This window comes from Cheilinus undulatus, linkage group 21, assembly GCF_018320785.1.
Source record: "Cheilinus undulatus linkage group 21, ASM1832078v1, whole genome shotgun sequence".
Classification (NCBI taxonomy): Eukaryota; Metazoa; Chordata; class Actinopteri; order Labriformes; family Labridae; genus Cheilinus; species Cheilinus undulatus.
Genome location: NC_054885.1, coordinates 27,938,609 through 28,067,100, shown reverse-complemented (window position 1 = coordinate 28,067,100; position 128,492 = coordinate 27,938,609). Strand labels below are relative to the sequence as shown.

At 39.2% G+C, this 128,492-nt stretch overlaps 2 protein-coding genes across 3 annotated transcripts; one reads left to right on the top strand and one right to left on the bottom strand.

The window, feature by feature from the left end:
• The first annotated feature begins 4,955 nt into the window (after positions 1–4,955).
• slc25a10a (solute carrier family 25 member 10a) lies at positions 4,956–13,716 on the top strand. The gene is made up of 11 exons (XM_041778325.1): positions 4,956–5,078; positions 7,598–7,717; positions 7,800–7,914; positions 8,009–8,057; positions 10,371–10,412; positions 10,536–10,579; positions 12,872–12,942; positions 13,020–13,112; positions 13,196–13,273; positions 13,413–13,469; positions 13,596–13,716. The coding sequence occupies exons 1-11, from the start codon at positions 4,989–4,991 to the stop codon at positions 13,695–13,697; spliced, it is 861 nt and encodes a 286-aa protein (XP_041634259.1). The 5' UTR covers positions 4,956–4,988; the 3' UTR covers positions 13,698–13,716.
• A 42,067-nt stretch (positions 13,717–55,783) lies between these two features.
• gcgra (glucagon receptor a) lies at positions 55,784–127,757 on the bottom strand. Of its 2 annotated transcripts, XM_041816838.1 has the most exons (14): positions 127,505–127,757; positions 75,750–75,888; positions 74,233–74,329; positions 72,361–72,468; positions 72,176–72,270; positions 71,559–71,653; positions 70,703–70,892; positions 68,859–69,018; positions 65,668–65,728; positions 65,067–65,136; positions 63,201–63,289; positions 62,956–63,100; positions 58,515–58,556; positions 55,784–58,413 (listed from the first exon to the last, which is right to left on the bottom strand). In XM_041816838.1, the coding sequence occupies exons 2-14, from the start codon at positions 75,801–75,803 to the stop codon at positions 58,057–58,059; spliced, it is 1,563 nt and encodes a 520-aa protein (XP_041672772.1). In that variant the 5' UTR covers positions 75,804–75,888; positions 127,505–127,757; the 3' UTR covers positions 55,784–58,056. The 2 variants fall into 2 exon arrangements, with proteins under 2 accessions (XP_041672772.1, XP_041672773.1); XM_041816839.1 differs by lacking the exon at positions 127,505–127,757 and having other exon boundaries at positions 75,750–76,149.
• Between the last annotated feature and the right edge of the window lie 735 nt (positions 127,758–128,492).

Sequence of the window (128,492 nt, the reverse complement as noted above, 5' to 3'; positions counted from 1 at the left end):
AAAGCTAAGGAGAGAGTTGTTCAGGAGATTAGGAAGAAAATTATAGACAAGCATGTTACATGTAAAAGCTAGAAGACCATATCCAAGCAGCTTGCTGTTCCTGAGACTTCATTTGCACATATATTTCAAAAGTTTAAGGTCCATGGGACTGTATCCAACCTCCCTGGATGTGGTGGCAAGAGGAAAATTGATGATAAATTGAAGAGACAGAAGAAATAAAGGGTAACCAAAGAGCCCAGAACAACTTCCAAAGAAATTCAAGGAAAACTCCACTGTTGATAGCAAACCATAAAAAAGCCAGACTGGAATTTGACATATTGACAACAATGAAGCGTTCAAATAAAAGAACACTGTACCTACCAGGGTGTCTTGAATCTGTGCAGGGTACAATGAAATCTCAAGACTATCAAGGCATTCTGGAGTGAAATGTGCTGCCCCATGTCAGAGGGCTTGTCTCAGTCGCAGGTCATGGGTCCTCCAACAGGCTAATGATCCAAAACACAAAGGAATGGCTAAGAACACAACTCTGGACTACTCTGAGGTGACCTTCTATGAGCCCTGATCTCAATGCTATTGAACATCTGTGGAAGAAGCTGAAACATGCAGCCTGGAGCAGGCCCCCTTCAAACCTGAGACTGTTGGAGCTGTTTGCTCACGAGGAGTGGGCCAAAATACCTGTGGACAGGTGCAGAAGTCTCACTGAGATTTTACAGAAATCACTTGATTTCAGTGATTGCCTCAAAAGGTTGAGCGACAAAATATCAGGTAGCATCTTTTTTGTCCAGGCTAGTTTCATTAGTTTGTTTTTTAAAATGATTCTGTTGAACCTCAATTCAAAAGCAATGTCTGATTTTCACAAGTTGATTTTCAGTAAATTTTTATTTATTATAACTGTTGTCAGTTTCAAGTTATTTGAGTGACTATCGTGGGTTTTTCTTTAACAGAAGGGTATGCACAGTTTTGTCCATGTGTGTATGGGCATTTGCAGAGTCTGGACCTATAAATAAACAAATAAACGGTTAAATAAATAATGATAACCTCTGTCTTGTTAATGTTTAGCTGTAAAACACTGAGGGCCATCTAGTTTTTGTGATGTGTGATAGAGTTTAGGAGTGAAGGAGTGTGGTCTGGGTCATCATGGCCTAAAGAGAGATAAAGCAGGTGTCATCAGCATATAAGGAAAATTTCTGTGTCTGCGATTACATGTCTAAAGGGCAGCATATAAAGTGAAAACAGAAGTTGTCCCAGAATTGACCCTTGAGATACCCTACATGATAAATTAAGACTGGAAGACCTGCAATTGAGAAGGTTTGACTGAAGGAATAACCACTAGAGGGAGTCTGGGACCCAGAGATCTGGGTGAAGCCACGTGAAAAGGTTTAAGCAAATAAAAGACTTCATTAAGTCAAACAGTCCCTAAAAGTTCTGACAGTATCCAGAACCCTGAAACTGAAGCAGCTTAATAGAATTAAACAATTGTTCGTTTTAACATTTACAGCTGTGCTCTAACCACTGTGAAAGGTCAAAATGTCTTATCAAAGGTTTATTATGTAATAAACTTAGCAAAAAAAGCAGAAATATATTAGGGAGGAGAAAGAACAGAGACGGATGAAGATGAAGTGGGGGAGGAAGCGTACCACTTATCTGACTACAAATCTTCACAAAGAGTAAATGTAGCATTAAAACCTTGTCACACAATCTTCCCCTCGACAGGGAAACTCAGTGGAATCCACTGGTGAGAGGCTCAGAAAATCCTCCTGAAGTGAAATGTATTGAAAAAGATACCCTGCTGTGTTAGTGATGATGGTTTCAGTCTGACTTGTAGTGTTCAGACAGTGACTGGTGTCACTGCTGGAAGCCTGGCACTTGTAATCAAATCCAATCATACATTTTACTTGGATAAAAATAACTGACAGGTCAAACTGAAAGTAAAACTAGACTGAATCAGTGCATAAATGTAGAGAATTATTCACGAAGGGCAGAGAGAGAAAACTGAAAATGTAGAATTTACATCTTCAGATTTTTCTGGTGTAAAAACAGAACTAAGGAAATGAAAATGAAAAATACTAACTGTTTAATTAAATTAAAACAGTCTCCAAACTGTTTTGTCTTCCTGTGATGCAGGGCAGACATTTGATTTAGAACCCCTACTGTGTTATCATCCACAAATCACTGTCTTGTCACTCTTTCTTTTTTTTTTCACCTTCAGGATGTTCTGAGGGTTGATTCCTCTCCATTTTGGTGCATTTATCCACAAGCTTGTGCATGTGATGCAGCACAAAGACAGTGAAGTCTGATTTATACCTCTGTTTCGTAGCATTTACTGAAGGTTTTTGAAGCACTTTATGAGGAATTGCCCCCAAAAATTTAAACACTCGTCATAACTACGCAGATCACAGTCCCTGCAATTGGTTCGCTGGGTAGCATCAGGCCACCAGACACATCAACACTCATGTTAGCAGATGACGGCGTAAGGCGCAACAGTGTCAGCAGAGATTCAGTGCAAGTTTAGACCGAGAGTGCTGTCAGATGGAACCCCACTTTAGATGCTTCTCTAGCTCTGCACACTACTGCTGCATTTAAAAGTTTGCTGGCCTTCATGGGGCCCCAAAATCTGTCACGTCAGATTGATCATTTCACATATCCATGGCACCACTTTATACCCCACACAAAGTATTTGGGAAGGGCAAAACATTAGGTACAGGGAGAGTGATGGGACAGATGTTCTCAGTCATATTCCTTACAGGTCAGGCTTTTAATTAAGGCTGTCAGAATTTACATAACTACATGTTTTATTTTGATGATCAAAAGTATCGAAACGTTAAAAAAAATTTAAACTGTCTGAATTGCACATTTACACAGTTTTCATGTTTTGCTACAGAATCTTTACCAAAGTATTTGTACAATTTAATCCAAAAAGATCTGATCACTGAAAACAATTATTATCACCAACGTTCAATGTCTGAAACTTGTATTTTCGCTGCTACGTTAGAAAATAAGGTGTCAACAATGTCAGATGTAAAATTAGTATTGTATTTAATATTAAACTCGGCTAAACTGGACAAAAGTATCTGGGCAACTACCAATTAGACTAACAAGGGCTGTAATGATATTGTGTTTTGCAGCTATAAGCCTTCACTCTTCTTGGAAGGCTTTCCACTAGATTTTGGAGTGTTTCTGTTGATATTTGTGACCATTCATTCTGTAGAGCATTTATGAGGTCAGGCACTGATTTTGGATGAGAAGGCCTAGCTCACATTCTCCATTCCATTTCATCCTAAAGGTGCTCTATGGGGTTAAAGTAAGGGTACTGTGCCGGCCAGTCAAGTCCTTCCACACTGGACTCATTAAACTATGACTTTATAGTGCTTGCTTTGTCACCAGGGCGCATGTTGGAACAGACAAGGGCCTTCTCCAAAGTGTTGCCAGAAAGTTGGAATCATAGCATTATCCAAAATGTCTTGGTATGCTGAAGCATGAAGATCAGCCTTCACTGGAGATAAAGGGCCTAGTCCAAACCCTGAAGAACAGCCCCATACCATTATCCCTCCTCCACCAAACTTCACAGTTGGTACAATGCAGTCAGGCAGGTAACGCTCCCCTGGCATCTGCCAAATCCAGACTGGCCCATGTGACTACCACACAGAGAAGCAGGATTCGTCCACATAACAGGTTTCAGGTGTCAGTGAGCTTTACACCACTCCATCTGACACTTGGCATTTGACTTGGTGATGAGAGGCTTGCATGCCGCTCAGCCATGGAAACCCATTCATGAAGCTCCCGCAGCAAAGTTTTTATACTTACATTAATGCCAGTGAAAGTTCAGAACTCATCAGCTATGGTACCGGCAGAACGTTGCTGATTTTAACGCACCATGCGCCCTAACACTTGGAACCCCTCTCTGTGATTTTTTGTGATCTTTTGCTTTGAGGCTGAGTTGCTGTTGTTCCTAAATGCTTCCACTTTCTAATAATAAGACTTACAGTTGATTGTGGAATATCCAGCAGGGATGGAATTTCACAAACTGTCTTTCTCACAAATGTTTGCAAATGGAGACTGCATGGCTAGGGGCTTGATTTTTACACGTGGGAATCAAGTTTAAGACACTTTTGACTTAAAGAGAAACAATTTCTGAAAAAAGAAAACCAAAATGTTAGACCAGTAAGGCTCCCATCCTCCACTGAGGCCCTGGGTAATCAGTCCCACTTTTCCCCCCACTAGTACACCCATGGCAGTGTGTTCTTCCTCTCCCATCTTGGCTCTGCTCTGACTTGGTGTGGGTGTCCGGTTACTGTTTCCATCGCCCGTCAATACCCCCCCCCCACACACACACTTTAAACTCCCTCTGAGTCAGCACACACAGAGCAGTGTGGGGGTTCCCATTCATGCTGCTGCTGCCCTGCTCATTAAAAACCATGTCATGCTTCAGAACCAAAAAGAAAACTTGGTTTTAAACTTAGAGAAAACTTTAAGATGACAAAACAATAGTTGAATGTTCTTCAGAGTGAAGACATGCAGCATGATTCTGACTTTCTGACCCTTTGCATACATGGGAAGGCAGTGTCTATTCTTGACAAATATTTGTTTGAACTGCATGACTCTGACCAATGCAGGTGGAATCCGTGGATGCATACAGCATTCACAAAACTACAGCAGCAGTCAAGCTGTCTTACTATTTTTATATTGGTCACGTACGCTTCTTCTCTCAAACCAGCTGCACCCCTGTTCTTGGCACAGAAAGATGGAGTTAGTATGAGGACTCTGCACCTACTTCAGCCACATCTTAATCCAAATTATCCAGCTCTACATTAGGATTTACAGAAAGGCCTATAGCACTTTGTTGCTTTTTGTTGTGTTTAATATGAATGGAGTCAAACCATGGGCAGCAGTGTACAGGGAGAAGGATGAAGACAGCGCAAAGTTGCTCCAGACACCTCTAAGAAGTCGAAACCTTGCAATCTTCTTTGAGACTTTGTTTCTCTGACAACATGCCGGAGAATCGCATTTCTCGTTGGTATTTTGGTGGAATCTCCTCAAGTGCAGCCGCCTGTATAACACATCCTCTGGATTTAATTAAGGTAAATGATAAGGCTAATTATTCTTTAATTCAGGACCAATGAAGCACCAGTTTTCCTTTAACAATACCAAGAAAATGATTATTTTAGGCCTCATTGATCTGTCTGGGCTGTTCTCTTTTTCCTGTTGAGTGAAATGTTAATGGAGTCTTATTCTTGTGTTTTTCCTCTCTTTTCCTGTTGACTCTAACTGTGGTAATAGCTTGTTCTATTATAACCTTGATTATGGCGGTCAATAGGCTTGTTTTGATGCTCTTAAGTGCGTGTAATGAAAACAGAAACAGCCTTATCAGAGCTCTGCCACTCTTGTTTGGTGTATACAGCTATTATCCAGCTATTGAATTGATTTTCCTCAATTCAGCTCTTTAATTGAATGTTTACTGTGATATTTAGAGCAGGCAGCTGACATCACCACTCAAGTTGAATATGACCTGAAAAGTGCTAAACTATGAAAAGCAATTTACCTGTAATAACAGTAGTGTACTATTACATTTTTTAATGGATTTTAATGTCACAGAAGTAAGACCTTCCTCATCTTGCTTTGTTGCCTGTTACAACCTGTGCAGATATCTATGCATATTACTCTCAGTGTTTTGCTTTTAAGATCTAAAGTGCTTTCAGCCCCTCATCTCTGAGCCTACAGTGGCTAACATCAGGAGTGCATCAAGCTGGGCTATGGAAGTCAGGTCTAAAGATTAATGAAATGTTTCATACAGCCAGTCTGGGTAATAAAGGCATGTGGACAAATCAAGTGTAAAGGGTGGCAGGGCATGACTCAAAGGGAGACTCCTGTGTTATTTTGTCAGCTAAGAATTTTGGCCTCATCCGCAAATATTTTGTTAAGATGTTTTGGTAACACTTTATTTCAGTGAGACTTTCCTTTTCAAGTGATTTCTCAAGAAAAAGGTGGTAATTATAGTAGTTATTCGGCATTTTACAAAGCAGTAACTCGATAATAATAAGGAAGTATTTACCAAGGATAATGTGTTATTTATCAAGTAAATCCTGGTAATATTGTGGCAATTCTCTAGAAATTTGGTGGTATTTTATCAGATACTTTTTTTAGGAATAAGATGATAAGATGATTTTTTTTTCCGGGTTAGGGTTAGAAAGGGTTGGGGGATTAGGGGTTAAGGTAAGGGTGATGGGGCTAGGGCTTAGGGTAAGGGTTAGGGTTGGGCTAAAATACTGCCTGATTACAAAATAAAACTAGAATAGCTCTCGGAGAGCGCAGACCTCCGCCATTAGCCCTATCTCCCAATAGTGAAGAACCTTTCAAAAAATTCCTGGATCCGTCCCCATGTGCCCCCCACCACGGCATTTGCCAATTACTCCCTCCCCGGGGGGGTGGAAACACGGTGAGGCAAAGCATTGGCTTTGCTACGGGTGCCAACAGATGCACCCATGGTCTCACCGGACAACTGGAAGTCATAGCAGAGGGTTAATATTCCTCTATTCCTCCCAGCACTGTGAGTATTCTCGCTACAATTTGCTGTCTTTCTCTCTGTTACGCTCCGACTCGTCTCCTCGACCAGGCATGCATCTTTCAAACTCTACAAACTCCAAAACTTTGAATAGAAACACCCAAAAACTGCTGCTCCAAAAACTGCTGTTAGAATTGAAGTTACTCATGTCCGCCATCTCCTGGTGTAAAGTGGTAACAGCGCAGACCTCCGCCATTAGCCCTATCTCCTAATTGTAAAGAATCCTTCAAAAAATTCCTGGATCCAGACGGTAATCCCGACCAGTCCCAAAATCTAATCAGTTCTTCCTTATGTCATTTCTGACATTTCATCAAAATCCGTCCACCACTTTTTGAGTTATGTTACTAACAAACGAACAAACGAGCAAACAAACGAACAAACCCACCTGATCACATAACCTCCTTGGCGGAGGTAATTACCAGAGAAAGGAAAAACTTGGAAATATGGTAATATGAGGGAAGTGTTTACCCAACCATAATGTATTTAATTATGAAGTAATTCCTTGTAATACTGTGGCAGTTTCCTGCTAATTGGGTGGTATTTTGCCCTGACCCTAACCCCCGGATCCTAAAAAGTACATGAAAGTTATTCAGAAAGAACTCACTTTAACTTCCATCCATCAATTTTCTATACCGCTTATCCCGTTGGGGTCACAGGGGGGCTATCCCAGCTGTCAATGGGCGAGAGGCAGGGTACACCCTGGACTGGTCGGCAGTCAATCACAGGACATACAGAGACAGACAACCAGGTACACTCTTATTCACACCTACAGCCAATGCAGATAGATGGTGAATCTTTGAAATCTTTTAATGGAGTGAGAAGATTTACTGTAAGCTGTTTTAAATCCAAACCTTATTCCCTGTTTCTTTGTGTTTCCAATAATTATTTCTGATTGAAGAAAACAGGCTCCTGCTCAAGAGAGAAAAGACATGCTTTTGTTGTTTCACTACTCCAAATTCAAACTCATTCAGGTGGTCATTACCCTCTTTAAAGTGTGACTAATCTCCTCCCACTCTCCCTCCATGTGGTCTTTTACAGGTGCACTTACAGACACAGCAGGAGGTGAGGCTGAGGATGATCGGGATGACTGTAAAGGTGCTGAGGACAGGCGGTGTTCTTGCTCTCTACAGTGGCCTTAGCGCGTCGCTCTGTCGGCAGGTAGAAATCTTCATGCATTAACTGAATCAGACTCATGGTGTTCTTTTCAGTCCTGGACTGATTTTTTCCTCCCCTCCTATAGATGACATATTCTTTGACACGCTTTGGCATTTATGAGACAGTCAGGGACAAGATGAACAGAGAGAACAGAGCGGTCATACCTTTTTACCAGAAAGTCCTCCTTGGAGCCTTTGGAGGTATATTTTTTAGAAATCTTAACAGTATTTGGCATATTAGGTGATCCATTATCATTTTATTATTATTATTTTTTAAGCATGGCTTCTCCACCAGGGTTTGCAGGGGGTTTCATTGGGACTCCAGCTGACCTGGTGAACGTCAGGTGAGTTTGGTTGATAGATTAATCATCATTTTAGGATTTTAAATTTGTTCTGATCACACTTATCTATTTTATACTAACTATTATTAATGTATAATCCACTAGATTAAAAACACAGCCTGCATTTTTACCCTTGTGATTCATAGCTTTCAGGTAACATCACAAACTCGTGAAATTGTATCCCTGGTGGGCTTCCTACTGCTGGAGAAGTTGATGGTCTCAGTTGCCACTTACATATTTTAGCCAGTTCAATTTTTATTTTCAAAATAAAAGGTTCTTATTCAACTGAATACGCTAGTTGATAAGAGACAAGCTTAGGTTATACTTAAACAGAGTGCCAGCAGAGAAAGAAAACTCAGGGAGGAGGAAATAGTAGATTAACACTAATAGTAGATTCTCTCTGTTAGTTATAAGAGACAGAAGCACCAGACAGACATCATGTAATACTGACATCTGACAGTGATCCTGATATGATCGTTAACATGAACACAGGGGGGATAAAGGGTACTGATTACCCGGGCCCACAGTAGGGAGGGGTCCTTGAGAAGCCTGCAATGAAAAGTGTGTTTATATTTATTTTTTCTTCGTAAATAGTGTCATTATTGAACAGAAAATTACTAAATGAATCAGTGAACAGACTGAAATTTGTATCAAAAAGAGTAAAATACAATACCGGGGGACCTGCTCCTCCCTTAAAAATGTCCAAATGTCCAGAGCTGCAAAATAATGCACATAAATTTAATTTAACCATAGTAAAATTATCGCTCATAAATGGTGAAATTATGTTTGAAAAATGCATTAAAATGCAGAGATATTTCTAAAAATGACTCAACATTTGTTGCTTGGCTAGCCAGTTAAGGGGGGCCCTGTGTAATATTCTTTCTGGGGGCCCAAAATCCCTAGTTACGCCCCTGCATGAACATATCAGTTGATTAAGAATCAGCCTTAGTGCATAAAACCCACCAAAAATGCTTAAAATTGTTGACGCTTTTGTTGACTTTCATCCTGATGGCAACATAAGAAGAGCGTCTCCTCCACTGTAAATATATAAAAAATCACAGAAGCCAAGTTCTGGCTGGGACCTTTACAATTTGAATGATTCAAGTACAGTTGTGCCAGGTACTGTTTGAGTATCCAAAGTGACGCAAACTTACAATCTAAACACTTTTCATACAGCTGTCAGGTGACGTAAACATGCATCATTCTCAAAAGATGGCAAATAAAATGCCAGTGCTGCAGGACGCATAGAGTTCAGCGGTTGTTGCCTCTGTTCTGTTCTTCCAGGCCGCCATACAGTCATGTGACTGAAAGCTATGAATCATTCTGGTTTGTAAAATAATGAAGTAGCCCTGAAGCACACCAACAATATCAATGTGAATATTGATAGTTGTTGTCTCTACATGATAAGCAAAGCAACAGTTTCTATAAAAAACAGTTTTATCCTCATAACTGCTGCCAGGCGTAGCTGTCAGATCAAATTATTGACAGCATGCTGAAAAACAGCCTTTGTTTACATGTTCCAAAGCAAATGTTCGCAATAAGTTGTGGTGGGGGCTAAAATCAACACAAACCATAAAGTTCCTCATCTTAAAATGAGATCAGGGGTGTCAGCTCTAGCTTGTCAATCATGAAGTCCAAAATTGAAACATTCAGCTTTTAAATGACAATAGTTGTTTGCTGTTGTCATGTTAGAGGTATTTTAGTGATGTTAACATAATGGGACAGCAGCCTAATGTTACTCACCATAGCTTCTTCATGCTCTCACTGTGATGGAAAATAATGACCCCTCTGCACCTTTGAATGTCTCATTACACTATAAAATCCCACAGACATCTCACTGCACAAGTGAAAAACTAATCTGCTCTTAGTGACATCACACATTTAACTTTTTTTTAACCCTTCCCTAGCTATTTTCATGAAATGCTCCGATGTAAGTTCCTTTCTTCTGTGGCGCCACTATTCATCACTTTCCCAGTCCCAAATCCTCATTTCCATTGAAAGTAAACAGGTTTTCAAACCAGTCATTTGATTCCTAAATCAAGACTTTGGTATGAATAGCTACACACTATCAATAAAGACTTAAACATGTATTTTAAAATGTTAAAAAATGACAATGTTATTATTAGTCCTAAATGAAATGCATGATAGCTCTGCAAAGGTTAGATCAGCATTGAGATTTAGAGATGATACAACCTTTTTCTGCTCACCGTTCATGTTTAATTGACCGATTCTCTCTGCGAACAATGATCTGATTATCACTCTAAAGGCCAGTCATACTTAAGTGCTTCTGATCTGTTTAATCTTTCATTGTCACAGAATGCAGAATGATGTGAAGTTGCCTGTGGAGCTCAGGAGAAAGTAAGCAAATATAAAAAATGGAAATCAATCCTGCACAGAGCTTTCTGTTGAGTGAAAAGCTCCGCAGTCAACCTGGCTGCAGGCAAATTACAATGATGTGAGATTTTTTTTTTCTCCCTTCAGTTATGTTCACGCCCTCGATGGACTGCTGCGTGTTTGGAGGGAAGGTAAGATACATAAGCTAAAGCTTGTTCAGAACTTTCTTTGAAGTGTTTTATAATTCATTCCAACTAAAGGGAGAAGTGGATTTAAATGCCTTTTCTGCCCGTTTTGTTCTCGACTTTAAAAAAATGTTAAAAAAGACCCTGTGACGCATGATTGTAAGTTCCTCTTCTCTACTGATGTGGATCAAAGATATGTAGAATATAGAACTAGACGCACCAGTGTTTTAGTCTATGTATGCATAGATGAAGAATATTATCCAGAATGTGCATACTAATAATAATAATAGGTGAAAATGAATGGAAAAAATGGTGAAAATGAACAGGCTTACATGCATAAGATATCACCACCCACCAGCATCACAGAAATGACAGCAGCTGGTCTCTTTTCAGATTCTAAAGAAAGGCAGGATTTGGTTAGAGTAAAAACTCAGTTTTTTTTTTTTTGCCAGCAGCTGCATATGAGGAGTAAAATAAAGGGGTACATCAAATAAAATACCATATGATCTGTAGATCCAAACAGACTGGATCTGTGTGTGACATGGAGATTGAAGGCAGCATCAGTAGTTTAGATTTGCATTTAAAAACAGCATGGCTTTCATTTATCTGCATTACATAACATAATATTGCAATTTGTTACCTCCATAGACTTGGCAACGTGATATTTGCATGATACATATCAGGATATTTTATTCTGTTAAGAAATAACAAGTAGTGTCACAATACCAGACTGACAAACTTTTATATGATTCTAGTAAATGTCAGACCATAAACATGTAGGTTTTTTGATTCTGATGACATTCTAATGTGTTTGGGGGTCAGTAATTGGGGGCAACCATAATCATTGAATGGGAACAGAGGAGAGTTCGTACTTTCAAGCTCTGAATGGACCTGTGTGTGCAATTACCATCAGAAAATGTCTACATGCACTGAGTATGATCCCTACAATTCACAAAAAAGTGTTTTTCACACAGTTTAACTAATTGACCTGGCTTGGGGTGATCAATATCACATTTTTTCTCACCTTTAGGGTCAAGTCATCTAGTCAGATGAAGGTATGAGAGTCTTGGAGAGTCTTGTACTGAGCTAAGAGGCTAGCTGAGCCCCTTTAACATATAAAAAATTCCTCATTTTGTCATAAGCATGCTCTAAATTAAAACAAATAAACCTTGTGGGATAAATTATTAAATATCGATGAGCCATTTACAACCGAGTCTGTTCTACGAAACTTCTCTTTATTGTTAGCCCCCACAGCTAACTGTTTGTTCTAGTGCCAGTTTTCTTTCCCCAGTCCTTTGCTTTCATTTAATCCACATTCAGAAAGCCAAACAGTTCAAAAAAATGAAGAGTTGTTTGGGAGCCAAACAGCTGCTGAGCTGAGCCAGATGATCTGGATCTCTTAAACTAAACTTCCTGTCACAATGAGTGAGACTGGACAGACATCAGCTGAGGAAATACAGGCGAGATCAGAGTTTAAAGTGCTAAACCATGGTAAACTATAACGAAGTGCATCGCTTCATGGAAATGGACCATACACGAGCGCTGTGTACCAGCACTCATCCATGCTTAAGACTGATCCATTTTTAAATCCTGTCTGCTGCCATTTCATCATACTTTTTTTTTCTTTTCACTTTTTTGGCCTAAATATGTCAATACTTTCAGGGAAACAAAAGTTTCAAAAAAGAGTTTTTTGAATGCTTGGCGTAGTTGTAAACTGCCCAAAACATGACCTTTTTGGTAGCATGTCTCTATGCAGAAATCACTACTTGCCCCCTATTGATGCCTGTTTGATGCTACAACAACAAAAATAGATACCCAACACACCTAAAAATTGGATATTTTCATTTTTATAATATAATATTGGAGGAAAACTTCAGCACCCTGTATAAATTGCACAAACACACTGGCAATATTTGGAAAAAGGGGCTGGAGCCCTAGCTTACTGCCAGTTCCACCCACTTTTCAGAATGCTGTCACCATATTTGTTAAATGTGGACGGTGTTCTCTTTGGCTTTTGGTTAAAAATCTGACTGAAGATCATAAAGTTTCTCTCCTTTTTATATCTGATCAATGAAATAATAAAGCCTTAAAGATTTTCAAACACAGGGTATTTCACTGGCATTATTTTTGGCTTACCACAAGCATTAAACAAGAGGTGGATCCTGTAAATATGTCCCATTGTACCTGAATTCACCCTGCATGATGTGATTGTGTTTCTTGTTAATCTGATCAGATATTACAACTTGATGACAACTCCCTTTTTTTCTTTCTTATATTTCCCTCATGCTTCATTTTCAGAGGGACTGAGGAAGCTGTTTTCTGGTGCTACACTGGCCTCTTCAAGAGGTGCACTAGTCTCTGTTGGACAGGTAGGGACATCTTCAGTACCCAGCGGTTAAATCATATAAATTCTGCCACTCTATTTTGTCTATTTTTGCCCCCGCAGCTGTCTTGTTACGACCAGTCCAAGCAGCTGGTGCTGGCGACCGGTTACCTAACCGACAGCATCCTAACTCACTTCTTGGCCAGTGTGTTTGCAGTAAGTGACTCACCTTTGTCACTTTTTGAGGATTTCACCAGACTTTCTAAACCAAAATGATATTTTTTTTCCTGTCTGTGCAGGGCGGATGTGCCACGATCCTGTGCCAGCCTCTTGATGTTGTTAAAACCAGACTGATGAACTCCAAACAGGAATACAGGGTGATCCGTGTACAGCACATGCTGTCTCTGTTCTCTGTTTGGGGTTACTTGGGGAATTTCTCTGACATGTATGTTTTATTCATTCACTGTGCAGAGTTACACACCATGACGTGTCTTTTTGTGTGTCTCCTTGTTGCAGGGCGTGCTTCACTGTCTGACAGAGACGGCAAAGCTTGGCCCCAATGCATTTTACAAGGTTTATGTCATGTTCAATGTTAAGATGTCAAAGTTTACACTGATCCATACAGCTAAATGCTATGTTAATACATTTTATTTAGAGCATCTTTAGACTTGCTGAAATAATCATGTGATTTATTTCCAGGGACTTGTTCCTGCAGGGATCCGTCTCATCCCTCACACAGTCTTCACCTACTTGTTCCTTGAACAGCTGAGGCAAAATTTTGGTGTTGTAGTCGTTGCCTGAGAGCTTTGTGATGAAATGATTCCTTGATGCTTCCATGTAGCATGACAGCTCTTCTCTAGTCTAGCTTTAACAAGAATATGGTCATATACCAGTGCATACTTTCAATGACTGTCAAATCTTCCTGTTTGTCCTCCTCTCTGACATTGCGCTGGGGTTAAAATGAAAAAGGCCTTAGGGGCAGGCGTACAGAAAAAGCTGTGGGAAGAAAAAACAACGCAACCATGACATCACTATCCAGAGTGCATTGCACAACAATGGCAGCCTACATGTGAATTTATTTATAAAAGGAGCACTGCATGCTGAAACATGCTGACTGATTAAATCAACATTAGTGTTTTCTCCATACATAGCTCAATGGCATTACTACCCAGAATGCATTGGACAAAAATAGCCTACAGGGGGAACTAATTTTTTAGATCTTCTCCAAATTATAGCAACAGCTTACATATAAAACACACTAATATTAATTTAATCAAGTCAACATGTCTTGACATGCAGGGTTTCTTTTAAGAATTCTCTCACTGCAGATTTTGTGTGTTTTTTAGTAAAACATACATTTGTGTAAATATATAAAAGTTTTTTTCCCCCATAATTTACTTTCCATAATTCTACATTCATCTCATTTGTTTTAATCACAAATCACAGCTCACAGTAATCAATAATGCTCTAAAATATTCTCAATATACTAGATTATTGTAGAAAAGTCCAATTTGCAAAGACTTTGAGAAGACAATCACAGTCACCCTTCACAAGGAGGGTAAGCTACAGAAGGTCACTGCTGAAAGGGCGGGCTGTTCTCAGAGGCTGTATCAAAGCGTATTGATGGAAAGTTGACTGGAAGGGAAAAGTTTGGCAGTGCAACCAGGGCTCCATAACAACCAGTGCCACAGACTGATTGGCTTCATGCCACGTCACACAGATGCAGTCATTTGTGCAAAATTAGCTCCAAACAATTATTGAGTGAATGAATGTGCATAATCTTCCAGAAGCTCAACATTTCAGTATTAAAATCCTTTTTTGGACTGATTTGTGATATTGTAACATTCTGAGATAGTGTTTTTTTTTGTTTGTTTGTTTGTTTGTTTTGTTTTGTTTTGTGAGCTGTACACTGTAATCATCAATATTTTTTAAAGTCTTAAGATATTTCACTTTGTAATGATGATTTTTAAATAATTGGAAGTTTGACCTCTTGAATTAATTCCCCCAAAAAACAATTTAATGATATTCTAATTCATTTTGATGCATCTTTACTTAAAAAATACTTTAATAATTACTCAAGCTAATTTTGGGGGAAAAAGCTAACTAAAACACGAGTGTTTGAAAACCTTTAATTATCAATCGTCATTTTATAAACTTCAAAAATGGGCTTAATACATGGTCATGGGTGTTCAGGTGAAGAATTTGCTCTACGTTTGCTCTCTTCATAATCGTTGATTTTTTTTAATCACACTGGTCCCATTATCTGAGATAAACAAACATCACTTACTTTTAGTCCTAGTTCACTTGTTTTTATATTTTGGATGGTTTATCTCTATTTTATTGTATTTTCTTTAGTAATAATTTTATTGTAATTGTTTTAATGTCATCTATGCAAAGCACTTTGAGCATGAACAACAAAAGTAAATAAATGTATTTGTATAATTACTAAAGGACCAGTGGATAGGATTCAATGCCATCTAGAGGCAGAGTTGCAGATTGCGAATAGCCAACAGATGCACTCCTCAGTTAAGTGTGAAGGAGAGCAAATAAAGACATTTGTAATAAAGAATATAAATGGGCCTCTCTGGTGACAGATTGTCTGTTCTATAAAAAACAACACTGGTAAAATATAAAGGATCCCAGGAACAGGACATGCCCCCTAATAAGTCTTCAATTTTCAGTTTTTTAACTTAAAAATCATACAAATAAAAATAATATTTCAGTTTTCCATTGGAAGCACATGCATCGTACATATAGGGTTTTGAATAGACATCCAGGGGAGGAAGGAATGGCCTTCAAGTTTAAAATCATCTGTCACACATCTGATAGACTTCATCTGCATAAGAAAATTTTCAAAGATCTTAAACAATTCCAAAAATGTAGGAGACCACAGACACAATAAATCAAATTTAACACATTGTTAACATTATAATCCTCCAAATGCACACACTAGGGTTCAGCCAGAATGTGAGAGTACACTCCTAAAATGGGAAAAATTTAGATTTTTGAGAAGTTTTTCCATGTCTGTCTGGTGTGAGATTCTCATATTTTCAGCTGTCCAGTAAAAAAATCATGACAACTATTCATGCCTGAGAACACATTCAAATGTGAATTTATGTAAAACGGCTGGTAGGAAAAGACTGATTTACTTATCAAACACTGTCCTTACACATTTTGTGACCCAAAGCCTTTTTAATAATAAGCTGTCACACATTTTTAGCCTCCTGTCATTCCTGCTCTCTTGAACATGAGTTAAAGGTTCACTATGTGCTAGACTGAACAATGGCTCACACGTTAGAAACTTTAATACATCTGGTAATGCTTTTATAAGAACAATCAGTGACTCTTGTATGAGAGAATATTCCTTTTAAATGGTACATTTCTGGGAAAGAGTCCTGACTCTGACACAGCATGTGGGTTTTTAGAAGTTTAACAGACATTCATAATCAATCACAGGCAACTTTAAAAAGACCTCTGATGATTTTATGTCCCACTGTTTAACTTGTATTGACATCAGTATTTGAGAAATGATGGTTACTTCAGGACAGATGGACTTCTGATACTTTTTCTAGAATGTAAGTTAAAAAGAGATCAACTTTCTCATCTTGTTTTTTTTTGCCTACAAAATTAAGCCGGTTGCAAACAGGAATGCAAATGTCCAGGCCAGCTCTGTAAGATGATTATATATAAAGCTCTGCTGGACTATTAATGAAGATTGTTGACATGCAATGCCATTATTTTTGGGGAAAAGAGACTAATTGTTTTGGACCAATGGGAACAGAATTCAGAATTTCAAACTGGTCTCACTGCTATTCTTCTGGCTCTCAAAACAATCAAATACATGAGAATGTTGTCATGCTTCCTTTATTAGATGCTTGATTTGGTGTTTAATGAACTCAACTGCATAAGTGGGAGTGAAACCACAGTGCTATCTTCAGACTCTCACAAAGCCATGGTTTGTTGATGAAATATTGAATCAACACAATATTAGGAATATTAGGAACTCATCAATTTAAGATTAGATTAAATCTTTTTATCTTCAAGACCACCCTGCTCTGAGAGCACACTGTTTTTATCTTTTTCTGTGGGAATCTTTTAAAGATAAACCATTGCTTAAAGGCTTTTTTGTCCAAATTGTTCTTCAGTGTTTTGAGTAGAAAATCTCCCTATTTGATCCTGTTTTTATGTTGTGTGATGGAATAAATGCAAAAGTATGCAGTTAGTTTCATGTAACTGCAGAAAGTCTGATGTGAAACTCTGCTCTAAACAGAAAAAAAATGCTAAAGAAAAATGTGTGCATATGTTTCTCTTACAAAATAGGAGCAAAAAGTGTCATTTCTTTAAGATTTAATGTTTTTCTTTAACTTTGTCAAGTAATATCCTCTTAGATTCAATAAAAGGTTAAAACTAAATGTCCTCTTTTTAAATGAGAAAGCATTAATAAGGCATTTCATATTGTATGTTGAGTAATAGTGAGGTGAATGGTAAAGACCCATTCACTTACTGATGCAGAAGCCGCTTTGTAAAGGGTCCATCTGTATTACCTAATCCCATTCATACACATTTACATGTCACTGATTCAGCAATGGGAGCAATTTGAGTTCTTACCCAAGGACCTCTTTTTGCATTTTGCAGAAATGATGTGTTTCCATACCAAGTCACTTCACTGCAGAACTTGCATTTATATCATGCATTAACAGCACATCCTCATCTGTGCCTTGATATCAGAGCTCACTCGTCCAGCTCTTATACAGACAACAGCCCATGCATCATTTTCTTAGATGACACCATGGCTTGGTATCCCTTCATACAAATGCAGAGTCAGGGGGTTTAAGCCCCCAGTGTTTTCTCAAAAGCTCTCAAATCTTTGGGGCTGGCAAAAAAAGAAACATGGCAGCAGAGTGTGATGATGGATAATACAAAAACGAATCCATCATTTTTTCAGTAAAGGTGTATAACTCTGTATGTATATATATTTTTGGCACTTAACATCTAAATTTTTATTCACAATGGCTGCACTATAGTCGTTTAACTGCCTGAGCAGCAGAGTATTAAGGTGGGCTCTGGAACCTAAGTTTTAGCAAAGCCCTGGATATTTAACATTTCTGGCCTCTTCCCTGCCTACGTGCTGTCTTCTGTGACGCAGCTGGCAATAAGAAAGAATGTGGGAAAGTTATCCATTAGCTAAGAGGTTAGCATCGTTTCTTTAACAGCTTTTCTCCCTTTTAATGTTATAGACATACCTTTGAATGTTGAGGGGTACTGGGTGGATTAAAATGACAACTCAGTTCAACATTACAAGGTTTGAGGTTGTCATGATGTGTCTTTTGCAGACACGCAGTCACTTCTTATCCTTTTAAAGCAGATGGATCCACCAGAATCCATTTTCTCTCATCAGGCAAATCCATCTTGAAAAGCTCCAGTCTGCATCGTTTGAGGTGAATGAGGCAGTAGCTACAGGCGAGGTCAAGTTTTACTTGAAACTGATAGCAATGGCTGACTCCAGTGTAGCAGTTAGCTCGGATGTAGCTAGAGTATAGTGTAAGTTTTATCAGAACTGCATCACAATTCTTTCTGAAATAAAGAGAAAAGAACAGTACTGTAAGCTTGTCATGATGGAGAAGGTGTTTACGCTCTTCTGCCGACCTGCTTCAGTACGAATTTGCAAGAGTTAAAGGGGGAGGGGTTATGTACAATAGTTGCTGGTGGAGTGGTTAGCTCTGATGTAGCCTCAGTGGGGACTTTATCAGATAAATGTAACATTTCTTTATTAAAAAAAGAGTAAAAAGTCACACTGCAATCATTTCAGGTGGGGTTAGATTGTACTGTAGGCAAGTGTATATGATAGCTGATACTGCTGAAGCCGAAAAGCAGCAGTTTTATCAGAAGAGCAAGAGCAAATAGCCACACTGAAAACTTCTCTTGATGGAGAAGAAGTTTTTGCTCTTTTCTGACCAGGCTTATCTTTTATCCACAACATGTTTCACCATTCATAGATTATGGCAGCGTTTGTGCCGGAGCCGTGCATGCATGTCGCCCTGATTGGCCCATACTGAATGAGACAGAAAGAATCACCTGAAAAGTTCTCTCTTTCACAAAAGCATTGTTGTGAGGTTTTTCAGATGAATGTGAAATATTCATGCAATGATACAGTCTATCTAGTATGCAAGGTTAGCCAGTTCTGAGAGCTGGCCTCTTTTGAGAACGATGAGTCTTTTTCCTTTTTTGATTTTTGGTGTTGTTTTAAAGACATTTTAAAAGGCAAAATGGAACCAAATGAAAGGTTGCTGGGTAACCACAACACCATACTACTAAACCTGGGCAAAATTATCCAGATCTCTAAAATGAGCCACAATCCCCGTCACTTCAAGGGAGGCTGGATGGACATGAATAAAGCCTGAATATCAACAGTCATGTCTGTTGATGGTTTGTCTTTAACATGCACAATACGGGTTGCATCTACCCAGCCAACACAGTCCAGATGAAGGCTTCCCAGACTACCTCCACGTGGTGGTATCCAAATGCCCAAAATGGATATAAATCCCTGTTAATGCATTGTAACATGGGGTGTCCAGCATGTGACTGCAGGAGCCCCCATCCCAATTTCTAAAAAAACTGGGTTGTTGTAGGTAAGCTTGTAGTTTGTCATGTCCCCTTCTTTCCATATTTTTCCACAGAGCAGGGAGGATTAATGGGGCCATTATCCTTAAAACTGTCATCCCAAAGGATCAGAACCATCGAGTATACATTTGTGAAGCCATCCTTTTAAATCCTGCAGACTTTTTAGTAAGATTTAATTTTTTGTACCTTTTCTTTTTTTATCCTCATATCTGCAGGATCTCTACTGGTGCAGCACTTTCTGACGCTGCACCCAAATCTCGATGCTTTAAATGTACTCCGAGAGGACCAAACGTGCTCAAAAGAGATTACACAGGTTTACATCTGACATCAATACTCCTGTCTTCCTCTCTTGAGATATGTTGATGTCTGTTTTTCACCGGATGCCTGCATACAGAGCAGACTCTTTGGTTTGGAACAGCAGCAGAGATGAGAGAATGAGTGATGGCTTCACGTTATGGAAAAGTTTGTGGGATGGAGAGTGGGAGCCAGGCTTTCCTCTGGAGGTCTGACTGTGAATCTGAGCCTACGTGCCTTCACTCTCTGCTGTCGGCCTCCAGCTTTTTGAAGCCGGCCAGAACTGACATCTTAACAGAAACTATGACATGAAGCCAAGCGGGGGGATGTTATAAAAACATCACAGAATAAAGATCTTGTTAATGGTAGATCAGAGCATCAGACTCGATTAAGAATTTTGTTCAGAGCCAAGCAAGCAAATTAATCCGTCTAGCTGCTCATTTGTTTAAAACAAATGTGATCACAGCATGTGTCAGTGTTGTATTCAAACCTCTAATCTGTGAAGTGGGAATAAGTTCAAATCACATCCAAAGATGTTGGTTCCTGTGGCCCATTGTTGTCTGCATTTGCCTCTGTTTTCTTTTTCAGTGAAAACACATTAAATTGAGAAGTTAACTAAAAAAGCTCTTTCAATCTGACAGCCAAATTATAGCACAACCCTCAGGATAATGATGGAGTTAGAGTAAAAAGTGCAGGACCCTGCAGTTTTTAGCAGGGTACACATATATTAAACACAACACTATGAGAGGGAACATTTGCATTACCTCAAATCTCAGTGACTATCCAGCTTCTCACCAATAGACATCTCATTTCAAGATATAGATGAGAGCTGTGTTCACGGCCACCCAGAGAATTGTCTGGGCCCCTGATAAACCCAGAGAATGGGCCCCTCCATATCATGAGTTATTGATTTATTCAATGCATGTGTGTTGGATCAGTAGCATCAGTGCTAGCATCGTGGCTACCAGCTGAAAAGTTGGTTCAGCTATTACTGGGTTCTAATGTTGGAATATTTATTCATGCTACTTTTTAACCCCTTTGATGCTACTTCTTTTGTGCTTTTTTTTGCCTATATTACAATTTTTTTGCCACTTCTTTTTTTTGCATCTTCTAAGACATTTTTGTCGCTCTACATCCATTTTGGCCAATGTTTAGCCTTTTTTTTTTTTTTTAACCCATTTTTACTGTTTTACCCTCTTTGGGGACTCTTGCCACCTTTGACCAATTTTTACCCTTTTACAACCTTTTTTGGCAACTGTTTTGCAACATTATGCACATTTTTGCCACCTTTTTTTTGCACTTTTATCCCATTTTTGCTGCTTTTTGGCTATTACCCCTTTTTGCCATTCTGCACCCATTTTGGCCACTGTTTAGCCACTTTTTGATTGCCAATTTTGTTTTTTGTTTTTTTTGCCACATTAAACCAATTTTCACCCCTTTCTGCCTGTTTTTTCCCCACTGTTTTGCAACATAACAACCCATTTTGCCACTTTTGTAAAACTTTTAACCCATTTTTGTTGCTTTTTTTGCCTATAATAATTCTTTTTGCCACATTTTTGCTCCTCTTTTTGCATCTCTTCAAGATCTTTTTCCCCATGTCTGTTTTGGACACTGTTTACCCACCTTGCAACACAGTTTTGCTGTTTTTTGCCCTTTATGGCCACTTTCTTGCCACTTTTAACCCATTTTTTGGCCATTGTTTTGTAACAGTATGCCCATTTTTTTTTGGCACTTCTATCCCATTTTTGCTGCTTTTTGTTTATATTACCCCGTTTTTGCCACTTCTTTGCTCCTATTTTTGCATCTTTTTAGATATTTTTTCCCATGTCCATTTTTGCCACTGTTTACCCACCTTGCAACACATTTTTGCAGGCGTTTTTTTTTTTTTTTTTTTTTTTTTTTTGCCATTTTTGGACCCTATTCACCACTTTTAACCCATTTTTTGGCCACTGTTTTGCAACATTACAGCCATTTTTGCCACCCTTTTTGCACCTTTTGTTTTTTGCCTGTATTGCCCAATTTTTTGCCACTTTTTGTCTTTGTTTGCCTCTTCTTTTTGCCAATTTTGACCCTATTTCTTCAGCTTTTTGGACATTTTTGCCATTTTTTGTGTGCCGGTTTTAGCCCATTGTTGTCTCAGTGTCTTCTACTGTTTTCTGACACCTTTGTGCACATCATGGCTTAGCTATGACATTGACATTACTTTACATATTGTTTAGTTCAGTGTGCCCATGAACATTATTAACAAAACTAAAAGAAAGGTCATTCTGTTTAAAGAATGGGGGTTTAATTTTGAATGAGGTTATGTTGTACTACAGCTTAAATAAACACAATTCCTTTTAGTCGCTTTGATAAGAGTGGTTATTATCCAGATTAAAAATAAAATATGGTCACAGCTTAACTTTAAAATAGAGCAGAATTTTGCTGACCTCCATGGGACCCCAGTTTGGCTCTCCCCTTTTTTCCCCCTATGGGCGGTGTGGCCTGTATTTGCTTGATATAAACGTCTGCCACTGCAGCAAACAGAACCAGAAGGACCCAAAAATGTGAAAGGGGCAGAGTTGAATGATCAGGGAGAGTTTGATGAATAATTCAATTTAGTACACAAGTAATCCAAAAACATAAAGCAAACAATTCAAAAAGGGAGCAGGGAAAGAACATGAGCAAGAAAAACTCATGACAAAACAAGGCTGAACCAAGGTGACATTAAGGCTGGTTAGGGGGTACAGGTCTGAGTGCTCCCTCCATCACTGGTACACTGTCTGTCTCCCCACATCTTCTCTTTTTTCAGCCCATGGTATTTCTCAAGTTTCTTGTGTAATTTCTTCCTGATGATGCTTTCACTTAAGATTACTGCATCTATCACCACTGCCCTCTTCTGCTGCGATGTCTGATTAGTCAGTTTGGATCTGGAAGTCCCACAGACTCTTAGCTGGGGTATTCTGGACCACCATTGGAGGTGCCTTTCATCTTCATCCAAAAACCTCTGGCCCCACTGATATTTTTGTGTACTCTTCCGGCCACTTGGTTCTGACGTTCCATGTATGCTTTTCCTGCTGTGATATGTTGCACTGTCTCCACTGTCATCTTTGCTCAGGCTGCACCTGAGCTCCTGTCTGGTGTGGTAGACTCCATCCTCTATTGATCTTGTGTTTAAGTCTTGTGTGGCCATGACTAGTTCTGCTGTTATCCTTCAGCACAGCCTTTTCTAGCCGTCGGAGTGCTATTTTGATATCAGCCACTCCTTCAGTCTGAGGGTGGGGCATGCTGTGTACAGGCCTGCCAAAAGACATGTCTGGGTTCCTGAAAATCCCAGCGAATGGGCGCTTCACTGTGTGATCCATATACTAGAGGTGGGTCCAGACAAGAATGCGCACCTGATTTTCATTCTTAAAAGAAGTAAGAGATCTAAAATGTATGGTAGACCTTGGTCATGAAAGACTAAATGAGGGGGTTGAAATGAGTGTTGTTGAATAAGCTGAAGCAGGAGGTGTAAATGTGTTGTGTGTCAAAGGTGGTAGTCAGCAGGATGTGCAGGATCTATTTTTCACTTTTCTGCATTTTTTGCTACTCTTTCCCTCAATTTACACCTGTGTTTGTCATTTCTTTGCCCGACTTTCTAGTTTTCTGCCACTTTCTTTGCTACTTTTTTATCTTTTTTAAATTAATTTGCCACATATTACCTCTTTATTTTAAGTTTTGCATTAAATTTCAGCCTTTTTTTCCCGTTTGCCACCTTTTCACATTTTTGTCAGATTTTGGCCTTGGTTTTGCTTGAGTTCCTTCTGTTTTAATGTCTGGCATCCTGACATTTGCACACATCATGGCTTAGCTGTAAAGTCTGACATTACTGTATACGTACTGAATCCTTGTGTTTTTGAGCAAAAGCCCTCATTATTACCTCCGCCAAGGAGGTTATGTGATTGGGTGGGTTTGTTCGTTTGTTCGTTTGTTAGTTTGTTAGTTAGTTTGTTCGTTTGTTCGTTTGTTTGTTCGTTTGTTAGTTTGTTTGTTCGTTTGTTAGCAATATAACTCAAAAAGTTGTGGACGGATTTTGATTAAATTTTCAGGAAATATCAGAAATGGCATAAGGAAGAACTGATTAGATTTTGGGAGTGATACAGATCACTATCTGGATCCAGGAATTTTTCTAAGGATTCTGTACTACTGGGATATAGGACTAATGGCGAAGCTCTGTGCTGTTACCACTTTACACCAGGAGATGGCGGATATGAGTAACTTCAATCCTGGCAGCATTTTGGCTGTTTCCATTCAAAGTTTTGGAGTTTATAGAGTTTGAAATACACACGCCCGGTCGAGGAGACGAGTCGGAGCGTAACAGAGAGAAAGACAGCAAATTGTGGCGAGAATACTCACAATGCTGGGACTGATCCACAAATTTTTTTAAAGGATTCTTGACTATTGGGAGATAGGGCTAATGGCGGAGGTCTGCACTCTCTGAGTGCTTTTCTAGTTTGGATACATTTGAACAAACTTGCCCATGCAATCCAGCCTCCTTGGAGAGTTCAAACATGGATCCTACATAAAAAAAACCCTGCAGTACAAGTTACCAACCTTTTTGTCATCCACTTGATAAGGTCCATTTTCCCTGTCTGAGTAATTTAGTGTTGCTGTAATTTTAGTTCTTTTTAGCTTTTTGCTGCAGGAAGTGAAGTTACAAAACAGAAAAAAATGGCATTAAATAGTGGGGTAGGGATGTATTTATCATAATAAGCAGATGTAGCAGAACTACTAGATGTCCAAGGTAATCATATTATGCTCAGAACTGATATTGTCTAGACATGTATGGACCTGATCACTTTCTGCTCCTTGTTATAGAGACATGAGACAACAAAAGACAGCAAAAACAACAAAAACAAAACTGTTCTGTTGATATAATCCTCTTGTTTTGTCTGGGAGTTCAGAGAAGATTATTTGGACATATGCATTAGCAAAGTCTCCTCATGCAGATCTGCAGCTCCTCTGAAGAGTTTACATCATGCTTTTTACTCACTCTTCTGTAAGATTCACATTAGAGTTGCATCAGTTTCTTGAACAGCAGAAAGCATGACCCATAATCAGGACACTCTACACAGCACAATCTCAGCATTACACATCATCTTCTGCATTCATGTCTTGTAGACTTCTGATGAATCCAGCTCTTATTGCCATAACATCAACCTGACAGCTGCTTAAAGAGGAAGAATTGCACCCTTCACCCATCACTTTTAATCCAAGTTAACAATCAGCCCTTGTTAAAAGAATGGTGCTAAAAACACCCAAACAATTTGATGTTCAACGGGGGCTATTTCAATCAGTGACGGGGCGTGATCTCATTAATCTAATTGTTGAATCTGAAGGCTGCCAGCTTGGTTCAAATGGCTGGTTACATTAGAGAGAGGGTCTGGAACATTGTGTGCTCTGGCAGCTGTCTACTCCTATGGTCACACTGTGGTTGGAGCAATTTCCTCCTCCAGCCGGAGATGTTGTTTTCACCACCACAGAGGAGATATCAGTGTTGTGATGGAGAAATCTGTTGCATCTAGTGTTTCAGATCCAAATGCAGGAGGTTAAAATGGGCTGGCTGGTGTGTTCTGGGGTTCCTTATGAATGTTAGTAGTCTGATTTAAGACTCTAAAGCAATATCTTAACATAACTCAGTCTTCAGATTAAAGTAAAACTGCAGTGCTCATTATTCAAACTCTAACTTTAGATCACTGCATTCAACTTGACTGCCTGGATAACCAGAAAAAAATGAAGGTGTTGGACTGTTTTAGTATGAGGATTCAACAAAGTTACATTTATTTTAATAGCTAGGATTGTGTGAGGAACTATCGAAGTAGCTAGTGATCAGAGAAGCTAGCTAAAATATTGACCATAGACTGTAAGAGCAGACCCCCTACAGTCCACCCACAAAGTTAGGGTATGGGTTTAGTAAGCATACTGAACCAAACTGTACTTAATCAAACTGGACCACCTGGTGAAAACCCAGTCCATCAATTCAAATGAACACTGTGAAATCCCTCCATGGCTACAATGGCTCACCTAAGGCTCCAAATTCTTACCGCAAGGTCACTGGGTTCAGTATTCTGAACTGATATCGTCACGCCATCAAGGTGAATCAGCTTTGTGTTTTTCAAAAAATGACCCTGAGACAAAAAGGAAGTGCAGAGCGAGACCACTGTCAGTTTTCTTTAGCCAAAGCAAACTGATCAAAATTGCACTTTTCTCGCAGCCACATAAAGGTGATGCTTAGAAGTTAAATTGCATTTCTCACTAAAACATTTCCAACATTATATTCTCCATTTCAGTGGAGCATGAAACCGAAAAATGAAGAAAACCTCTGAAGAGGGTGAGTGAATGTGAATGGCTTTGATTTTGATGGTAAGATGTCTCTGGCGCTCTAAAGAAGCAGGTAAGATGAAAACAATAAAGCATCGTTCCAGTTCGCTTAAACCTACGTTTGTTTTAAACTGGCCTGACGTTTGGATCTCTAAAAAAGTCACACTGCCTTCCTCTGACTCCATTTTGTGTTTTCCTGAATGTGCAGGGAGACGGTTCTTTTTACATTAACATTTAATACTTTGTGGCCACATTATAAAACAATTGCTTTCATTTCCTTTACTCGTACATTGTGCCCCGGTGGCCAAATAGACTTGATTTAAAATAAACTGTTGATTCAAGCTATAAATGCTCATTTCAGCTGACAGAAATGACACAGCGCTGTAGCTTTGTCATTAGCGACCTAATATGTCTCCCCTATTAAACAGCGGAAGAACTGGGTTAGTGATTTATAATGTTTGCTCACATCTTGGCCTCTGATTTGAAGCAAACCTGAAGACAGCGGATGTTGGTGATTAGCTGAGCTCTGTGTCACAGGCTGAACATTTTCTCCTCACGCTGTGACAGGTCAATAGGTCTCAGCACTGTGGCACACTGAGCTACAAGAGGTTATGTGCAGGTTAGGGCTAATTTTAGTGCAGCTCTGCATCCATTACTGAGGTTGATCTGTTCTGATGCAGCTCTGAATCAGTGGGAAGTAGCAAAATGCCCCTTGGGTAAAACCACCATGCAATTTTAAGGTTCTCTTACTTGACTTCTGCAAGTCGCAATGCTGTTTCCAGTGGGTCAGGAAAAAATGTGGAAAAAGTTTATTATGTATAAAAACCCTTCGTGAAAATACACTAAAATAAAGAATTTTGTAGTTTTTCCTGTGATCATAGGTACATTTTGGTCTTTACACAATATTTCAACTTATTTATCTCCTTTTCCTGGCTAACAAAGCCAGTTTTCCAAAAATAATTTCAAAATTATTTGAGAATTTGACAGATTTCCATGCTGTCTTTGATAAAATGAGTGAAATAAAATTCTGCATGTGCTTCTGTAATGATGTGCTTTTTAAACTTTTTCTTTTTCCTCTTTTTGTTCAATTATGTTTTGTTTATAAAATTGAAAATTTGGAATGTGTTTTTTCAAATGCAATCTACAGTTTTCCTTTAACATTTATTGTTTGAATGTGAAATTTCTGTGCAAGTTCTGATTTTTTTGTTTGCCTGTTCATACTGCAGTCAACTTCCAAAAGATCAGATACGTATCTGATTCAGAACCACATATGAAAGTGGCCTGGGTCTGATTTGAAAAGGTCAGGTTCAGTGTGACTTGCGCTGTTCACACTGTCAGAAAAAAATAAGATACGAGTCACATGTGAGCAAAAAAAAATCAGATTCAGGTCACTTTTAACTGCAGTGTGACCATAGCCTTACGGACACTCCAAAAGAGAGATCAATGACGCACACAGGAGAGGGGATGTGGCTGTGACTGTAACACTGCCTATGCCACAGGTGGGTCCCCAGTTTAGCTCAGTTGGTAGAGCAGGTGCCCATATACAGATACCATAATCCACAATCCACTGGTTGAGGGTTTAATTCCCAGTATCAGTGCAAGTCTTCCTCTCACTCTCTCCCCTAGTGTTTCATGTCTGTCTTCAACTGTCCTTTCTGAATAAAGGCAAAAAAAATCTTTAAAAAGTGAGGATTGTCAGACTGCCTGTGTGAGCGCTGTGCCTCACATGCCTCAGAATAGAGGGCTTACCTATATGTTGTCATGCAGCTGCATGCATCTCTTGGCCAAAATAGACAGGCAAGTGATAAATATAAAGCCGTAGCAGATATGCTTGTCCACATATGTTTGTAATCTGTTTCTTGTTGACCCTGAAGAATAAAGTAGTCCACAGAACTTCTACTAAGCTTTCTGTTTCCACACCAGTGGGATAATGCAAACATTTATGCAAACATTTGCCTGGTTAGAGGAGGGCTGAACTGATTCAGGTGAAGGGAAATAGCTTCTTGTTCTATAACATCACCAAGGAGCAGAGGGGATCCATCATGCAAGACTTGCCCTCCATACAAAAAACATAAAGGCTCTACCTTATATGGTCTGCTAATACATTCAAAAACCTATTATAGCTTTATATACACATGAAAACAAACGCAGAATAAACATTACAAAAGCAAAGACCTCTCATTATGTCTAAATTGTCCTGGTTTTTGTCCAGAGGATCTAAGTACCTCTTAGTTTCATCTTCCTGTTCACTCTAATGGCTGTTTCAAGATGTTTATCTCTTTAAACCACCACTTCAGGGTATGTCTACACATTAAACAAATACAATAATGCCTTTTATGCTTTTCAGTGATGTTTTTGAGCTGATTAATGGAGTGTTTGGCTTACAATTCAGAGCCAAGGCCTCATGTTTGATCCTGATACTTTGACTAATGAGGTGCACTTTGTGTTGCGTTGCACCCAGATGTTGCCAAAAAAGGTGAAGGAATGTTGTGCGCCCTGTGTGCGACCGTTTCCCACCATGGACTCTTGATGACAGTCGCTCAGAGACAAGAGAGGCTGGGACGGAGGAGATGATTGCCTTTGTAGCCGAACATCGGTCATACCCATCTCTGGGGTTATTTGCATTTTATGAACAGTCATTCTCAGATGAAGCTCTCAGGGGGAGAGAACAGGAACAGGAAAATGATCCAGAGAAATGACTCTTGAGATATAGGACAGGGACTGAATGGGAACACTGCCGGTGCTTATCAGGTACAGCCAGTGGAATGTGATTATTACTGACTCACAGGCTAACAAGGGGGAGATTTTAGACTAAGCACTAGATGAGACCTTGTTGTGACTCTGTCCACATGCAGCATCAGACACATCTTCAGGGCTCTCTGATGAAAACACATTTTCAACAGATAAAAGGACCCAATTTTCACTCTTGATTTTGCACTTTCTAAACTGTTTGCTGATAACAAGCTGGATGGTCCCTCTCTTCTTAAGTCTACAGGACATGGTGCCTGTGGTTTTCTAAAGGAGTGTCAAATTTTGATTCATCTGACCACAGAACAGTTTTCCAGCATCAGTCCATTTTAATTGAGCCTTGGCCCAGAGAAGATGGCAATGTTTCTAGATTGTGTCTTTAAAGGAGACATATTATGCAAAAATCACTTTTTCAGGCTTTTCTGACAAAAATATGTGCCCCTGGCATGATCACAATCCCCTCAAGTACCAAAAACATCAATTCCCTCCCCACCTCTTTTTTTCCACCTTTCAGAAAATGTGTGCTGGAACAAGCTGTTCTTAGATTTTCTCCTCATGATGTCATGTGGGGAGCTAGCACCGCCCCTAGGTTCGGTTGGCCCTCCCCTCTTGGAAGAAAGTTCTTCCTTCCTCTCCTGATCCTCCTCTCAGGATCAGGAGAGCGACATTCATTTCCTGAGAGGGGTGTGGTCAGGGGCAGAGTCAGACGGCTCAGTAACATTTCAAGCCACAGACACAGAAACAGCTCGTTCTGAACAGGGCTGAAACAAATCCAATACCAGAGGGTTTTATCAGCAACACACTTCACAGGCATGTTTTGGGGACCTCTGACACCAATGTAAACTTGTCTTATGTCCCCTTTAAATGATACAGCTTTTATTTACACATGTGGATGGCAAAGCCAACGGTGTTGACAGAGAATGATTCCTGGAAACTTTCCTTAGCCCATGCAGTGTTTCCCAGTAAAGAATCATGCCTGTTTTTATGCTTTGCTGCCTGAGGGCCCAAAATTCACCAGTATCTAACACTGGGCTTTGTCCCTTGGGTGCAGAGATTTCTTTGAATCTTTTGATTATATTATGTACAGTAGATGGTGGAATATTCAGGCTTCAAAATGTTATGTTGAGGAACATTTTTCTGACATTGTTTCACAGTGACCCAGTTTATTGCAAATTGGTGAACCTGCACCCATCTTTATTTCTGAGAGACTCTAAAATGCTCCTTTTATACCCAGTCAACTGACCTGTTACCAATTAACCTAATTATTTGCAAAATGTTCCTTCAGTAGTTTTTCATTGCTACAGTCTTTCTTTTCAAGGCTTTTGTGCCCGGTCCCTACTTCTTTGAGATGTGTTGCTGCCATCACATCCACAACGAGCTAACATATTTTATAAAATGGTAAAATGTCTCCGTTTCAACATCTGATATGGTTGCTTATGCTCTGTTGTTAATAAAATCTTTGCCTATACCAAGAATGAAATATCATTGCATTCTGTTTTAATTCACATTTTACACAGCACCCAAACTTTTTTTGGGATTTGGGCTGTAGATTTAGGTAAGGTTGTGCTTGCATTTTCAATATGAAATCACCTTAAATTGGCATCAAAACTGCTTTTCAGAGATCAAAACATTGCCCGCTTTGTGAAGTGTCTTGAGATATATATATATATCTTTTTAAGAGTTAGCATAAAACAAATAAAGAGTTATTCATTGATCTCATTGGTCCAAGCGGACACGCTTTTTTCTTACATAATAAAAAGAGTTGACTTAAATCCAAGAATACAAGTCACATTAAACTTTTTTCTTGCCATCTCAAATCCAGGCTTATACCATTTTTTATTCTAAATGATGCAATTACAGAATATAGAAAAATTTGCCACCTAAATCAGTTTTGCAGTTTTCATCAGATGTTACCAAATGCTATTAGGTGAGCACTACCATGTGTGACTCCACGTATACATGTATTCATTAAACACTTCGATAAAAGCCCCGTTTTCCATCATACTGCTGAACTTTTAAGTGGCTGCATAGAAAAAGCCCATCAACTCCCTCCTAATCATCCCACCATCCTCTCTGTGCTGCTGTTTTCATCAGGGTCTCCAGAGGGTCAGTGTTGTTTTTTAATGTCCGCTAGGCAGAGAAACTGTCTTCCACAGCAGCACAGAAAGATTAATTGCATCTTTGTAGCACCTTTCTCAACTTCAAATTTCCTCAGGAAAAGTTAGCCTGCGTGGTGTTGAATGAAAATACAGTGAACACAGGCATAATCAAACAGAGCCTCTCACTGACAGGGCAGTCATCTTGTCCGGGGAAATACTGGTGCCACGGCACAACCGGCATGATTAAAGCTGGAACCTAGAGGAAACACTGCTGGATCATCCTTTGAACTCATAAAGTGAGAAAGGGCTTTAGAGAGTTTGGATAAGTGTTGCAGAAAGTACAGTGGTTGACCTTTACGTAATGAAATGCAGATGAGGAGGCTTGAAATATTTTCCAGATACTCCTGGAAAAACTAAAGGTCGATTAACATGCTGTTCTGAATTTGTCAGTTTATTATTTCTGTCACATGTGGAGATATCAATTAAAGGTGCTTCCCCTGTAATTATGCTCTCTGCATGTGGATTATAATTGTTTCCAAATGGTTCATGAGTGAAAATGATGAATGATTGGAAGTGGAAGAGGACCATGGGTAACACTGCAGGCTGGCCATTATGAAAGAGAGAAAAGCTTTACTTTGAAAAATAACTTCCTTTATGTCATTTACATATTTTTTCTTATTTCAGCATTTAAATATGTATAATCATAGTGTCTCTACAATGTATTTTGGATATGAAATAATAACAATTAAGCATTAAGAGATCAATTAAACTGTCTGAAAAAATAAACAAGCTCTTTCTATAATCTGGAACTAGAAGAGAGCCTGTGTGTGTTTTTTTTAATCCAGGTGAAGTCAAATTAAACAGCTATCATTTCCAATAATGAGGGAGAAAAGCTGTTAAAAGTTGCTTTTTCTGGTTTGCGCCGTAAGCTACTTGCAATGTATTCTGGGATCGCTTTCAGAGTTAACCAGAGAGGCCACTTTTAACAGCTTTTCCTTATCGCGCAGGTGCAGCACAAAACAGGGATGAAACTGTGTACATACGTATTTCTTTACAAGGAGGAGGGAACTACACGTCCCACAATCCATTGCAATAAATTGTATTTGTTGTTAATGATGCTTTTGAAGCTTCAAATCATACAATTACCTTTCCTCCACACCTGTCTTTATTGTAGAGATTGTAATATGACATATAGTTTCACCTTTTACTGCTTCATACTGCAGCGGCATATGCTGTCGTCATCAACAGTCGACAACTTTTGTTTGCGGGCTCGGTAGGCATTTCCATAGTAACTGGAGACCCCACCAAACAGAAACGTTACTGTCAAGGATTGCAGTTATTGCAGTATTTCTGTCTGAGATCATGAATGAACTACGTTTTTTCTAAAAACGCAGTTGATGTCTTAAAAACATATTTACAGGAACATACACCATTATTTTACACTGTAGTAGCTCATGGTTAGTCTTAGATGCTTAGATGCTATAGTGAATAATTAAATCCACAGTGGAGAAAATGAATGGGAAACCTCACTTTTGTGCCCTGTTGACACTTGACAGTGTCCTTAACCCTAAACAGACCTACATGGCTGTAGGCCTACCTCTGCTCTCAGTCTGCAGGTTGTGTGTCTCCTCATTTTGTCTCTCATTCTCTTCACTGGTGTTTGATTTTATTCTCAGGGTTAAGCCATTATTCCTCATGAATACGTTTTCATGACATGCATGTGCTGGAAGCTTCCTGTTAGTGACGTCAAGAAAGTTTGTAACAAAAGGATGTGTTTTTGAGCAGCATCAGACCTTTTAATGAGGTTTTAAAGCAGAAACACTGAGGTAAACTTTACCACAGGGATGTCTGCACATCAGTAGATAAATTACCTGTTTTTGGATGTAGTAATGCAGCTCGAGATACAGCAGCAGACACAGGCAGGAGGAGGAGAGGCTACAGGTTGTCTTATTAATACATTCTGGATGGTAGGTATCTTTCAGATGTAAAAACATAAAATAAAAAAAACAACACAGGTATGGCTTGTTTTTTCATCAAGTTTGCTACACTAAGGTGGAGAAATGCAGAAAAACAGACATTTTCTTCATCAGAGCAATTAATTTGATTTTCTTTATTCATCACATTTTATTTGTGTGATTAATTAATCTGATCTATTAACGAGTGCTATTTACTAAATATATAACATATTTTATACACTAATTTTTTTTAAGTAAGGTTGACATTTCTGCTATCAAACATATTAAATCACAAAAGTGTTTTGTGCTTTTTGGTATGGTCATGATTGAATGACCTCCACGAACTGCAGCTGCCACATATTTGTCTCACTGTTACACAGCTTCATAAATAAGGAAAAAAATCTTATTATTTGGCTGTAACATAAACTGACTCAGAGCTGAGTATGCAGGATCAGGCCTTTAGGTCAAAATGTAAGACCTGAATATTAGCGACATCCGGCCTGTGGTTAGAACTAGAAAAATTAGCATGTTCTGTCTGTTTATTTTTTGCATTCCTGGTGTGTCTGTGTAACACTGTCTCTGAGAAACAAAGCATCAGTCATAAAAGCTTTCTGAGTTATGTTTCTTTAAACGCAGCTTGTAAAGTGATTTGAGAAAAAAAAAATCATGTTGCAAAATGTTGAAACTGATCAGCTGCATGACACTGACTACACATGAAAATAATTTCCTATGAACCTTTTTGTAATCTTGGCTCTATGTAGACAAATCTGGTTGTTGAAAAGCTGTCATCTGCAGCTGAATCATCTGCACGTTTCAATGAAGCCGACAGAAGTGAATAATCTATATTTAGTTATGTATAACTCTACAAAAATGTAAAAATGTCAGGAAGAATCTGTGGTGTTCTCAGCTGCTCCAACATTCTGGACAAAATTTCATTTTGAAAAAAAGAAGCAGGTACACAGACTTTTATGTCATAAGGAGTTGCCCTATCTATGACAAGACCTTTGTAAGATCCAACAGACGTGCAGAGGACTTATCTCCAATCTCCACATATTCTACCTGCACCACGATCCACTTGTTCCTTTTCTTGTCAATCTTTGCAATTCCACTGCCTGCACTCTGCTACATCTGTGGCACGTCCCAGAGGCGTGCCAGCTCTATTCTCAGCAACGTCCACTGCCAAACGGTGTGAATCCATGTTCAGCAGATCCATCCAAACAGCCAGAAAAACATGCAAAATATCCTGTCAACTTTAACCAAATCCAACATAATGCAAGGATTCCTGATAGTTAACCATCTCTATATCAAAATGATGTCTCATTCTGTGGCACATGCAAAAGGTCACTGGAAGGTCAGCTGGTCACAGAGTTACTGGTGCCATTGACAAGGAAAAGTTAACTTTTGGAAAGCCATAACATTTCACATGAAACTACACATCTTTTATAGAAAACATAAACCTTTTAACTCTTGAAGGTACTCACTCATGGTGGAATTAATAAAATTATGGAATCATGCCTACTGCAACTCAACCACAGGAAGGCAAATTAATCCACTGTTTATGTACTATTCCCGCATGAACTTATAGTTCTCAAGTCTTGAGCTATTGAGGGCTACACTGCACTTTGCATTGCTCCAGACATGCTTCTAATGTGCAAGGTCACTCTTCTTCAACAAAGTGCTGCATACCCAGGTTGTGGCACAGGCTGAGTATTTGGAAATTGAAAGTAAGATATTTTTTAGAACAGTGGTGGGGGTCGAGACCCCCTTGGGGGGTCACAGGACACTGAGAGGGGGTTGACAGATGCTTTGTGAAGAACAAAGAATATTTCAAAATGATTGCAAATTGTATGTTTACCCATGTTTAATACAAATATATGCTTGAAATCAAAGTAATTTTTATGCAAAATTTTAAAAATTTAAGTCTGTACATAATCATTTTTGACTATACATTGCTATGTTCAACTATGCCTCAACCACCTTCAGATACAGTGGGGGTCCCACAAGTCTTTCACCTTTTTTGGGAGGGGTGTCGCAGGCTGTAAAGGTTGAGGACCCCTGTTTTTTTAATATCCTTCTACTTGCTGGCAAGCTTAAGCAAGATCTTTCTGTAATTATTACATTAGAAACAGTTAAAATGTGGGCATAATATATATTCATAAAAAATATTTCCCACTTATGCTAGTTGAATAATTTAATGCAGCTATTAAATTATGAAGCTAACTAGTGGGTAAAATTAACCTGACACGCCAGAAAACCTTTAATACTAAGCGTTTGCGAAAGGGCATTTGCTTTAAAAAAACAAGTCAGAGTGTGATTGGATGAACTTTCTATCTGTCACATCTTTACGGGCCAATCAGAGCAACAAACTTTGTGACATAGCCGCGACCAGAGGTCGAGTGCGCAGCTACCGAGGAATAACGCGAAACAATTGTGATTATAGACATGTCAGTACACAACTTTTGTCGTTTTTGAATAGAAAATAACCCAATGCTGTTCTTTTTTCTCCTTTTGGTGAAGAAATGTTGTCAAGCTCTGATAAAACAGGCGCTTCAGCAGTGCCCACGCTAATCTCTTCTGCCATAATTGCACCTGCCTCTTGGTGCTGCTTACGTCACGAGTCAGCCACACCTGAAGGTACTGCCCCTCGTCGCTGATTGATCCTGTCACTTTCTAATCGGGCCCAAAAGGTTCAGATGGGAGCTTTGCAAGATGGATTCACCAGTAAGAAACACGGAAACAGACGTATCCATCTGCTTTGCAAGGTTAGGGTAAAATTGCATAATATTAAACAGCACTTTGATGCTAGTTAATTCACTCAGCCCCTTATGTACACTTAAAGTACACCTTAAATCACTGAAAGTAGTTTTGGACATATACCTCATATTGCAAAACTACAATGAAGCCATTTGGAGCACTAAGCCTTAGTCAGTTGCCTACCTTTACATGGAGGTTAAACCATTTAAGGCTGTCACAGCCTGTAGACAGCAGCACCACCTCATCACAAGATGGCTATGCTCACAATGCCATCAGATTTGTCTATACAGCACTTTGAAACTCAGTGTTAAAAGAAATGTCTCATTTTTTTAATGGTAAAAAAAAAACCCATTCAGTATCTTGAGGCTTAAGCCATGAATTTCAAACTACATTGTTGATGATTTTTAAAAGGAAAACTGCTCTAAGTATTTTAAACAGCAGACAATCACTGTGTGCTTTTATTATTCCTGAATATGATCACAATCAGAAGCAGGTTGGTCATCGTGGGATTCAGGGGGACTCCTAATGGCTGACCCTACCAGGTGAACCAGGCGGTGGTCATAAAGATCCTTTTTGTCCATTTCTCATCTCAGTATTTTCTGTTGTCTTCCTGATTAGCTGAAATTTCTGGCTAATGTTGGCTCATCATGAACCAGAAGTGTTTCCAGGTGTCTGAATTTGTATAAAAGCTTCTCCATCACAAAGTCCAGGGATGATCAGTTCATCCCTGATCTTAATGAGAGTAATTGATTGCTATTGCTGAACTGATGCTAACCCAGAACACATTATTCTAATCAGTACAAGTACACACTCTCACAGGACCAGGTTTTATTTGTAGTCAGGAGGGCTCACATGGCTTGTAAACGACAGATGTTGAAGTTGTGGATTGGCAGAGTCTGACCTGAGCGTGACTTTCCTATTTTCCTCTCCCTGGACATGTTTGATCAGCTGCCGGACATTATCCCACTCACCCTTTTCCACTCCACAGTCCTTGGACTGCTAAATTTCACTCACTCTGTAGTGAGGTGTGAAAAACACAATTTCCTGCGCCAGTTAGTGCAGAATACTTACAACCTGTTTTCCAAAGATAACTACCTACCTCCTTTCTCTCCTCCTATCTAGTTGCCATCACACTCACACATGGCTCATACTTCTTAAGCTGTCATGGAACTATTCTCAAATGAGTGCTGTGTTGAGCCAGCTTTAGGAGGAATGCAGAACCTACAGAGTCTGAGAAAGACTGACACTGTAAAGCAAAACAGGAACAGCTGTAAGAAAAAAAGACAAGAACCTGAACAGAAAAAGACATTTTAAATATGGAAAGTGCTGTCTATTTCTTTTCAGTACCATGTTGTTATGTCAAATTCTTAATCTGATTTGATGCATACTTACTGCCTAGGGCATATCATGCCTCCCGTCCAGTTAAGAATACAATTAAAGTGGCCTAATTTCTACCACTAAAGTTACAATATAAGTGCTCCTTTTTTATTTGTCATTCTTGAATTAATATTGAAATAGAGCGTTAAGTCTATTATCAAGACTCATTCATGTGCCCACCTTTCCCTGCTCTAGCAATCAGCTGGTGGGGGCGTCTTCTCACTCAAATTCTGAGCCAGTCCCGTTCTGTCACTTCTCTTGATCCAACCATTCAGCTGGGATCATATTTTAAGAATTGCCTGTTGTTGAAGTGTGATTGCTTCAACTCTCCTCCATCCCAGCTACCTCCATTAATATCGTCAATGAAGGTAAAACAGAAAATGTGTCCATTTGTGTCAAAAAAGCAGAAAAATAAATGAAAATTACTGGAAATATTTCCACGCATGCCAGTGTTCATTTCATCAACTAGAACTATGACTAAAAATGTTTGACAGCCTTTTTTTCATAACAAGAACTAGACTAAGACTAACCAAAAATAGGTCTTTAGTGACTAAAACTGACAAAAAGTATGTTTGTTTTCTTTAAGATGACTTAAACTAGACTAAAACTAAAAAGGGTAGAAATGACTAAAATTTGACTAGAACATGTAATTAAAAGACTAAGACAAAAATTAAAAATAGCTGTCAAAAGTAACACTTGCATTACCCTTGGAAATGTGCAAAATCTAAATAGCGCAATAAAAAACTGGAAATGGAAACACCTGAACTTTGAAAAAACTCTCAAATATCACTAAAAAGTTTTTAACGCTCTCATGAGGAGGTTTTCAGACGTTTCATTAAAGAAATATATCCCAAAAGTGCAATGGAAGCACTTTTCCAAATTTACCTGCACAGGACGTAATGTACGGTGTCACATGACCAGCTCACTCCAAGACAACATGGCACAGTCTGTGTTGACAAAAGAGCAGACGAGGCTTTTCCTTTCTTTTCTTTCTTTTTTTATTTTTTTTTATTTTATTGAGTGATGCAAGACATAACAAGAAAAGTGGGGGACAAAACATTTGCAGTACAAACAGTTGCAACAAGACAGGACAGAGACAAAGAGAGACAGGCAGGAACTTCATCTATTTTGATGTTTAAATCTGAGGGTGTTGAAGGGCTATATTTTTTGTGAGTGGTTGCATGTGTGTATATGTGAGTGTGTGTATATATCGGTGTATGTCTATGTGTGTGTGTGTATAGTTATTTGTTTTGGGGAACATAACAGAATAGTGAGGGTATGGGATGTCGGTCTAAGCTGGGATTTGGGTCTGTGTATACATTCAAGCCAAGAAGAGAACAAAAGAAGAAAATAATAATAATAATAATAATAATAATAATAATAGTAATAATAATAATAATAAAAAGACAGTTTATATGGATGTAGGATATATATTGGTAATAGAATAGTACAAGCTGAGGAGATATAGGTTTAAAAAACTGATAGTAAATGATAAAGAAAGAGGAGAAAAAAAACAATAATAATAATGAGAAAAAATATAGGAAAAGAAATGAAAAAAGGAACAAATCAATGGGGCAGAGAGGATAAAGAGTATGGCAATAATAATGTTTAAAGAGTAATGATACTTTGCATTTGATTCTATTATTAGTGTTATATTAGTGTTATATTTCATCAAAATATGTCCAATCTCTGGTCTTCATTTCCCCCCTCCCTCTTTTCTTTTTTGTTTTTTCAATTATTGTTATTATATATATATGTATATTAATTTATTTATTTATAGACAAGGCTTTTCTTAACATCATACACCATACTGCCCTTAAACAGGGCTTTTGCAAAACTTTGCCTCTGAACTATCATCTGTTGCCTCTGTCTTTTGTTCAAAATTGTCAATACAACCACTGTAGATGTAATCATAACCGTACCAACATGCAACAGGTTTTGAGTGTCCAGCAGCAGCAGCAGTCATGCAAGATGAGATTTTACGAGAATTACGAGGCTCAATCCCAAAACCCCCTTCAGTGCAAACACATTCAAAACATAATTGTACTTAGTCGAAATTTAAGAAATATCACTCTTATCTTGCATAAAACTGTAGCGGAAATGCAGCTACTGATGCATGCAATAAATGTGTGAAGATGGTTTATGTCATATAGGTGCCATCTAACAAAAAATTGTGTTGGGTGAAAAATGTAACTATAAATTGAAAAGTCAGGGAATCACAAATTTTTTGCTTGTGTAAGTTAATATTTGTACACATTATGACTTAAATAAATATAATTGATATTTTATCCAACACTTAAGTTTATTCATGATTGTTTCTCAATGATTTAATCATTTTGCATCTTTTGCAGTCACACTTTTCTCTAAGTTTGACAGCTTTTGACTTTAAATTGTTAGAGGTCTCTTTGAGTTATCTTTTAATGTATTATTTTTCACCTCATGAAGCATCTGTTTTACAAAGCCACATGTCTATAATACTAATTAACAATTACTGAGTTTGTTTTCTGCACCTGTTTTCTTTTAAATCTTATATACAGTGAAACTAATGCCCCACACATCCACTTCTATTAAAACACTTCTTTACTCATAATATACAATTTCTTTTCACTGTGTAAAAGTAATGGAAGCTTCACTGATCTTGCTATATTAAAATAGCGCAGTTATGATATTTCAGAAAATGAGAAATGTTATGGGTTGTCATCCATTTCTTGGAGTGTTGATAATGGCGCCCACAGATAAGCTTTAATTCTAATTACTCTAGATTGTTTTAATGTGCATTTTGGATCATTAAGCATTTTTTTAACAGCAAGACTCCATAAAGCTTTTAAAAAGTAATTAGCCTGACTCTAACGGACTTTGGTGAAAATGTACAGCAACTTATAGACACTGCACTGTCCCCGTAGCAGATTTATTGGCCTACAGATTAAACAATTGTAATTTCACTTCAAATAATTATCCTTGTTTTTCACTGAAGCCACTTTAGTCTAAAACAGTATGAGAAATATTAAGTAAGAGCATCTTTATTTATTATTTGCTGTTTCCTTTACTTTCTGTTTTTTATGAAATAAATGATTAGAAACATTGCATTTCTTCAAATTTCTTCCCTCAAGCATTGCATCCTGTTAAAATACTCTGAGAAAAGCTGGGGGTGTTCAATAAACTATGACTCATGAATAATCATAGTGGGCGGATGGTTTAGAAAATTGTCTTTTTTTTAATGATGCTTCCTAAAAGCAATTCCTGTGAGTTACCAATAATAAGATGGATGCAAACCTCATTTGGCTATGCAGTCCTTCAAGGCATATTACCTTATCTTCATAAAAAGCTCATATAATTTTCATAGTCTACTGCACTCACTTGCTATTTCATGGTAAGGACTTAATGTGTAAGTTGTGAGCTGTTCAAATAGCTGTGGGCTTCTTTTCATTCTTTTGTGCTTGAGGTTTTTTCTTGCTTTGTTAAATTACAGTTGTCAGGGGCTGGCTTTTGGGATGTGAAGCTCATGCTATTACATTTAAGCTATCAGACAAAGAAACTCCTGGGGCAAACTAGGTGATAGTAGAATGATAATACATGACTGCTGTGCATGTATGCGTGTGTGTGAGTGGATCTGGGGATGCTCCATCGCCTCTCAACAGCACAGATTAGATACACTTAGCCGCAGGGCAGAACTTTAATGCTAAACATCCATATAGACATGGAGAAACCCAATGATAACCAAGTGAGAGGGTGCAGAAACCATGTCTAGAATCTAGTGGTCTGACTGTATCATATCTCAGTGTTTCCATTACGTTCACAGGACCCTCACACTGTCTGCTGAGGAGAGTTGCTGTCTTTGCAGAAACCTCCTTAAAGCTGACAGAAACTCTAGATAATGAACATTTAATCACACCCTACATTAAGCAATTATTCAGTCTCTTATGATTTATTTCTAATGCGATTAGACTCGCACATTATTTAATCTGTTTGTTCTTCAGATAGCAGCTTTAAAATGGAAGAAATTGAACTAAATTAGTTAGTGTTAACAGTGAATTGTTTACTTGTTTGGATGATTTCTTGGTGATTTCAGTGGATGGTTTTTGGCTGTTGTAAGCTGCTGAGAAATGGTAGCTAACAGGTTAACTTGAATTGGCTAAAGTGAAGCTATGTGCTGTTGTTTATGTGGTCAATGTAGGTGTACTGTTCAACTGACTGCATGGAAAGCTCACAAATTTCACTATATTAGTTAAAATAAATTACACAAATACAAATAAAATAATGTCTTTCTGCAGTCATTTCCAAGGTCAGGTCATGAGTAATCTGTGTCTAACAGGCTGTCATAAAAGGGTAACAATTACTCGCGATTACAGAAGGCTCGGTTTCGACTTTCTCGATCTTGGTTCAGGATCTTAAAGAAAAGTGTGTCCCTAGTCCTGTTTTAGCACAGACATGAATATGTAGTACAGTGTTTCTGATATATGTGTTTCATTGCTGTTAAATGCTGATTATTGGTCAAATATAGCTAACTGCCAGAATTCTATCTGTCGTTTCGGCTGGGACAAAAAAGTCTATCAGATACTCTGCAGCTGACGATTCATATCAGAGCAAATAGCAGGTCAAAGAAACTTCCTGGGGCTGCAGTGATGGTTGCCCCTCTGCCACTGTGTCCTATCCACAAAGGATGATGGATGCCACTGTGGTCTTCGGAGTCTTCTGTGCAGCAGAAATTTTTTGTAGCCTTCCACAGAGCTGTGCCTTTTAACAATCCTGTCTCTGACTCTTCAGGACTGAAAAATTTTTTGTATACTCCGTGAAAGGAGCGCTTCTTATAGGCCGAGCTATTCACTATAAGTGAGGGTGCTAGGTTTTCACTTTGTGAAGACTGCTTGAAGTTTTAAACTGAAATGATATTATTTAGAGTTCTTAATGGGTCAAGCCAGGCCTTCCTTTTAAAGTAATAATGCTTTCTTAACCATCGTTTTTACACCATCTAACAGAAATGGTCAAGAAATTAGTGCTTCATGGTAAATTTGACTTTTCCTATTTTGGGTTTGCTGGCGAGTCCAGAGCAAATAGAGATACGGTGCATTCTTGAAATAAGCAGACATAACGTCTGGTCAGAACTTCTCTTTAGCTGAGGTTTGCTGTTGTCCTTAATGACTCAGTCACTGTGTTTGCTTTTATATGATAGTGTAATGACTCTTCTGAAGTAACAAATGAGAGTCTGTCAGTGGAGATGCAGTGTGCATTGGTCTTTTTATTGCCAAGTTGCCTCACAGTTGTCTGCCAAAGATTGATGAACTCCTCAAGCAACACTTCCTTGTAAACCCAATGGCACTGTTAGAGCTACGAGTAAAAAGAGTCAACATCTGTTAAAATGAATGTTGGAACACAAAAGGTCCTTGAGGCAGAGGAGACGTGCTGGGCCTTTTACTTTCAGCAACAACCAATGCGTCCCTTCAGCAGGCACTGCAGACACTCTGCATTTCTGATGTGTACAGTCAGATCATAGGAAGGCTGCTTCACTAGAGGATCATCATGGCTCTCTGGTTTGAATACTGAATGAGGATAAGTGCTGGGGGAGATGATACTTTAGCCCGTGTAAGGTCATTTTCATGAGATGTGGTACTTAGGAATTACACTTAAATATGCGCTACTTGAGCGTCTCATGCATTTTAGCTTTACAAATGATGCTCTCCGGAAGTCTTGATTCATCCTCACAATTAACTTGGTAATTTTCAGCTTTCTGCATGTAGGCCTGGAGTCTGAAAAAAGGGCTATACTTAAAAATAAATTAGTGTTATTTAACACTATTAGTTGGCATCGTGTTATTTTATAAAGGGATACTTTGGGCATGTTAGAAGTGAGGTTGAATGAGGTCCTTGTCAAAAGAATGTTAGCCACAGGACATCATGGTCCATGTGATGAGCTAAGTTGTGCTTCAAAACAACATCAAGATGAAAATAAATGTCAACTGTTTTTCAGTGCTTTGCTTTTCTGTCATCAAGCCACTTTAGCTCACTGCATATTCATTACTCACAGCACACTGGTCTGCTTTTTGGGTCTGTGGAATTTGAAAGAGACAGCAAATTTTATATATCAATCATGAACAATATAATATGTAACCTGGCATGCCAGATTCATCTGGTAAACCTCTTATAGACAGCATTTGGGAGAGCGCAGAGCCTTTGAAAAAAACTCGGAGGGTGATTGGATGAATGTTCTGTCCGTCACACCTTTACGGGCCAATCAGAGCAACAAACATGTGACATAGCCGCTACAAAGCTGTCCCCCTACTGAAGGAGTAAACTCCATATAGAACTGCGTATAGTGAATCATGGCGACGGTAGACATGTCAGTACCCGACTGAATGCTGTTCTTTGTTTAATGAAGAAATGTCGCCAAGTTCTGACAGGTCAAGTTCTAGCACTTAACCAGCATCCATGCTAATCTCTATTGCCATAATTGCACCAAGCTCTTGTTGCTGCTTGCTTACGTCACGACTCTGTGACGTAAGCAAGCCATTAATTTTAGTCTTAGTCTTTGGACAAAATGTCTTGTAATCTTAGTCCCATTTTAGTAATTTCTGTCCTTTGTGGTTTTAGTCTAGTTTTACTCGACAAAAACTCAAGACATTTTAGTCTAGTTTTAGTCCATTTAGTCCATACCGTTTTTCCCTTTAGGGGTAGCGGGGGTCTGGAGCCTATCCCAGTTGTCACTGGGTGAGAGGTGGGGTACACCATGGACTGGTTGCCAGTCAATCGCAGGGCTGACATATAGAGACAGACAACTAGGTACACTTACATTCACACCTACGGCCAATTTAGAGTTACCAATTAACCTAACCATCATGTCTTTGGTGGTGGGAGGAAGCTGGAGTACCCGGAGAGAAACCACACATGCACAGGTAGAACATGCAAACTCCACACAGAAAGGCCCTGACCGGGAGGTGAACTGGGGACCTTCTTGATGTGAGGATACAGCGCTAACTTCTGCGTTGCCGTGCTGCCCTTAGTCATAGTTTTAGTCAACGAAATTAACACTGCTATAAAATGTACCTGGTAAGGGGCAAGAGTTTTATGGCATGTTGCAATGCCATAAAATAAAGCCCCTGATTCTGGACAGACTATCAGATTTTGGGATTTTAGACCCAGACCATGCAGGTATTTTGTCTCATATTTTGTGGCTGAGAAGATTATCCAGATAATCAAGTATGCGTGCAAACACTGTATGTTTTCACTAATTAGATTTTAATTTTCTTGACAAACAGAACTGATTTCTCTCTTTGGAGATAACATTTGAACCATTGTCTAAAGAAATGCAAAACTGTTCAAGGCTGTATCAACAAAAATATTCCATTTGGGAGTCTGAGATCAGCCTTGTACATATGCAAAAGGTTATGAGAAGACGTGAATTCATAACAAGCATTTTTTTTCTCCTGAAAACTACTTTAGACATTTCAACTCTTACAGGCATTTAGCTCGTTACTTTCTTTGTTTACATGTGATTTGGGGATTGGAGGATTTTTCAGTTTGCATTGTATTTACTCACCAGGCTTTTGGGTAAATGAACACACCATGAGCAGAGGAAACAGCTTTAATCTCCTGGCTGTGAACATTTACTGAGCCGGTGTCTTCACTAAGAATAAATATCTGATAGCAGAACTGTGTGATGCTACTGTAGCCTCCTGGCCAAAGCTCAAAGGTCCAACGGAGCATTACAAGGCAAGCAGGAAATTAAATACTTATGTTCTGGCTTGCTGTATAGTTAAAGCATCAACAAGGTCAAGTAAGCATGAGTAGGGCATTTGGTCCTCCAGGCAAGGGAGGGATCTATGGATGCAAGACTTCAATAAAAAGGTCATAGTCTGGTCAAAGAGTCCTGTTGGGGGGGGTCATACAGATGTCACGCTGCTGTCACACCTGCTCATGTGGCTTATCGATTCCAGAGGGAGGGAAAATCCATTTGAATCAGCTTTTGATTCCATTGTTGTGGTTTATCCAATCAGTTGTACCTCTGCATCCAATTACATGATGAAATCAGGGAAATATAAAGCAAAGGTGTTAGATTTCAGTGAGGTAACAACCTGCATTGGAAGTTATGTAGCTTTTGGGGGTTACAAAGCAGGTCTCTGTCCAGCACAACGTACACCTCCACAAACACTGCGCCCAACTAGGTCCAAGGCATTGTGATATGTATGACCTATAAGAGGAAAGCAAGAACTAAAAGCTTCTAAGGCCCTGAGAAAAATCCTTACAGTGGAAAAGTGAAAATGGAAATTTAATAAGGGGTACGATATTGAAAAGATTTTAACAATTCATTCGTTTAAAAAAGTGTTTCTTTTCTAACCACAGATCTTTATGACTTTTTCTTTTTTCCAGTTTCATTTTTTCATTCTTATTCTCAGTACCCTCCATTTAAATGACATTTTTGAAAAGCTTTTATTCCCATACTCGTTCAGCCCCTCATGAGAGCCATGAAGGTTCTCTGATAAGCCACATAATGGACTGGACCTTTTGTGAGTAATTTTTAATAAGAAGCCTTAGCTGAAAAACAAGTTGTGTGTTACAGTCTATTACCTTGGCTTTTCTTTAGCTGAGTGTTTTTTGATTTGAAATGTATCACTGAGTAAGTGTGGGACAGAGATGACAGTTTTTGTACAGTGTATGCCACATGTGTGCCATGGTAGGTGTTACATCTTGTCTTTACTGTCCTTAAATGTTACTAGCACACTCATTCTGCCTTCCCCATAATCTAACATGGTCTGATAGATGATATTTACCTCTGTGAACATGTGGAAGTTAGTGTTAATAACTTAAAGAAATGACTTCCTTTTCAATGAGGCTTTAACATCTCCAACATAAACACCATTCTTTCTTGGTCCATAAAATCCCCCATGTGCACCTGTTCGCCTGCTGAGTCTCAGTTTTACAGCAGGCAGCAAGTTATACAGCAGTGTCACTATGGCTCACTTCAGAAGTATGTAGAAACAGAAAAATGTTCATGAAAATACATCATGCTTCGTTTTCTATCTCATTATTAGTTGTTGACATTGACACACGCGTTCAGATTTTTGTAACACGTATTCTGACTTCAATTTAGAACAATCAAAGGAGACAGAATAGTGCTGTCCATTGTGATATAGGCTGCAATAAGTGACTATAAGTAGTGTAATCTACTAATGCATGCACATTATGAAACTCACAAAAGAGACATTTAGAAACAGATTTGTTCTTAGGAGGAAAGTCCTTTTTTTCTTGACCATCCACCACCAAAGGCTACCTCAGCAAGTGGCTTTCTTATATATACATATCAAAGCAATGGGAGAACTCAACTGATGAGACTAGAAAGTGTTAAACTACTTTATTTTAAAAAACTTGATGTGATAATAGGCTCTGTCTGTCACACGTGTGTTTTTGTCATTGTACCTGACAGTAGACTGAAACCTCTTGCTATTGGGTTGCAACAGGAGAATGGGTTTGAGTAAGTGGTGGTGGTCAGACCAGACGGAGAAACCTCAAGTAATTTGAATGAATTAGAGAGCCATGTTCATGAATCGTGATTCAAGCACAGTCACTGAAGAGGCTCAGCAGTCTTTAAGGTAGAGCAGTTTCACTAATGCTGCCTGGTAAGGATCCTTGGAAAACTCTGCTAACTTGGCTGGACTATGGCTGCTGTCATTCCTGGAAAAACCACAAAATGCTGTAGTTTGGCATCTGAAACTCTCAGGATGTTTGCCATATGCCATAATTGCTTATTTCCTTTCAACAAGGATCTGTAACTCAGGGTAAAGCATACAAAAATATGTAGTGTGGAAATATAATGAAGGCACGAGTTGCTTCTCTTACCCAGCATTTAATCAAGTGCTTTATCTTAGTAAAATAAGAAGTACCCACAGGCATCCTGGAGTAAAATATGGATTTAATTCAGAGATGTAGTGCACAGCTTGAAGTTTTATCACTTCTATTCAACCAGATAGGAACCTAAGAAGAAAAGTAATGTACCAAAAGGAAATGAACCAGTATTTCATCTGTAATTCTCTGTTATGTGTGGAAGGAGGCAGCTGTGCCCTGAGATTGTTTGAAGAGCTGTGCAGCTTGCATGCAAGTTTGATAGTGGCCAAGAAAAATGTTCTGTAAAATATCAGTTTAAGGTAAAGACCAGGAAGAAACAGCACACTGGAGAACAGCGTGAAAACTTTCCTACAGACCTCACACTGCAGCCTCCTCGGAGAGAAATTCATCCTCATGTTGCTTTGACTTGGATGAAAACCAATGGATATTAAGAGGTCTGTTGACGGTGACAAGAAACAAGGACGTGGTTCATTTGAGGATCTAATTTGCTGAGCCGGACAGTAGCTTGTGTAGCCTCAAGACGTTTCAAGTATTTTGGACAAACCAGAGAACTTGGTTTTTATTTTTCACTTGAGATAAGGGCAAACCAAGAACGTGTTGCACTTTTTCAAAGTTGAGCTTGTGAAATTATTAAAAGTGTTTGGGTATGCACTTAAATTGACGCACTTAGTTTGTTTACATGCATCACAGTTTGAGGTGTATTTTGGAGTAATTAAAGTAACAAAATAGATTCAGCCTTCAAATGAATGTGAAGAGCAAACTCAAAGAGACAACACTCAGAAATGTCAGACTTCAACATACACACGTCATTGATATTGGTTTCTCAATACCTTAATATTTACCTCGCCATCTTCTGACACCTTTGAGTTTTGTATTTCGTCTACCACAGGTAATGAATCAGGAAGTGGCTGTTGAGATTCCAATTAATTATTTTCCAACTCTATCACAAGCTGTAAAATCTATCGAGTTATTCATCACTTATGGATTAACTAACTGCTCAAGTGTGCCCAGACTTTAGCTCATTATAGAAGAGATCAAGTGTGTTTTGAATAATAGCAGGATGGAAGCAACTGAAGGAGCCATTTATATAGCTCATGCAAAATTGCCTTTCTGTTAATGTCAGGCCGTTTTCTTTATTCTGGAGGGTATTACAAAAGATGTTACATCCTGATTTGTGTAAATTACTGTTAGGAGCACAGATGTGTCTTTATCCTGATCTCCCCAGGAAATAAAAGGGAAGCAGAGTGCTAGAAAAGGTGACGTACTTTTAAATTAATATGGTGCTTGAAAGGGACTGTAGGACCAGCTTTTTCATACCTACTAGAGAGGCTGACAGTTAGGAATTGGCAAAATGTGCTTAATTAACGTTGCTTACTGGCAAACACAGTTAATTTAAAGCCATGTTACGAGGAAATGATACACCAAAAACTAAATTGTTTTCATTTTAAGGTTGTTGGTTGTCAAATTTAGAACTCAGACTGAGATATGGTTTTAGTAAATGTATTCTTTATTTGTTGATTGCCCTCATAATTCAATTTTGCATGCTTAATAATGGACAGAGCTGTCCAGTGAGGCTGTGGTGAAAGCATTTTGGTAAGCTGAGATGGCTTTCTTCATGTCACATGAGAAGTAATATACTGGGTTGTCTGGACCTAGAGTCTGTGAACCCATGGGACACTGCTCCGCTCAAGAGAGATGATAACACGACCGCTCAAATGCAGCTAATGAGCTCTAAGAACCTGACCTGTGACGCTCAAACACTAACAACCTAATGAATCTCTTCTCTCTCTGCTTGCCTCTCTCTTCTCAACTCTGTGCTTTTGAAACAGTTCAATAAAGTATTTTACTGTTTTGTATAAAAGTCTATCCTAATAAGGGGGATGAATATTGTAAAGGAAGTCTTTTCATTTGTTTTACAGCTTTAAACGGACTAAAACCATTTCATTTTCTTAGTCATTAGCTCAGTCAATCTTGGCCTGTCTACTTTGATCCAGAACAGATCACTGATACTCAGCGTGTGGCTCTTGAGCCGCATGGGGCTCTTTTGTGACAAAATGTCTCTCTTCTGTGTCTCACTCGGAAAAAATCCCCCTTATATCCTAGACTTGAAATGTCAGTCATTTTTGCTTTATGTTCAACTACAGGGGGTATAAAACTAGCCAGCAGCCTACAGCCTGGAACTTGTGTTTCTTTTAGTTCATTTCAGTTTGCAATCCACATGAAAGACAAATACACTGAGAGATTATGAGACAGTTTGCCAAAGGGTGATTCAGGTTCTTCTGGCTTAATATTAGCAAAGTGCTCAAGTCTGAGGACATCAAAATATAAATGGTTTTTAATCGTCTTCTTATCTTTAGTCAAACCTTTTAGTGTTGCTGCTTTTAAATGTGAACTCAGAATAGATGAAAGCCTTAGTAAATGCTGTAATGTTAACACTGGCTCACCATGGAAGTGATTAAATAAAAAGTTCATCATTTGCTGTTATTCTGCTTGCATGAGCTGTTTCTGAGACATGCATGCTCAAATGCATGTGTGTAAGAGTTTATACGATAATAGAAGTGACTGGTGATGCCTGGATCTTGGAGTTGATGGTGACCAACAGATAAAGACAGTTTAAAAAAAAGAAGGTTTGAAGAGTTTCTAAATAGTCCTAGAAAGAAACTCTCACAAATAAAAGACACATTCTGACAGTGTAAAACAAGATCAAAATACACCGGGAGTTACAGCTATACACCCTCTTTGTGCAGCATAGTCCATCTCAGCAACATGATTTCTGATATTTTCTCTTCTGTGCCCGGGGTCTGTATCATAACTGTACAACCAAGCCTTGTTTTGAAAGGCTTGCCTGATTAAATTCAGGAATTCCACTGACTGTGCTGCAGGGAACCAGTATGACACAATCCCCTTCTCAGAAAAATGCATGAGACTGGGTAGTACTCATTACCCATTTAGACATCAAGAAGAATATAGCAGCTCTGATATGACATCCATGAATATAGATAAAGACAGAATAACTGTCAGCTGTTTGATGTATAATGGGACCATGAAGGAATTTCAAATCACTTATGTAATCTCTCGTCATGATATTTTCTTTCACATCTAAAAGAATGTCCTAGTTCATTTAAAGGATGGATTTATTTAGTAATATTTTTGCATTCAGTGATGTATAATTTAAGCAGCTTGGAGATTTAGCTACATATATGCTTGTGAAATATTCATTCATAAATGCACACCCACACCTAACTGTGCCACGCTAAGGATCCTGGGAGCTAAAGATGCCACGCATCTGCCCTGAAAGCCTGTCAGAGATACTGGGGTGAAGAATATCACACTCGCTCTCTCTCTGTGACACATTATCTGTTTGACCACATCAGGATACAAGTTTGAAGGCTTTAGGAAAAATAATGCACTACATCTGTTGACCTTTACTCCCTCTCATGCATTTACTGCCTCAAGCATTATGAACAAAGGAATTATTTTTTCACGCCACTTTGGAGTGTCAGAATAATTCACTGGCATGACATTTAGTTCATTCTTTTGAGCCCAGTTCCTCAGATGATGCTTATGTAAAAAGTAAAGTTGGCTCTATCTAATCCATTGCTCCTGTGAGGATATTTCAAAGCTAGACAAAGCTGTGCTGTACTGTAGATAATTTATCTTTCCCTTTTATTTATCATGTATTAAATGATCAACAGCCAATATTTAAGGTATTGCACCTGCTGAGATAGTTCCAATCACTCTCATGTAGCAAAGTCTTCTTTAAATATGGCTGTCATGGTGTATTTCAGGTGGAATGAATAGAGGATTACAAGGACCATGACGTCATGTGGGGAGTTAGCACCGCCCTCAGCCACATCCACAAAGCCACATTCATTTCCTGAGAGGGGCAGAGTCAGACAGCTCATTAACATTTAAAGCAACAGACACAGAAACAGCGCGTTCTGAGCAGGGCTGAAACAGAGCGTTTTTTAGACATGCAAAAATCCAATACTACAGATTGTATAAACTATGGTAAATACAGGTGTCCAACAATGTACTTTGTGGCTGTAGATTAAGGGTCTATGCTTTAGTCTTCATAAAAACAATGCTTTTTGTCAGTAAACAGAAGTTAACATAAGTTATTTAGCCTATTCGGAAACAATCCAGCTCAATAGGCAGCACTGTGAAAACACTGATTAAATAGGCTTTTAAGTCCTTGGTGAAATGAAGCAAAAATGTCATATTTGCGGTAATAATTTTGTTATTTTGGATGTTACACTCTTGGTTAAGATGAATCTTAGTGCAACCAAACAATGACCACTTGTCTATCAACTATCAATTTTGGACAATTCCATACTCCCAACTTTGTGGGAACAGTTTGGGGATGGCCCCTTCTTGTTCCAACATGACTGTGCACCAGTGCACAAAGAAAGGTCCATAAAGACATGGATGAGAGAGTTTGGTGTGGATGAACTTGACTGGCCTGCGCAGAGTTCTGACCTCTGAGATAAATTAGTGTTCCCAGTTGGCACAGTGCAGTCAGGCAATGTTCTCCTGGCATCTGCCAAACCCAGACTTACTCATCTGCCGAGTAGAGAAGTGTGATTCTTCACTCCACAAAACACATTTCCACAGCTACACAGCCCAGTGTCAGTGTGCTTTACACCACTCTATTCAATGCTTTGGCATTGGACTTGGTGATGTGAGACTTGCATGCAGCTGCTCAGCCATGGAAATCCTTTCCGTTAAGCTCCTTCCCCGCAATTTTAGTGTTTATATTAATGCTAGTAGAAGTTTGGAACTCTTTAGCTATGGAATCAGAAGAGTGTTGGTGACTTTTATGCACCATGCACTTTAGCAGTTGTTTACCCAGCTATGTGATTTTATGTGGTCTTCCGCTTCATGGCTGAGTTGCTGTTGTTCCACTTTCAATAACATAATTTTCTGTTGACTGTGGAATATCCAGCAGGGTTGAAATTTTGCTTGTGGCAACAGGTCTGATTGAAACACCTGAATTCAATAATGACTGGAGTGGCCAAATACTTTTGTCAATATAGTGTATCTATGGCTATAGAGGGAGAGATGTGTAGAGGCAAACAGAGCAGTAATAATAAACAGATTTATGGCTACAGTGCCTGTAATGAGGGGAATATAGTACATACAGTAGTATGAGCATGGACATCAAAATAAGGTAAGTCTTATATTGTGATCATACTGTATTTACTATGGCAGCTGAAGTTGAGCAATTCATATTAGCAGTTATAATTGCAGTTATTGTTGCTCATATTACGAATTTGATATCAATTGTTTTGTTGATTGGGGATTATTGTTTTTATTTGACTCATTTTAATTAAGAAAAATGTAAATAAACATGAAAAGGACCATTCTGTAAACCATTAAAAAAAAAACACTTGGAATGTTTTCAAAACGTGCATAAAATGAATCTATTTAACTGGTAATTTGACATATTTCAAGTTCAAGCAATATTGCAACATCTGCAATTTGTAAACTGCAGCATTCTATATTGCAATTTAATTTAATTTGCAATTAATTTCCCAGCCCTATTGTGATTATATTACACAACAGAAACAACAAGTAAAAGCCCTCTTTCACTTACATTTTCATTTATTCTTTCACCAATTAGACAAAGTTTGATATGCAGACACAATATATGATGAACTGTACACATCCAAACACAGTCAGCTCTTTTACTGGCTGGTTTCCTTACAGCAAATATTCTGTACATGGCCATTTTAAAAGGAGCTAAAAAAAGGGAATACACTGATTTGGGCTTCTTGGAGAATACATTCAGTCAGAACCACTTTGGTCCAGAGAGGAGAGTGACCCAAGCTGCTGGCTTCAAAAGGAATATGATCACAACTTCAAAAACATGTATCATTTTGAAATCAAATCAGCAATAACCTTTTACTACATAATCTACCAAATCCTACTTTACTGTGCCAGACACCAAACATCTCCCCTGCTCTGCAGAACATGAAAATCACTCAAATGCACCTCTGAAATACATCTTCAGCAGCAGCAGCTGATGTCATGCTCCTTACACTGTTAAGAGTATTTGCTATGTACCTCCTCTATTACAATCCTCAGCAGACAATGATGGAAAATAGCCTCAGCCTGCAATTTCTTTTTCACATGGTCTGACATCGACCATGCTGAAGTGTAACTGCTCAGAGCTGTCATCAGAGTGAAAACATGCCGCTGTTTTGCTCTAATTTAGCGCTGCACTACAAAACAATGATGAGGAATCACACAGAGTAGCCTCCATTATTAACCACAGCGCTACAGCCTTTATTCCTTATATAGCTATGACTTCTAGGAATGTTATGTTGTGCCATACTGTGTATGCAACCGTGGGACTGACTCATAGTGACCCCTGAGCTCTGCATGAAGCTAGCTGTACTGCTTAATATCAACCCATGAGGCTGCAACCATCGCTTCATCCCTCTGTAACACAACCATTTATCTAGAATACTGAAAATACACACAATAATATCCACCTGAAATATACTTGTACAGACATGCCTTAAAATATCTTTACAACAATCAAATAAATCACCTTTTAAACAAATATATACACAAACACAGTTTCTACTAATCATAAATTAACATTGTGCAAATAGTCATACATATACAGTCAAGTTGTTGCAAACTGAAAGTTAAATGAATGCTCTAAAGGGGGCCTTCTTTTAAAAATGCATGTTCAGAAGCAAACGTACCACTGCTTATTCAGCTTTCACTGTCAGCAGAAAGCTTCCTAGAAAGGTTTTGTTCCACTTTTAGGGTTCAGAGTTTTGTTCTGAGTGTTCACAGATACAGATGAATGTTACACATCAGGCCTCATTCACCAACAGCTGATAGAGAGGAATTTGTTCTTATGAGCCTCTTCCACAGTTTTCAAGAAGATTCCGGCATTCACCAACTATTGTTTTTCTTTCTGGAATTTTTCTCTTAGTTAAGAACAAATCTTGCAGGAGCACTTGATGCATTTCTGATAGCTGATTTAACAGTGCAAAATTGTCTGTTGTAATGTTTCTTACCCAAGCACACTGAAATCATTACACAGGGATGTGCTGCAGTGCCGTGCTTAGCGTGGTCATCCTGTGGGACTTCCAGATCCAAAACTGCAAACTGGTTGTGGCTAATCAACCACACAGTGATGGGCAATAACAGCAGAATAAAGTAGTGGTGATAGATCCATGGAACCAAACTGACAGCAACATCAGGAGGAAGGAACATGAGAAGCTTGAGAAATACCAAGGGCTAGAGAAGACATGGGGACTGAAGGCAGCTGAGGTACCAGTGGTGACTGGAGCATTTTATATGTATCCTCCTTGATCATGATGACAGCTGTTATTGGGCAAAAGGGTGGCTACACCTGGACTGGATGCATCCAATCACATGCACATCGACCTGTAATTTAGAGTCATCAATGACCTAGATGAACCATGAGCTAAACCACAAAATGTTAAATTATGAACTAATAAACAAATTGTAAGTTAAAAATCAGGGTCAGAAGTTTTGAATATATTTCAAAATTTCACTTCATCCAGTGTGCATCCCTCTCACTTTGTGATGTACAGTCACGTGCATAAGTTCTAAGCATGTAGGGATTTAGGGATTCATCATGGCACCTGATGGACCACAACCCAGGGCTGGCAGGGTGGGGGAGGGGATGGGGGGCACATTTGTGTCACTAGGCAACCAAGGTCAAGCTCAACAGCATCTATTTTGTCTTGGTCTTTTAACCTCTGGTAATATTCCCAGAGACTGCTGGCGGATTTTGGGCATTTGGAACATCCACAGCACGACCAGGGTCTCATGGCAACCCTACTACCTGCCAAGACAGCACTCTAGGCCCAAGGTGAGGGTCTCAACCCCTGGGGGGGTTGCAAGACACTATGGGGGGTGGGGTCATAGGATGCTTTCCAAAAAACCAAAGAGAAATTTAAAAGGATTTAAAGTGTTATATATTATCAATTATTGTAAAAAAAATCCTTAAAATGAGTTCAATTAAAGATAAAAGCATAGCTATTAAGTGAGATTTGTGCTTAAATAAAAGTAACATGTATAAAAACCCCATAAAATGTAAATTTCTCTATTGTACTTTGTGCAAAATCATATGTTTTAGCTTTCAGAGACAGAAAGGGTCCCTAGTTTCTAGTGCTGTTATTTTGGGGGTCACAGGCTGAAAAGTTTGGGAGCCCCTACTCTAGTCCTTGCTTACTCACTACTTCCACCCTTTACTCCACCCTAAAGGGGCGTACTTTGTTTTCTTTTTCAACAGATTATTTTCCCTATGCCCCTCTTAATATGCAAGGACATCATGAGCACAACCGGGGTTGTGTCAATCCACCTTCCCACCTGATGGTGTCCTCAGGTGGCCTCAAACATGCCTAAAAGCTCTGCACGGTACTGTACATTGTTTCTGTCAGAACAAGTGAGATCATCCAGGGGTCCATTTTATAGAGTATATTAAACAGTGCATTCACTACTATCACTTCATGTTTTATAACTGTCAGCCTGTATGAATGGCTTTACTTAAATTTTTGTAATGCATCTTCTCTTTCAGTCCTGCACACACCCCTGCAGTCTTACACTCTTGTACGAGCATTCAAGGAGTGTTTCTCTGTGCTAATTAGGAAAAACAGGCACAGGCTTTCAAGCTACAAGGCCATGGCTTTCAACACTTTAAGAACTAGAATGGCCGTCTGAGGCAGCAGACCCACGCCAAAGCAGCGCCACTGAGGAACTCATGCTCCCATTGATTACTATGGTGTTCAAAATTTCGAAGACCGAGAAAAAACGAACGGGTGCGCGGATCATCACCAAAATCTAATCAATTCTTCCCTGTCACTATCCCAATATTCCCTGAAAGTTTGGTGAAGATCTGACTTTCCGTTCTCGAGTTATCTTGTACACATACAAACAAACAAAGAAAGATACAGAACCCTTTACATAACCCCCTGCTGATTTCATCGGCGTGGGTAACAAAGGGTTAAACAATTTAGCAGTGTCAGTGTAGCTTCATGGAACTGCAAGACTTGTTGAAGGTAAGGTCAGGTATGAGAACACATGCTGGTTCAGCAATTCACAATGTCAACCTTGGTCCTGTACTGCTCTGGCCACCTGATGGCTATCCTCCAGGCCTGCACCAGGCCCATGCTCCTATCCTCCCAGCTACCCCTGGAAGCTGTGAAGACGGGGGCACTTGGTTGCTCCAGCTGAATGAGTGCAAGGGTTATTGTGTTTAAAATTGGCCAGACATGGCCATTGAACAGACTGGGTGGATCTGACGTGTAGTTCCTTGAGTACCTCCTCTTTTTGCATTCTTTCTACAGGATGGAAATAAAGTAATGTTGGTACAGCTGTCAGTCAAAGGTTTGTAGGTGTAAAGCAGAAAGCCATCTACAATAAGGATGTGAGTCTCCTTCTTAGTATCAGACTTTGGGACAATCACAGTATCCATGGTGTTATTTATGCCATGAGGTTTCTAAAACTTCACTGGGTTCTCCTAGCATGTGTAGATCATAGTCATCATGTCATCCATGTCCACGTAGTCATGACATTGTACCACTTAAAGCCATCTTCATCATTTTCAGTCTTATCATAGGGTTTGAAGAGGTCATCCGGATGGACCAGCCTGCTGGGTCCTGGGCACCCAGTACACTGTGAGCTGGATCAGACCCCGGAAAGTGAACCAGATGCCTGTAAAAGCGCTTCTGCCATTCTTGTATCAGGCAGCTGACCCTTCTCTTGAGCACTTTAGTATTAGACACACAACCTTGTCAGTGAAACCCAAAAATGCAATGAAGAGAAGTCGGCACAAAGAAGTTTGGTTGCACAACTTCCACACTTTCACCATTCACAGACAATTTTGATGGCAGCAGTACTCAGCTTGTTGAAGAATCTCCTTAAAAACAAATTTAAGAATAATCTTAGGAAGTTATTGGCTGCATACACAACAGATTATTTTCTATTATACACCTTTGTTTGAAGATGACATGTTATTTTGTGTTACAGTGTTGGTTCGATACATTATGAATTTTTGGTTTCCATTACAGGTCCATGCCGTGTATTTTTACCCTTAATGCGAGTGCAAGGTTTCCCATATCGACTCCATTTGTTGAGGACACCACTGAATGGAAGTTCGTGAAGTATGCCAATGCACTAGAGTCAAAAAGATCTTGATGTCTGGGGAAAATATTTTACATCTCAATAGCACAGAATTGCATCTACTTTCTTGAAAACCTTACCGGCACTTTCAGTGTAGCCCTAAGCAGTATCCATGGTTCAAACTGATATGAAAAAAATTAATTTATACTTTAAAACTCCTCCTGCAAGTAAGTCAAGTGCTGATCATTTTAGCTTATTCATAATTCATCTCCAACTATCTGTTGACCTCTTAAAACATCTATATGTAAGCCAGGACTGTCCAGATAAAAGCAGCTGCCGATTTCAATATTTCCACTGAGCCTTTTGAACACTCTGGTCACCCTACTGGATGAGGTAACAATGTTTCTTTTTCTATACATTTCCAAAAAAAGTCAAACAAGGAACATTTTGTTGATGTCAGAGCACAGCAAAAACAAGAAATCTCTGTTCCCTACCATGTTTTGTGTGAATTATTTGGTCATTTTTTGTATGGAGATCAATGTCCTATTTGCTTTTAACCTCCAGTACCACAAAACACATTTGATACACAACATGGATTAAAGCAGAGGCTCAAGCAAGGACCCTGTGTGTTTTCTTTTGTCTTGTTTGTTTGCGTTCTTATTTGAGGTTTCAGGTTTGTCTCTCATTATTATACATATCTTATCTGCCCCGAGATGCTCTTGTTGCATTGTCCACCATGCAGAAGAGTCTTTCATAACGCCTACAAAAATCCATTTACAAGGCTCACAGTGCTCTAGACACCTCAGTGTGGGTGTTAGCTGTGTCATTCTCTGTTCTCAGGCTTTACAGGGGGCCGAGTGTCTCCCAGTGGCGCTGATCTCTGAGGCAAAGGCCGCTCTGTCAGATGACTTTATCAGCCCATCTCTTCACAGCCACCCCAGGCAGTATGTAAGAGCCAGACGAGAGCTCACAGCCATCCAACCTTTTCTTCTTTTTTTTGCCAAAATATCATTTTCAGTACATTTCACAGATTGCTCTCCACCTTCTCTCTTGGAGCCTTGTCGCCCTGTGCCTTGTCTGCAAGGCTGATGTCCTCCACTAGGGTGCAGTTACTGATGGTTCCCTCACTCCCGCACTTGCCTTCCCCTTTATTGTCCATCATACCATTGTGGCATCCAGCCACAAGCATGAGCGTCTCCTCCGGGCTGCAGGCCGGCGCCGAGCTCTTGGCAATGTCTGGGAGGTGAGGCAGCCGTGAGACGTGGTTTAACAGACTTCCTGTCTTAGTGTTGGGTGTATTGCTGTAGGTGTGGCGGTATTCCTCTTCGATGTTCCTCCCTAGCTTCCAGCGCTTCCACTTCTTCAGGATCTCGGACTGCACCTGAAGAGAGGAAAAAAGTTGATGTTTATAATAAAATTGATGAGTGGAGGGAAGACAGGGGTTGACAAATGTGTGTTTGTGGTACACAGAGGAAGACTTACCTCTTTGTTGACAAAGCAGTACAAGATGGCCACCAAGAGACCCTGTAGAGAAACCAACAAAGAGAGATTGGTCTCAGGATTGTCACTTTGGCTACAGTATTTACATGATGTTACAGTATATGGACAAAAGTACTGGGATGCCTGACAATTACACGAATGGGGACTGTAAATACTTTGTATGTAAATACATGCACTTTGATATAAAGTTGGCACTGTTTTGCAGCTACAACTGCCTCCACTCTTCTTGGAAGGCTTTCCAGAAGATTTTGGAGTGTTTCTGTGGGGATTTGTGCCCATTCATTCTGTTGTGCATTTATGAGGTCAGGTACTGATGTTAGACAAGAAGGCCTGGTTCACAATCTCCAGTCCAGTTCACCCCAAAGGGGCTCAATGGGGTTGAGGTCAGGGCTCTGTGCAGGCCAGTCAAGTTCTTCCACATTGAACTCATTAAACCATGTCTTTATAGTCCTTGTTTTGTGCATTTGGATTGGAAAAGGGCCTTCCCCACACTGTTGCCACAAAGTTGGAAGCATAGAGTGGTCCAAAATGTATTGGTGTGCTAAAGCATTAAGATTGGCCATCATTGAAAGTAAGGGGTCTAGCCCAACCCTGAAAAACAGCCCTATATCCACTACACCAGTGGTTCCAACCTTTTTTCCACTGAGTCCCTCCTGCACATATAATAGGTCATTTCCACCGAGCGGTCCAGCTCAGTTCGGTGCGATGAGGCATGCTTTTTTTTTGGCGTTTCCATAGAGAAAGGGTCCCAAAAAAAACGACCCGTACTGTCCCACTTTTCGGCATCCCTCCATAGGGGTACCAATCTTACCTAACTGTACCAAAAAGGTGGAACTACACACACAACAATAGGGGCTGCACTGACGTCACGTCAGCATGCAACTCAGCTGTTTGCCTCCGGGCTTCAAACACGGAAGTCAGCGCTGTGAGAAGCGGGCGACAACGGGAGAAAAATGGACCAATATCTGCCTAAATGGGAAATATTTGGACTCGACGGAGATCCAGACTGTTTCTTAGTCTATGGATACTGGTATCTGGCCACAAATCAAGTTTCCTGACATTTATCTGGATGATTTTAAGACCACAAAGCAGAGCCCAAAGGCTCACATCAGCCTGATCCATCCACGATAGATGAGAAATTAAATTAATGCAGAAGTTTAGAGAATACGAAGCCTTAAAACAGTTCATTCTCATCAGTAACTAGTTATTAATCTACATCTTACATTAGGTAACCTGTGAAAACATCACTCTGTGGTTGTTGAACGGGCTCGTAAAACGGCGGGTCAGACTATTTTACGAGATCAGCGCACCCTGGATTTCTGACTTAATCTAGCTTGATTTTAACACCAGCTGGACTTTTACTTTATTTTAAATTCTCACAGTACAGCTCTAAACTTTCATATTTTATTGTATAAACTGTTCTAGACTAGATATATTCACATATTACCATAGCGTTATGACTCAAACCGTCTCTGTACACGTATTCCATCAGCTGAGGATCTTTGCTGACAGCGGTTAATATCATTAAAGATGTTGCTATTTTTCTAACAAGCACTTTCAGCTGGAATAAAGCTGTTTACTGCGTATTCCCGACTGATTTGTCACTCATCCTCTCTATAACTCTGTGGCTGAAACAGCAGACCCGCGCTGTCTGTGACTTCACATGCATGCTTTTACTGCCCTGCCCACCCAAGTGAGAGCACGGGTGTCTGTGGAAACGCAAACTATTTTGGGGTTTAGCGTACCAAACCATACCAAACCGAACTGAATCAAACCGAACCCCCTGATGGAAACACAGCTTAAGAAGAGCTGCGCCCCCCTTAGGACCCACACAGAAAAAAGCGACATATCACTGTCAAAAATACACATCAATATGAATTGTTTCCATCGTTTTAAAGCCAAACAAAATAGCCCAAACCACAAGTGTTACTAGCAAAAGACCATGGTATGAACCATTAATATGGGTTTTATCATGATTTTAGGTGGTTTGAGTGAACCTTATTTTAATGACCTCAGAGCACACAGCCCCCCACCCCCCCCACACCACCTGAAATCTCTGGTGCTCCCCAAGGGGCCTTGGTTCCTAGGTTGGGAACCAAGGCATTACACATTGTGTTACACATTGTGAGACTTTTTATGCACCATGTGCCTTTTCAGTCGTTAACCCCATTCTGTGATTTTACCTGGTTTTCCGCTTTGTGGCTGAGATGCTGTTGTTCCTAAACACTTCCACTTTCTAATAATATCACTTACAGTTGATTGTGAAATTTCACAAACCGTCTAATTGCAAAGGTGGCATCTGATCATAGTACTACAGCTAAACTTATTTTGCTCTGCAGAAAGACCCATCTTGTATCATCATTTTTTGTTTTTTTTTTTGGATGGAGATTGCATGTCGAGGTGCTTGATTTTATACACCTGATAACAAGGCTGACTGAATCACCTGAATTCAATCATTAACAGGTGTGGCCGAATATTTTTTTCCATTTTACTTGTGTAAGTCATGGCTGGACTTGTGTTTTTCCATCTTTGGCTCTTATTGTTTCCTCCACTCTCCACAAGATGGGTCCCCTGGTGTTAATTAGTCATCATGACATACATAATCTGTGTTCCCGTTGCTTAAAGGTCACTGTCATTAAACTGCAGTGTGACACAGTGAGTTAGCAGCACAGATAGGTTGGTATGTTTATGTAAATCCCTCTGACACTTGAATAAATACGGCACTTGTAAACTGTCTTCTTACAAGGACAGTAAAAGATAGTGAGACGCTGCTCAAATACAAGTTCTTGTTGTAACAACACTCAGACAACATGAAAGGTCTTTATTGTTTGGTTTCATTTGTGTACAGCATGAACTACTGGATTTTAAAGTACAATGCCAATTCCAAAAGAGTTGAGGCATTGTGTAAAGTGGAAAAAAGCAGAATGTAATGATTTGCAAATCTCATAAACCCACATTTTATTCACAATACAACAAACAACATAAAACAATATTAGCTTACTTTAAATTTGACGGCAACAAAACATCTAAAAAAAAGTAGGGACAAGGCAACAAGGCTGGAGTAAAGGAGTATCTTAGAGCGGCATAGTCTCTCAGAAGTAAAGATGGGAAGAAGTTCACTAATCTCTGAACAGTGTGTCTAAAAATTGTGAAAAAAATTTCCGAAAAATATTCCTCAAGGTAAACTGCAGGACCTTGACTATCTCACCACCTGCAATACATAACATCATCAAAATGCTCAGAGAATCTGGAGAAATCTCTTTGTGAAAGAAACAAGCCTGAAGGAAAATATTGAATGCTTGCGATCCCCGAGCTCTCAGGCAGCACTGCACTGAAAACAGGCATGATTCTGTCCTGGAAATCATAAACTCTTCCAGAATCACTGTCTGTGAACATAGATCACCCTGCCATCCACTAATGCAAGTTAAAGAAGAAGCTGTATGTGAACATGAACCAGAAACACAGCTGTCTTCCTTGGGCCAAAGCTAATTTAAAATGGACTGAGGTGGAATGGAAAACTGTTCTGTGGTCAGATGGGGGCCAAAGAGGACAGGGATCAACCGGCTTGTTTCTGAAACTCAGTCCAAAAGCCTGCACCTTCTTGACCGTCTCTGCTCAGCTGGTTTTCTGGTGCACAGCTGATACACAAATGGAAAGGCACTATCAATGGAGCAGCTAGAATCCGACATCAGACAAAAATGAGACAACATTCCTCTCCAAAAGCTCCAACAACTGGTCTCACTTTCCAGATGTTTACAGACTGTTGTTATAAAAGAGGAGATGCAACACATGGGTTTCAAATGTTGTTTATGTTCTATTGTGAATAAAATATGGGTTTATGAGACATGAGAATCATTATATTCTGTCTTTATTTACATTTTTACACAGCTCCTCGACTATTTTGGAAATCAGGTAGTACAAGCTCACTACGGTAACAACAATCAGGCCAGATTAAAGGTCTTTATAGTTTGATTTCATGGTTGTACATCATGAGTATTTGGACTTTGAAGCATTTAAATGGAAACTTCAGCTGCAAGATGCATCCTTCATCTTGTTGATTTAAAATCAGTTCAAACTTGAGAGCAAAAACACTTTCATCCTGTTTAGGTAAATTGTATCAGTGTATTTCCTGTGGTGCTCTGATCTCACATCCTTCCCTCAAAAACAATGTTTTATTTTTCATTTTTGTCTTAGGACAGGGACACAGGGTGAATTATAGAGTAACAGGATGCCTCATCAGAATTTCTGCCTCCCTTATTCCACTGGCTATTTCTCCTTTAAATCAAAAAAATCTCTTATTCACCATCCTGCAAGTCACAGAATTTTCTCTAATCTGCAAGACAACTAAGTATTTTTCCATACATTGTGTGTATTGTTTCATAAAACAATAATGAATTCTTCTAACAAGTACTTAAAGTCAAACCTGGAAGGAGGAGAAGAAGAGGTCAATGAAGAGTTTAGTGAGACGCAGTCCAATGGCTGCTTTGGTGGACTCGTCCATCACAAAGATGAAGACCACCTGATGAATCCCCAGCAGAGGGATCAGGGTTAGAGTTGACTTAGCCAACCTGAGATGGAAGGATAAAGGCACAAAGAGAGAAAAAAAATAAAAAGTGGAGAAAATAATCTAATATGAATAATAAAAACTACTAAGAGGTTTGAACTCACCTAAATTTGTAATCTGTGTATCTCATTTGATGAGCTCGAAGTTTTGACACAAGAATCTTGATGATATGAATGAAGATAAGAAAGTTAATCTGTGAAAGACAGAAACACATGTAAATAAGGAGCCAAATGGTCCAGATCTCTTAAACCAGGTGGATTTCCAGTCAAGACTGAACTGACATCAGCAAAAAACCTGTGCAAGATCAGGGTTTATCATGCTAAACACTGGTAAACTTTAGTGAACCAAAACAGGCCGCTTTGCAGAACCCCTTACTTGTCCAGGCTTTGAATGTAGGCTTTTAATCCAGGCCTGCTGCCGTTTCTCCGCCTTAAAAGTATCACTACTTTGGAAACACAAAAGTAGCTGAAGAATTTTTTTAGCACTTTGAACAGTAAACACAGCACAAAATATTAGCATCTTAATAGTGTCTTCCTTTGCAGAAATCGCTATTTGCTCCCCATCTGGAGTTCTCTGCTGGGACATGATAAATAGAGGCATAAAATAATGTTACTGACACCACTTACTTTAGAATTATCTACACAGATAATCTTTTTGTCAGGCCTTAAATTGGGCACTCTCCCACTCCCACTAGGAAATCTGTCCTAAAAGTGGTCTCAATTCATCTAGTTCCTGGCAAGCCAAGGTGTATTTATAAAAAATGAAAACCACCATTTTTATATCATGGATGAACTTCATATATGAGGGGGGAAAGCTTTTAAAAGTGGCCCAGGAATGCTTTTTGAGTGTCTTGCAACTTTAACCAGGAAGGCCTTTTTAACAGCTTTTCTCCTCAATTATATGAAATTTATCCATAAATTGAAAATGGTGGTTTTCTTTTTAGAAACTCATCGAGTTCAGTTTGTATTGAACTAATCCAAAACAACAAGCAAGCAGCAGTTGGGTGGAGCTGGGCAGCACATCTCTACTTTGATTGAGAGCTCCCTGGCAGTAGAATTTACATTCTCTGTGATTTATACTGTATCATTCTTGTTGCAATCTGCATTTAAAAATAGTCTGCTCACAACACACACAGTACAAAATCAAGTTTTCTTGCAAGTGAAAATAGACATGCAGATGCATGGACACAGTGTTTACTACTCAGTGTTGTGTTTGACTCTGCTGTGCAGCCTGAACATGGTGGGATCAGGATAAAGAGGGAAACATGGAAATGGGAACCAGCAGGCCCATTCCTGCAATGACTCAAAGACAGGAATTCCTGTGAGATACAGGCCACTTAGCAGCACGATTAATGCATGGAAAATGCCGGGATGTCTGAGTAGCTGGCCTGACACAAGAGCCATGACAAATTGCACTTATATAAAAGCTCAGCGTTGACCCTTTCTGTGCCCACCCACTGGTCACAGCATTGCTGGGGTTAGCTTTCCCTTGTTTAATAACAGCCCATGACAATCCAATACCTCTCTCATCTGTAAACCTTTGACTCTCTGTGTTTCCCTCATGTTAGGCCTAAAGCACAGACTGCCTTTCACACGTCATGAATAAATGAGCTCTGTTAAATATTTTAGTTTAAGAGAATGGGGGAGGAACTACCCATTTAAAAAAAAAAAAATAGCAAAGTGCTGCCTGTGTGTTCTCAGTGCCAAAAATTGGTGAAAAACTCATAAGAAACCCTGAATTTAAATGTTTCAAGATGCAAGACATTATGAGGAAATTACATGGGTCTGACTAGAATTATGCAGCAAAGTTGTAAGTTTCACCCAAATGGTTGATTTGCAATTTAACAGCAGCTTACTCTAGTAAACAGACAAACAGAGATAACAAGAACCTCAGAAGTCCTAAATTCTCTGGCCATAGCCGTAAAAAGCAACAGAGCAACAACTAAGTGAGATCGAGGAAGTGTAAATTACCACAACTGCCAGCAGTATCGGGGAACGAATGATCCACCAATAATTCATGTTTATATTTTGCCCCCAGCATCTGAAAAGAGAAGCAGAGGAGAAAAATGGAACAAGAGGAGCACCTGACATGCTTTTAACCAGACTCAGTCTGTAAAAGATTGTGTAACACTCTTGCAAAGTTATAAAGCTTTTCTCTCACTGGCAAATGAAATATGAGAGACGAACAGCCAAACAGATCCTCCAAAGCCAGGACACACAACCCTTTCATGGGTTTTAAACATTTACGTAACACCATGTGCCTGTGGTTAAGAGAGTTTGGTCCCTAAAATCCCTATCATCATCATTTGCTGATTTTAGAGACTGTGTTAAAATCTGTCCACTGAATAATAAAAAGGTTGAGCACAATTCTAACATATTTTCACTTGTGGTGTCCTGCACATAATTATCATACAGCCAAGTCTTTGTAGCATGTTAAATTGACTCTGAGGTACTGTGACTTTTACCTAATCTGAAATGTGTCAAACAAAAGTTTTAAAGTGTTAGACAGAGGCAAGAGACACAGGCGTGAAAGGATTGGCAAAAGTAATAGGAGTGTGCTCTGAAGACTTACTCTTGATTTTCATAAAGATATTTAGCAATAACCCAGGGCACGAGGAATATCAACGGGGCACCTGCAAAGACACAAAAGCAGTCTAAATGCAAAACAGACATAATGTACAGCAGTTATAAAACCTTTTACATTTAGACTGGATTTCGCTGTCTCTCGGGCAAAGTATCATACACTGTATAACCCTGCATGATAGCCCCCTTTACTACATTTACTGTATATTTATATGGACAATGCATCTGCACCCCTTCCATTGTGCAAAGGTGAAGCCAAAACATGTCAGTGAAAGGCGCTGACATATTGCACTGTGATGTAACAGGAAGAGTTAAACTGGCAGCTGGAACCCTTCCTGCTAACCAAAGATGGTTAACTTAATAAACTTGTAAGTTCCTCAGATTTTTGTGTTGGCTGTAAGCTGACATTCATGCTTATGGAAAGTTTTATGACTGGATAGCTATTTTCCATCATATTTCCCGATTCTACTCTGCTAATCTAGTTGAAAGCTCTTTTTGTATTAGATATTTCTATTGAAACCAACAGTGAAGACTCTTACAATAGTTGATATGACTATATTAGACATTCATAACAGATTTCTGTTTAAAAAAAATGTGTTTGAAGCATATTTGAGTTTTTCTGTTAACATAGCTGTAGTCCAAACACAGGTAGGCATTTTTAAAACAAGTTTCCCTCCTCCATCCTAAAAGTAATCCAATCCACATTCGTATGCTATGCTTTCAAAAACATGTGTCCACATGAAAACACGAAATAACTCTGTTACATGGTGTGAAAAACACTCGTTGTCAACAATAGTTTGTCCTTCAGTGTGTGGGCAAAGCAGCTCACTCAGCAACAGCAACAATGTCCTTGACATGTGAAATATTTCTCACTGTTCCTTTGTGATGACCTTCTGTTTTCAAAGCTAGCATGAGTGTCTTTGGGGTTGTATGAAGCAGCCGTGACCTCTGTAGTCCATTCAGATGTCTCTGTTCATCAATTTAGTGGGAGAGCAACTCCAATTAGCACTTAAAAGAAAGTAATGGTATCACACACCAGTGAGCAGAGGTTGAAAGTAACTCATCACATTTACTAGTATTGCAGTAATTGAGCAGCTTCTTTTTGTACTTGTGCTTTGAGAATATTTTGAAGTCAGAAATGTACTTTTACTTAAGTATATTTGATGGAAGTATTGCACTTCATTACATTTTTAAAAGCATCAATAACTGAGTAAAAAAACTATAAGTCATAAAGAGGCAGTTGGTTTAGCTTTAACCTCACATGACAGTTGAGAGAATGATTCCACATCATATCAGCTGTTGCTTTTCACTAAAGGTGTGACTTTACCTGAACAACCTGGGTGCAGGTCCATATTCTCCTCAGCAGCTATTTAGTACTTTAAGTAAACTTTAAATGAAATACTTTTTACTGTTATTTTGATACATTTATTTGCAAATAATTTAACCTCTACTTCAGTAAATCATAATCAAAGTAACTGTACTTTTACTTGAGTACAGCAGTCTGTAGAAATTGGTGCATAGTGTGATGTCACAAGCCACATAAACACTGTAAACTAAGTTCCTAAAAATCTTCACGTTAGTTTCCTAAGAGGTCAGTTTTCAGCTGAGTGTTTTCATTGGCACATTCAGTGCTTTAATAGCTAATGAGCATAGCTAATCTGCAGACATCGTACACTGACATTTCAAGCTTAAACTTCCAGGACGCAAAACACAGAGTTGGAAAAAGTACACTATTATTGTACTCAAGTAAAGGAACAGTTACTCTGATTAAAATTTACTTAAGTACTTGTCTATAAATCTACTCAAGTAAATTAAAATGTTTTTGATTTAAATTTTACTTTATACACTGAGTAGTTACTGATGAGTTGTACAGGGAGACAAAAGATCTTTCACTCTTGGCTATTAAAACAAGCAAACAGATCTCCAACCAGGTTGTTCTGGTAAAATCACACCTCTATAATAAAGTAAAATACACAGCAAAATTGACAGAGTTCATTAAATTATACAGAGTTAGATTAATCTCTAAGGTGTCCTTAAATTTATCACTGAAGTCACAGGTGGGAACTCTAACTTGGTGGATAACTTCATTAATGGTTCAAATGTGTCACACATAAAAAGCAACAACAATCCATCAGAAACATGGACAGAAGAACACTGGTGAATGAACACTGTCAGATAACTCCAACACGTCAAATAACTGTGACCAAGGGCGTAGCATGGGGGGAACTGATTACCCAGGCCCACAGTAGGGAGGGGCCCTTGAGGAGCCTGCAATGAAAAGTGTGTTTTTATCTATTTTTCTTATTAATTAGTGTCATTATTGAATCAAAAGTCACCAAATGAATTGGTCAACAGACTGAAATCTGAAATTTGTATCAAATAGAGTAAGATGAATACTGGGGGGCCTCTGCTCCTCCCTTAAAAATTTCCAAATGGTATAGTCCAGCACTGCAAAATAATGAAAGTAAATTCAGTTTAACCATAGTAAAAATATTGCTCAGAAATGGGGAATTTATGCTTCAAAAATACATTAAAATGTATAATATTTGTGAAATGATGCAACATTCGTTGCTTGGCTAGCAAGTTGGGGGGGGGGTTCTTTCTGTGGGCCCAAAATCCCTCTACGCCCCTGACTGTGTCCTTGAGTGAAATACTGTTTCACTCAGAATGGAGTTAAAATTGCATGTTGGGAGGTAAAATCAACTCCACATGTTTAACCCTGAGATATTAACACTGTTTCTGCGATGTGGTGTGGTATCATTCTCTATCTATGTGCAACTGTGTAGTCAACAGAGGTTGAAAAAGTACAAGAGTATTGTACTCTTGTAAAAGTACAGTTACTCTGGTTAAAAATTACTGAAGAAGAAGTAAAAGTATTCATTTCAACATGTACATGGAAAAAATACTCAGTTACAGTAATTAGTCACTTCCCATCCCAGACAAAATGTGCTATAGCATTAACCTCCACTGAATAATGGGGCCCTGTGCTGACCAGGAGGCTGGGCAGATGAAACAGACTAAGTTACATCTTTTGCAAAAGGTCTATGCTGCAACCCAGTCTGCAGGGAGACCTCTAAATCTTTTAGTTTCACACTCTGGCAGGTGCTGCTCGGTCCATTTTAATACACAGTCTACACTCCCTCAAATGTACATTAACAGACACCCATCAGGCCAGCTCACCCCAGCCGATGCACAGGTAGATTTTGAAGTAGTTCCTCTCTGTGAACACGGTGATGACCAGGAGGTTGTGTAGGTAGATGCCTTCTACCAGCAGCCAGTAGCTGTTAGCCATGATGCTGTACTGCATCATCACCACGGCAATGCGACAGCTGATTGTTGTCTGCAAGACAGCAGGGACATTTATTTTCTCACATTCTAAAATAATTCATGCCATCTAATTTTATAGTTGTTTAAAGACACAAGTGATCAGGGCTGTAGCAGATGGGAGATTCTGTTTTAGACACTGTGCCTGCAGCAACTGTAGTCCTGTTTCTAACCAGCTGTGACCCTGATTTTATCCAGCTGTGTTTTCATTCAGCTTTGACCCCAAACATGAACAGAATCACTCTATACATGAACCATGTTTTCAACCCTCACCCCTTTCACAGATAATTAGCTGCTGCTGTTCTTTCTGTGCCTGGCACTACCCGTTCATAATATTGTAATTCATTAAGATAAACAATTTAAATTTGGATGTTTTTCCAGCTGTAATGACCTTTTACACAAATTCCTTTAATGGCAATTTATTTCTTAAAAATATGTTTGAAATATGAATGAAGTAGGCCTTCTATTACTGCACATATGATTATAGGTTATGCTAAAAATTCCAGCTGCATTATCCAACAGCATGAAAGCAATTGGACATAAATCCATGGTACATTTGCAGAATTGGAAAATGGTGATATATCTGCCATTAATTAAAGAGGACATATTTTGCGAAAATCACTTTTTCAAGCTTTTCTAGCAAAAATATGTGCCCCTGACCTGTTCGCAATCCCCTCAAATACCAGAAAAATCTATTCCCTTCCACCCTGTCCTTCTTCACCATTCAGAAAATGAGTGTTGAAACAAGCCGTTCTCAGATTTTACCCTCACGACCTCAAGTGAGGAGTTAGTTGGCCCTCCCCGCTTGGAAGAAAGTTCCACTCTCCTCTCCTGATCTTACTCTCAGCTGCTAGCTAAGATGCTGAATAGCTCAGTGGGTTACTCTGCTGACTAAGGTCTGGGAGATTGATGGTTCAAATCCCTGTAAGGTCCTTAAGTTTGGGTAAAAGTGTCTATAACATTGTAACATCAGGAGGGCCACATCCATTTCCTGAGAGGGGTGTGGTCAGGAGAGGCATCAGACAGCTCATTAACATTTAAAGCCACGGACACAGAAACAGCTTGTTCTGAGAAAGGCTGAAACTGAGTGTGTTTTAGACATGCAAAAATCCTATTCTAGAGTGTTTTTACAGCAACAAACTACACAGGCATGTTTTGGGGACCTCTGAGAACATTATAACCTTGTCTTAAAAGGGTTAAAATGTGTCCCCTTTAAGATGCTAACACACTGGGTTGTGCAGTATCTGTTGTTTTGCAGTCTCAAACTTCCAAAAGAACTCTTTAGATATTGTTGTGGATGATAGTGAGATCAAGCTATGCATATGAGCTATTAAAAATGCAAAACTCTCACATGGAAAAGAAAAACATTATCTTGCATCATAAGGTTTACAACTTATTTCATTATTAATAACAAAACAAGGAAAACATGCATTATTAAAGCCAGAACTGTGTAATTTAAAGACATCTTATGGAGCATTTCTACATTTAAATGTGCAAAAAAAGTTTGCATATGCAAAGAAGTGTTATCTTGAGCAGTATTACATTTTTCAAGGCAATGCATCTTTTCAATGAACACCTATTTGATGCACAACCATCAGACATTTTAGACAAAGCTTTAAGATCACTTAGACAAGGCCCTGATGATTTTAATGATGCTATGCAAAGACTTGTCCCCACATAGCTTGTTAAACATGGCTGACCTCATTGTTAACCAGCAGCTCCACTGGAGGCATAGATGCCTGGGGGAATCCTTGGTCCTGGTCTCTGCTGAGGTCATGTGATGTGATGTTGGCTTCCAACAGAGCATCTTTGATGAGGATGGACAGAGCTCGCAGAATGAAGGAGGCAAACAGATTCATATGGATGTTGTTCCTCATGCAATGCAGCTTCCTAGTGAATGAGAGGCAACAACAGTGACTGTGACCATTCAGTGATATACTGCAACAACACAGCTCTCTATTAAGCAGCAAAGCTTATTTGTTCTTTACCCTCGGTTAGCACTGGAGGGATTAATACCGCTCTAAGTTCTGTATGTTAATATGAAGCTAAAGCCAGCAGCGTCAGAGACTAGAAACAGAGTAACTCACTGGCTCTGACCAACAGTAACAGCAGCACTTCTAAAAGAGGACTAATTTGCGCAAATGTCAAAGTGTCAGTTTGCTTTTTTAACAGGAACAATTATGTACTGGACTGTTGCATGACCAGGAACAGTTGCCAGGCAACTATTAAAGATTCATCAAGGTTACTGCTAAGTGAAACTAACACTTTGATAGGAAAGTTATTAAGAAGTGACCTTTATTGCTGCTCGAGGCTGCATTTGGTTAGCTTTTAATGAAGTCAGGTCAGCTTTGTTTCATCTTTGCACTAAGATATGCTGAGCAGACCAGCTGCACCCCAAACGACATGAGAACGATAACCTTTAATTCTTCTAATTCTTCACCAAAGCCAGAGCTGGTTTACTAACTTTTCTGGGTTTGATGAAGAATTTATTGAGGTGATACATCAAGGTTTTATTTTTTCAATTTTTGAAATGATTTAACAGAAAAGTATCTTTACCTGAAGAATATGAGGACGCCAAGGGCCAACACCAGAGCCACCAGTGATAAGGAGTAGCCCACTGTGTACATGATTCGAATATAGGCATAGTACTGCTGCAATAGAAAACAAACATATGGATCTCAGAGTTAATAATAGTACTAATAATAATACTAACTTTATGTGTATAGCACCTTTAAAAACAAAGGTTTGCAAAATGCTTTGACAATAAGTAGAAACACAATTAAAACAAAGCATCATAACACAAGCAAAGAACATAAGACAAAACCGCATCAACAGGAGAACCCATGAAAAATAAAACCAGCAATGAACTACAACTTCATAATCATCCTAGTAGACCCATTACAGAGCCTGAAAACACGTCAAGTTAGAAATACATTATGAAACCTTGATATATAAAATTCCAGAATAAAATCAAAGAACAAGAATGACCATACGAATCCAGGCAACACAGGAACCCAGCTACATATAAAGAGATCTAAGAACAAGAAATGTAAGATCATTAAAATAATAGGAAGAAACAAAAGAGAATATGAATCAAAGCAGTAAGCAGCACATGTAATAATACTGGTCAAATACTTAACTGAGAGATAAAAAAGTAATATTTTTATTCTTACCAAACTTGGATCATTGGAGTCACACTCACTGGTATTTTTCGTCATCACCCACTGACCGCTGGCATCACACTCCTGATACACTCTACCATGCTTGACTACACAAACACACAACAGTAATCACAGTCAGCTGTCTTTTTCTGCCAGCTATTTAAACACAACTCACAAATTACCACCACACATCTTACCTTTATGGTACCATGGCAGATACCACGGACATGACACACTGACTGTGGTGTTGGGGAGTCCATCAGGCCAGCATGCATAGTTGTCAAAAGTCCTGTTGCACACAAGACCTGGAGATGTGCAACATGAAATATGGGTGAGATTCTCCTGTATAATCACAGCCCTTACATGTCTGTATGTATGACCTGGAGTGGTCTGAGTCATCATGGAGTACAGTAACACGTCTTTGAAGTTGCAGCTGCTGGTCATTAGGCCATTTGTTCACATCATGGTCTTTCATCTTGACTTCAGAGTAAAGTCCAATATTGATGACATTCTGATCATATCCCTATTTCATGTTATTCACAGAGGATTTAAGCAGTGCTGGTTATTTGTAGGCAGAAGTCTGACATATGAAGGTATCTTTTCCATCTCCTATACACATGCACAGACTCTGGTACATTCAGTGAAGAATGTATGAAAGCAGCTAAGAGGTGTGATTTGTGTGCAATGTGGGAAGCATCCTTTTTATAAGTTGGAGCATCAGTGTTCTGTGATTGTAGTTCACAATGAGGCAGACAGTATTACAACTGAAGTGGCATAGTTGCCATGTAGTTAAACACTCTGTCAGCGGAGCAAACTGGAGCCAGACTTCTCTCAGCGTGAGCAAAAGCAGAGAGTGTGGGGCAGCAAATAGAAAACTGGACAGCTGAGAGTGAGGGGATTATACAGTGCTTGGAACAGGGGAGGGGAAATTGCTGCTGCTGAAAATGGTCTACTGCAGCATTTTTCAAACTGAGGCCCTGACTAGGAGCAAATAAGGGGGAATGGGGGAAAAAATGAATAAAAGATTACATTTTTGTGACAATAACATTTAATTACATTTGTCTAAGTCCATATTACAGTCAGTATTCTTTTTGTCTATGCTAATTATTTGACTTAAAATAACATGCACTCTTCTAGCCAATCAGAATCAAGCAGCCACTGTGAGGGGCATGGATATTAAACTTGCTGCACTACTAAAAACTAGCAACTTACCTCTTCTTAAAATGGGAGGAAAATTCTAAGAAGAATGGAGCAACTACTATGAACATGACTCAGACTAACATAACCACAAATACTATATGGGCATGTGAACTAGGCAGTGTGAGTCTGCATACATAAAGGAAGGTTTTACTGCAGCAATAATGATGTAACAGATTAAATGTAATAAAATGAGCAACAAGAGAAAAATTCTACGGCTAGAAGATAATGATGTTTGGGGTCCTGTTTGAATAAATAGGCTGATTAACTCATATCCAATCTCTGCATCCCTCTCTGCCATTTCTTTTCATGCAACGTTATGTATTCCTCAAGTATGCGCCAATCAAGCACCAGTTTTAATATGTAAAATACATCTTTTTATTAAAGCTGAATTCCCCAGACATATATAAATGAGACCACCTCTGTACAGGTAAGAGAAACAGCCCATTTAATTAAAACTGAGTGTAATGGATGTGTATTTAACATATGTTAACATATGCAATTCTTCATTGTAGCCTACACATTTTTTTCATTCATGGTTCGGCTCATGTTCTGCTATTCATGGGTCCTGGTGGGTCTGGGTATTAAATGGGGATACACACAGGACGTGGGTCAGGTTTTGGTTTTGAGCTCTGCAGGTGTGGGCAGATGCTAGTTTGCAAAACTGGACCCATGCAGGACACTGAGGAAGGGTAAAAACTGAACTACATTCAAAAGGCAGCCAGAAACAGTACTCAAAATACAGCAGATGTGTAGTCTATATATAAAACTACCGTACATCAACTGGATGTATGTCTGTTGTCATAAGAGGCCAACATTTTGTGTTACTGCAGACTTACTCAGTGGAAAAGGTTTAACGGTTTTCAGCTCACCAGTTGTTGGTGGGTCTCGGCTGTTGTTGCGATCACACTCCTCCATGTACAGTGTCCAACTCTCCTTTAGCTTATCCAGAGTAGCAGTCGGAGATACCTAATGAAATGGAGCACAAACATGAAACATTCAGCAAAAGGTCACACAGTTGTATACTTAGTGGCATAGTATGTGCAAAAATGTGGACTTCACACGAACCATGAAAACTTTAAATTAAAAAATGTTAACCGAGGTCAGTCGGTCAACTCTTGTTTGTAATTATTCAAGCCTACAGCAGCGTAACATGTTTGCCATCAGGCTCAGACTTCATCACTCCTCAGAAATGTATTTTATATGCAGAATATGTGGAGGGATGAGATAACATCTTAAACCCCTTGTTGGAGCTGACAGGTGGAAGCTGGGGTGGAGGTGTGTTGAAGTGAGAGCGCGGTTCTGATTCAGGGCAGAGCTGGCAATTGCAGAGCAGAGGAAGAGATCATCTTAAATAGACCGCTGCATTAGGAGGATGAGTGTAATGTGACTTGATTATTTTGCATGTTAGGTGTGAATGATTGTGCTTGAGTGTGTCTGACCGAGCTTGCAGGTGTAATTCCATTAGACATCATGTTTTCCTCTGTAACTCATTTATGCGATAGCTGTAAACAACCCGACCAAAACCAGGGATTTCATCCATCAAGATAACACTCTGATGTGGTGCCTGGAGCAAGGCTTTGTACATGGAGCTACTGTTGTTACAAATCTAATTGCAAATGTGTAAATAGATCTACTAATGCTTACACAGTTTAGTGTAAATGCATACAGATCTGCAAATACACATTATTCCTATCTAATCAATAATGGCAGAAGAGTCTAAATGTTATTGCTCCAAGCTGAAAATATACGTTATCAGTAACAACAGAGGTGGTCCTCTCAACTGGCTGTCTGTTCACGTATGATTTTGCTTCACTCCTTCTGTACAAAATCTATAAATTCCTGTCACAATCCCCAAATGCATCTAACAGGGCTGTGTTTACCCTGAGCTCAGGCTCACAGGCTTATTGTTGCATATTTGTGCCCACCCAGGCTCACTGGTCAGTTGTTTTGTTGCATCTACTGCAAAAGAGGCACTGCTTTCCTGGTGCTGGTTGCAAATTAGCCTCAATCCATTTGGATAGCATGTGGCTGATTTGGTGCAGAACCAGCCTCCAGCTTTATACTCTTGTTAGGCCATGATGAAAACCCTTTTTGCATTTGCAAATAATTTAACATCACGAATAGCTCACTGATGTTGCACCATTGTATAACAATCGTGTCATGAAAGAGCAGGACAGTTTGTTTAAGCTTGAACCCTCTCTGGCTTGTTTCAGAAGTCAGCAGAGTTAGGAAAACTACAACCACCCCCACACTGTAAAGGTCAAACACTAATGGGAGTTCAATGGCTTGCATGGTGGCCATCCACATCTTGGAAATGTAAGAATGTATAAGTGCTTTCTTGTGTGATTTGTGTGGGTGTGCCTGTGCTTGTCCTCTGAAGACCTACCTGGATGCTGCAGGAGAAAATAAGCATTGCCAAAAGGAAGAACAGCCGTGACATCCCTTATTCCTGCTTGGAGCGGATACTGCAGGACAGGGAAGGGTTTTCACCTCATAAGGGGGCTTATCTACGCTCGCCACACTGCCTGGATGACACAGAGACACACAATCGATCAAAGCTCATTACAAACAGTACTCGCTACCTTGGCTCAACTTCACTGTGCTAAACAAAAGGGATCAAAACAGGAAAAAGGCTGGGTTATGTCTATCACAGAACAGTCTCATGCAGAAGATGTAAAAGCAATTTAAAGGACATTCTGACTCCAGGGAATAAACTCTGAATGATGCAATTTCCAAAACCAGACCACTCTGGAACATCAAACACATACCAAAAAAATCCAGGAAACAGTTTGTCTCATCTGTAAGACACCTGCGGCTCAGCACAGATGCACTCACTTAGTAAGTCACATTTGGCGGCTGTCTGCCTTCATCTTTTTTTGTCAGCGCTTGAGTGTCAGTGTGTGCCAGAGGTTACTCACCTGTGTGATGGACGGCACAAACTCCCCTGAGAGATTAGGGTGAAGCCGGAGAACGGAACGAAATCTGAAACGTTTCTGCAAAAAACACCTTGACCATGGAAACATTTTTGGCTAAAACGTTTCAAATTCCATTCTGTTCTAGTCTTGTGGTGGAAGGAGGCTGTTGTGCTGATGTGCATTGATTTTCTTGTTAACCTACAAGAGCACAATGTGCAATGACTGATGCATGGGCTGTAATGTATGCATGTTAAGTGTACTTTGACTGAAAATGTCAACAGTGTTCCAGAGTTGAACAAGCTTAGTTCCAACCTTTAGGTTCACCCTGTATATAATGAAGCAGAATTCAGATAATATCTAAAGCTATATTTTCTAAATGGCCTGTTCAGTGTAATGACCACAGGATGCAGTGAGCATTAGCTATAGTACAGACTGACTGATTGCCCCGGGCGCCTCAGGGATCAAAGCTTCTCTTGTCTGTTCTGACATCAGGTCAAGGCTGGTTCAGTTGAGATCACAGCACCATCAGACATACTGAAGCCACAAATCTGTTGTTGTTTAAAGACACATTTAACCAAAGAAGTGTCTGGTATGCTGTCCTTAGAAGAGAATTTGAGTGAAACCCATCCCAGTCTATTAGCGCATTGAAAGCATATGTTCTGCATGTAAATCTGATGCTTTACACTGAAGGGATGAACCAACAGCCTTACAATTTAAAAGATCTGCAAACATATGCTGCCAAATGCAACTGAAATACATTTGCTCTTACCAGACAAAGTAACCAGGCGTTAGTCTGTGGGTGCATGATGTGTAAGCACGTGTCCCAGTGGCTGACATACATATGGGTGAGTGCATGCTCTTGCTGACGGCATGACTGTATGATGGTTTTGCAAGGGTTTCCCTCTCACTCCTTTTCCCACAAACATATAAAGAGACTCATTTCCCATGAACCAAGGCAGCCTGTCTGCTCCACTTTCTGCAACTTTGTAGACAGTAGCTGTAATCATTAACCAGGCTCAGTGGTCAGTGGAGCCCTGCTGAAAGGCATTATTTAAAGAGAGAGAGGAAGAGACTAAAAAGAGGGTAAAGTTGGACAAAGTTAGAGAGTAAATTGAATAAAAGGGAAGGCTCTCTACCTTTTAGTCAATCGTCATACATATAATCATCCTATTGCAAAATGGATGTGTGGTTTAACTTGGCGGAGAAGAATCTGCTTAAAAGATGTTCCCTGAGTTACTCAAGCAGCATACAAACCCCCATATGGGTAGTTACATTGAAGACAATGCGTGTTGAATACGATAAAAAAATAGCTCAAAAGAAATTAATCCATAGTAGCATGAATCTTAATGAAGATGCAACAAGCTTTATGCTTTTAAGGAGGAGGTTAAGCTTCACCAACAACAGCATGATACATCAACACTGATGCAAGCAGGGATTGGTGAGAGGTATACCATATTGAAAGGGACAACTGTGTTGAGAGAAAGAGCTGTGATTGGCTGTGGGAGCTGGGAGCCAATAGTTAGGTTTAGCTGGCTGGCAGCTGATCACAGTATGACTACCATGTCCAGGGGGTGAGTGCTAGTCCCAGTCAGGACACCTCACCCTAGCTCTGCTTCCACCACCCTCTTTCTAGGCCTGGATCTTTTGAGGGTGTATCATGACAGAATGGCTCCACAGTCCTGACTCATCCCCCGTTGAAAGGTTTGAGGCACTATGAAATACAAAATATGACGAGACACTGAGCTGCTTTAATCCTACATAAATCAAGAGTGATAAAACAGGCCACATTGGTCTCCTCGTTAACACAGAGTTGTTAAAAGAAGAGGTGATGCGACAGAATGGTTAAATGGCCCTGTCCCAACCTTTTTGAAATATGTTTGTGCCATGAAATGTTGTCTTATTACTTTATTTAACTGAATACAAGGTTTGTTTTCTAATCCTTACACCGTATTAATTTACACTTCACAAAAGATCCCCGCTTGTTTGAAAACATGTTGTCGCCCTGAGTTGATGAGATTTATTTTAGATGAGGACAAAAATTGGAGATGAAAAGCATGCCCTCAAAAAGGTGACTAGCTGAAGTCCCCCACTTCCTCACTTGTTAAATTAACACCTTCTCTCTTCACCCTTTTCAAATTGTCACCAATTAACATCAGTCTCACATCACAGCCCTGGCAGTTTTGTGCACTGATTCATGTTGTATCTACATGTTTTTTTTTTTTTGTATGTAACAATGCCAAATGCCCAAAAGCGGTAAACAAAATCTCCTTAGATGAGCGGTCAGAACTGCTACAAAAAAAGAATGCAGATTTTTAAGATACACCCTGAGGACATTCATTCGTAAGTCTCTCATGCTTTATTTATGCAGCTTCGTCACATCCAATGTGTTTGCTTGGATGCCTTGGATTCACGGTAATGGGAATCACATCAGCCATTTGTTAGGAGCTGGAGTAGAACTTGGAGGTGCATGCTTATCAAGCTTAAACCTCTGTTATGATGTGCTGCTAAAGCACGAGACTCTGCATATCCAGACCAAAACGTCCATTCTTACATGTGATGTTCAGCCCCACTTGTTCTGTGTTCCTGGAAAACCCCAAGCAAAATGGGAAGAGACCCCGAGGCAGACCCAGAACTTGCTGGAGGGATTATACATCCCACCTGGCCTGGGACCGCCTTGGAATCCTCAGGAGGAACTCGAAAATGTTGCAGGGGAGGAGCGACTGGGTTGACCTGCTTTGCCTGCTGCCACCATGACCCGGTCCCAGATAAACGGTAGAAGGTAGATGGATAGATTGAGGTTGAAGATCTGATTTAAAAGTTGAAGCCACTCTTATGAGTCAACAGAGGCTGAGAGACTTCTCAAGGTGTGTGGGCCAAGATGTTTCACCTCTGTATTAGAATATGTTAGAATATATAGTTCATAAAACACAGAGGAGATTCAGTTTCTTTCTCTCTGTTTCTTGAACATGCTATGTGAACATACATAGGCCACAAACAAACATGATCATGAACTAACAGAGTGATGGAAGTGTAAGGGGCTGCACTGGAAAAAAAAAAACAATTTGAAAAGAGCATGGGAAATATTTATTTCTGCAATTCTGATTGATTCAAAGATTCATACAAATTCTACTTTTTGGGACATACTGTGACCCTAAGAATACTACCACAAGCAGCCAGTTTGAGTACAGCAAAGCTGCTGCTGGCATTTTTCTCCTGTGCACTTTTCTCTTTGGTACTCAGATAGTTCAGGGGGCGTGTTGGCTGTGGCTCACTAGCCACGTAGCTATCATTATCTATCCCTGTTTGTGTGGAATGTATGACCGCATCTACTAATGGACTGTCTGTCTAAGGAGCAATAAGATGTCAGCCCATCCTGTCCTGACTGAAGACAAGCATAAGGACACATTTCGGATTCAACTATCTCCTGGGTAGGAAGAGGCCTGACCTTACATCTTCAAAATGAGATGTCTGCAAAATGATGGTGACTTAAAATAAGTGGAACAATGGCCAACAACTGCTGACTAGTGCACAAGCTACACCGCCACTTTCGAGTAACTCACTTTACTAATGGGAGGGAGTAGGGGACTTTTCATGTCACATGACATTTTATTGCTTCTTAGGACACATAAGACTGTGAAATGTCCTAAAATAAGCACCACTTTGTTGAGCATGGGAAATTTATTTTAAATCAGGAATTATTTTGATTGAAAATGAATTTTAAATTAAAATGAAATCAAATCATGACTTATTGAAAATAGGATCCACCCCCCTGCATGAAGTTTGGCACCTCAGCAGTGCTCAGAAAGTGAACGGGCACCTCTCCAGCAACCACTTGATACAGTGACCCTTCAGTTCCCCCCTGACTGTCCCTACAGACTGAACAACTGCTACCCCATGATCATGTGTAGAGATGACAGAATGCTTTTTATCATAGTTGTTCTGATCAGCGTCCATAAAATCACTTGACCTGATTATCTCTCCCCGTTTGGGGTGATTTTTGTCTTACTGCGCTTGTCTGCTCCACAGACAGAAACATGGCGGGGACCAAACAAAACTGATCTGTTGCTGAGACAACTTTTTTTTTTTTTTTTTTTCAAGAAACTGAAAAAGAGCTCAGGATTGTTGATCATATAATATAAGGTACAGACATGAAAAAGTAGAACAATCCACCATTTTGGGATAGCAGGAGTTTAAAAAAACTTGCGAGTGCCAGTGACTTATTTAGGAAGAATTTCTTCTTCTATGTCAAGTTTTTGGCAGAGTTGACTGGTTGGACAATGCTGCACATGTCAGAGCCGTTGTATAATAACTCAATCAGGTCGCATCTTTTACCGTCCATGTTAACAGAGAAATTTAAATCTCCAATCAGAACAAATTCAATTGGATTGTGAAAAAAAATGCTCATGTCACAGAAGCTCCTGATTTTCAAATAGGCCAAAAATATTGAACAAAAGGCATTCCTTATAAGTTTAGAAAGTAGCATGCAATTTAGCTCCCTAATAAGGAATGATTCCTTATTTTAAGGAACAGTTGGCAGCCCTTACACTAAGGCTTTATGTTTTCAGGTTCTCTATCCATCTGTCCAGGAGCACTTCTGTCACACATTTAACTATCAATGGCAAAACAGTGATGGATATACAGTTTTACTTGGCAGAGAAGACCCTGCTTTCTTTTTTGTCACAACAGTCAACTGATATATTTTTGGAGGTCAAAGGTCAAGGTCATACTGCCTTTATTTTCATCTATTACTTGTGAATACGTTATCTTAAGGGTGCTTTGGGGAACTTTTTTCTTTTTTTTTTTTTCAAATTTTGGCACATTGCTTCTTGCCTCAAGGTTGAAGTGCGACTTCAAATCTGATGCACACAATAATTTAATAATGCATTGAGGGATTTTTGCTAAATTTAGCATAAACCTACACACGGACTTGAGGATGACAAGGATTAGAATTAGAGAGGTAAACAACAACAACAGTAGGTAGAGTACTAGCTTGTTCTGAGAAAAGCTGCATTGCTGGATTTAAACCGATTAAATACCACTAAAGTACAAAGAGGTCATTCTCCTTATATTCGAAGGATAGGGCAGCTATTTATTACAATATGTTCCTGGCCATTCATTTATTTGTATGAGAAGTGTATAGAGATTTGTAAATGATGAACATGAAAACAGTTGTGTACTCAAGTGCATGTTGGATTGCTCAGCACAATGGCCACTAACAATCAGTGTTGTGTGTTCAAGAGTACTTACCTTTTATTCAATTACATTGTCCAACAAATAAAATTACAAAAGAAGAGTGTGCATGCATGAATGCAGGCAGCGCAGAGAACAGCGAGGATTAAAAACAAACCTCTTGGAAAACACACAATGACTATCCAGCTCAGGAAAGTGCCCCGGAGCCATGATCTATCATACAGCTTTAGAAATGTAAAAATGTACTGCATGACCCATCTGCTACTTTGCTTGTCATTGTTGAAACCTGTTTGTCTTTGTTTTCCAATGAAGTGGCAGCCACTCAAGCAGCCGTGCTTCCAAAATGTCCATCAGACATATCCGTCAAACTACATGATCATTAAAGCAAAACTGCATGTACTGCTTTACGTGTTCCTCCTTCAAACATTGCTTTGATTTAATAAAGCGAGGCAAAGCACGACATGCTTATACCTCAGGGCTTCAGATGTTAGACAGAGCATGACAGTGCTGTATGAGAGCCCCACTATCTGATAATGGGGTAAAGCAGAGGTCAGAGGAGATGGAGCATCATGCTGTGACACGCTCCAGGACTTTTCTGCAGGAGGAAGATGGAGATGGCGCTCTTATCTGTCACTGAGTAAAGGATCCATCAACTTCAGCTATTTGACTTTAGTAAAAATGGCTGGGATGAGTGGTTTCTGTGTGGTAGCTGGGTGACAGATAACATTTTCTTGTTCTGTGTAAGTTCTGCAGCTATCAAATCAAATATCAGTCAGATCTCCTGCAGTACATTACAGATGGTATCTTAATGCTTTTCTGATCATACTAACATTCTTCTTCTTTCTTAAAAAAAAAAAGAAGAAAAAAAAAGGAAACAGTTTCCAAAGCAAAATGGAAAATTGTCACAAAAAAAAAAAAAAAAAAATCCTTGTGTGTCCACTTGAGGGTGGCTGCAAGGCCCCCAAAGCCACAAAAACACCCCCTCAAAAGCAGCCCATTCATACAGCAGAAATATGTTAATAGCTGAGTTCTGAAACAGATTTGGTTTTAGTTGCTTATTTCTTGTTTGCTACATACTGCACAGGGGTAATTTTATTCATAACTCATCAGCTTTTATTTCATAAAAGGAGTTTTTAAATGTTAGGGGCATGACTGATCTAATGGAACCCATCAAGCAAAGGATATAGTCTATGTTACAGACCAATAGGTAGTGTTGTAGTACTCAAGAACGGTCTTGGTCTTGAGACCAACTTTTGAATGTCTTGATCTTGACTTGGACTTGAGAGCATTTTTACTCTGTCTTCGCTCAGTCTTAGACTAGTCAGACTCAAGACCAGCACTGATCTGCTATTCTTTGACTTCATTAATGTGATCATAAGGAGCAGCACTTGTTAAAACAACAAATAGCTACCCCTGCAAAAACTCGCACATCAGTCTATCTTATTTCTAGTCAGAAATACCTCTGAACACGTACTTTAGGCCTCATTTACCTGACAAACCTAGATAAACATCTCATTTTCAGATATTTAAAATAATTCTGGACTTGTCGGTTGCTTTTTAATACATACAAGGATACATTTTTTACAACAAGTTAGTTAAACAAATTTGTTAAGATTTGAAATTTTTGCATGTTGTGCTTTGAAAGAGTTACAGACAGATTGTTTTTATCTGTCAATTTAATAAAAAGAAAACTAAAATTAAAGAGAGAATGCTCCTTAACAGTTCAACCCTGTCATGGATTTTTCTAAAATTAATTTTTATGGTCTTGGTCTTGACTCGGTCTCTATCCCCAAAAGTCTTGTCTTGGTCTTGGTGCACTCTGGTCTCCCATAGTGTGGTCTTGAGTACATCACTACCAATAGGGTTGCCAGCTGTCCCATATTTGCTAGGTCCATATTTTGAGCTAAATTATTTTGTCCCGAATGGGAGGCCCCATGTCCCTCCCTTTATTTATATAACACTTTAAAAACAAGGGTTTAAAAAGTGCTTTGACATGCAGAAAAACAAAGCAGCAGAACCCAACAAGAGATAAAGACAACAAAACAACAAGTAAACGTTCAAGGGAAGAGAACCTAAACAGGTCAAAACCCAGAATACATGTTTGGCCAAAACAACATTATTGAGACATTATTAGAAATAAAAATCCATGGAAGTCATAAGAGCTTAGACATCCCATGACATCACCAGAGCTGAGACAACCTGAGACGTCATAAGAACAAAGACATCCTAAGATATCACAAGAACTAAGATATCACAAGACATCATAAGAACTCATGAGTATCTGACCAACACAGGAACCTGACCACAAAACCTGAGACCAAGGGGACGGAAGTTTTAAAAGGCAAGTACAAGAAAAGCAATAGGAAAAGCAGTGAGAGGTAAAATTACAAAAGAAAAAAAAGTAAAAGAATAAGTCTAAGGAAGGAAAACTCTAAAATAATACAAGCATCAAGAGGGTAAAAGCAAAAAACAGTAAGATCAGCCTAAATAAAAACTCAAGATCATGGATATAGAAAATCAAAACAATAAGAGGAGAAAGAGATATTAATGTGATGTTTTGTGTAAGGGTTGAACTCAGGTGCGGAGACGGAAGCAGTTTTAACAGTTTTATTGTGAGGATAAGTGCACCAGGGAAGGGGATTCCAAGAGTCCAGGAGGGAGTGAGGGAGTGCTGGAGCTGGCTGTGGTGAATTGAGCAGGAGGCACTGGAAAAAAGGAGGAGAGGCACGTTAGCGACAATGTACACAAAATGCAAACACTAGAGATCACTGGAATCATCAAAAGCACAAAGAACTTCTCTGAAGGATCACGAGAAGGAGCCCGGAGACGACGTTTACCGTGAGGTAATGTAGACAAGACTCAGGCGCTGTAGAGAGCTGCAGCCAGTCTTAAATAGCAGGTGTAATTAGAGGATTCGCTGCAGGTGTGCCTCTCCACAGCACCAGGGGGGCAGGGTGAACGCCTCAGGAGAAACAGAGTCAAGTTAGCAGCCAGCAACCAGCTCCGGAAACCGGAAGTACCACAAAGTAAAATATTCAATACAAAATAAACACCACAATTAAAACACAAATGAAAAGAGTAAAAAGTATTAAAACAAGCTAAAAACCAGAAGTAGTAAAGAAATAATAGTAACAATAATAATAACAGTAAAAAAGCAAAAGTAGCAGTAATGTAATCATAAAGGTGGAGATAAAAAGGTAGAACAATGATTAAAGGAATTAGAATGAGTAAGTCAACATCACATAAAAGCAAGTCTATAGAAATGAGTTTTAAGAAGTGATTTAAAAGCAGTCACTGTTTCTGCAGGCTTTACCTCCTCAGGTAGGTCGTTCCAAAGTCGAGGGGCCCTGATGGAAAAGGACCTGTCACCTTTAGTTACAAGTTTTGGCTTTGGAATGGCCAGGAAGTCCCCACCCAAGGATCTCAGGGTGCAGACTGGCTAGGGGGTTAAAAGTGCTGTAACATATATTGGAGCCAGACCCTTTAGTTCTTTAAAAGTAATGAGTAAAATCTTAAAATAAATCCTAAAACTAACAGGAAGCCAATGTAAAGAAATGCTAAAATTGGGATGATATGATGCCATCTGTTAAAAGACTTTGAATAACTCTTTCTTCTCTCCCATGGATGTTTTGAGTGATTATTGTGATTGCTCCGGCATGTCCTTCAGATTGTTTTGTTGATGATATTAATGTATGTGGCGTAGACAGACAGAAAGACAGCAGCATATGATAGAGGAGGTGCAGCAGGGAAGGTTCATGTGTAGGTGAATAATAGGCTTCTACAATATCCTGCATTATCTCTGTCTGACAGTAAGCGTAATGAGTGCGCATAAGTGAACGAAGAAATAATGATAGTGATTATAACAGTATCATTAAGGATAGAAATGAATAACAATCGCTGGCTGATACTAACACATATATATAAAAATAATAAAATATATGTGCACAGTTGTCTCTATTCTAAATCCATAAATGCATCACAGTGAAAATTATGAATAAAATGCCAGGTAAGAGTAAAACAACATGACTAACTGGAGAGTTATCAGTGTGATAAAACAAATCAATGGATAGCCAAATATCTTTACCTTACAAAGAAACAAAAGTGTCTCCAGAGAGCTGTTTATTCCTATATGTCTTCCAGCCATTAAGATAACAATCAAAGTAATCAGTGAGGAAGCTTCTCATCAGCTGCTCACTGACCTCAGACTTAGAGCAAAAGCAGGTTTTTTTCCTGGAGTGACATGCAATGTTGATGTGTGTCTCCATGCATGATGACTGATAGCAAGATGCTATTTGTATCATCCAAGCACAACAGTCTGTTTTTAGTATGATTGGTCCCATTGATGATCAGTAAAGCCAAATGGTTGAGGTCAGGTGTAATCAGATTGTAAAAGGATATTGACAGCTGTCACAGGGAGCATAATATGAGGTACTAGTATGGAACCCTACCTCAGAGTCAGAAGATTACTAGATTATAATTTAACAGTTGAGAATTACCCATATGTGAATTAAGGCAGGGGTGGCTAGTGGCTCTACACAATCAGGAAGAGAACATGGGAAGGGGTCTGATGACTTTAAAATAAGATATGCTACAACATTACAGTTTCATTTAATGAACTGAGTAGGACAATTTTTTAATCCTGATCCCTGCCTGCGCCCACATCCCGCACAGATTTGATGATCCATGTTTAATATTCAGATGTGAGTTTAATTAAAGGAACAGTAATATTGATATGACAAAGTTTCCTTCCTGAATGAAGGAAAACTCTAAGAAAACAACTGCAACAGTTACATCCTCAACATGCGCTATGGTGCCACACATGCATAAAAAAGTAGCTGACTGATTTAACTCTTAGTTATGGCTCAGTTTTAGCAATGTTAAAGTAATATTTCACAACCTTATTTACACATCATGTATCATCCTTTATTCTAAAGTCATACAGAGGTGTAAGTTTGTCCTGATCTCCGGAAAGTTTGTGCACCAGAAAAACTGCAGCATCCTTCCATCAGCTCTAACAGACAGTAAACTATTCTTTAGTCTATTAACACCGTGCCGTTACCATCCTCATCATTAGATGCTTAATGTAATAAGGCCAATTTGCATGCAAAGTGGTGCTGTTCCCCAAATAACTGCATAATGGCTTAGTATCTCTGCATGCCAGAACGTATTAACTGTGATTGGCCTACAACATGTTGGACAGTTTAAAAACAGTACAACCAAGAAGTCTTCTGAGAGGTATCAAGGGCAAATGCAGCAACAGTGTGCCTTGCAACAAAGTGAGACAGACACGCCACCAATAAGAGTAGTAAAATGTTCTGTGCAAAACAAACAGGAATCTAGAATGGAGGAAACAATACTGGTACCATAAGTAGCTTTAAGTTCAGTTGGACACGTGGGGGATATGTAAGGTACATTTTAATCATTGTTTGGTACTAAAACTGACTTTAATGTCATCTTGTTATTTTTTTTAGTTCAGCATTAAACAAAAACTTTATTTTTTAAAGCATTATCAAAAAGGTTTAATGTTGTCATCAAAATGCATCAATTTCACATAAGCAAGTCTTTACTGTTATCAAGTGATGACAGTCTGGCAATGCATGTTGCTGTAAACATGTTATCAGAAATTGCAAATAGTTGTATTCTTGTCTGCAGTTTTCCTCATCTGAAGCACTGTAATGATAGTAATAACAGCTGATGAAGGTCATTTAAATGCCTGGCATAGGGCAGGTGCTTGACCTTTAACACAGGACATATTCAGAGATGGTCTACAACATCTGTTAATTCTGAGTTTTCTGGGGCATTTTTGAATGATAACATGGACTTGAAAGCATCATCATCGTCATCACTGAACGACTGATTAGCAGTACACAAGCAACCAGGAAACAAAAGGTGGCTACAATAAGCAACATTAGTGACATCATCAACACATCCACAGTAGCTGCAAGTCTCAGTTCACACATTTCAAAGTGCAAAATTGGCACTCTCACTCTCAATCTTTTTTTCTCACCTCCTGATACATACAATCCCCTGCATGGGGAAAAGTACAGCAATGTCCTGTCCACCAACTCCACTTGATCCAGCATGTGCCTGTGAGGGAGAGCATCCCTATGTTAGGTATGCTGTATATACACTTTTCATTCTCCAACAGCACAATAACTGCAAAGGTCAAGGCCTAATTTGGTGAGTCTTGTCAGTGGGATTTAGTTGTCAGGTGTGTTGGATCTGTAAAGGAATAAGACATTCACTGCTCTGCGAACCGTTCACTGCCTGCTGGCATTTCTACTCTGACTGGTGTTTGGACAATGTGCCAAGAAGGTGAAGGCTTGTCTCACCCTTTGTCTCTCACCCTTACCTTGAGATACCTTGTCTATGGCTGAGTGAACAAAATCCTTTTGACAAACTAGCTGCTAAAGCATGCTTGTTCCATCCTAGCAAACATTCCAAAACACGGCTTAAGCTGCTTTTACTTGATTAAATTCAGAAGTGTTGAAAAACGTCATGGGGACATTGTACTTTATTTAATAGAAAGTCAAAGGTGTCAGCAGGAACACTGGTGTTCAACATTGTGCAGGAATAACACTTGAGTGTGAAAATGGAGAATAAAATATGTTTTGTAGAGAAATAGGCAGAAATACTGCCACATAGAATAACACAGTCTAACTGCTCTTACATCTATAAAAATGAAAACTGATAATACCACGAATAACCAAATATAAATAGAAACACATAGTAGAAGTGTTTGTTTATTCATCAGATACTCCTCTTCCTAGCTTTTAGAGATGATTGTGCTGCAGGGAGGAAACATTAAGTATTTATAACCTCCAATCCACATGTAAAAGGTGCATTTATCACACTTTTGGTTTTACAGTATGCACTGATATGGCTTCATACTGTCACATGTCCACAGCGGTGACAAGGCTGGAGGCTTTATGTTAACCGGTTATCTGCCCTGATATTTCATTCTTGTGAGTGTGATGTCTCAAGGCTATAAATCAAAACTCCCAAATTGTTTGTTGCATTTAATTGATGTTTTTTAAATCAGACACTAAAAGGTTGAATACAGGAAGAAACTGTCAACTCTGCAGCCACAAACAATGGCAGAAAGAGGTGAAATTAAGCCATTAACTGTGGAACTAAAAGGCTCAGTCTCCAGAGATAGAAAGGGCTTAAGGGGCAGATTCACTTAGATTATTTGCACCACACTATTAGCAATAGTCCCTCTTTTTACCATATCCACTAAAGAATGTGCAGATGTGCTTGATTTAAAGGAGTAGTATGGAGATATTTGTTTAAAGGTAACATTTTATGCAAAATACACTTTTTTGAGGCTTTTCTAGAAAGAATATGTGCCCCTGACCTTTCCACAACCCTCCCAAGAATCAGGAAAGTCCTGAGCTTAGAGGAGGATCAGGAGAGGAGGGTGGAACTTTCTTCAGGAGAGCCACATCCATTAAGCAACATCCATTTCCTGAGAGGGGTGGGGTCAGAGGCAGAGTCAGACAGCTCATTAACATTTAAAGCCACAGACACAGAAACAGCTTGTTCTAAGCAGGGCTGAAACTGAGGGGTGTTTAGACATGCAAAAATCCAATACTGGAGTATATTTTCAGTAACAAACTTCACAGGCATGTTTTCGGGGCCTCTGAGACCAAACTAAACTTGTCTTAAAGGGGTAAAATATGTGACCTTTAAAACAAAGGATAAGGAGGACACGCTGATGTGTGGATATTACTGACCATTAAGCACATCACAGCTTTTTATTTGGGACAGCACAAGTCTTTTATCAGACTCTACAGAGCTCTTTACCCTTTATTTCAGGTAGAGAAATTATTTTAGTACCGATGTTTATTTTCATCCAGTTGCTGGGTGTAAAGACATTCCCTCCATCATCCATATGCACTCGCTCTCCCTTTCCATAGAATAATCAAATAAAACAATAAAAATACATATCCTTCCCCTGCTCTAAAAAAATTAATAAGAAAAAGTACATAAAATATCAAACATATAAACTTCCTCTTTTTACACCATAAAGACGTGAGATTATGAACTAATTTATTCAAAGGTGTCCAGTATTATAGTGTGCTGCTCCGACATTTTACCTCATACTGTGAAATATAAAATTACATTTCAAACTCACCATTGCTCCTTAAATTTTTCAGCCCACTTATAGTTGGAGTGTTTTTGTTACAAAATAGTCTATTGCTTTCTGGTTGGAGATGAGGGGCACACGACAGCAAAGTCAGATATTTGGCTAATGCCGTCTCATTTTTTAAAAAACATTTTTTATTCAAAAGTGTGTCATGCCTAGATACTATTGGCCCAATGTTGATCATAAAACGTTTAACTGAGGACACACGGGAATGACTGACCTAAGAGGAGGCAGAAGAAGCTAGATAGGGAGAGAGAAATAGTGTCACTCTTGTTTTATTTGATGTTAACTTGCACCACTTTCACTGCCTGGACTTTGGTGATTAGTTTCTATTTGTAACAAAGCTTATTTACTTACAAGGGGAGAAATTTTGCACTGAATTTTGAGTATTCCTCCTCCTACTCCTGTAAATAGGGCTGGGCACTGTTTGCTTGTCTGAGCGGTTTGCATGTGTTTTGTGCAGTTACCGTGCTTCTAGGATCAGGCGCTATCTTTTAACCATTTGCACAGCTGAAAAATGAGCAAAAAGCCACACTGTTCATTAATGGATCTGCCCCTCAGAGTAGTACTTAAAGAATTCCGATTCCGATATGGAGAAGGACGTTAAGAAAAATAATGCAGCAAAGGATGGATTTGCAACAAGGCGAGGAGAAAGTACACATGTTTGGAGCTGGAGGCAAGGTTGAGAGAAGTGGAAGATGGATTATCTGACCACCATAAAAAGTTAAAACACCCCAGCAGCTGTTTTACAGAAATGGGTGATCAGATTGACTATTAAGAGAAAACTTCTATGAAATTAATGTGAATTTCTTTTCTTTCTTCTTCCATTTCCTCTCGACCCACCACTCACCATGTAGCAACGGTTTACCTTGCAAAGCCATATAACTTCCAGGCGGAAGTTTTAGTTATTCATACCATATATTTTCTTGCCCCAAAAATATGACAGCTAAGGGAAATGAGACTGTATCAAGAATGAAATAGAATTAGAGTTAAAGATTGTATTCCCAGGGTATCTAAGTTATAGAAGTTGTTTTTAAATTTTAATTGTAACGCAGCACAATGTTCTCAGTTGTTTTCTTTTTGTACATAATTTATCCACAGTTAGTTAATTCTAGTGACATTTAATGCTGTAAGAATAGTTTAAGCTTCACATACATGTACACCTACACCCCATTTTAACAATGCATTAATGGGGATACCTGATTTTGGCATTTGGACGGCGAGTGTGAATTCTTGATATTTGTGCGGATGTATCTTAATGTCTACTGAAGACTGTTTGATGTCCGATAGCTCAGACTGCATACAAAGGCGGTCTGGGATGCCTTCATCTAGACTGGATTAGTTGGGGAGACACAACAAGTACTGGCATACATCAACTGGCTTGATACTTGGAAAACAACAAGCATGGCTCTATTTTTGTCTTTCCAGCATCACTTGAAATGATGAGAATTGTAGCTATTCTTAGCAATATGGATTATTGGACTGAGCCCTGTAATAAAAGCTGGTCTTTCAGCTCTCAAACAGCTCTTCATTTGGTTCCATTTTTTCTTTTTATGTCTTAAGAAAAACAGGAAAAATAGAAGCTCATTGTCGAACAACTCGTCATGACTCCATAACTTGTCACCTTTGATAGAGTTGTCATTTCCATCTAACCATTACCTGACAAGATTTCTTTGATAAATACGATATGACTGAGTCCTTTAAAAGCATGTTTGACAACACAAGGGAGAAAAACTGCTAAAGATGTGCCACTATAGCTTCTTAGCTTGTGGCTCATTCACCCCATTCCTTTGAATTGCTAGTGACCTCACTGCACACAGCACGTAGGGATTTTTTGTTCTTTTAGCTGACAGCAAACAAAAGTAGGACAGCCATGGCGATGATGTATGGGCTGCTGTTTGCATAACAGGCAGGCAAGTGAGTTCTGATATCAGGTCAAGGCTGAAGACGCATTGTGAATGCCTAATATGGATGCAAGGACTAAAGTGACTTGGTATCCAAATGCCCAAAACACATTCTTAATGCAAAATGCACCACAACTGTCAACAGGAGAGACTTCAAATTAGGGAATCACTCTCTCACTGTTTCTCCTCTTTCAGAAAGCTTGTAATCTAAAACCATTCCTGCTACAGCAGAAGGACCACATGAGTTAAAGTGAGGGGAAATGCACCATTAATCTATGGCTTTCTCCGAAAGATAAGAAATATTTTTTAAAACATATGCAAAGACCTTTTTTTCCAAGCCATTATGATGTCAAGGTTAGGTTGTCCTTAAGGGTAAAAGGCAATACTTTACTTATTAGACATTAATGGGGTATTATATCAAAATTAACATGGCTGTTAAGTGTTACCAGGATTTTTATCACTGACCTTTGACTTCCAAAATTAAAAAGATATATATATATATATATTATTGAATTAGGGTGGATATTTGTGTAAAAATTAAATTGATTCCCCCTTGGGTTCATGGATATTCCGTTTACAACAATGAAATAACTGAACAGATGAGCTAAAAAAAAACACGTTACCTCTGGCCACAGCTTGTGTGGAGGGATACAAAGACACGAAAAATAGCAATTCAGGTTTCTGCAGCTGTGTTCTGTATGTCAAAATAAGACTGTTTTACAATCTGTGACAACAGAGTGTGACCCATCTGTGTCACATCTCCAGTGACCCAGGAACTAGGCCGCCAAACCCCTCTTTTGTGTGCTGATTATTTACGTGTTTTCCCAATCACTCATATTTCCCATTCAGAGGTGATGTAGGTGGGCAATGACAAACCATGTAACAGTTAAACTACCTGTATTGTGTGAGTGTACAGGGCTTTTATGTTCTGTACATGTGCATGTGAGTGGGAGGTTTGCCACTGGAGGGATGCTGTAGTCTTTCATGAGGTGAGAAGGACCTGTGACCTGTTCCTGCTGTAAGGCAACAACACCCCAGCAGGGATCTTTTGATTTGATTTCATGTTCAACATCCTACACAAACATTTGTGCTGCTATAGTTTCAAAGACAAAGTTAAATGCTTAAAATCTTCTGGAAAAAAGCGAAAGAAAAAATCTAAGTAGGTTTAAATGTCAGGAATGTCTTTATTTGGGGGGGATTGCTTCGCTCATCTGGTGGAGAGTCTGAACAGACACTAATATGCACCTACATTTTTTTATTTTACAATGTTTAGTACTGCAAGTTAACTTTCAGAAATGTCCTACTTCATATGTTTATCTCACTGGCCATAGGTTTTTGGCTTCCAATAACCATTAAAGTGTACATTTTTCATATTTTGAGTTTAGAAATCCCTAATGACCCAATCTTCCCCTCTACAGCATTCATTTGATGGAATGTTTTCCCCCAGAAAAGTGCAGGGCAGGCATTGTTAGGGCAGAGTACCTGGATGGGTTGCAATAATTACACCACAGGACGTGATGTTAGTCATGTGACCTGAAGCACATCATGCAGCCATTTCTGTGTTGTTGGATGAAAACCAAAAATCAAGGTGATTGCACTCATGCTGCCATATTTAAACTGCTCTAGCCTGGCTTTGCTTTGCCGCTACCACAGGAACCTGCTTTATTGCAACCCTCCTCCACCCCAGCTCCTGCTTTATGCTATATCTGACTCAATCAGTGTCATTCTGTTGTCACTGATGCCTGCTCTGCTCTGGGTTTATTGCTACTTGTCTCCCTACCTCAGGCTTACCTTGTAGGCACAGGAAGAGTAGGAACATGTGCTATTCCTGCTTAATGCTTTCCACACAGGCTTGTGGAAGAGCAGGGGGATCCCAGAATAGCCACACTGTCAAAAATAAACAACAGCACTGACTGCTAATAAAGACAAAAATGTAGAACTGCGAATCATGTGTTTCTTGACAAAGTGTTCCTGAGTGACTCTTTTCATTTCCATGACTAATCTATAAAGTCCATCTGAAATCACCATCAGCAGTCAGTGAACTGGGCACTGAGTCTGTGTGTCTCCTGGATATAAGGTCAGGCAACAGGTGATGCTGCTGCTGTCACAGATACACTGGCATGACACTCAGATGCTCAATTATAAGAGGCCAGGTAAGTGAGTGTGTTCTTGATAAAAGCAGATCCTTGCCCTGGTGCTCATTAATATGTTGTCCATTAATGGCAAGAACATGCAGTTTGTTTGCTTCACAGCATCTGATATGCACTGCAGTGTAACACAACAGCTTGACACCATGAGCTTTTCTTTAATCATAAGTTACACTTCTGGGTGTGGTTTGGTTGGCTTAAATATGTGACCTATAACAAAGTCCTCTGGTGTAAGGCCAGCATTAGAGTCTATTAGTAAGCTCTTCTCTTTCACAAAGGAGCCTACTTTAAAGCTAAAATACTATTGAAACTTGTATTTATCATAATAAATTCATAAAACCCTAACAAGTAATTTGTTGTCTGACTTTTTTAAGTCTTAACCAAACATTCACTTAAGCACTTTTATACCGCTTTAAATAATGGTGTACTTTTATCCAAGTTACTGCTCACATGCAGTTTGTAACATACCAAGGCAGAATGGTGGAATGAAGGAGCTCTGCCATTGGGTAGTGGCAGAGGCAAGCTGGTGATGTGTCTGGTGAGGTAGAACAGCGCTGTGCATGTATATATGCCTAAGTGTGTGTTTATGTAAAGCCTGCTGCACCCCAACAAGTGCCTCTGTTGCTTCCTCTTGGTGCTCTGCAAAAATGAAATGCAAGGTGAATCTACTCACTTTGACACAAATACTCTGCCGTATTGCGTAATACCGCAATATGAAGGAATAAAGGTGTACTAACAGTGGAACTTTGTTTCAGTGCTGCTCTAGAGACACAATTTTTTTGACAACTATTAAAATGAGTGAAAAGTCACAGAAACCTTTTTTTGCTCAGGGAGAACAGATCTCTGTATTTGATTTATGAAGATACTAAAAATAATGCTTACACGTTGGAAGACCATTTGTGTTGCAAAGCTTTTAGTGCTGGAAACGTCTCAAAACGGAGAAAAATGATCAGCTTGATAAAGTTTTAAAATGATACCAATAAAAACAAATGTCAAGATATTGTTTAGTCTCTGGAGTCCTGTGTTTGTCAAACTCATGCTTCCAGTCCAACCACCTCCCAGAACTTTGCTGCTCTTTGTTGCAGCTAATAGGGTGGCAGAAGCTCAGCCTATAGGGCCTTGAGTTGGGGACCCACGGGACCCCAGTTCTTGGGGTCTTGACTGTACCCATATAACTCTTGACTAAGGTACCAAACCTCGTTCTTAGGTGCTTTGTTATTTGAAGCTTCTGACTCTGATTATTGGATCTTGTGGGTGCATGAATCACAGCCTCCATAACTGTAGCATGTTCAACAACAGAGTGTGAACACTGAATTTCCCCTTTAGGGGTAATTGTGGATCAGTGGAGGGTTAGCGGTTCGATCCCCAGCTCCTACAGTCATGTCCTTGGGCAAGACACTTAACCCCACTTTTCTCCCACTGCTTCATGGGTGGCTTGTAAATGGGTATGGATGCAATTGAATGGGATTAGCTCATACTGATGGCCAATTCTCCATGGCAACCACTGCCATGATGTAAAAGGGTGTGAATGGAAAGGTGTGACTTGCAGTGTAAAAGTGCTTTGAATAGTCAAATGACAAGAAAAGTGTTACACAAGCGAGTGTTAATCTCATCAACTAAAACTAGACCTAAAAATGTTTTTCAACAGCCCTTTTTTCCATGAGAAAGACTAGGCTAAAGGAGCGAAAAAATATTTTTGGTGACTAAAACTAAACTGTAATCAAGTTTTCATCTGTCATTCAAGATCCATGATATTTCTCCACTATGGGTAAATCTGTTAAACAATGCATCTGTAGATATTCTGTCCCTCAGCTGTACAATGCAGGGACCCCAGGATTGGCAGAGTGCAGAGAACAGTATCATAATTTGGTACCAGATTTAGGCAATAGAATGAATGCTTGGTGCAAAAGTTAAGACGAAGATATGAGGACTTTACGGATTAAAACTGGACTAAAATGTTTTTGAGTTTTCTTCAACTAAACTGGACTAAAACTATAAAGGATAGAAATGACTAAAATGTGACAAAAACCAAAATGCATTTAATACAAAGACTTAAACTGACACAAAATTAATGACAGATGTCAAAATTAGCACTGATACAAGCTTAAGTCCTTTAACCATTTAGGAGTTAATAAAAAATCTTTTTTTTTTTTTTTTTTTTATCATCCAGCCTTGAAGCAAACAGGCTACAGCAGCAGAAGACAGCACCAGGAACCACATACCAGCAAAGAACAGGAAAATGAGGCTCAGGCTCGACACAGTTGAACAGTAAAAGATTGGAACATTTTTTGCCTATTTTGATAAGTCTCAATTATGCTGAAACTTTTGAATAATTGGACCAGAATGTGGCGTAAACAACATGACAGCCTGCCACACGACCAACAACTGAGGAAAAGTCACTTAAATCACCTTTAATACACATTCTGATGCTTTTTTAACTTCAGTACACTGTCTTGATCATGTATGCCACAGTAAATGCATTTAATGCTGCCATGTGATTGACCAATTAGATAACTGTATTAATGAGCACTCAAGCAGGTATACCTAATGAAGTGGTCAGTGAATGTAGACCTGCCTGACTGCATCTCTGTGCATTTCTACAAATTATACAGCCTGAAAGCACAAAACTGAAACCAGTCAGAACTTTCTTGGGTGATAAAAAAATGTATTGTTGCAGTAATAAATCTCCCCTTGACATTCACACCAATTGCCTGAGATTTGGTGTAAACAAGCAAGCAGGGGAGCAGGGCCAGCACAGCAAATCCACCTGTCAGCACTTGCAAGGAAGCGTAACAAGTCGAACACAGAATCGACTGCCTGAGAATACAGAAAGCAGCTCTCCCCTAACTGTGACATTTACTGAAAGGATCATCATTGCCAATGATTTGTAGTGTCAACAGCTTTTCATGTAAAAGAGACTTGATAAATGTCAGAATAAAGTTTCCAGTGATGCCTCTGTATTCCTTTACAGTTTACATGGGACTAAAGGCAGAACATCTCTTTTGTGTTAAAACATCAGAGTGAGAGGTTTTCTTATGATTCTCTGATAATACAAAGAGTCCTTTAGTCCTAATGAGGTCTTGAATTCAGAGGCAGAGCAAACAAACACTGTTATCAGAGCAAGACCACATGATAAACCTGCTTAATTAAGACCAATGGGGACAAGATCTGTAAAGGAAAATAAACAAGATGGAGAATACAGGGAGAAACAACATACATGTCTCTGGACACAGAATTCAATAGAACCACAAAGAAGCCATGATAACCAATTTTAATATACATGAAGGTGTGTAATAGCCTTCCCTTATTCTGGCGTGGTCGACTGATGGGATTCTAAGAAACACCATGAACAGAGACAAGGAAACAAGGCTCCAAAACACAACAAAGGGGGACAGAAATAGAAATATTAAGTCACAAAGGATGCACAGAACTTACGTGACTTCCTTCTGCTGCAGCTACATTCAAAGATATTCCCAATTTGCCCTTTCGCATTCACAAAACAAACTGTTTACGACGTTACACCAACAAGACTGCTGATGAATTATGAAAGGGCCAGGGTGATCTCTGCACCGTGTCTCCCCTGCCCTCGATCAACACAGCTCTATTGAATGTTGAGCTTTTATAGATGCGGGCAGTTTCTGTTTATGTGCAGTTTAATCCCCTGAGCTTCTCTTCCCTGCTCTGTCACCCCGCCATCAGCCTAAAATTTATCAAACACTTAGGAGGAAGAGAAGGTTTGTCAAATACAGTGCAGCTCACCCTCAGCTCTGTGAGATCCAAACATAGACGCACTGGATCTCTGAAACCTTATTTAGCATGCAGCTGAGCCTAAAATGAAAAGGGAAAACATGTATTATTCATCATAGAGAAGTTGCATGGGAATAGGCTACATTGTGTTATTAAAGGCTGGTTGATTTACATTTGCTATCAGAACATTGAAAAGTGATAATTAACCCCAACCCTGGATATTTTTGCCTTAGGTGGGCTTGCATTAGCCCTCGGCACTCACGACTCAGAGACCCCATCAGGTCAAATGAATTGTAGAAACAGCCAGAGCAGATGATGACTCCACATGCTTCTTCAAATAGAGAGGGTTGGATTGTTTTAATGCCTTTCTAATCACCAACAAATTCCCTGAGGAAACTATATCCAACAGTGGGTGTCTCAGTCTGATCGAAACTTGAACAGTCGGCCATCTGTGCCTACACTCTGTTTTCCCAAAACTGCAGATTCTAGAACTTAGAGGATCTAAGGAGTGAACTGAGGCTGGAGTCAGTGGATCAAGAGACACCACACACAGACGGGTCCAGGAACTGGGCAGTGTTGTAGTGTCAAGCCGCTTCTGAACTGCAAAAAACATCCCATAAGAATCTCACCTGGGCTAGTGAGAAAAAGAACTGCACTGTTGCTCAGTAGTCTTAAGTTCTGTTTTCACATGAAAGTCAATTTAGTATTTCATTTGTAATCAAGGTCCCAGAAACTGGAGGAGGATCAAAAAGGCACAAAATCCACAGCACTGTAAGTCCATTGTTTTCAGTTTTCACAGTCATTGATTGAAGGTTTACTAGAACTCTTTTATATCAAAGTTTATATTATAAAACCTCTCTTTTTCTCAAAAAACATTTGTCAATTTTTACCATGGGAGAATAATTTTATATATTTTTACTGCAGAAAAATTAATTTCACATTCTATTATGTGTCATTTCAATTTGAAATTATTGTAGTGGGAATAATCTTTTGCATTTTTAACTCGGGGCTCGCTATAACCTCTCACTGCTGATGCCTGCACCTTCTGTGTTCTTGTTGTGTATCACTGTCGCAGCATGCTGTGCTAGGTCATGCTGAGCTCTGTAGCCTATTGAAATTTTACCACTGTCATGAAGAGTAGAAAGCTTTCATTAAGTCACTGACTTAATCCACATCTTGCTTTACATTGCTTGATGTATTTGTGCCAGTTTATCCATATTTTGAAATAAGCAACAATCCAACCTTACCATGAACAAAACAGAACTAGCTGGGATTTGATGTCTTTGACACCATTAAGATCTGATGCACATAAGTGGAGGACTGTGATTGGATGAAAGGCTTCACCTGATGAGTGTGATCAGGGCATGATGGGCTATTGGCTAATATCAGATATTATCCAGGATAAGTAAAGTGTCTCTGGCGCTACTGGTGGATCGGGACTCAAAAGTGGGTTGCAGAGCTGTTTCAATGGGTTGTGGATGTGTGCCTGGGATATGTTTCCCCCACTGTGCTAGCAGTAGTAGGGTAGTTTATTAACTGTAGTAGTTGGCAGAAATGCACCTTAAATCAGGTTGCCTTATCTATTAGACCAGGGGTTCTCAAGATTGGGGTCACAAGACACTGAGATGGAAGAAAAAGTCTCCAAATGCCCTTAGAATATTTTTTACATTATGCTGTTGCCACTTTACACCAATTATACCAAATTTAAACCAATTTTCATAACTTTTCTCCCACCAACTTTGCCAATTTTAACACATTTTTGCCACTTAAAGACAACTTTAGAGCCTTTCCACTACTTTTTTGCCTGTTTTTGCCACTTCTAAACAAATTTTTGCCACTTTCTGCCTTCTATCGCCTCTGTTGACCCATTATTGCCTCTTTTAACCACTTTTCACACCCATTTTTTGCCACTTTGATATGCCGATATTTGCCAGTTTAACTAATTTCTGCCTATTTTTCTGGCTCAGTTTAGCCTTTTTTGCCAGTCTATTTTTCATCCCATTTCACCAAATTTCCAAACATTTTTGCCACTTTGTAGCCATTTCAGCCACCTTTTAATCCAGGTTTGCCACTATTTATGCACATTTGTGCTATCTTTTTAAACATATTTTGGTTATTTCTTGCTACTTTTATTTAAATTTTGCCACTCAAAACCCATTTCTGCTACTTTTAAAATCAAATTTCATAACCTTTTCTACCATTTTTCCCAATGTTAACCCATTTTAGCAATTTTTAAGGTTATTTACTACACAAATGATTAAAAAGATATTTGCTTCTTTGATAAGAGTGGTTATTAGTCAGGTTAAATATAAAATATGGATAACACAGCATAACTCTTGAACCATGATTTTGCTGACCTCCATGGGCCCCCAGTTTGGCTGGGCCCAAGAAAGCTTTCCCATATTGCCCCCCTTATGGGCAGCCTTGTCTGCACATGACTATTCCTGATTGTGCATGGCTGTTTTCAACCCCCTTTAGGTACAGTGGGGGGCCCCAGTCTCTGACACCTTTATTTTGGGGTCGCGGGCTAAAAAGTTTGAGAACCACTGTAAACAACAACAAAAAAAAACAGATGTGTCAGATTAGTTTTAATGCAGCCAGTTTTAACGGCATTAAAGACATGTTGCTGCTTATAAAGACAATTTTTTCACTTCTGTGCTGTCAAATTACTGATGTTGGGATGATATTTTTTCTGTCTTGAGTCAAAACTACACTGTTATTCATCAAATAAATTGGAGTCATTGAAAGAGTTGATGGGGTCCATCTATTGACAAGCACTCATCTAATGGTTAGAGAGAAGTAATGTTTGTATGCTCCAGTGACACACAGGGTGACCCTCTGGGGTTTGAAATACAGGATGTCCAAATAAAGGACAGTTTTCAACTCTACCAGACAGAAACTTTATAAATAACTAAACTGAATAACCACCAGACCTTTCTGAATCAAGTGTTGGATACTTACTGTCCATTTTGTTCCTAAATGTTGCTAAACTTTATTAACCAAATGATTTAACTGGAATACACTTCCACTTCTATGTCAATGAAGTGGGAAAACTTCTTTTGTTGCATGCACATGTGGTTCTCTCTGGTCTTTTCTATGGATTTTGTGATTCAAGAAACAGAAAACAGCAGCCTCACCTTTTGATTTATGGTAAATGATTACTCCACTGAACTAGGTTTTCCCAGCAGGTCCTTTTATGCTTAACTCTAACCTTCAGGCGACTACAGTGAATGGGATAAATCTATATGTTTGTATGTTTGAGGGTCCTTTAAGCATCTTAAAGCCGTAGAAACTTAATTCTCTTAAGGCCTGAGAAAATTCTGCTTTGCTTATATTAATCTAAAGATATGTAAATAAATGTAAATATGAGACACAGTGGCTCAGTCTGCTGGGACTTGGGTTGGGAATGGGAAGCTCTGACATCTTTCCATAATCCATGGCCATACTATCAGGTCTGTGCATGTATATTTTAGCCACTTTGCTCAGCAGTGACAAAAACTGAAGTTCTGCTCAGGGTTTCAATGAAGTATGTCATCTTCTAAAAAATAAATCACTGTGGCTCATTCGATACTTCGGAACTATAGTGTGTTTATATGCAGAAGCTTAAGAGAGTTAATGCTGTGAATTCTACTGCAGAAATCGTTGTTCTAATGGGGATATTCCCACTGTGAAAAATAAAGAAAATGGAGGTGATTTGTCTGGATTTCACTTGGCTCCCAAAGCCCCTCCTTCTCTTTATCGCCCGTATTCCTCATCTGTGTTATCTCACTCCATTTCCCCCTCTTAGCATCAGTATCATCCTTAATCTAAATGAACTCAATGGCTGACTCACCAGAGAAAGCAAAGCGACTTATCTGCTGCTCCATCGTCTCAGTTATACACACACATTATGCTCGCTCACTGTCTCCTGCTCATCTCACCCACATCATCACTTACGCTTCACAGAATGATGCACTTAAAGCCAGCGTTACGTACATTTCTTAAATGCTCTGTAATTTTCCAAAATTAATTATGATTTAGTAGATGTGTCTCACCTGTGTTTCTGTTTTGTTCTGTTGTTCTCACCATAGACTAATGGGCATCAGTGTATTCAGTTTTAGGGCCCTTTCAGGACTGAACAAACCCTGCATGATGCATGTAAGGCAGCTTTGCTAATGCTCTCACTGTTCTGGGCCACAGAGATACGAAAATGGGCCTTAAATGTCATTTACTCTCCCATGAAGAGCTTTGGTTCACTTGTTGTGATGACCTCATTTATAGACGAATTAACCCCCAAATTGTTTGGATCACAGCCAAGACTGTTATCTCCAAACACACAGCAGGGTGCTCAGTCTGAGAGGCATCAGAATGCAGAGCAGAGCTGATCCATGTGAACTGTAAGTTATCAAATGCTTCAGGCACGGTCATTTAATTAGTCAAGTTAAATGTACAAATATTTCCCGTATCAGTACATTGGTGATGTGGTTTATATGGAGTAAAGTAACATATCCTGCCTCTCATCACTAAGAAAGAAGGACGTGCGATGAGCAGCGTCAACATCTTCAGTCGTTCATGAGAAAGTGCGACGCACTGCAAACAAGATATGAGCATATCATAGCAGCAGATGAGTGAGGGGAGAAAAGCAGCTCATCAGCAGAGGATGAATTCAGATCATTAATGTAAAGAAATCATTCAAGTCCTTTAGCCACACCACCATAACATAAAGATCAGTGCCTCTCTGCTCTAGTCATGTCAATATAATATGGGACAACAGACTATATAGTTAGGACAACACTGACAGGATGTGTTGATTTCAGTTAATCAATTACAGTATAATAACCAGTCAAAAATGTTTTAACACAAATTAATCATCATATATATATATATATATATATATATATATATATATATATATATATATATATATATACGGGTGGGGTATCTAACTCATTGGACAACTTCACTCATGTTGTAACCATGCCTCATATCAAAAACAACAACAATCCACCAGAATCATGGCAAGAAGAACCACGGCAGGGATCACTGTACAACAGGCAACAGCCAAACACAACTGAACACATAAAACACATCTAAATACTTGAAACTTGAAATCAGAGCAAAGTTGATCTAATACTGGTGGATCAAGGCCGTCAAATAATTCCAACACTGAAGATCATTTCACTCAGGGTGGAGTTTAAAATTAACTCTCAAAGGTGTAACCCTGAGATACTTTCACTACTGTTTTTGCTGTGTACATCAGCTGTTTTGGGATGTTATGTGGAGTCATTCCCTCAGTATGTGCTACTACACATAGGAGTGGAGAGTATTGTATTTAAAACTTAGAAAGTAGAAGTAAAAGTAAAAAAGTAAAAGTACATATTTTAAAATGTACTGAGAAAAGTACAAATACATAAAATTATAATATTTTTGGTCTCATAAACAGCTGAAAACATTTACGCATTAAAATTAAGACCCAGTACATCACATTATTTTTTTAAGAATATTTGGGACCTCTTTATCCTATTTATACTTATTTATTCAAAAAATGTTTACCAATATTTGTCCCTAATATCTGATGACTAAGAGAAATTTTGTTAAAAACCTGCAAGTAAAAACATTTACAGTGTGCATCAAACAACCAAATGTGTGCTCTTGTCAGAAAACAAACACTTATCAGATAGAAATGTTCATTTCAAAGATATTTTAGCACTAAGTGTAACATTGTATCATAATTTCTTGTGTTTATTTTTTTCTAAACATAGACCATCAGTTTAAATATACTGGTTGTCTACAGTAAAATACAGTAGCAGCAAAGCTGCAGTTGTGTCAGCTTACACATTACATGACTGTCAGATGGGTGTGTAATGCAGGTAATGCAATCAGCAAACAGAGAGTTAGGCAGTAAAATGGATGAGCAGACAATTATGTACACATGTGAACACAAACACAGGACTATAGAGTGTTCTCACTGATGCCCAAACCAAACAACTGTCCCTCAGACACATGATCTGAATTTTACAGCTTAACTTAGGCTTCAACCCTGCAGTATTAAAGTAACAGATCTATGACTGTAATTCTTTATTTGTTCTACCTACACTGTTATTTTATTCAATTGTGACACTTAGAGTCTGATTGATCTACACAGCTTTGTTGTTTCAGTGCTGAACATGTGAATCAGGCTGTATTTTACTCTCACAGCACATTTTCACAACAGCGCTATAATGAAGCTTTGCAATCATTACACCCTGTGGCATACTGTGATGATATTACATGCTCCCATCTATCAATTCACAGCGCATTTCAGTTTTGTGAGAAAGCAAGAAAGCACAGCATAGTAAGAGCTCCACATACTCACACAGCACTCTGGCTCCCTGCTGGCTCTGCTGACCCCTGGTTTTAACTCTTTTGTGGCTCACCTCTGAAGGCAGCACAGGTGAGGTCACTTTGTCCACAAAGTTAAGGTATAAATAATATCTTTAAATGGCTCTGTGAACTACGATATTGCATTTAATCAAAGTTATACATTAACCAAGGCGTTAGTTTCATTAAGGAACCCGTGTAGCTAACTTTTTAGTGAGCATATGTCAACGCCTACATAGGCTTTGAGATGTGTATTTGAACATTCACCCCAATAACCATCTCTCTCTGTGCAGAGATATCAAACTCATCGAAACCAGCCTACGAATGGGTCCTGAAAGAATATTTTCTCTTTCAGAATATCTCATCAGATCAAGTGAGGATTGACTGAAGTATCTTTACAAACAGAAAGTAAACATGAAGTAATCCCTCAAAGATTTTCACGCTCTGACAAAGATACCAGACTCATGGAAAAAATTATTAAAGTATTATGGCATTCTAGTATCACTGCAGATCAATGCAGAACAATCTTCTTCACAGCTTCTCTAAAAAGAACAAACACACGCAATGGCAGCGAAACACAGAAGGAAAGGGCTTACTAAGGATTAAACACGAGTAGTGCTGAATATGTGTTCATTTTCCTCTGGCTCTTTTGTTTACAGATAAGATCTGCTATGCTGATCGCCTGAGAAAGAGTTGTTGAATGGATATTGTGGAAAGCCACTCTGCCCTTACAGGAGCCTCAGCAGCTCAACACACATCTGTGAAAGGGATGAAAAATAGTTCAGTAGTTGTGTGCTCATGTGTAATGAATCTTTGATGTGCTTACTTAAAACAACATCGCTTAGGGGAGGGAGGAGAACACAAAGAAGGAGGATACGATATTTGACAGGAGAGAGCTTTAGGGATGAGGCAAGAAATAAAGCACAGGGATACAGAAACTGTTTGCTGTTCATTCAACGCTAAGTTTACAATTCAGGATCAATAAACAAAAGTAATGTGATGAGAACTTTGGATGCAGTTTTTTTTTATCTATTTATTGCATGTCATTTTAAATGTATTATCTTACAATGTTTAGATGTACATCAAAACATATATGTTTAAAAGTTTGTTATAAGACAATATCCCAGACTACAACTCCATTATGCATTTTTTGTGTTAGTTTTTATAATAGCATCCGTTTATATGAATCAAAATGGTGAACATGGTGAACATTATAGCCAAAAAGCATGAGCATATACATGCTCACAAGATCTCAATCTAATAGAGCAGCTTTGGGATGTGGTGGAACAGTAGTTTGTATAATGGATGTGCAGCTGACAAATCTGCAGCAAACAAGTGATCCTTCTGTGTCAATATGGACCAAAATCCCAGAAGAATGTTTCCAACATCTTGTTGAAACAATGCCACAAACAATAAGGGAGTTCCGAAGGCAAAAGGGAGTCCAACCCGGTACTAGCAAGGTGTACCTAATAAAGTGGCCAGTGAGTTTCATTTTCCCCTGGACAAATGCAGCAGATTGCATACAGTTGATCTGCCTGCCTTCACTTCCTACAACTGTCAATACCAGTCTTGTGTTTAAACTTTAACTCCCATAATTAACACAGTCTTCTCCATTTTATTCTCAATATCATTGTTAATGTCGATACCAGAATCTTAGGTCTATTATCATACTTTGATGTTACAGCTAATGTAACTGTCTGTTACTAGTTTTATAACTGGTGTTAAATTTGCTTAGTTTGTTTTTGTTGTGTTTGTCTTAATACATCCCTTTCTGTCTGTTCCTTCTTCTATCCCCTCTCCAGACAAACACAGTCTCAGCAGTTTGGTGCTCAACACTGAATCTGGTTCTGCTCAAGGTTCCTGCCTGTCATCAGACATTGGCTCTTACTTGGCTTCTTAAAAATCCCTTTCATGCCATGCCACTTGAGTTTTTTTCTTGCCAGTGTAACTATACTAAATGTTGTGAAGCTGTGCTTAATTGATTGATTTTGTAGCCATTAGCATTTTTCTTCAAGGCAACAGATGGGCCTTACTACAGTCTAACAGAGGAACGAATCAGACAGTAGAACTGCCAGAGAAAAATTTCTTGTTAGGCTGGCTAAAAACCTCCCTTCCCCCAAACATTCTGATGTGGGATTAGTAAGGGGTTTTAGACAATTTCAGTGTATTTCTGAAATTGACAAGAAATATTCATACACTGTTCATGCTGTAATTGGCCAGCTGTGCTGGGGTGAAAAGGTGGGCAGCAGGGCTTTTGGCTTCTCTCTTGCCCTCTTATCTACTCCATAAGTAACGCTGACAGCATCACATTTAATAAGACTATACATGTGCAGTATGTTCCTCATAAGCTGTGTGTCTCTTCTCCATCTTTAGAGTGAAGCTAATAATTTCTGACTACATTACTGCTGGTCTTAGCCACTCTACATATCAACCCCACGCTGTTTACCTATATGGGACACTAGTCCCATGTTAAATAAAACAATGCTCTATTTTGATATGTTTCTTCTTCTTTAGACTTTCTGACTAAAAGCTATTAAATTAATATTTAACCAAATCAGAAACACTTTGCCTAAGAACATCACTAATGCTCAATGGTAACTCTGACTTACATCCTCCTTGCATTTATCATCCACATTCCAGCACTGCATGTTGTCACTCATTGCTTCAGTTATACTGTGTAAGTACAACTGAACACAACCTGCATCATCTGGGAAGCCTCTAATACAAAGCGTTTGAGAAGGGCAGGACCCTTAAAAAAAAATTGTGAGTCTGTCACATTCATTACAGACCAATCAAAGCAACAAGAAAAACATAGGCATAATAGGCATACGTAGCTCTAGTATTAAGTGAGATTGAAGGGCTGACGCTGGTGTATTTATGAACAGGGGAGCTTTTTGGTGGATTAAACTCATGACAAGGACAGTCAGGAGAGGAGTGAAAACATTTTCTCTGTGAAGAGAAGCTTCCAGTGCCACTTAAAATAAAGAAATGTCCCCAGTTTTGATAAAACTGTCGCTATACTATAGCTATATAAAAGCTAATCGCTACACAGGTGGCAGCCATTGCAGCCCCCTCCCAGTACACCACTCTCCTCAAATTAAACTCATTTGTCAAGCCTGTTTTCAGACCTTGCACAATTGTTTCAGATTGAAATTTTGTAAGATGGAATCTGTTGTTTCAGTTAAAGTTTTCAAATGTGCTGCTTCTCCTGTCAGTTTTTATCACTGACATTAATCACAGACCGTTTGGTCATTAGATTGCCAGGTGAGCCTAATTAAAGGGAAACTTAAGGAGGTTGTTCCACATTATTAAGCAAGGCAGTTTTCATGCAATATGGGGAAAAAGAAAGATCTTTCTGCAGATGAAAAGTGTGAAATGTTGCAGTAAAAGGTATGAAAACACTGCATATTTCATGAAAAATGATGAGAGAGGTTCATTCAGATAAAGGCGTATTAAGGAACATTTCTGTAAGGTAAATTCATCATATTAAGAAAGCAGCTGTGATTTACTGATGAGTAGCAAACAGGTATTTGAAGCTGCTGGTGCCTCTGGAGTCCCAAGAACCTCTCGACGCAGGATCCTTCAGAAGCTTGCTGATATGAAAAGCCACCTTTAACCAGGTAACTCAAGGAGAAATTAATGCAGTGGGCTCAGAAATACATGAGGACTAATTTTAAAATGTGTTATTCACTGATGAATGCTACACTGGATGGTCCAGATGGATGGAGTTCTAGATGGCTGATGGATGGCCACCATGTCCCATCAAGGCTGCAATGTCAGCAAGGAGGTGGTGGAGAGATGTTTTGGGCTGGAATCATTGGAAGTGAGTTGGTAGGCCCCTTTCAGGTGCCTGAAGGTGCCAAAATTACCTCATCATAATATGTATAGTTCCTAGTTTCTTGCCATGGTATAAAAAGAAGAACTGTGCCTTCTGGGGTGAAATCATTTTCATGCAAGACAAGGCACCATCCCATGCTGCAAAAAAACACCATTGAGGCCTTAGCTGCTATGGGCATAAAGGGAGAAAAAAATCATGGTGTGGCCACCATCATCCCCTGACCTCAACCCTATTAAGAACCCATTAAGCATCCTTAAAAGGAAGCTCTATGAAGGTGGACAGCAGTTTACCTCAAAACAGCAGCTCTGGGAGGCAATTCCATCATCCTCAAAGGTAATACAGGCAGAAACTATACATGGACTTACAACTTCAATGGATGAAAGAGTTGTTAAGGTGATAACAAAAGAAGGGCTCCTAATTTATTATGAAACTTGATCTGTAAACAACTCACTACTGTTCTCTTTTTACCAAGAAATGTCGTCAAATTCTGATAAAACTGGTGCTTTAGCAGCATCCACGTTAATGTCTTCCACCATAACAGCACCGGCCTCTTGTTGCTGCTTGCTTACGTCACGACTCCGCCGCACCCAAAAGTACTGTCCCTCGTTGCTGGTTGGTCCTGTCACTTTTTAACCGGGCCCAAATGGTTCAGATGGGAGCTTTAGCAAGACGGATTCACCAGTGAGAACAAGGAAATGGGCGTATCCATCTGCTTTGCAAGGTTATCAGAACACAGTATTTTAAGTTGTTTTGCAAAAAAATGTCATTGTCACCACTGGTAATTTTGCTGAATAAAATCCAGATTACAATATGTTTGTAATCTTATATAGACTATTTAGGAAAAAAGAACAAAAAACGTAGGCTATATGTACAAGATGTTGTGTACAAGATGCTATCAATGTGATTTGTCTACTGTTGTTTACACACGGTTAAAGAGCATCATAGCAACACAGCAATAGTCATTAACTGCAGCTACTATGGCTACTTGTGTTGGACAGCTGTTTCACTTTAGACTGAGCATCTGATTGGGATGTGGCTTAAACTAATAAAAAACAAAGAGTTGGTTTAATGGATAAGAATTCTATTGTACCTTTCTGTTAGCTTCTGTCCTGTATTTTATAGAGACTCTAATGTTTGTGTGACATTATTTATCCCAGGTTATATAATAACACTAGTAATATCAGCAGGAACTCATTTACAAGAGTGAGTTTACTGATTCACAGTATTATGAAGGGCAAAGGATTGCTGGCAGGATCACACATGCCAGAGAACACACATAACTGACCTTCCACTATTCTAAACAAGCCTAAAGCTATAATTTTACATCTGTCATAAAGGGTTTGGGGTTGATCGAGTCACTAAACTAACACAAAAGTGTATGGGTGTATACTTTATTCCTCTGACATCCCTCCTCCTGCAGGGACTGTGTTTGTGTGCTAGATACATGTAGATGGAGGTCAATGTCTCCTGCCTGTGTACACAGTATTTGGAGGCCTACATCCAGCCCTTCAGGTCAAAAACACTCTGACACCAGCAGTCTCTTTAGTGACGCAGGCCAACTTGTTGTTTTCCAACTACCTCCTACAATCACCACCACTAAGAACTGAAGAGAAAGACTTCATTCATTCATTGAAAGGTAGCAGAGGCACCTCTGGAAGATATTAGTCTGACACTGTCTGAAATTCAGATCCTTCAATATTTCCAGCCCTCTTTTCTAAACAGTTGAACTGTTACAGCACCAACTTCAACGTCCATCAACACAGCAGCAGTGTTAACGACTGAAATCACTTTGACATTTAGGAAAACTACATGCTGCTCCAACCTTTTTCATGTTTTACACAAGTTATAAAGTAATACATGTGTGCTGGTTTGATGAGATGAGTTTAACCACTCATCATTAATGATTCCTTGTTTCATGGGGAATCCGTGTCAAAGAATTTCTCCGCTGGTACAAGACAAGAGAAGTACAAACTTCATAAACACTACCATATGAATACTATTCTATATTTCATGTGATATATGTCATCAATTATACAAAAAGTTTTTCTTCTACATGCTCTTGCGTGCCCTATATGTTCTTGTTTTTATGTCTGTAGAGTAAAGTTATAGCCCAGGGTGCTGACGAGAGCTTTAGAAAAGATGTTTTGCACTCTTCTGTGGATATGCTGGAATGGCTCACCATGCATAAAAAGTACTCACTTCATAGTTAGGAATAATAAACAGTATGTCATGTATCAAAAGTCACACATGTTCCTACTGCAACTGTTGATCATTACAGACCAGATGCTTGGCAAAAAAACAGAAAAGACATACTGTGCAGAACTTTTAGGCATGTTAAGGGCAAAAAATGAGGAGTAGGGTGTATGTGTGGCCAGTAAGCTGCTTGAAAGCACCATCAGGCGGGAAGAAGGATTGGCAAAACCCAGGTTGTGCTCTGGATGTCTTTGCATATTACAAGGGTCATGGGAAAAATAATCTGTTGAAAAATAACAAAGACCACACCTTAAGGGTAGAGTAAGGGATGGAGAAGGTGAGATATGTGGTGAATGGTCATGCTATTTTTTGTATATAATAAAAGGTAAAATGGTGATCTGTTGTCTTCTATTCATCGTTTGATGTCAAATCCAAATGTTTTCAGTCTATAGCAAAAATAAAGAAATTGACCTCACTGTTCCAATATTTTTGGAGGGGTGTAGTGTATATTAGACTTAGTTTAAACAATGTCTGACATGTAAGACCTAAATAAAATCAAGAACATCTGATTAGGAGTCCTTTGTTAGCAGTTATGCCTATCAGACAACTGGCAGCATCCACAAATCGTTCAATTAGTCAGTTAATTTGGTCATATGTGTGATCTTGAATCCTAATAATCTAAAAGAAACAGCTTTTTGCACAATTGTCTTATGCCAATCATACTACTTTTACTTAATTTAACAGTTTTCTCATTCTGTGAACCATTGTAACATAAGTAAACATTTATAGCTCTGATCTCATGGTTTAACCTGCACTTAAAATTACAGATTTCCCCTTGCTACAAAATGTTTAAACACATTTTGCAATAGAAGCAAATAAAATCCTGATAATCTGTTTGCAAATAAGACATACTGGAAGCTCTTTCTTCATAGTTGTTATTTGAATAAAACAGAAATACCAGAAACAAAGAGAAAACAATAAAAGACAGTTAAAAGTGTAAAAAACTCCCACTCTAAATGAAGCGCCTGACCACATTTTGCAGATTTTCTTTGTGGCTATAGAAAACTAGTCATATGACTAGTGTGACACCCAAAGCCCACAGCAACAGTATGGTTACGACAGCTTCCAGTTGAGCAGTTGTTAAGATAAAGCGGCTGTTGTTTGTGCTCTGTAGTGTGATAATAGGCCTTGTTGGGGAGCAAAAAGGAGCTACACTTGACCCTCGACCCACACATGCTGTGAGGGAGGAGGGGGGTATTTTTAGTGCCTCACAAACGTGAATCTGAACAAACAGAAAATGCCTCGATACTGTTACCCCCTCCAGGGTTTACAAAGCAGTTCAGAGAAAAGCAAAACCTTGTTGTGTGCTTTTATTTCCCTAACTCTTTGCTGATATTGATTCTGCTGCGATAAATCTTTGTGTTATTGTCTCCGCCCTGCATGAAAATGTCTCTGTGTGCACTGAGGAGGAATTCACCTCCCACAGGACACACATGCTAACTCCCCCAACTGAATGAGATGTAAGCTCAGCATGAACACAACCGCCACCTTTCAAGCTCACAAATCTGATCCACAACTTGAACCCTGCGCAGCCACGTGCACATGGCCCCTGTTCAGTCAACACAGGAGTGTGTAGGTTGGTCATTAGTGTGTAATCATACAAGCCATTTTGAGCCTGATTGTGTGATTTATCTTTGTGCTAAGACAGCACTGATGTGTTTCCATCATCACAACCCACTGACATCTCCCAGCCATACATGAATTATCTGTGTGCTCAGAGATAATTCCAGTCATGACCTCCTGAGCTTGGGGTTAAATTCCTCAATCAATCTACAGCACATAAGCTCTTACTGAATTTTAAAAGGCATGCTGATTTTCTGCAGAGTGTCTTTTTACCCGAGAGGCTGAAAAGTTCAGCACTCACATATGGGAGGGGGAACTAAATTATTACAGGTTCACTTTGTGAGCTCAAATATCAAAGAGTGTTCACTCTTTACTCACACTCCCCTGCATTGTTCATTTCATATAATCCAAAGTGTTGACTGCTTTACTTAAGATTTTGACATTCACTGATGGTTAAATTAAACATCTCAAAATTGAAAGCATGGAGAATCGGCCATAACTCCATCACATTTTCTAGTCCCATAAAATGTGATTTAATATCTCCCTGTAGATCTTTTTGCAGATTGCTGCAGCACAAAGTGAAGTGAGAAGTGATTTTTTCCAGACCTTTTGAAGCAAGAGGTGCATTTAAGAGCAATTTAAGGGGGCTGGCTGTAACCATACGATGTAACAGATTTGTAAAATTTTAGATTTCATGTGTCAGACTTCAATCTGCTTGCAGCTTGAACATAATGTTCCTTCTCTTTACGTTTCTTTTATTTCTGTTTTGCAAATTACTAAGGGGACATATTATGCAAAAATCACTTTTTTCAGGCTTTACTAACAAAAATATGTGCCCGTGGCCTGTCCACAATCCCCTCAAGTACCAGAACCCCCCCCCCCCCCTTACTGACACCTTTCTTATCTCTTACACAGCACCATATGAATTTTGGGTAGCACTTTATCTGAAAGGGTATCCATAAGACTGAAATAACACTGCGATGTTCATGACAAGACACCTGTAATTCACATGCAGAGGCTCTTTGAATGATTATGAATGCTCACCTCTACACACGTCTACACCACTGGATTTTCCAAATGAAGAATGAACGTTTTTAAAGAACCTGTCTGGTTGCCTTGCAGATTTTTCCCTTTCCTGAAGAGCCATGCAAGTAAACTGGATCAACCCAACTGTCCCCTATTGTTTCCAGTCTTTCTGCTAGGCTGAGACAGCTGGTTACAGCCTTCCCTTACTGTACAAAGATGAAGAAAGGGATCAAGCAATGTCAAATTTGTATTAAAAGTGACATAATTGACTGAATGACAATTATTGACAGCATTCATGAACAATAATAAAGCCTTCTTAATGTAAATGACAGGTGTCATGTCATAATTATCACTGTGTCATGTCAGTCTTATGCAGCCCTCCAGATAAACTGATGATGAAATTGCAGTTGTTTCCTTTTCTTATACGCTGATAAATTGGCTTCTTTTAAATGTGAAAGTAAAATATTTCAATACTGCCTTTTCCTCCTGTCTTTTTTGTTTGTGTCTTAGATTTGTAAGTCTCAATATAAAATGTTTTATAGCTATGAAACACGACAGCGTCACTGTGGATCAGATCAACAAAGGAGGCAAGAAAAAGTTGACTGACTTCAGCCTAGGTGGCCTGTTTTTTTTAATTTAATATTTATTGTCTAAATTTGGTTTCCAAAGAAGCATTTGCAATAAAAAAAAATGTTTTTCTAATTGTCTTTACCCATTATCTTTTTAAAAATCTTTTTTCTTTTTTCTCTTTAAAGTATTTATTCAGGCCTGTTCAGGCACAAGTACCAGTTTAGCAACTGTATTAGAAAAAACCCAAATAACCCCCAGCACTATTCTTGAGGCAGACTCTGTGACGCTATTCAATGACATCTCCAGAATAAGGTGAATGGCTTCTGCAGAGAAGTTACCAGATTTGACAGCTGACCTACATCCATGATGAAACTATTCTTTTCAGTTTTTTGAAGCCAACCAAACTAAAACTGAAGTCAAACAAAGCCCTTGTTCACTGTTCACTTCAATACAGTCCAGAGTGAACAAGGCCAGAGGCTCAGCTGATTATCGTTTAGGTGAGCTTGTGATTCCTGTCATGAAAAAGCTCTCCCTTCCTTCTACTGTCTTTCTTGTTTTTTAATTCAAATCTCAGATTAGGGCTGGTAGTTTGTGTTTTTATATGCCCTGGGTTTGGCTCATAACACTGTGGTGATCAAAGCTCAACTTTTAATCATTTTTTCTTCTCTGTCCTGTTACTAAAACCATTTCTGTTAATTGTAGTGCTGTGAAGCAGTTAAAGAAATTCATCCATCAGTTACAGAGTTTGTGATTTAAGCATGATTAAGCGAATTTTAATCATGTAGGAAGCAGCTTTACAGGTAGACTTCCTGCATTGTGCTAATTTTGAGTTGATTATTTGAAACTTAATTTAAGAAATTTTCGTTGCTCCGTTTACAAATTTTATTTCACAAAAAAATTCCTAATCTGAACAGGCTGCTTTCCCTGAGTTCTCCAAAACACGACACACCCCACACATGCAGTCGTACTTGTTCTCTGCACACAGCAACGTGTCCCCATCTGTTGTATATATGTATGGCCAATCTGCCATAGTGTATCTTACATAAATTGATGTCTGTGTGGCTCACTGGTAGAGTTGGTAACCTCAATGATGGGGATTTTAACCCCATCCCCTGCTGCTACAAGTGGATGTGTCTTTGGGCAAGACACTGAACCCCAAATAACTCCCACGGAGGCGCCAGTGGCGTGCAGATGAGTACGCATGGAAGTTTCAGTTTTAATCACAATTTTGGCTTTCAGCAAACATGGATATAAGATAATCATCTTGTCCACAGATTTTGTCATGTGGTAAATATTTCAGTGTTGCTGTGATAATTTGGCCGTAATTTTTTTTACATGGTTGTTATGAATCACAACTTTACACATTTATTTCATTTCAGTCATTTATATTGACTTTATTGCACAATCAGTAAGTAATTATGTTTAATAAGTGTGATCCCAATACCACTCAAAATAGTGATAATTACGATTTTTTGCATTTTTGAGCAGCCCTCGCAGCCCCGATTATCACTGTGTAAATTTAAGCGTTATAAAGTGTAGGATCCTTAAAACTATGAATTTGTTGTTATTCTCAAAAATAAAGAACAGCTGCTGTGATGACTTCTGTGTAGGATATGTTAATAAGGACATATTTATTATCCAAAATCGACATCTATTTTGTATGAATGGTATTGTGTCCTCCTGAAACATAATATATAGTCAGGCTGTAGGAAAACCCAGCCCTAAATTCAGTCAGGGGGAAAAATAGAAACACAAGTTCCACTCTGTTTGTTTTGTTCACTTACTAAAACACAAATATTTTAAAACACATCTTAGAAAAACACTCTCACTTTCTGTGGACAATAGCCAAAGCTCAAGAGCTGATTCCTTTGAGCAGCCCTGCAGAAACAATTGAGCCTGTCCAACATGAGGGCACGAACGGCTCCCCCAGTCAGTCAGAGTGATTAATCTTGTCGTTTTCCTGCAGAGCAGGCAACATCAAAACATTGTCTGGATTTGTTCGCAGGGGCAGGAAGGTAAGTTGTTGGCAGCCACCCAGTAAGTGATGGAATGTGCTTCACTTTTTATCTGATTCTGGTCCTGAGAGGAGAACATGGAGGAAAAGGAGACAGAAGCTGCATTAGAGCACAGAGGGCCATCAGGACATCGTTCAGATGGCCAAAGGGGAAATGGTCATAATGTTGTAATGACCTAACAACAAGCAGCAAGGCTTCAACTATAAATAACATAAATACACACACCTTGCTAGTACTGGGTTGGACCCCCTTTTGTGTTCAGAACTGCCTCAATTCTTCGTGGCATTGTTTCAACAAGATGTATTCCTCTGAGATTTTCATCTATTTTGACATGATAGAATCACTTGTTTGCTGCAGATTTGTCGGCTGCACGCCCATGATGCGAATCTTCCATTCCACCATATCCCAAAAGTGCCTGAATGGATCAAGATCTGGTTACTGTGGACAGTGCTGCCAACTGGGTGGTTATACGGCGGCTTGTGCAGGTAAAAATGGGCTTGGACAGGTTGATATAATTTGGGCTGGTTTTCCTTAAGTTTAGTTAAGTACAATGACAGTTATGACAGTAAGGGAGTTCTCCTTGATGTCAGTAAATGTATCAAACTTACAGCAGCGTTTTTGAAGCCTGTCAGTCACTCTGACTATCCTGTAGAGTTCAATGGAGGGAGCCATGTTGTAACTGGGAAAGAGCCCAAGAGCACGTGCGACAGATGGGTCAGGCACGTCAGGCCGTGTATGTTTTTATGTGTGTGCATGTGTGTCTGCAAGAGAACTAACCTCTCGAAGACTGATAAAGATGGCAAATTTTGTTGTTTTGGCATTGGCTATAGCCCACAGTAGCCTGCACTCAGCGAAAGCATATGCAAAGCTGGAAAACGTCCTGTTGCACAGGAAGAGAGGGGATCCTGATATAATAAACAAATAGTTGAACACTTCAGTATTGTACATTATAGTTAGCAAAATATTCTAGTCAGAGGAGTTATGAATTAACCTAATATTATTGTATTGCAAACCCAGCTGCCACATACACTGATGTAGACAGATGTTATTAGATGTTCATCTGTGCTCTTCATTGATGTGTTCGAGGAGCAACCCCCAGCATCTAAAGGTGAGATCAAATACAATCATTTCTGTCTCCTATAAAATTTAATAATTGTCATAATAAACCTATCTATCTCTCAGAAAGTGGAGTGTGTGCATGTGTATAACCCTAACCTGAGCTTCTGTATCAATGATTTGAAAAATACAGATTAATTTTGTTATGTTGTTAAGCTTTGTAAGATCTGCCTTTTTTTGAGGAATAGAAATGCAGGTGGTGGTCATGCACCTGAAATCAGTATGTTGTGATGGTTGACTGTTGTTTTTACTTGTCGATTTAGGAGTTATTTTTGGTGTGCTTGAGCTGTCAGTGGACTTTTATGAAGTATTGTATGTTCATCAAAAGAAAAAAACACTAAATATTGATTATTGGGCAGTTTTTTTGTGCATTCTGGTGGTTTTGTGACAAGTTTTGGGCTGGAAACTATCAGCTGTATCTGGCAGTACTGACTGTGGAGGTCATTAGAGTACAATGAACTCATTGTCATGCTCAAGAAACCAGTTTGAGATGACACGAGCTTTGGGACAGGGTGCATTATCCTGCTGGAAGTAGCCATCAGAAGATGGGTACACTGTGGTCATCAAGGGATGGAAAATTCTCAGGTATGCTGTGGCATTTAAACGAAGCTCAGATGGCACTAGGGGGCACAAAGTGTGCCTAGAAAATAGCCCTGCACCATTACACCACCACCTGCCTGAACCATTGATACAAGGCAGGATGGATGCTTTCATGTTGTTTACGTCAAATTCTGACCCTTCCATCTGAATGTCACAACTTAAATCGGACTCATCAGACCAGACAATAGATAGAATTTCCTGTCTCCTACTGTCCAATTTTGGTGAGCCCATGTGAATTATAGCCTCAGTTTCTTGTTCTTAGCTGACAAAGACGAATTTCTTTTACAAAAATCAATCAGTTTATCAGGTTATAAAGCAAGGTTCTGTGTTCTGCCATCATAACATAGTACCACTGGCTGCTACTGCTCTAAGGCATAGAGCAATGGTAGATAGTACATGATTTCAGGTAGCCACAACAGTGCTGTTAAGAAGAAAAGGTTATTAACTCAGTGTTAGAATCGTGTGTCAATTATGATGTGTTGATGTTTGCTATTGTACTAAATTGGACCAGCGAGTACATGTGGAAGGGTTTCATCATCAGAAAAGCTATCAGAACATCTCTGAATAAAAACAGCCCATGAAATCCAGAGAAAAGCAGTAGTTGAACACTGTCTACTTTCAACAGAAGCTTTCTGATGCACTGCTTAGTGCATTTGGCAACTGCTCTATAATAAACCAATAAGTAAAAGGATTTTGGTTTGTAGGTACAGCTTAATTTGAAGAGGTTTTATTTAACTTGACAGTTGCTTTGACACACTGTTAGGTGCACTTGGGAAGATTTAATTTACTCTAACGTTATCTGTTTAACCTGACACGTGCCTGAGAGTAGGAGAGCAAAATAAACCAAGTAATTGTGGCTTGCAGCAACATGAGAGTCAATGTCTATTTAATAAGCAGTAGATATTTCTTGCCACTGTGGCTAAGGATCTGTTCAGATCATTTCAATTCAATTGTGTGGGTTTAGCATGTGCAGTATGTTTGTTTATATGGGTCCAATAGAAAAAAGAGTGCAGCCTAAAAAATAATTTGATCACAAAGGAAGTAAATGAATTACTTTTCAGTCTTTTAATTTGAAAAACTTGCATTGAGACAAGTTTTTTTTTTCATTCATGTTCCTATGATGTGTACATGTGTGTATCTTTATGGGCACGGTGTTATGAGTTAGATGGCACACAGTCGAAGTGGAGCCTATGGCGAAATCTAAATGGACTCTCACAATCCAGAGTGACAGCTCTTTGTAGTGGAAGCTATTCTTAGTCCTCCTAGGTCCCTTGCGGGGGGTTCTTTTGAATTGGAGCACGTAAAGCTTTACAGGACGTGAGTGGTCACTTGATTGGTGCTGACACCTATTCTCCCCTCACACCTGTCCAAAGCACAAGAACAGGCTGTCAACAAGCACAGGATCTGTAGATTATTTTCCTCTGCAGTTCTGTCTCCTTTGTTTGCTCTCTAAATCCATCACATTTCACTGTTTTTCTTTCTCTTTCCCTACACTTGTCGTTCTCGCATTCCATTGTCAATGGGATGGAAACGGAAAGTAGGGAGTGAATCATGAAATAGCAAACTGCTTTGTGTTCCTATCTTATATTCTGTCTCTCTCGCTCTCTTGCTCTCATCTTGTTAGATGACTCATAATCAGGAAACTACAAAAAGCAGCAACACTGTCCCCTCTCTTCCCCTCTTAAGTACTAAGTTTTTCTTTTGTTAACCTCTCTTTAACCTCAATCCTGCAGAGTGTCAATTATGCACTTCTCTTCGGCATCATCAACCAACTAAATACATCCGTTTTAGATAAAAACATTCTGTCTCTTTACAGTGCCAGTAACTGGACAGTCATTTGTGAGAACATACATCAAAACGGTCAAACAATATGTGTTAAATACAATGCATGTAATGACGGCAGGAAAACAGTGATGATGCAAATGAGATCCTTCTCCTGCCCCCAAGTACAGCTATGTGCTCTCATGGCCATATGTGGAGATCTATGGGTGGAAACACAAGGTGAGTGGCAGGTATTATCATAATGACTTTCATTTTGACATAACAGGAGCTCAGATTCTGAATGGACTGTCAGATTTCCAAGTTTTCAAGACAACCAAAAATAAAGGACTGGCTTGTTTTACATTTTTTGAGTTGGTAGATATTCCAGACACACAAATACGTGCAAAAGAGAGGGTTTTCTGCATTTTTGCCTCTTTAAATTATGTCTTAACCCTTTACCTATGGAGTCAGCGCCAGTGATGTGTTTTATATGTCTGGAGTATTATCACAATAACTCAGTTTGTCTGATATGAAAAATTCCAATGGTGTTGGAAAGCTGAGAATTGTGGGCATGCACACATATATGGCTCATTATGGTACTCACAACCACATAACATGGGCACTCATAACAATAAACCAGAAGTTTGTAGAGACAGCTACACAGATTCTCAACACCGTAATTCCTCGGAAGTTCGCTAAATTTAAAAAATTCTAACGCTGACAGAGAGCTGAGAATCTGTGCTTTCCAGCAATATATGACGTGTGGTATATAAATTACAGTAATGTCGAACAGCACCGCGAAAACAGCAGCTTTGGCAGAAGACGAGTGAGAAAATGGGAGTGAAGGAAGAGAGTAAAAGGAGAGCGAGCAAGAGTGGTAATGGTACCACTGGTATAATATGCAAGAATCATTAACCAGATGTTGAAAAGTCAAGTTCAAGTACTCCTGAGAAAAGGGATCAAAGCTCTCAGACTTAGGGCACTTCCTGACTATTTTACAGCCATAATAACAAAATATGTCCAAATTGCCATTTTTAGACTCAGTAGGTAAAGGGTTAATGGGCTCCTAGATATATATCTTGAATTGTGGACCTACAGTGTATGGACAAAAGTATTCAGTTGGCTGAGTATTACACCAACAGGGACTGTGATTAGCTGCTTTAACAGTCTCCAATGTTCTTGGAAGGCTTTTCACAAGATCTTGGAGAGTTTTCGTGGAAATTTATACCCATTCGTTCTGTAGAGCATGAGGATGAGGCCTGGCTTGCAATCTCTGTTTCAGTTCACCCTAAAGGTGCTCGATGGGGTTGAGTTCAGGGCTCTGTGCTGGCCAGTCAAGTTCTTCCACACTGAATTCATCGAACCATGTCTTTATAGGCATTGCTTTGTGCACTGGAGTGCAGTCATGTTGGAATAGAAAAGGGCCTTCTCCAAACTATTGCCACAAAGTTGGAAGTATAGCATTGACCAAAATGTCTTGGTATGCTGGAGCATTAAAATTGCCCTTCACTGGAGATAAGAGACGCCCAAACAGCGGAAAAACAGCCCCATACCATTATCCGTCCTCCACCAAACTTCACAGCAGGCACAATGCAGTAAGGAAGGTAATGTTCTCCCAGCAGCCGCCAAACCAAGACTCATCCATCTGACTGCCAAACAAAGAAGCGCAATTTGTTGCTCCACAGAACATGTTTCCCCTGCTCCACAGTCCAGTGTGGGTGTGCTTTACACACTCCATCCAACGTTTGGCATTTGACTTGGTGAAGTGGAGCTTGCATGTTGCTGCTGAGCCAATTCAATGAAGCTCCCACCGATCAGTTTTTGTGCTAACATTAATGTCAGTGGAAGTTCAGAACTCTTCAGCCATGAAATCAGCAGAGCATTGGCACCAACGCACGATGCGTCATAGCAGTTGTTGAATATCATTTACAGTTGACTGTGTAATGTACAGCAGGTAGGAAATTTCACAGACTGCCTTAATGCAAAGGTGGGCATCCATCACATCACCATGCTTAAAGACACTGAGCTCTTCAAAACAACCCATTTTGTATCACCAATGTTGGTAAATGGAGACTGCATGGCAAGGTGCTTTTTTTACAGACCTGTGGCAACAAGTCTGATTGAAATACCTGAATTCAATAATTGTCTGTCCCCCTTTTTTGTCTCCCTTTTTTCCAAGTCACTTGACTGCCAGTCTGATCTGCTAGATGCCAAGAGCTGTTGCTCTAAGTGTTCGATATTGATGGGAATGACATCACATTGGATGACAGCCTGGTTCTTCACATACAAGACTCAAGGGGACCTTGAGCAAATTTATTGAACACCATACTTGATTCTAATTGGCCAATTAGAAAAGGTCTACAGCTGTTGATAGTAAAAATGCACCATAACTATGAAGAACAGATGGCTGCGGGACACGGCTCTAACCACAGACTCTAGAGGAATAACCGCTATCATGTCAGTCTGTGGAATAAAGTCTGATTCATTTGATGTCAGTCTGTTTACTGTGGGGAAATGGCAAGAGAGAGAGGTCAGAAGATAAAAAATTTTACACAATGATTGAGCTGAAGACAGCACAGGCAGTAAACATGCAACAGAATGTGCTGTGAGATGAGATACTGTTGAAAGACTGCTGAATGAAAAAAGAAAATGTCAGTGGACTCCAACAGTGATGAGGCAGAAAGATCAGCCAGGCTCTGTACCAAGGCAGATCTGTTTGCCATATCTCCCTTCACCATCAGTGGAAATGTCCAGTTTCATCTGAGTATCTAAAGGTAGCCTAGCTTCTTGAATGAACACTACAGAGTTGATAGATCCAACTGTAGATTCCAATAAACAATTTGTCAACGGAAAAAGAAAATAATTTTAGAATCAGTAAAATCATTTACAAATCAATCATTTGTCTCAAATTATTTCCCTGCAGTAATAAGCAAGTTGCTATTGCAAATAAAGCCCCTTCACTTCATGTTAGGGTCTGTTCTCACCCTGTACAGATTCAATTTTGTGATAAGAAACCCATTCACGAGACATTTACCAGGGCAGCCTGGCAAAGTGCCTCTATTTTTGATGTATCCCTCAATAAAAGTCATAGTATATTTCCTAAACAGCAGCTACAACAGACAGAAAGCTAAATGTTTACAGACTAATGATTCTTGTCTTGGCAGCTTGATTATCCAACACTAGACTCAGTGTGCTGTAGATCAAAGATGAACAGAAAGGGACAATGTCTGAGAACAAGGAAAGACCTAAAGTGCACTGCAGCAAGCATTGTGATTTATGACTGTTTGGTTTGGAGGCATGCTGCTGCTCAAAAGACATCATCATCATCATCTTCCTCTTCCTGGTACTGGTTTAATATTTGAGCAAACTCCTGAAAAGTTCCTGGCATTTTCAGGGTGAGCAGAGTGTGTGAACACAAAGATCTGAACTTTTCACTATGACCTTTATTCCTGTCAGCCTCCTAGTGTGTTTCCAAAGTCCTGGTGAGCTATTGTGAGAAATCAGCAAGCACGTCACTAGTACAATGTCCATCCATGTATTTAAGGTGTTTGCTGATATGTTGAACATGATGGAGCACTTAAGGAAAACATATCATTGAAGAATGGGACTTTATTGCTTAGTCTGCCATTTATGTGACATTCTTTTAAGGCCATGCCCTTAGATCCCATGCTTGGGAGCTAAGCTGTCCTATCAGTCTACCAATTAGAAGATGATCCGCTCTTCCTCTGAGACCCCTCTCCTGCTCCAGGTGGTGTCTAGAGCGAGGCGCAGGGGAGGAGGTGTTTTCTCTTCACTTTATTGTAAATTAATATTTCTTGGGTTGTTCCATAAAAAGTGCAATCAGCACTGGAGATGGGGATCTTTAAGTATCTCATGATTAGATTCAATTTAATTCTGATTCTGGGGGTCACAGTTTGATTCAGAATGGATTTTTTAATTAAACCATTTCTTGAGTCACAGTTCACTCCCTATTTCTTCTTAAGAGGTAATAATTTCAGCATCCACTTCAGTCTGCTGTGCATTAAGGGGCTGTATATTATTTGTTGACATCAAAAAGTTTAATAAAATAGGCTCAAAATCATGCATTTGTACCATGGTTGTAGTGTTTTTTTTTATCAGCTAGTTACAATAATACAGAAAACAGTCATTTGTGCATGAACTGAAAAATAATTGAATATGAATAAAATGTGTGGGCCGATGCAGGAATATCATAAATTTGTCAGCGGATAAATCATAAATCTGAAGCATTCACTGATGATGCTGTAGGAGAGCAGGTATAATGTTTTAACAAGTGGCCGAGTTAACTGGTGATTTTTTTATCTGAAAGTGTCAGTGGTTGTCATAATTACAAAATTGTTTGAACACAACATTTTCTGTTATGCATAAGGTACTCTAAGACAATGGTTTTCAAACTTTTTTAGTCCAAAAAGCAAGCTGACGTCTCAAGGCACACCATATTAATGTCCTTGCAAAATAGCCTCTTTAGCAAGTAGCAGGTAGCAACATGTCCCAGTCCCAACTATATGCAATGTTAGCAATGTTAGCAAGCATCAGTTTGATTACAGAGTTTCCTTTTGTAGCATTCTGACACTCTGCAAGTGATGCACTGCAGCTCCCCAGGTTTATCCCCAGTCACCCTGTTCCTATTTTCTCTCTGTTGCTCCTATTAAGATGGACAAGTAACAAGGGAAGAGGTTGCACAAAGGATGACAAGACACCAGTGTCCCACCAGAGGATATTCTTAATTTTCTTCCACTTTTCTCACTCCCGAAACTTGTTAGCTTGTTTTACAAAGAGGAGTGTGTTTCATGGATATTCTCTATACCCATTTATGAATTTTTATGGTCTGACTTGCGCTAACATGGAGATAAAACTATGTGGCTCACAGCTGAGGCACCATACCTCCGATTTTCTAAGTAAATGCATGAGATGTCATATTTTAACATGTAAATTTACATTTCCATATTTAACAGACGGACAGTGAGCATGCAATGCTATATGATGCAATGCAACATGTAACGCTTGCATGCAGTAAGGACATTAGTTATAGTCTCTTTAGTTGTTGCATAGTTGTAGTACTTATGTAAAGTCAGACAAATTTTCAAGGCACACCTAGACTTGTCTCAAGGCACACGAGTGTGCCACGGCACACCATTTGAGAACCACTGCTCTAGGAGATATGAAATTAATGAACAACTAAACAAATGGGCTCTTTAAGTTCATCCAGATGCATTCATGCAGTCACCAGTGAACAAGGTCATTGATGTGAAACCAGACAATAGATCCAGTTATTTTTATTATCTATGCCGGTCAGCAGTTGTTGGCTGATATTCTCTCTGGGTGAACGTGTCTGTATGATGTGGACATATGAACCATCCCACAAGCAGGCTACATTACCGTACTTTATCACTGTAAGCAGGTACGTCGGGTCAGGCTTCCTCATACCTGGGACTGTAGACTCCTAAGTGAGTCTTAAAACTTTTCTTTTGGGAAAACAGGACAGGGTCAGTAACTGAGGCCGCCACAGACAGTACAGGCAGTACATCAATATGCCAGACACAGCATTGTAAACATTGATGACACTAAGAGCTAGTGTTTCCAATTAGTGATGTGTGGTTTGTGAACGAGCCAATACAAAGAGCCGGCTCTTTTACATGAACAATAAGATCTAGATTCCATTTGAGAGCCATTTAATATATTTTTTATTATCATTATTATTAACATCTATTTTCAGTTTGTCTTATTTGATTGATTAGTAGGGATTATCTTTACTTCACACTGCACCACAGGCTCACCACCCATTAGGGACACGGGCTTGACAGTGTAACATTAATGTTTTATATCAGGTGTTATATAGCCTAGCCAGTGAGTAGATTTCATCTGGCCCACAATGTACAGTTTATTTTGAAAGTTACTTACAAGATATTTTCATTAATTTATGAAATAAGCATGATTAGAGTAAAATACCAGCACAAATTGCTAAATTTGGCAAGTTAAATGAAGCCAAACTTTACTAAAATGTGGAGCCGTTTGGGAGCCAAAAGAGCCAGCTGTTCTTGCTGCATTGAGCTGAATGACCCAGATCACTAAAAAGAGCAACAATTCCCATCACTACTGCTAATACTAACAACACAGCAAGTGAGCCATACCTCCTGCAGCATCAGCAGCAGATACAGCACACTGAGGAAAAAGTGCACCTTTGTTACTTGATGTACACATAAAACAAGTTGAACCTAATTCCTCCCACTCACTTCTGGTACATTCTCCTAAGTTCTTACATCAGTTGAACCTGACTGCTTGGTGAAATTTTACCAGGAGCCTGGCAGGAAAAATTCAGGATAAAATCAGGAAAATTTTGTCCATCTGTTTCACTTGTGGTGCTCAGTTTTAGTGTGTGTTTAGACAGGTGTGTATGTCAAGAGGTCAATGTCTAATGATCCGTAAACATAATTTGGAAAGATCATCAGGGTCAGCTTCCCCTTGCAAACAAAATAATTTGATTTCATTGTTTATTGGGTTAAAATCGTTTCACAACAGGAAAAAAAAATCTATATCATGGGTGAGGCCATTTCAGTTGACTGCAATATACTTTACTAAAAGACAGTGGATTATCACTGAGAAGTGGCATGCCTATCCTTCAAGATTTTAATAATCAATTAAACACAAAAATAAATTTTGAACACTGACCGGAAGACTAAATAACTTACCGAGATGCTAAAAACTGCTCCTTGCCTTGTCAGCATGTACAACATAAGCTCATCATTAAAACTGCAATGGCTGTAACCCACCTGGTATTACTCAACTGCTGCTTACTGCTCAAATAACTACTATGTATGTACATGGATGTCTTGCTTTGGGGCTAAAGAGCATGAATCTGACAAAGAACACATTTGCAACACAGCATTAACTCTCACTTGTGGTTCATGTTGTCATATAATGTTAAGGGTGGCCATTAAAGTGTACCTTTTGGTGCCTCAACTGCATTTGTAGTCAGAAACCACCAACAAGAACACCTCAGCCCACCTTCCTGACCATGCAAATACACCATCGCACCAGCTTGAGCTGAACTCCCTCATATGGTGTACAGCACTGACACACCCTGGAGGGGAAAAGTTCAGGAAGCGTTCTGCTTTCAGTTTTGGCCTCTTGAGCCTACATCTCAGCTGGAGACATTTAGCTGGGGAGCAATTCACACTGTGCAGCATACATATGAGGGTCAAATATTCATATACATGTATTATTCAAAATGCAAATACTAACCCCATATTATGTATCTTTTTGTTATTTTATCCACAGATGAATGGAGCTCTTGACCAAAAATGTTCACCCCTGGCTGATTACAGGAGCACTTAAAGAGCACAGCGTTGCTTTATGTAAAATAAAGCTGCATTAATATGTATTTTGTATGCATTGAAGCACCTGAGCCACTCACTAATGTTTTCAAATTACCAGCAAATACAGCTTACAGCAAAGCATCACTCATTCATGTGGTGTGCACCTGTAAGCACTGCAAGGCTGACGCATCTGCTCCAAGAATGAGCCTGCATCTCTTGTGTCAGCAGCAGATGTGTCGTGGTTGTAATGAATAAGTTTGTTTAGTTAGGTGTGAGGTGTTTACCATAGAATAAGCACATGCATAAGCCACACAATCTGCAAGAGGCGGCACAAGGGACCCACATGTTGTGCTCTTGCTGTTACGTGATGCTGCTCAAGTGGGTCTAATTAAGATCAAGTCTGGACAATTAGCTCTACTAACATTTGAACTGTCTTCAGCATTGATGTGTGCACAGAGACCTTTTATGTACTAATTCTCTTCAAAGTACAACAAGGGTTTGCTAACAGTTCATTTGATGTCTATTGTCTTATAAAATAATAAAATAATAAATTAAAATGTAGATTTGCAGGATAAATCTTTACTTATAGTGTTGACAGTGTACAGCTTGGCTTCAGGTGTTTAAGGATGTATTGTTTCCTGGTTCTGTGAAAGAAATGCTACTTGTGCTGGAGGGTAGAATAACTCAATTAGTCATAATGTCTGCTGTTGTTCCAGAAAGTTCAATTAAGTACCGGATGTCTAGTTTTGTTTTTGTCTGAACCATAGATTATTCTAGTCTCATATAGGGGCTCATTTTGGCTGAGCTGGGTTTGTATGATGAGCACAAAGGAACTTATAGATAATATACAATGGGGATACTATATCACAGATGCAATGCGAACACAAATTACATCATCAAAACACCAAAATTCCTGTGATTTTTTTTGCATCTGCTGAAATAAAACATTGCCCATTTATCCCAATGCAGCCTCATTTATTTTTATACCTAATAAAGACCTCAGTTTAAGTAGTCACTTACTCTGCACATAGCCAGGCATGTGTCTTTGCTTTTTTTTGAGCATTAACAAATATGTTTCCTTGGGCAGCAAAATCTGATTTTACTGTTTAAGTGATGAATCAGCCTTTGAACTACTGCTTAAATCCTTTTATTCTCTAGGTAGGTGATCAGCACTAGCGTTTTCAGCCGAGAGACACTGAATTACTGCTGTCATGAACAGAGTGGGTCACATTTACCTTGACATCTACTTAGATGTAAACACACTTGTGGGTTTGTTGGACTAGGGAGCAGACCAAGTGCAGATTGCGGCCAGAGGATAGTTAGGTTACACTATATTTAAACAGGAGTGATAAGAGACTAACTGCTGTTGCTGGAATTTAGGTAAATAGTTCCAGATATTAGTCAGTGTCCCAACCTGTACCTCAATAAATAGCCTATCACAAGCCTCACCTCATTCATCCTGGTTTCTGAAAAACATACAAGTAAACATACAACCAGGACGTTTTAAATCGCCATTTCAAAGAAAATTATCTAAATATCTTGTGAAATTTCCCTCTGCTGCCTATATTTTATTTAATGTTGCTCTGGTTTTCCGTGCAAATCATGTCTTTTCACTCCATGAGAAACACGTGGACATCTCGTCGAACTGAATGAAATATGCAAAATAAAAATTACCGGTGACAGCTCGGGATTCCGCTTCTTTCTCCAGTCCGTCCTCCACTTCTGCTCATCTTCTGAGCAGCATCTGTTAGATTATATTTCCTCTCACTTCAAGTGGCTTCGTTCGTGAGTAATCCAACTTTCAAAATAAAATTATCACCAGCTTCGGGAACAAGTCCTCTGTCCTGTCAGCGACCAACCGGAAGTGGACGCTTTCTGGTCTCAGTGAAGGGCTAAAAAATGGTGACGAAATAAGGGGTAAATTCGAGGGTTTATGACCCGTGGTTGGAGTTGTCTGACTGAGCGCTCGCCGCACGGCTGCTAACTTGCGCTCCTTGTACCCGCGTGACGTCACAGAAAGGGGGGTATCCAGCCCATGGGGAGAGGGGTGAGAGAGCCTTATTTCTCAAATTTACAGGATTTCCCTGTGAGGGTTGTTGAATATTTAAATAATAACTTGCTGACTGTATTTTTGGTTGTAATATCGTTTGTTTGACTCTGCTTTTGCTGCCAATATGCATTATCTGGACAAAAGTATTTGGACGCCTGACCAATGCACAAACCTTTTTCAGCTATATCAGCTTCCACTCTACTTCGAAAGCTTTCTTCAAGATTTTGGGATGTTTTCTAGAACATTTTGCCCATTCATTGAATAAATCAGTAATGAAAGGGGCAAACACTTTTGTCCATATAGTGTAGCTTAATTCGCTTAAAGTTAAATTAACATAATGATGAACTTTCATTTAAACAAAATCTTTATAAGTGTTCTAGATATTTACCACCTCTTCATTAAATGAGAAGGTTGGAACTGGTTTTACAAATTTATCTTTTCATAATGACTCAGAAAACTGCCCCGCTGAAATCCTCTTGACCAAAAACAACATCATCTGCATCAGAGTGATAGTAGCTTAGATGTATTACTCTCACAGATAGAGGATGCTGCCTACTGATTCTTTAAACTACATAATGCAGGCTCACAACGCAGCTGGTGTAATTGTTCACT

Coding starts and splice junctions, on each gene's coding strand:
- slc25a10a (XM_041778325.1), top strand. CDS start 4,989: ATGCCGGAGAATCGCATTTCTCGTTGGTATTTTGGTGGAATCTCCTCA. Junction 10,413..10,535: donor CCTGTGGAGCTCAGGAGAAA/GTAAGCAAATAT, acceptor TTCTCCCTTCAG/TTATGTTCACGCCCTCGATG. Junction 13,470..13,595: donor GCCCCAATGCATTTTACAAG/GTTTATGTCATG, acceptor ATTTATTTCCAG/GGACTTGTTCCTGCAGGGAT.
- gcgra (XM_041816838.1), bottom strand. CDS start 75,803: ATGTCACGGCTGTTCTTCCTTTTGGCAATGCTTATTTTCTCCTGCAGC. Junction 69,019..70,702: donor AGCTGCTGGTTAACAATGAG/GTCAGCCATGTT, acceptor GCTGTCTTGCAG/ACAACAATCAGCTGTCGCAT. Junction 58,557..62,955: donor TCTTCTTCTCCTCCTTCCAG/GTTTGACTTTAA, acceptor GTTTCTCTACAG/GGTCTCTTGGTGGCCATCTT.